Here is a 102732-nt window from a genome sequence, read left to right as displayed (position 1 = left end):
TGATTTAAAATTGGAACACTTTCTGTTTTATTAAAGAGTCTCATTCTGTGTTTCTGTCATAGCCCATTTCATGTTTTTCAAGCTACTTATCAGTGTAATGCCAAGATGACACGACGCCAAAATAAAAGTTTGTACAGTTTGATGGGATGTCTGCTCCATCCATAAACCCATTAGCTCTGTCTGTGCAAACTGAAGCGGCAGAGCCGTGAACACTGGCAGACTGCTCGTCGTGATGAGGCTGGGGAATACCTCCGCTGTGACAGCTGCCACACATGATGCGTTTCTCACTCTCTGCCACTGCGCGCAACGTGTGTGTGTGTGTGTGTGTGTATTTGTGTGTGTGTCGGGGGGCTAAGCCTTTATTTTCAAAGTGTGATATAGGAAACTATTAATTGCACGGACAGAGTCAATTTCCCCAGGGAATCTGTGTGTGTGTATTTGTGTGTGTGAGAGCGAGCGCGCCAAAGTTTGTACGTGCACGGGCATGCAGCGACCGTGCATGTGCAGCTAAATCACATTTCTGTGCATCTGTTTTATTCCAGGCTCCTCGGGTCTATGCGCGCACGTGCGGACATGCGGATCTTACACGTTTTAACAGCATGCTGGAAAGTAAATGTGTTGAAGTGTGTGTGTGTGTGTGTGTGTGTGTGTGTGTGTTACTTTGTCTGTGTGTGTGCATGCTTGAAAGTCAATTCCCTTGTGCTCATACTGCAGGTGGGAGTGTGTGATGTCCAATAACTGCATACTTGAAAGTCAATTTGTGAGCATCTAATCTGTAGGCTCCATTTGTGTGTGAGTGGTCACTGTTTGCACCTCAGCTTGGTTTCTATGGTATGCCTGCATCTCCAATGGCAACCACTGACAGCATTGACACCAGTGTCTTCCTGGTTGTTAGGGAGCTGGTGATGTTTTGCCTCGTTGCTAGGACATGGGCTCGATCCAAGCACAGAGACAGTGACCAGCCAGTGTGCTAACACATACACACATACACAAAGTCATGTTCCCATCATTTAAGAGCACATTACCTTGGCTTACATTAATTGCCCAGACACTTACCCTGACCATTAACATCAATACTTGCCTAACTAACCCTAATCCTAACCTTAGCCCAAGTCTTCGCCTTGAAATTTAATTATTAACCTTATGGGGACTTGCATTTTGGCTCCAGAGGGATCAAAAATCCCCACAATGTGTCTGTGTAAATAAATTAATGTCCCCACAATGTGAGAAATTCACAACTAAACACACACAGAATCAGTAGACTGTTAGATCAGTTAGATTTACTGGTATGCTGTTTGTTTACTTTGGGTGACATCATGGTAGCTATGTCCAGTCTATGATGCCATTATAATCGTATTGTTATTGGCAGTATTAGCATTTTGGTTCCAGTGAGCCCAAGCTGGTTTAGTGGTGAAACTTCTTTCATATTGTGGCAGCCTCTAGCTCAGTGAGTAGGGCGTGCACCCCATGAAGGCTGAGTTTTTAGCAGCAGCCCAGTTTCGATTCCAGCTTGCAATCATTTGCTGTGTGTTATCCCTGTTTTCTCTTCCCATTTCCAGTCACTCTCTCCAACTGCACTATAAAAAAGGTATGAAAAGCAAAAAAAAAAAAAAAAAAAAATCTTAAAGAAATAGAAAATAAATTTGCTCATGTGTTCTGTATCATTGTACTCCTCTCAGCATACATTGGTATGTGGTTTACCTGAAAAGTAATGTAAATGACCTTAAAAGATAAACATATGATTTTGGCAAGGCCTAATTAATAGAGTGTAACACTAGGGCAGCCAAGGACCCCATCTGGTGGCTTAGGTCTGTCCAGCTGTGTGATGTCTGGGCTTGAGCCACTGGTGTCATGGCAACAACAGTTGTGCTCTCCGCAGTGCTTTGTGGGAAACAGTTGGCAAGGCAGACGGGTCCAATGCATACTGAGGATTTTTTCAGAATCAGTATGACATTCGGGTATTTCTGTCGTACTGTGGATTTCGCTTTTGTTCGCATACTGCATAATACATTTTGACCAAATCAGTATGTACTGCTAATGTAGTAGGTGGTTTTGAACACAGCCTTACAGCAGGGAGCTTGTGGGAAAAGTGGGGACTCCAGAGAGGGGTAGGCAGGGCTCGTGGTCAAGGAGGAGGCAGAGTTGGTGTCAGGCAGGAAGCAGAGCAGATGAATCCAGTAGGAGCAGGGAGCGGGATCAACGAGGACAGGCGGGGAAATGATGTACCATCAGAACAAGAAAAACCAGCGGCACTCACACTTCTAAAGACGGTCGGAGGAATGGGGACAAGAACCAGGAAGTACACAGGCAAAACTCGTGGTCAGAGACAGACCAGGGCAAAGATGAAGAGAGATGGTCAGAAGCAAGCCGAGTCAAAACCAGGAAAACAGTCAGAGTGTGAGTGCTGGAAGGTCAGGCATGGAAGCAAAGACAGTCTGAAAAAGAGTGAGTAGAGTGAGGCTGCTTAAATACTGGCTTGATTGGAGATGAAGAGAAGCTGGGAGCACCAAGTGGATATGATGAGGCTGATGAGGAGTGGCCGGATGGAGAGAGAGGTGGGGGTGGAGTAAGTGCAAAAAATCCCACAGCACCAGGAGAGAGGCACAGCAGACTGTTACAGAAGTCTTTTTTCTGCCCACCTGATGATCATAAGTTCAATATCCGCTCTCTTTTACCTCTGTATTTGGTCTCAGCCAACTCCTGACGAAATATCTGGTTCTTAAACTGCCAAATTTTCCACTATGTTCAAAAGCTAGTCTCTAACTGTGTCTGTTGTTTGGTGCTGACCAGGTAGTGGGATTTTAAAGCTTTTTACTGGAAACAGATGCCTGTAAGGGCTATAAATGATGCCACGGGAGCCGTGAGAGTGAACCAAAAGAATAAGGTTGTGGACCAGACAGCTAAACTAGGGGCCCAAGGGGAGCTGCAGATTCAGACAATAATTATTTGAAGGGTCAATACTAACCACCCCTTTCACATTGTCACATGTTTTTGACATTGTCATTTGATAAGTTGTTATGAGAAAATAATCTCAAATGACAGCTTTAAGAATTTCAGGAAAAAACCAAAACAATCAGAAAACATTTAGACAATAAAGTTACTCACCACCTCTTCAAGCTTTCAGCCTTGATACCAAAAATGTAATTGCGCAATTGCTTACATTATAGAAGATAGTGTATAGTATAATGCAACTATGTGGCGTGTTTCTCAGCTCATTTAGTCATAGTAAACTGTTTAGAATAAAATTAACTGTGACAATGCTAAGCAACATGGCCTACAATGACACAAAACCAATACATGCATTTCTGCAACAACTAAATATCATGCCTGTTCCTTGACAAAGTTAAGTCTCTTTATGAGTCACATTAGACACAATAGCACTTAAAGTAATTTTGGGTGTAACAGCTGCCTTGTGTTTCAACCTTGAATATCTGATGAAAGTCTAGTGATACAGTGCAATCACATGCACAGTCTATGGTCACATGTTTGGCTCCAGATGATAAGAAAACGTTGAATTATATGTTGCACAAACAAATAATTGAAATAGTGTTTTATATACAGGGTTGCAAGATCACAGATAGAATAATGAAAATTGTAAGACTGCATCACCTAGGTGTCTGAAACCACCTGTTGAACCTTAATGAGCAAAAAAAAAGAGCCTGGTGTTTGTGTGTGTGTGGTGTTGGATGAATGGTGTATTGTGGTGATTGTGTCGCGGGGTTCCCATTCGTGATTGCTTGGTAATTGTTTTTTTAGAGCAGCATTTAATAGGAGAGTCGGTTTCCCAGTTACCATGGCGATAAGGGCTTTCCTGCTCTTCCCTTCCCATCAGTCTGTGTGCGCTTCTCCCATCTCTGCTGTGTGAGATGGAGCTTAACTAAATGCTGTTTCAACAAATGTCCCTTTCGCAAATGGCAGACAAGTCAGATTTGAGGTTGAATGTACTTTTATCCAGTGAAGTGGATTGTTTTTGGATTGTGTATTCCTCTGAACCACCCATAAAATACAGATTAAAAAAAATCGGTAACACTAAATAATCCAGTTTATAACTGCAAAAGTGCAAGTTAGCACTATGTATTGCATCTTTCTGATATAATAGAAATAGCTGCAAATAAATAAGAAATGAAACTGATGCCACATCATACTAAATATGTATTAATATGTGCAGAAAGAGCAATTCTTATACAAAATATTTGTGTTGCTGGAAAAAATGCCTGTGTTTACATCATATACCAACAATAACCTGATTATGTGCACAAAAAAAAACTTCTCTTCAAAAACGTGTTTCCACAGAAACTCAGAATAAGGCTTTCTGGGTAATCGTGAGGCTCAAACACACACACACACACACACACACACACACATACACATACACACACACACACACACACACACACACACAGTCTCACCCACAGATACTGAGGACTTCAATAACAAGTGAGAGGATTCAGGAATTACCACCAAAACCTGAACAATGTGAGGTGGTGCTTTGTTTCAGCCAGTGTTGCTGCATGGGAGGAGAGGAAAAGAGGAGAATGTATAACGAGATTGACGCCATGGACATGACTAATAACTCATGCACACATCAGATGATTAATGCTAACAACAGTGGATAAACAGTATGCAAATATTCAATGCTAAACAATAGAAAATTTACAGCCAGCATGTACACAGAGCGGGCAAAGCTTGCCATCTCAAAATCTGTTAAATGTCTTTTTTCTTCCACCTGTCTCTGAAAGCATGTTGGTTACGCTGCTTGGTAGCATTAATATGCAGGTTTGATTGTAAGTGTCCTCCTATACTACAAGGCTTCCACGAGTAAATGTATCAGCAATGCCGGATATACACACATACAATGAACTGAAGGTGCTTCCACTGATGACATAATAATGGCTCTAACCTTCACCTGAGGCACTAGAAGCACTTACCCCACTGACTCTATTACAAAACCACTGAAACAAAGTCTGGCGTGTGTTTGCTGCAAATATACTGTGTACTGCATACAATGGCAACATTAAAAGATGATCAAAAGGACATACATACCCTATTTCAAAGCAAAAGATAGTCATGAGAAAACATGCAAACATATTAAAATAATTATTACAAATAGAACAGCCACAACAGAAACATATTCATTGCAATAATAAATATAAAGAAATATAACAAAAGGTTCTCTTCTTGTTTCTGGATGATAAAAACAGCACATAACATTCTATGAGAGATGAACAAGGGGCATGATTTTAATAAACTGTCATGCAGGAAATGAAATAACATCAAAGGGGAAGCAAGTAGCAATAAGTGTGAGCATGTGTGTGTTTTTGTCTGTGAGTGTGAGAGAGAGAAAAAAGGGGGAGGCGTTTGTACAAACACGTGTCTGGGGCTTTGCAAGTGATTTGCACCATACTATTCAGTCCACAGGGTGGCACAAAGATACAACAATGAAAGTGGAATAATCCCATCAGTACCTAAATCTACTGAATTTGGTGTCTCTTGTCAGAAAAGAACATTTCAAATTAACTATAATATGTGAGACATGAACTGCTTTTTTAAGCACACAAGCAGTCTGACTGGACATATTGGCTCCTTATGGTCACGTTAACAGATGTAGGAATCTAATTTGAGCCCTCTGCAGCAAAATATAGTACAGAAACACTAAATCCTGACCACCATTGGAGTCATTTTGAAGCAGATGTTTACATCTATAGTTCATCCATTTTAACAACCTGGCAATGCAGCTTTCTGATGAATTAATTTGTGTTGTAACTTATAAATTACTTATTTAAGTAATTTAAATAAAAAACGCCGTTACTATTTAAGTTAGTAACGGCGTGCAGCCATTGACTTATGGTCACATCCCCTCTCGTGACTGGGGAGAAATGTGTCAACAAGCTAAAACTAAGAGATTAATTGATTGAACTGTATGAAAAGCTTCAGATGATTTGTTTTACAATGCTAAGGCTATATAGCCATACCAAATAAAGAGCAGGACAAAACTTTAGTGCCAAAGAAAAGACAATATAGCAAACAATTTGTTTTTACAAAGCTGTCAGTTGAATGTCACAAGATGTGACTGTTTACCCTGGCCCTAACTGCCTCTCTTTTAACCCAACACTTTATCGCTAGCTTTATGCTAACTTAGGACTCCTGCTTTCATACCAAGGAGTGCAAGGTCCTGATGGTGTAACTATGGCGGGGAAGTCATGTAACTGAGGGTAAGTTCCCAAAGCTGCTACAGCGGCAGCTATACCTACTCAAATATCATATTGAGGACACTGGGTAACCTATAGTCTGCAGATATCTTGGTAAGACTTCCTCGTGCAATGGTCATTATTTACAGTTCAAATAGCAACTTGAGACCGGTCCAATGAATCCTGCATTTGGCCAATGTGTTCCACCTCTTTTGCTCTCCACATGGACTGCTCAACTGCAGGCCGCAAGAGCCTACTCAAATTTGTCAATACTACTCAGACTACAGATGGAATCCAGAAAACTCTTGGCACTAACATCTTGTCCCGTTGCCTACAGTTTCTGCATATACGTATTTGCTGACATCTGTTTACAGAGACTAGCTCTCTCCTAGAGGTATTAGTCCTTCTGTCATTCTGGATTTCATTTTGATGATACACAGCTGAGAGAGCTGCATAAGCGATGGCTGGTCTTCCTTTAGGTGACAAAGGTGTCTATCGCACAGCATTTTTGACTGATGTATTTCCAGTTACTTTATTTTGACACATTTGGGGGGAAAAAGCGTGACTTATATGCTAAGCTACTGCTAACACAAACCAAAATTATCTTGCTGATGCTGCTTCATCTTAAAAGCCTTCTAATGGCAAACTAATGCTTTTACTGTGAAGCAGTGTCAGGAAGCGCAACCTAATTTGTCACAATGATTTACCACCAAGATCTAATTTAATGGTCAAGAGCAACTGGTTTAAAAAGCAAAGGTGTTTTGAAACATGGACATTTATCTGTGCTTTTTTGTTGTCAAAACCAGTTTATAATAATGCAGGGCAGCAGTCACCTGGTTAGGTGAAGAGCTGCAGGCAACAGGCACTTTCTGTAACTCCAAAGTATCAGGTATTATTTTCAAGTAAGCAAGTCTTTTGACACCAGCATAGATATCCCAGCTGTATGAAAAGTCTTCAGAAGACTTTACACATTACAGACTTTAACTTCAAATGTCTTTGTATCATTTCTAAAAAATAAGAACGTTAAGACTATGTCTTTTTCCTGTGAAGCCGTGAGCTGCATTTGACAAACATATATATATATATATATATATATATATATATATAAACATATAACATACAGATACTTGCCCAAGAGCTGAGGTGCTCTAACATGGCTGTAGCTGACAGAAGCTGCATCACATCAAAAAGTTTGTGCCCCTTATTGCTGAGTCATCAGCTCTCGTGGTTTAAGTCTGAGGGTCTTTGGCTGCAGTGGTGATACAGTGCGAGCGTATGAGAACAGGAGTTGCATAGAAATGGCCAACTTAATCAACCACTGAAACCAAACAGCCTATCAACAAAATCCCACCGTACACACACTGTTTTGTCTTAAAGTGAGAAAATGATGACATCAAAGCCCCCAACTTCCTTTGCTGTGGTTAAAGTGTTACCTTGTGTGCTGATTTTGTGCTGCTGATTTAGCCATTGGTAACATTAACAGTCTTAACTGATTGTTTTTTGTTTTTGTAAAAAAAATAAAATAAAAGTTGAAAAGAGGAGGGGTGAAGTGTTTTTAATACTACAAAGTAAGTAAAAAACAAAAACAAATGCAACACAAAAATCTGATTGTAAAAATATTATTTACAACAGGCACAGAGGGCCCCTCGAGGTGATATGACACTCATCGTGTGCCAGCAATTTTTAATGCTACTGCCAACTGCTGTAAGATAAAGAGCCAGAAAGTCCGTACAGGGCATGCGAAAGAGGTGTAGATGGGTATCTCTCAACGGGTCAAACAAACTTTACACTTATTTTGATAATAAGATAGGGTGCTAGTATGTGTGATGTATGTCAAGTGATGTTACATAATGTGAGATACAACCGTAATTATTTCAAGCCAAGCCATGATGTTTTGGCATCAATTGTGAAGTGTAAATTGACGCACTGTCCCTGAAGTGACACAGGACAGTACCTAGTGCTTCATATCTTGATGTGTTGGTCCACTGACAATGTGCCGGTATTTAACAAGTTGGGTCGGGAACGCTGTTGCTGGGTGAAAGCTTGCCATCAACTCTTTCCATTTCTTTGGTTTCAATGCAAAAACTGTTCACAGTGACATCTGTGAATTACCCAGAGCAACAGGGGGTACATGTTTCTTGGAAAACAAATCGCTCTTGACCATCTTGTAAGTGTTTTATATAAATTTAGTCTTAATTTTATTGAGTAATTTCCTTTTTGATGATAAAGTGAAACCTGACTTGACTAGAGTCAACTATATCCTGTGAAATTTACCTGTAAACATGAAAGAAAGAATTAGCCCTTCCTGATCTTCCACACATTTTGTGAGCCACAGCCTCCTCAGCTGAGTTCCTCACAGTCTGCACCACATGTCCGTGAACCTCTTTGAAGACTTCCGTTGCAGGAGGTGCTTGTGATTCTGTAGGTAGATAAATGGTGTTTGTGCAAGTTCCTGTCTACAGTTTCCTCCTCACAGACGCACAAACTGCTACTTTGGTAGAAATATCAAGCCAAAAGATTCAACACGCCAGGGGAGCTCATATAAATCAGTGAGAGTCAAGGGCCACTTTGCCAGGCCTGCAAGAAACACAACTCTTCTATCATGGTTGATAACATCGTTTTAAAGCCTCTGGGGTTAGTTTTGATCATCACAGCTCACATGGTATTCAACGGTAAGCTGTCTTCTTTTGTTGTTTGTTTGATGTTTTTCACTTTTGTGGGTTTTTAACTGCTAGAGGTTAATTTTTACAGCTAAGTTGTCCTAAATTTTGTATTTCTTCTTTGGTCTGTGATAAATATGTTGTCTGTTCTTATCACGTGTTATTATGTTTCTAATAATACAGTTTCCACACTGTTATCGTTTTGTGCCGCCATATTATCCAACAGTAACTGTGTTTCTAAGGTGATGAGTTCTCAGTTTGGTGTTTGTTTTGCTATTGCATATTGAGTATATTAATGTCATCCTCTCTAAACTATAGGATGCGTATGTGTGACTTTTTTTTTTTTAAATAGAGCATGTCCCTGAGTCAAGTTTGAAATTTGATAAAATCCATCTCTGAGACACTGTATGTAAATTCAGGCAATACAAATTTGAAAAGTCCACAATAATTAAAATTATGCTCATGAATTCGTTTTATACGGTAAAACTAATTCTGGCTCATAATGTGTATGCGATAATGACAGACAGGATATAGGATTATTGTGGTGTAACAAACAGCTAATATCCTTAAGTTTTCAGACTCATAGGTTTTATAGACACATTGACAAAAACAGAGTTCCATAACATAAAGTATGCCCTGACAAAAACATGTTATGACAGTAAAGGGTTTGAAGGGTTTGAAGTTTCCTGGTGAATCATCACAAGATGCAGGAGGAAAATCTGCCAGCATTATGTGTCCTGTCAGCTTTCTTGTCCATTATACCTGGATTGTTTAAGTGAATAAACTTAAATTTGATTAAGTTTACATTTCATGGAAATAAAATGTATCTCTGTATAGCTACAGTAGGGGTAAGTACATCTCGGCTGCTATTAATAGTCCTACTTAGATACTATAAATATATTCATTACATTTATTGCATGGGTTAAAGGTAGTTTAATCATGCCAAATTCAATTGAATCCACTAAAGTGAAGAGCTGAAATAGCAGTTTCTGACACTGCTATGCTGTAATAGCTTAGCAGGAGTTAAGACTTTTATTAGGAGGATAATGTTCTCCCGCTCAATATCCTCTTAATATGACACATTAACACCTTAAAAAGGGTTTAATGTTTTCAGCAATGTATTTTCCCCAAGTCAAATGTTGATGCAGCCTACTGTATCAACTGTTTCCTTGGGTCAATATGTTGAAATTATCCACTTACCTACACCCTCAGATTTGCATGCAAGAAAGTTTTCTTGACTCGAGATGTTGATATCTCCACAATGACTGAATGGATTTGTTCAAACTGCATTAAAAATGTCCATCTCCCTGTGTACTTTTGCTTTTTGAACTGTGAATATAGTCCTTGTCAAGCTTTGTTAGTGTCTTTTTTTATTAAGAGACATATATAAATATTTGTAAATCATGAGGAAGACAAATGTTAAATGTGTCTTATGTGTTATGATAAGGGGATATAATTGGGAAACATATGGGAACATAGAGAGGATCCTATTATTCGCCATTAATTTTCCACATGTGGGATAACACACTGAATATTCAAAATGTTGTTCAAGAAAATTGATGTTCTTCAAGTACAAAAACCAATAGTTTCATTATAGCCAGAGGCTATTTCGTCAGCAAGCTTTCACTTAAAAACTGTTTGTCTGTGGTAGGTTTTTGCAAAAGTGAGAGGTCGTAAAGGCTACAGATTAATATACAAAGAACACAAAATACAGAGCCAGAGAGCAGTTACTGTAGTTTAGTTGTTTGGAGTTTTTGGGTCCTGTTTTGTACTTACTGCATTTTGCTTTTCTGTGGCAGTAACCTCATCGCAATCTCTCCTCAGACACATTGTTTGTTTTGTCCCCATACAGGCCCCAGCCGAGCAGAGGTCACTGGGATCCTCGGCACCAACATCACCCTTCAATTCAAATTTAACGTCACTGTAAACAAAAACAGTTATTTTGCATTTTATACAAGAAACCTAAAGATTGCAGAGTATAATGGAAGAAGTTATTCAAAAAGAGGCGACATGAACTTCTATCCTAATAAGACTTCTGTGTTTTGCCAAATTACAAATCTCACTCGAAATCACAGTGGAATTTACTGGGCCACATTGTTGGACTCAAGACCGGCGCAAGAAAGTAATAAGGTGGAGCTGATTGTCCGAGACAAGAACAGAAACAGCACAGGTAAGACCAAACTCTAGCAAGACTAATATATTATTAAAGGTGGACACTTTGTCAGTTTATGAAGTGTGCAGCACAAGAGCAGCACAAATCTATTATGGTCCGTAGATTTATGCACATTAAATTTAAATGTTGTCAACTTTCTGCAGCTGATTTATTATTTATTATTATTATTATTATTATTTATTTTTTTTTTTTACTTTTTCCAGTGTACAGCCACGTTCACTTCCTATGTTTTGTCAACTGAGAGAGCAGTCCCCTCACAACAGCAGTGTTGCATTGTTTTTCTAATTTTCCAAGTAAATATTTACCAGTCTACAAAGACCATTTGCAATATCTTTTAATGAATAAGGCTGGTAGTATTCTATATTTTTCTTACTGTCAACAAATCAAACTAATAGACCAAAACCATCAATAAAATGATCCCGCTAACAAGTATTTCCTGTATAACAAAAGCTTATGTAAAGCAGACCTCCAAAAAGTTGTTCAAAAAGTATGGAAAATACATCAGTGAGAAACATTGTTGTGTTGAATGACATGTTCCTTCATTTGAATGAAACTCTGTGTGTAATACTTTGTTAAAATATTGACATATTTATCATGATGATGAACATGGACTGCACCTATATAGAGCTTTATCGGTGCACAGAGGTTTATGTTGCCTCTTATTCACTATCTTTCACACACACACACACACACACACACACACACACACACACACACAATGATGAAGAAAAGGTGGCTGAGGTGAGCGGTGATTTCTGTCCTTGTGGTATCTTTGGCCGGAGGTGTGAACAGGATAGCTGGTTGGGGTCCTGGCACAGAACACAAAGCGGTCTTGGCAAAAAACACAAACAGCCAAGGAGGCAAAAAATGGAAAAGATAATATAGCTAAACTTGGCTTGCAACAAACCAGGTTTGACAACAATCCGCCAGGGAATGATTGTAGAGCTGGCTCCCTTGTAGATACAGGCTTGATTGCAGGCAGGTGTGTAGACTGATGAGTGCAGACAAGGGGCTGCTGGGGGAGAACAAAGAAGAGACAAAAACAAAACACAACAGGTACACACCAAACACACAAAAGTGACTGGAAAAAATAACCACTACCACAAATCTTTGCATGGAAACTGTTATTTAATATTGATACAGTATCACAAAACATAATATCCAATACTTAACTGTATCTTCTTTTTTTTTTACATAATATGAACTAAAAGAAAAAAATCAGTTATGACTTATAAAAGGCTCTAGTTGAAAAGTCGAGGGATCAGTTACGTTAACACAATTCATCCTGAAAGGAACATTAATTTCAGGCCCAAATTTCACAGCAGTTGTTCAGATAGTCAGTGTTGATTAAAATGATGCACTGACCAAACAACAGATCAGTATCGTCATTCATAGAGCCACGCTGTTTGCATGGTGAAAATCTACAATACCCATTTGATTTATGAAATTTTTGCTTTTTTTTTTCGTGTATATATGTGAAAGGTTAAAAAGATTTACATCTTCAGTAGGAAGGAATAGGTTTTCTTAATGGTAAGTTGGAAAGTAGTAAGAGACGGACAAAGCTAACAAGCTATAGGTTGGCAGTCCACAGTGTATAAGTGTTTGTGGTGGTTAAAGGCTTATCTTGAATTTCATATATATATGTATATATATATATATATATATATATATATATAAAAATCTTACTTTGTTAGTCTAACTGTACAGTAAAAATGTAGTCAGCCAATACACTTTTATCTGGGATATGCAGAATTATTTGTCTTTTGACGCTGATATAGACTAGTGAGAAGAAACAATTCTCTTCCAAGATATGAGTAATTATTTTTATAATTTCCTTTTAACTCCTACAGTGTCTCCAACGCTGAATGACATCACAATAAATAAAGACAGTGGAAGTCCCAGTTTCTTTTCCTCTCACGTTGTCACCGTCCTCGTGGTTTCACCTGTAGGGCTGCTGGCTGCAGTACTACTCTGTTTGATCTTGATCTGGTGTTTCTTGAGAACCAAAGGTAGGAAAACTTATTCTGTATTTGTTCTAAACTGATCATTCAGAGTGTGTGGGGATATTGTGTTGTGCTCGCTGAATCATAAAATCTTAAATGAATTATTAATGTTTGACCTGATATACTGAAAAAACATGTAAACTGTCACTTGGATTCATGAAAGCCCAGAGACAGTCTGTATTAAATTATATTTTACAGCTACAGTCAGTGGTACTTTTTACATTTTTAAAGTGCACCAATGAGAATAATTGTTTTTTTGTGGAAAAAAAATGTGCAATTGTGTGGTTAGATGCTCAAAAAATGCAAACCCGGTTGCAGTTTCACATCCTTTTGATACGTGATGATTCATAGCTTTTGAAAAGAAGTCCTCCCTCAGTAGATGCAAATGTGTATGTTTCTACTATCTCAAAGGGATGGGTGGAAAAAATATCACTTGCATTGCTTGTTCACTATTACCAGACCGCTTTCACTTCTGACACAAACCCCCTCTGGCCTACTTTGAGTAGGAACATTGCCTCTTTCAAAATTTTGACAGCCTCTGCAACCTCAGAAACCACAACTGATGATTTCCCGTACATGTATACAAATGCAGGGTTTTGCTGACGCTGCGCTCCTGTATCATGCCTTGCTAATCTGGTCCAACCTTTGTCCACAGACAAGGCGCAGAGTCTTCTGATGTCAAAAATCAGAAAATTGATAGATGGTGGAGATAGACTGTACTCCTTTGCACCTTGACTTGCTTTTTTGAACTCCCATATCATAAAGGACGTTGCTCGTTTTTTGTTTGTTTGTTTGTTTGTTTGTTTGTTTGTTTGTTTTTAAAAAAAGCTCATACCAGTGGTGTAACTGTGTGTGAGAGTTAAAAGTTAGACAGAATCAATACATTTATGTCAATATAACACAATTTTGACCAGTATTTGTTTAAAAAAAAAACAGACCTAGTTTATAAACTACTGTATAATTAAACACAAAAATGTTTGCTGTTTATCATTTAGCATCATCATCAACAAACCTGTCTGACTTGGAGTCATGAGACAATATGCTTAGTCTATATTAAAGGCTTGAAGCAGAAACAGCTTTCTATTTTTTCCTACTTCTTTTTCTCTCCAATACAAGAGTGCCTATGATCACTTCAAGTTCATTATTTCATTCATTATTCATTGAATATTTTTCCTGACTGACTCAATATTTCACCTGTTTTGCTCTTATACAGATATACAACAACCACCACCAGAACAAAGCTCTAATCCAACAGTACAAGTGAGAACACATTCATCTTCTTCCATCTGTAAAGATGTAAACATCAAAGTAAATATTTAAAACATCTGCAGAAATTCTCCAGATTAAATCTGACTATATTTACAGGAAACTATTGAGGCGTCCAACAGTGTGCCTGCACCTCCACTGATCTACAGCATCCTGGACTTTCCCAAAAGACCTCCAGCAGTTGTGAATTTTGATCCAAACGACATAGAGTACGCTGATGTCAGTTATCTCCCCTAAAAGATACAGAGGTGATGGGAATTTCTTGGTTTGGGTAAAGATATGCAAGATGACTTACATCTCAAAACATATTTCTAAGAGTGATACTTTTTTTTTTGTAACACAGCATGTGGGCCTCTTGCAATAATGTGCAAGCAACAGAGTTTGAACATGAATAGTCACTGTTTTTTGAGTTGAAAGTATGTAGTTGCCACTCTGTTTTTGGTGTTTGTGAGAACGAAATAGTGAGAGTTGCTGCAACAAACCACAAGTCAGTACACCATTTGTTACAGTTACAAAATGGCTTTTGGAGTTGTTTCAGTTTTTGTTTACTTTTTATTTGGTCTAGGGTCGTCTGTCCATGAAACTCTTGTTGGAAAAGTCTGAAAAAGTTTTGCTGTCATTAACAAATGCCCTGAAACAACCAAATACTGGCCTTTTTCTGCAATATATGGTCTTTTCAAGATGTTACAAATGTAAGTTCAGCCAATACCTGTGAAATCAATTTTGTCCAATTCCTGCAATTTTACCACACATTTGACTATTTAAAATGGGTAAAATCTTATTTCACTGTAGAGTTACGTGTGGCATTTTGAGTCTCTCAGCCCCTCTCTACTGTTCAACATGACACCACAGTTTCAGGACCAGAGCTCAGAGTCACACAGACATAGTGCCAGGGCTAACTGTAAGCATCACACAGCTTGTGTTACCCTATGGTTATTAACAGATTTAACCACAGAGTGGTGTCGGTGATGGTGTGACATAAACTGCTGGTGTCGGATTGTGAACACTTCTGCAAACTTCTGCCCAGGCAGCAAATATGACAAAAAGCTGTTGTTTTTTCAATTTACACTTTCCCCTGCAATTTCATTGCAAAACATAAAATTAAAAAAACGAAACAAAAAAAATGCCTGTGAGCTTTGCAACATGTATCTTCACTAAAGTTAAGATAAAGCATCCGTGATTAACACTGTCTTCGAAATCATAAAAAAAATTCTGAGGGTGTGCACGGATGACAGATGAATGAGCAAGATATCATAAGCAACTAGAGACCGTCTCACTTTCCATGTAACATTCTGTTAGTTTTGTTTCAGTTTTTCCTCTCCAGATTAAATCAGACTCCAGCGATGTAGTGACATGTTTATTAATGTTTTTATCTTCAGCATGAAGGTGTGATGTCTTTAAAAGCTCCCTTTGGGTTTCAGGGTGAGTCATTTTATCTTTTCTGTCAATAATTTGTTTTTCATCATAGCAATCATCATAGTTTCCACTCCTACAAAATCACTAAAAACCACTGGTGAAATGAAACAGTTTTAGGAAATAGTGACATTTTATTCATAGTTTGCAAGTCTCAGGTCAACAGTACTGTATGTATTCACATGTCACAGGGTGATTTTCCATTACTGCATGGTGTGACAGTTTGACGCTGTTGCACCAGTATTTGACAATTACATTTGACACTATCTCACTGCCATTTTACACAATGTGGTCTCAGAAGTTCTCTCATGGCAGGTGCGAAGAGGCAAAGAGTTATGTTCTCAGTGCCACATATTGATGTAATTATTGTGTGATATTGATGTATAATATAGAGTTAAACTCACACAACTTATCTGTTCACCAGTGGTAGAAAAACTGCTTCAATATTCATCCTGGATCTTGTTTTGGTGGTGTTTAAAATGAGCATGCTTCACATTGTGTTTTCAATGTTACAAAAAAAATTAAACTGTATGCTCAGCTTGTTATATTGTTGATGCATTGAATAAAATGTTGCACGATAATGATTCCCTCCCTTGCTTTTGTTTGCATGTGTACCTGGGTTCAAATGTTGCAGTTAAAGCTGCTCTACTCTGCTCTAAATAACACCGCAATCTTTTCCTAAACTTAATGAAATATTTGTTTATTCTCTAAACCGAAGCAAGTGTTTTTCTTTCCCTCAACCTAACCGAACTGCACCTGTTTCACAATAAAACTGCGACTGCCCATAATGGATTTTACATTGGCATTACTTGTGTTTTGCGAGCATGTAATTTTAACACATATCGTCCCTACCAATGCCTTGTTAAGAGGTTGGTACATTTCATGTATTTCAGTGAGACTGTGTTGCACCTTTGGTATTTTTCAAACCAGACCCTTTTTTGTGTTTTCCCATTTAGCCTAAGTGACTAATAGGAATAAAAAAGTTTATGTTTCCTAAACATGTATATTTAAACATGTACATGTGTAAACGTGTATTTTCTACTGATAGGCTCTCTTTAGCCAGAAATAGCCCTGAAATAACTATTGTCTAACTCACCAGACTCTATATGAATAGTCATTTAGGCATGTATAGAGCCAGCACCTTTTCACATGTAACTGGAAAAAATAAGAATTTATTTCAAGCAAATTGGAGTTGGGAATTGTTGGAACAAGGGAAAGATGAACCAATATAGCTTTTGTGAGTTTTTTTTTGTCTTTGCTGACATTGAATAAAGTGGGTTTTAGGATGATAAAATTACTATTTAAATGGAGTCTGCTGAGGTCGGTGACTTTAGGGTTATTTCTGGTTATTGAAAAATTATCTTACTATAAAGGTATATCTCGGAGGGGATCCTTTCTCTACAATGTTGTTAGACAATTCTCATAACAACCTGAGCCTGTCAGCGGCAAAAAAACACTTTTATTGGATGAAAACTGACAGTGAACTATTGCCCAGAGGGGTTAAATTACAGCTTATTTTGCTGCTGCTGGCTGCAGCCCTGTCTCTTAGTACTGGACCAATGTAAAAAAAAATGTGTCACAGACACAAATACATGGGACAATAGAGTTTAAATACAACATTCTTCATGGTATAAGTATGCCCAACCTGAGCCTTCGACATGTGAAATTATGCAGTACTGATGCCATACTCACAGATCTGTTCTCATGTAGGAGCTAATTTTAGCACGCCTGTGGGGCTGGCCCAAGTAAATTACCTATGACTGCCTCATTTGTTTTTCTACAAAGTCCAGGTCTTCAGTGCAGATACTCATTCAGCACTGAATACAATGAAACCTAGATATGAACACAGAAAAGTCTGTAAAATTAGTACTTTCGATTTCACATAAAGTCCCTAAAAAGACTGGAGTCAGCCCTATTGCGGTGTGGCTTTATGGTTAATGTTTCAGGCAAAATAGCTAAACATGATAGTTTCAGTTCATGGTAAAACTGGATACCCCAGAAAGGTAGAAAGAAAGCAAAATGAGTGGCCAGCCATTTTCTGTCAAAGCTGAGGCACTTAGTGGTAAAATGCATCCAGTCCATATCCTTCAGTTTAATACTTTTACAGTCATTTGACAATGGAAACAAAAAGACAAGTCATTTGCAAAATGTTATGTATACAGACCAGGTTGGATTACCAAATGGTAAAAGCATTGCACCGGACCTTCAGAGGCCACAGTTTACTCTGTGGTCATTTTATAATGGCGAAGTCGTTTGGTAACATACACCAATAAAAAATTAGTTATTATTTCATTTAATATAAGGTTTACTTGGTGTATGATCTTCAGCTGATTTGTGTTTTATCAACTTACCACAAACTAACTGTTCCACAGCAACCCCGGGGCCAGGGAGTACAGTAAAATTTATTAGTAGCTTCACTCAAAAGGTCACGAGCTGCAGCTGCAGGTGGTAAGGCACCAGCTGCATTCAATATTTAAAGGTTTATTATTATCATTACAGGCTATAATACAGGATTGCACTTTGAAATGTAGTTTTAGCCCTCTCAGCGCTCCACAGAAAATGTATAAACAGATATTCAGAAATATTCATACACAAATAGAATATATAGAATAAAATAGTCAATAAAACTGAAGAAAAAAACTATACATTTTGCAAAAGTAGCACAAAAGCAATACACATAAAAGGACAAGTAAATTATATATCGGTGAGTTACACCAAAGGGGCCTTTTTCCCATTCTGGTACTTATGGTGAAATACTGAGTTCCTCAAGACATTTAAATATTGTGAGTGTAAATTTTCGAAAATCTCAATGTTCATGAGTTGTAGCATGTTTGCTGATGTTTTCAGAAATGTTTGAGGGCAGTGAAGTTCATTTTTCAGTGGATTGTAACCTCTGCTGCTGACAAATGAAGCCGGAAAAACTGCAGTTTCTTGAATGGCCAAATGAGGCTGTGCTGCAGAAGCTTGACTGTATAAATAACGGATGTAGCTACCATGACATCACCCATTGGTTTGTGGACAGATGTATCGAAGCCTCATATTCGGCATGTTGGCCGTCACCACATTGATTTTTTGGATCCAGAAGTGACCATATTTGGATGAGTGGTTGAAGCTGTGGAGAAGCAAGGGCTGGATCGAGAAGCCAAGGACACTATAGGCAGACAGCCTGTTACTGAAGCGGCCCCACTCTTAAATGTTCCTAACTTTAATCCTTAATAAAATTCAAATGGCTGACCTATATAAAAAAATGCAACACAGTTGAAATAAATGGTTAGTTTATTATTAAGCAGCCTCAGGAGTTCTTAACGAGCTGGTCATTAGAATTAGAAAAACATGCAGGACTAGTGGTTGGCAAGGTTTAGGAAATACTGTGCTAGAGAGACCAAAACAGTTTTTGTACCAGGCTGTAAACACGAGGATTTACTCTCCGCTGGAGCCAGCTTCAAGTGGCCATTAGCGGAACTGCAGTTTTTTCTGCACTTCCGCTTTGGCTTCATTTTTCAGCCAGAGGCTGAAGCTTGGAGTGGAGCTAATTGAGTGACAGGCTGTCTGCAAGGCTTTGCTACAGCGCATCAGAGTCAGATTCACCCCTTGCTCCTCAGCAGCTCCAACCTCTTTCCCAAATATGGTCAATTCTGACTTCAAAAAACCAAGACGACGACAGCTGAAATTGTAATTTTTATTTCACACTGCCTCTTTTTTTTCTTCTTTTTTTAAAAAATATTTCATGCATTATGTCACCCACAGCTGGCTATATTGTTCACCTTGGTGGTTTCTAGATGCCATTGCCTAGCAGCCGTGTTGTCACAACTTGAACTCCAAGTATATAATGTACAGAACTTCCCAAATCATAACCAAAAGCTCATGAGTTTCATTTGAAGGCAACATTACAAACATACATGCTGCATCATTCTGCACAGTGAAGGTCAAACATCCAAGTGAGAAAAAACAAAAAGCAAAAGTTATATTTTAGTAAAAACGGAAATTTAATTTCTTTGACCCTTTTGAAGGATTGAAAGCCCCAACTAAGTGATAATAACGCTGAAGATAATCACTTAAATAAACTGCTGCTGCCTCCCACTTCTTTGAGGTGAAGCTGGACTTCATTGTCTTTCGTTAGTGTGCACGTTTGCTGCATGTTTGCTGCATAACACCCACCTCTACTGTTCTGAGATTTCTCATAAACAAACCAAACGTCACTGTTCCATAACTGTGCTGTGAACTGCTGCTTCCTCCACCAGCAATATTTAAATGATGAATGACAAATGGTGCAAATAAAGAATCATTTTGTTTCCTTTGAAGAATTTCCAGAGGCCAGAAGTGGTGGAGGCGATCATTATTTTGTTAGAGAAAGCAACTCTTTAATAATAATACATACTTTGATACATTTAATGATCATTTTATTTCTGCAATCATTTTGTGACCCCTCACATTAATCTATAATAGACCGAAGGGTCCTAAAATAAACTTAAAGCCAATTTGCAAAGTGTGCTAACTCTGTAACCCCTGACCCCTGCCGCTAGCTTGGGGAGTAATGTACTGCTGTGTAATTCTCTATTATATTTCCTGTCCTCCTTTTTTGTGACACTCTTTCACTCTGCTTTAATTGTGACCTGCAAAAAGACTGCAAATAAAAATAAGCTAACTACTGCAATACGTGTTAACATCACTTACAAATAAAATAAATGTGTTGTTGCATGCTTGCTTATTAGCTACCATTTACTGATATATTGATATATTAAATCTTTAAATTAACAGTTTAACAAACCACATACTTAAAGTTTTTTGGGTTAAAACCAGAGTGTTTTGTAGGCTATCCGTGAATAATGTTTGTTTGTGTATAACCTAATAATCACACTTGGTGCCGACCGTAGGTGTGTGGTTAACAGAGATCCTGTTTTCCACTTGACATCAGCAGAAAGTGCAGCTAACCCTGCTCTCAATCTAAAAATGGGAAGGTTTCACAAGTCAGATGGAAATGTGTCTTTTTTTTTCAGGCAAATTTTCCTCTCGTTGTTCTTAAATATTCTTATTTTACCCTCAGAGACAGCTCGCACATATAAACCTGAACACTAAATAGGTTCAGTTCACTAAATAGGAACCAGCAGCAGAGGGGGACTACTGAGAATTTTATTGAAGCAGTTATTATTTTTACACCCTGAACTCAACCCTCAACTTAGGGCAAGACTGCTTCATAGTTTGGATTTGACCTAAGTGTTTGCTTAATGAGCATTCTTTTCTACTCTGTCTTGCGTCCATTTTTTTAGACCAAAAAGCCACGCTTTGCGTCCACATGAAATGCCACTGGATAGCGTCAGGTGAGAATGCAGCTGGACAGAACTGGTCACAGTATTACTATATGCCAGTGGACCGTCAGATGGATGGGGCAGAATGGCGTCAGGTAGACACTAAAATCAACATAATAACATCATAAAATTAGTGTCAGGTTGCCTATAGGATGGATCCAACAAATCCCAGACTTTCATGCAGGAGTCTGGTGTTCGCTTCCTGTCTGAATGCTTACCTACACCATACCATTTGCCTCCTTACCCTAATCCTAATATCTGTGCCTGCATGTGTTTTTTTGATCTCCCAGTATTGGTTGCCTTGTGCTTTAGTTGCCTAAACATAACTGTGTGCACAGCATCCCACCATGTGCTTGTGTTGACATCATGGTTGCACCATCCCAGAATGTAAATAGCAGATACAGAGGGTTACCTACAGTGTATATGTAGACATGGAAGTCCACTGCAAAACGGTAACATGTGACAACTTGGGATGAGAGTGTATTGGTTCTGCAGTGCAATTTTTCAGGCAATTCATTTGACATTTCTACATGGCTATTTGCATTCCAGCAATGTTTTTATTTTGTTTAGTTGTCAGCATTGAAAGTGTTTTCGACTAACATTTTGCAATGGAAGCAACATCCTATTAGACTGGTTTCATACCTCTAAACTGCTGCCTACATCTTGGACTTTTTCAGCGATTCAAATCAAAAATTAATTAAGTTAAAACAAAATGGTAATTAAGTTTGATAATTAGGCGTACCTTTTCTTACCACAATCTCAAATAGTACATAGGCTAATACCTGCTGGAGGCCGACTGCTAAATCATTTTTAGAACAACCATAATTTAGCAGTTAAATACTGATGCTCAATGCTGCTACTTTCTTCTTTTATGTTACCTTCCCTGATGCTTTCCTGTTTCTGCCTGGTTGTGTTGGAGGCTCAAACACCAATAACAACTCAAGTTCCCTGAAATTTTTATTGTGAATTAAAAGCATCCTAGAGTGCCCAGAAATTTTCTGTCTGCCTTTAAACCCTCAGACTGTGACAGACCCAGCTGGAGCGATGATTCACAAGTTTCTGATTTCAACTTCAAACGATGTCAAGCAGTCTGTGTAATATCTACAGAGGATTATTTAAGCATTTTTCTTTTTATATATATTTCCCTAATCAAACAGTTCCCACTCTACCTCAAGGCTCTAACTTTTCCAATGGGGAGCAAAAGCATCCCAAACTAAATTTTAAGTACATTTGCATGTCGTGTCAGTTTCAAGCCAGCACTCAAAAACTGAAACTATTTTGCTGAATGATATACATCTTTATGTGGTGTATGTCTGAAGAGGAAAGTCTCTGATGGCTAAAGCTGCATCTAACACTGCCATCTGGTGGCTATGAGCCACAGTACACATGGAAATCCTCAGATTTACCCCACCCCGCAGGCTGCAGGTTTTTATCCCACTCTGATGTCTGTAAAAGTATATGGTCACGTTTTTATTTGAAACCACAAGCCACACACAAGCTGTGTGTTACTTAGCAGAAGAAGAAATTAAACATAGGAGTCTAAATTTGGGTTTTACAGACTACAAACAAAAATGTAGGAATAAAATAATGAATTATTCAGCAGTGACATACATATCAAAACAGTGTGAAAACAGTACATGTATGGTCAGGCAAAGAATTTTGAATTCAAATGTTGGGGGAGCAGAAGAAAACAAAATCATGTTTTTTTCATTGTTTTGAGATGTCAAAAGAAATTAAATTAATCAATACTGACTCACTCCACAGCCGAAAATGTGCATAACAACTGTAAATTCACAATAGCTGCAACCTGCATGCCAAACTTCAGCCTCCTATTGGGCAAAAACTGTGGCCACCAAAGGTTGGAGGCATTTTTGTAGACCAACCTACAGAGCGAGCTTTAGAGTTGCTGGTCTCTGCAAATAAACCTACTCTGAAGATGGGGTGTATGTATACTTTTATTAATATTCCCCCTATCATTTGGCTTTAGTTCAGTTTTGCACTAATGGTGCTCTAATATTTTCCCTACATAACAAAGTGATATGAATGTCAAAGTATGTGTTAACACAACTAAATTTTTTTGTGGGATGCTCTGGATTGAGATATTCAACAGCCAACACCTTAACACAGCCGCTGCAGAGGAGCAGGCCGACACTCCACAGGCTACAATCAACAACCTGATCAGCTCTAAATGAAGGAGATGTTTGGCATTGTATGAGGCAAATGTTGATCACACCAGATACTGACTAATTCTTTGGGATATCTGCGACCAAAGAATGCTGAGGTGCTAGTCAAGAGAAGTCCTGATAAATGTAATAAATAAAAGATAAAAGTGCACATTTAAGAGTGGCCTTTAATTGTGACGATCCTAAGACAAACCTGTGTTGGATTGATGCTGTTTAATCAGTGATATGCCACACCTGTCAGGTAGAGGGATTATTCTGGAGAAGTAGATGCACTCACCAACACAGATTTTGACACATTTATGACCAAACTTTAAATAAAAATATCTATCAAGTGCATTCAAAAGTCTTAGATCTTTGACTTAAACCTGCATAGGAGCAAAAACAAAAGTATTGCATTATTTTTTTGTCCAGTGTATTATAAAAATAGAGCATGGTGAATTTCAAATATAGAATTGTCACAGACAAAAAAAAAAAAATCTCGAAGACACATCTATAAAAGACACTTTTATTTAAAGTAAGAAATGATTGTATTTTGGCACAGTTCAGGCCATCAAATTGATCATAGACATCTAAAAAACAATAAAGGTTTTGCAGCGAAGCAAATGGGTAAAGTGGGGCATCATTTTTTTTCATGTAACATGTATGCAAAGTATGTATCCCCTCTTCAATGTTTAAAACAGACACTCCAAGATCCATGATAATAGAAACTGTTACCACTTTCAAAAGAGTTCCTACATACTTTGAAATTCTTGATTTCTAAATCTCAATTTCTTTTATTCTCTATTTATTTTCCCTAAACCTACCTAAATAATACAAACACCATTCCAACTTCATATCTTCATTTAATATGACACAAGTTTTAAGACTGTAAAATGGAGAGAGGTCCAATTTAATGTCTTCTGCCCTGTATGATTAGAATAACACATTATGGACAGACAAATCACAATTTAAACCTTCCCAATCTAATTACTGAGTAGACTGCAGAGGATGCAAAGATATTTTTGACTATAATTGTACCATTATGGTATTCTGCTTCTTTTAAGGACAAAAATATCTCAGATGTAAATAATACTTGTACATGTGGAGTCTGACTTGGAGGCCTACTGTTATAATGTATTTTAAAATAAACATTATTAAAGGAAAGAAGAAAACATTAACAAAACAGGTGATTGCAACAAATTTCAACACCAGTACAGATTTAAAAAAGGAATCTCTCCTTACACAGTAAGAGAAGAAAAGATCAAATGTACAAATTTACTTTAAGCCATGAAAAATACAAAATAAATATATTTCAAAGTCCCAGATTTATGAGTCAAATACTATGATAGGATAATATACTGAGATACCCTGAAATAAAACAGATCTGCAGAATAATCTATCCTGCCATCTGTTGGACAACCTGTGTTAAAACATGTAAAAACCAGTGAAGCGTTGAAGTGCATACTACATGGAGGAAACAACCAGGGCAAGAAGCTGCATTTGATATACTTACATCCACAAGTTTGCAGTAGAGCTGCCCATGGCTTCATCGCTCAGAGGCAGACCTTTAAACCAGCAAAATAAAATGACAAAAAATGTTTCTTCATTTTTTTATTTATCTTTTTTAACATTTTAAACTTATATTCTGGCCATATCTTACATACTAAGTGCAGGTATACCAATAGCCTCTGAGTCAATAAAATAAGGTCTGGAAACTCAAGTCCATATGTCCTGCAAATACATGTCCTCACTCTACTTCACAGACACACACTGTGGTGTCAGTTCATAGTTGTTTAAGTCATTTCTAGCAAAGCCTTTATACTTTCCCATTTTTTTTTAGAAGATTACATGAATGCATCATCTGACCAGGCGTCTAGGAGCTCTCATTAAATGCAAGTGTGTAAAAGAAGTCACTAGGGAGGACGCTAAAGAGGACACAGTTCTCAACCAACGTGATTTTTTTATTTCTTCTTTTTTTGGACAAATCTCAGTTTATGTGTTTGGGTTTTTTGCCCCATTGAATTGAACTTTACTTTTGAAAAGGTTTTTTTTTTAATTTTTATTTTGGAGTATTTTGATTTAGTTTGAAGATGACAAATCAGTTCAGCATCAAACAGCAACTCAACCAACACCTGACTAACCCAAGATCACCAAACAAAAACAGTGAGTAACCACATACACTGAGTAGGTCATATCCCATGATGTCTAGGGGCAGATATTTCAGACCTATTTAAGTATTTCATTCAGACATCATGTTTATCAGATGTGTGTGGTAGGGACGGATGATTGTACTCTTGATGAGGTGAGATAAAACTTTGACTGTCAAGAGATTTTCTCCTCAAGCAGGTCACAACCGAACAAACGTAAAAGATCTTTTTTTTCTGCAGAGAAATTAAAGTGCAGTGTGGTGGAAAAGGCTTTTAGTCAGTCATCACTTCTTACATATTAGCAAAACATGTTCTAGTTTGAACAAGGTACATCGAAACTCCACAGAAGTCTCTTTGGTAATGAGTCATCTAGTGTTTCATCCTGCATGAGCTACCTTTTTTAAGGGCACTGGGTTTTTTGTTGACCACTTCCTGTCAGATGTTAAACTCTTGACGCACTCAGTTGTACTACTCAGTCATCACGCGCGCACACACACACACACCCCAGTTCTCAGACTAAGACTCCTCACAGAACAGCTCATATATGCACATTGCTACTGTTGCAAAAAACCGACAACCCTCATAATGATTTTGTTGTTTTCTTTTTGTGGTTTGGTTGCATTTTACTGCATTTTACTGAGTTTGTTTTAGATGTAGCTGCTAATAGAACCAAGAGTCCACTACATCTGTAGCAGCTCTTTGAGGATGCAGTGTTTATTGTGATGCTGGGAGGGGAATTAGTAATAAGTAATGAGTCCCTATATACATCCCATTATTAGATAAGATATATTTTTACTTATTTATTGATTATTTGTTATTAGATTTAGGATTTATGTTTCGCATCTATATGCACAGCAGCACTAAATACAAAGTCCTGCTGAGGCTGATGTCGTTAGTTTCGCAGGTTTTTGGTCATGAACAAAATAATGGACAAATTGACATTTGATTGCCAAAATCAGTAGGATTCATCCTCTGAGGACCATAAATGTATTTATTCATGTATTTGCATGGCAATCCACCAAACAACCTCTGGGATAGTTAACTTTCACGCCAAAATGTTAAACTGCTGGTAGCTCTACATTTCATAGCAGAGGATCATAAGAGTCATTGAGTTTAACCATCTGAGGACCATAAACAAAGCATATGAGTGATAAACTCTTCTCTTTCATATACTGACATGCTTAGGTAACAATGTAATTGGCAAAATTCAACATACATTAATATTAAGTAAATCTTTTCCTCTTAACAAGATGATTGTGCAATTTCTTTTTCATCCAACACGAAGTTCAAACTGTTCAAACTGTTAAAAGTTAAAAGTTCATTCTTTGGTTCAGGTCAACAAATATGACATGTTTGTGCAAGTTTTGTGCTGTGAGGCAGAATAAAAAGAGTTTTAAGGTGAATCTGTCTTCACATCAAAGACCAAACCATTCCTGTATATCAACATGGCAATCTCATTGTCCAGTTGTTCGAGTTCTGTCATTTCTCCTATCCTGGAGCTTTTCAGACCCTCATCTATAGAGTCGGGACTCAAACACTCATCACTGGTTCGTCCTGATATCCTTGAGTCATCCCTCTCATTTGTTGCATCCTCGTCAGTGCCGTCATCGCACTCTCCTTTGAGGACAGTGGTCTCCTCATCCTCCTTAGGGACTGACTTGCCCTCTGGTTGTAGCTGGTGCAGTGTAAGCTCATGCACCTTCTCCTCCTTTTTCTCCAGAAACTCCTGTTGTAGGTCACAAGATTAAAAATTCCACTTTTTTGTCATATGCACAAACAGTGAACAGCACTGTACTAAAAAAAATCGCAGCTTGCTGTCTTCTCAAATAAATGCATAATACAAGCCTAATTTCCAAAAAAGTTAGTATAAGAACTGGATGCAACGATTGACAAATCCTTTTTTACCTATATTGTATAGAATACAGAAAAGATATTTTAATATGTCTGATAACAGGCTTAAAATTTTTCTTTGGAGTAAACTGCAGAATTCCCCGTGGGCTGCAGAACTTGCTGTTTTTGGAGAAGATGATTTACAATATGTCTATAGATATAATTTACCATGCAGTGTGAATACAATTAGAAAAAAATGGTGGATTTGAAGACAAATGGTAAAATGACATCTTGTTAAAACCTAAATTATGGACATATATTCAAATCAAGCATGAATATGACACAGAATTATATGTTGAAGCGAACTTAAAAAAACAGAGATCTTTAGTCGCTCAGTTAAGAACAAGATTCCTTCCTCTGGCTCTTGAAGTTGGCAGATTTAAAAACATCTCAGAGGAACAAAGAATGTGTGAACTTTGTGATTTAGGAAAATTTGAGAATTAATCTCTTTTCCTGTTATACTGTACATTTTATGATGAGTTTTAGGAAGATCACCTTTGATAGATGAAATGTATGCTCAAAATCCTGAAATGTTTTGGAGCACTGATGATGACAGGATGGAATGGTTGTTTACTTTCAATGTCTATAAGTTAGCCACTTATGTCTCTAAAGCCTGGAAGAAACAACAGGATGGTTTATTTTGTTAATGTTAGTTTTATCAAGTGTCTCATGCTTCTATCATGCTTTTGGTTTCTGGTCTTTTTGTTTTCTTAATGTTGTCTTGTAAGCCCGTTTGGGCTGGGAATATCGTTTATGCATGACACAATAATAAAATTAAATCAATCAATCAATCTATTTCATGTGTAAATTGATAAACTTAATTATTTTGTGCATATAAACTCATTCTAAAGTTGATGCTCACAATACATTCCGAAAAAAGAAGAAGTTGGGACAGAGGCAATGAAAGACTGGGAAAGTTTAGGATTGCTCAAAACACCTGTTTGGAAGATTCCACAGGTAAAAGAGGTTAACAGATGGTGATATCATGAATGACAAGACGATATTATAGTGTATCATCTGCATGTAAGTTTAACTATATTTTATATGGGAAAAGATATAGGAGAATAGATCCTTGAGGTACACCACAACTTTATAGAAATAATTTAAACACAAACAGAAAAGAAGGAAAGCAACAACAAAATGTACATGTTTATAAGTCATTACTATCACAAAAACAGTTGACAGACTAACTGCAACCTCTCTGTGTCTGAGGAGATGTAACAAAAAATCAAGAGTTTGTGGTTCTCTCTCATCGTGTTTCAACAGATTCATTTGGAACTTTCCTCCCTTTCACCTACTTCCCTGAAAAAAAAAAAATCCAATTGCACGTATCTGGGGTTTGCAGAAATCTACAATGGCATTTTTTCCTGGTAACTGGGTTGCTCAGGTTTAATATTCTAGTTGCCAATTGCAAAACATCCTGTGTGCCACAGTTATTATACATATACCGTCCAGAAGGAAGTACACACTTAATGAATTAATGATGACACAGGTACATGATCACTGCAAACAGTGTTTATAGAGATTATGATTTTAGCAACTTGCTGGGTCGAAGTTGCAAATTGTTGTCTTGTTTATTTGAGTTAATTATGCAAGTCTCATGCTTAATATGGCAATGATTCATTTTTGTTTGAATTATTCTACATTGATTTTTTTAGTTTCATAGGTATCCTACCAACATTTCTTAAGTACCATAGTCGTGATAACCTGCAAATGTGCTGATTTTTTCATCAGGAGGTAGAAAGAATGATGGATGGTGCGACATTTTTCAAAACCAACAAACAATAAAAGCAGACTTATTTCCAGCCATGTTTGTGTCAAACAAAGTGGGTATTTTAGGGCAAACATGATCTTTCCTAAGCAGAAACATGTGATTTTTGTGCCTAAATATAACAAGTTTACAACAATGTTATCAGCAATGTTTAATTTTCTTAACTTTTCTTATCTGACAAGATGTCGATGGAGTCAAAGAAAAACCCCCATCACTGTGAACAAAAAAAAAACCCATACTGATGTACTGTTTATCAAAGAAAAGAAGAGTGAAAGTCATTAGCAAAAGGGTTAAAACCCTAAACTTTCCCTCAGGCAGTTGTGACTCGGCAGTGAACTTCAACAGTTTATGAATGACTGAGCAAAAGAGCAAAAACTCCACACAGTTAAACAGCTGCAAACTCCCAGTAAAGAATAGTCTCTTACCTGACTCTCTGGTTGATAAGGGATGAAATCTGGAAGAACTGGTTTCGGCACAGGTGGAAAAACCTTGTTTTTGATTCTAAGTTTTAGAATAGAGTAGACAGTTTTTTAAAAAAGAAAATGCCCACAATGAACTGCTGATTTAAAGACAGGCAAAAATCCTATATACTGCTTGTGGTATTTATTCTATATAACTTAACAGGCATTGAATAAAAACAACACATAAACTGAACTCTGTTAACAAATTTAGGCCATCAGGTTGATTTGAAAGCTATCTCATCAACCCCTAATGCCCTAATCTTTAACCCTAACAGCAAAAACTCTTACACACATGAATGCTAAATTTACCACAGCATTTATTTTACTGTTAATAAAACAGGACAGAGATTTCAGTCCTCATGCATACTGTATTTTGTGAGCTTTATTAATACTTTTATCTCAAACTGTAGAATGTATTTTTTAGGCATTTTTGACTTAACTAACTCAACCAAAGGAGCTCTGTATATGTATATGTGTGAAAGAAATAGGGTGTGTCACAAAAACATTCTTTTGAGAGCAAGCTGTAGGATTCAGCCTTTTACTCTTGGTTCCCAGTTAACATGAATAGTAAACATTTTTGGAGGTATAGACAAATGCTATGTGTTTCTGAAAGGACACCTGCTGAGGGTGAGAGCTAAGGATGTTGTGATGCATGACTGCCTGTATAAGTACTGGTATCTGAACTTCTTTTCTATCTCTTTACTGACCAGTTTTGGATTATACGTTTCATTGTTAACGTGGATAATGCAATAAAACTCAAAACTCACAAAGTCAAGTCTGCACATTTTGAATTTGTCTCTAAACTAGCATTATAGGAATATTTACATTAGAGGTCACCTACCTCTTCAAAGTACAGGTGCATACAGTTGTGAGGAAGAAGAACAGAAACAGCAAACCGAGACTCCACAACACTAATTTCAGCAAAAATGAAAAATTAGTTGGCACCCACATGAAGAGAAAACTGCTTCATTGATTTGTATCTAAATTTCCCACAAACAAAAAAAAAAAACCCAAAACTACAGAGCTGTTTTGAGATACCATTTATAGGCCTCTCTGGCAGCATGTTGATAGTTAATGTGGCTTCAGGTCCTTCTCCTATTCTTGTCACTCCAACCAGGCTGATGTTGTATTTTGCTCCTGGTGTCAAGTTTTCTAGACGATGTTTTGTCAGTGAGGCTGATATGTTATGGCACTCTGATAAAACAAGATTTTATTTGTTAGTGAAAGTTAGTCTGACATTCAAAAAATTCAATATCTGTGCATTTGTAATAAGAAAGTAATTAAGTAACTATGGTAAAAATAATAGTATTTTATATTTTTCTTGCCTTCAGCTCTACAAAACTTTAAGCATTACTAAAAGCTACATATGAGTAAAAAAATGACCTCACACCTTTCTGCTCATCCTGTGAGCTGATTTTCACACTGCAAAGTTTATAGTGTGTGAGGAAACCTTGCTGGTCCACAGTGGGAATAGCTTTCCAAGAAAAGTTAACAAAACTGTGTGTTTCACCGAAGGCTCTTAATTCCTGAGGTGCGCTTTGTGGAACTGAAGAGAAAAAGAAAAATAAGGGTTAAAAACATTTTTTCCATACATGACTTGTAATCTTCAGCAAAGACCAAAGACCAGCAAAGACCAACTTAATAAAGATCAGACCAGAGTCAGCACCATAACTTATCTCATTAAATAGGCTGGGTAATGGCAAAACAAGACCCAAATTAAATTCTGTTTCTCAGTCAAAGTCATGTAAAGTTAATACATATGGAAGATGTGTCATAATCAGGTCCACAGAGTGATTACATTAGAAAATGGAAAGTGAAAAAGGAGCTTTAATGGACAATATCTGATGAACAGTGGAGTTGCATTTCTTCTAGTATAAAAACACTGAATATATATAAACATATAATTTTTGCAAAAGAGCAGCGCTGTTGTTTTACACGTCTCTTTTGTTTCCATGGTGCCAGCATGCTGTCTATAATCCAACACTGGAGTGGCATGATTAGCAGTTTAGTGCAAAAATGCAAAGGGGGCATGAGGAAGGGACTCAGTAGCATCCCTTAAGCTTGATTTCTGTTTATAAAGGGCTTATGACATCTAGTTAACTAAAAACCACAAATATCAACCTGCTGTTGGATCTATAGGAAAATGTAGGTCACCCCTGAAGTCATGAGTAATCATCCTCTGGGGACCATGAAGCTTGTACAACAGTTTATGGCAAGCAAAACACCCAAAATATGGATACAAAAAAAGGCAAAGACACATAGAAGTTTTCTATCCTTAAAGAAAAGCTGCGTATGTTTATGTCAAAGTGACAAAGCCCTTCAGCAGCCTCAGTAATTGCTTGTGATTTTGGAATAAAGGAAGGAAATAATGCAACATTACTATGAAGACATAAAGTCCACTGAGGGAGGAGGTTCGGGTCGTTACATGGATGAATGAAATATTACGTTGACACATACAATGTCTTATTTTTGTGCATAAAATTAATCAAACTTAACTGACAGATGTAAGATAAAAAATTTTTAAAAGATTTTAAAAAATTCTCATGTTGTCCCAGAGGGCAACCACAAATTGAGTGTTTTGTTATTTAAATTGGAGGACTTATTGCAGCATGTTCAGTTAGCAGAATAAATTGAGTGTCAGATTATTGTGACCTCATGCATTTTAGTGTATAAATGTAATTTAAAGACACTTACCATTCTCATTTTGATAATAAAGGCACATTTGAACTGTCTGTGGTTTCCCATCATAACATCTGTGTTCAAAGTAAAGGTAGCGAACAAAGTCCATTATGTCTGTAACAGAAACACATTTATTTTTTTATTACATAAAAGTTTCTGATATAAAGAGCTGATTTGCTGAATCTATTATGTTTCTATCTGGCCAATTTTTTCTTTTAATCTTCTGTTTAACTCTCTGTTGACCCAAGGTGACAGAGCTGCACAGTTAAAAGTATTTTACATACAACTTACTCCGTCTTTTTTGCTTACTCTCTTCTTTCTTATCCCTTCCTGTTAAAGTGATCACATTTGCTGGCCACAAATCTCCATCGTGAAGCTTGTACAACTCAAGGCAAGTTTTCTTATTTAATTTTTTATCCACTAATGTTTTTTCACAGGCTGTTGGGGAGAAAAGAAATAACAACATTTAAAATCTACTTATGGATTAATACACAATATCCATGATATATGACTCTCATACACACACACACACACACACACACACACACACACTAGCCTACTTTTAATTTTTGTAGCAGGTTCAGCCGGTACTTGTACGACTGCTGGTGGAGAAATACCAGCTGGGTTACTGGCGGTAACAGAGATGTTGACGGCAGAGAGTGAGATATAAGTAGTGTGATGATGTGTGCCAATGGGATGTCTCTTTTTCATACAAGGACACCCATGAGCAGACTGTGTGTCGTTCAGGTGGTACATCACTCCTCTGACTGCTGCTGCACGAGGCATTGGCTAAAGAGCAGGATAGAAAGACACAAATCTGAACCACCTAAACAAAAAGTTGTCTGAATTCAGTTGAAAAATGTTGAAATGAAAACTTGTTTGACCGTCAGCACCCGTCAGAGGTGGAATCAAGTTATTGTTTTTTGTAAGTCACAAGTAAGTCTCAAGTCTTTGCTCTCAAGTCCCAGCTCTAGACCAGCAATCAAAAGTCAAGTCATGAGTCAAGTTCCAAGTCAGGGTTAACAAGTCCAAAGTCTACACACTTTGATTAAATATGCTTCAATCTAAACCCACGAGTGCGAACATCTTGGCATTTTTTTTTCTGTCACTGGCTTACCTTCCATGTTAGTGTCACCTTTCGAGTGCCATTTAGAAGTCTTGTTTTCATGGTGACCTCAGGTTTTTGTTCAAGTTCTGCAGTAAAAATATATAGGCCAATGTTACTGAACAGTCGAACTGAGAAATTTTAAGCCTAGTATGAGTTCCTTTGTTTTAGTTTACCATCTCCAAAACCTGTATATTTAAACCCCAGAAATGTAAAATGTAATGTAAGATGTGGGCTGCAGTAGTGCAAACTCATATTTCTAAGATACATAGTTCATATCTAAGTTTGGATTTATGATTTCTAGTGTGCACTGATCACTTCAGGCCAGTAATCATACCCAGCACACCACAGTTTACAGCAGGAAGACTCAGTTACAAATATCTCTGTCTTCTTTGCTGCAGTGACACAAATTATTTGTGTCTGATATAACTGAGCTCAATATGACACTGTTATGAGATTTTGACCTCTCATACTTGTTAAGTTCAGCTCCTGACAAATCCTATTGTCTTAGCATGATCTTAATTTCAATGAAAATGAAATGCTTGATTCCTCTCCTACTATGAATGATTCCTCTCCTACTGCAGTAAGCTCTATTTCTCTGAAATAATCAGCTCTTGAGATAACAGTAAGATCCAAAAGAAACCTTGAGCACATTTTAACTGTGCATATTTTATCTGTTCTCAGAGTTGAGAAGCCCCTGAGAAGCCTATGAGCACAGCAAAATAACTGTATTCTTTGCTCCTTATTTCTCTGCAGGTGGGTTTTGAGAAACAGATTAGAATTTAATGATCTCCAAAGAAGAAGCTGATTTATTTCACAGAGACAAAGAAAATGGTGAGCAGCAAAATTTTCCTCTAGGTGACCTCACCTGCAGGAACAGTCTGAACTGGAGACCAGTCACCCCACAGTGGGTTAAGGGCCTGGGTGGACCGATGTCTGATTTGAACCTGGTATGCTGAATCCTTCAACAAATTTACAACAGTGGCATGATCTGTTCAGATAAAAAAAAAAAAGAAAAAGAAAAAAGGGGTATTTTATAAATTTGACACATACAAAGTAAAGCTTCCTATTATTATAAAAACATGTTTTTCTTATTGAGAACAAATCACATGAAAAGACAAAAGCCAACAATGAATTAAACCTATTAAAGAACCACAATTTCTAAAGTCTGATATACCTAATTTTTCTATGCTGTAGACCTCGATTTTTGTCCAAAAACTATCAAAAACACATCAGTGAGTCTCACCATTATCACTTTGTTCTCAGCATTAACAGAACTTTTGTTCAGTAGTCAGGAAACAAGTCTAAAAGCAAATTGTAGTAATGTAAAAATAAGAAGGGAATATACACATACAAACTACTGGTATGATCCTCAAGTGTGTCTCAGAGATATATTCTCAAGAACAAATATAAAATATGAAAACCTTTTCATTCAAAAGACTTGTATTAAGAATATATAAGAGACTACTCACACATAGAACTGTCACTGGTGGTACTTGTTGTTCTCTGTAACAGCAATATGGATAAAAGGTTACATATGTTATTTAATATCGCATCTTAAGATATATTACATTTAGTGACAAAATGTGCCTCACTTTTTCCCATGATTCTGTGGGGTTTCCATCTCGTCTGAACCGGATCTCCACTAAAGCTGGTTTCCTCTCAGCTGCTGTCCAGCTCAAACTGAGGTTGTTTTTTAACCACGACACCTTGATATTTTGTGGTGATTCATACTTAACTGTTTAGGGAAAGCAAAATATTTTGTTTAATTGTTTATTATTTTTATTATTACTACTACTATACTTTACTATACTAAAAGGACAGCAGAGTGTTTTAATCTCGCATGTTGTTGGGTGAAATGAGAGGAGTATCCAGTACCTATGTGCCCGAGTACAACAGACCTCCTGGTCGATGTGCAGCTGGAGTTTCCTACGTGAGCCTCCACCCAAATATGAACAGGACGATACTTGATAAGCTGCTCCTCGTTGAACTCTGACCAGTTCTCCTTAATGTTCCGAAATTTGGTTTTACTGCAGGAGAATCCGTAGAGTTTTGAATGCATTGAAAATAGCAAAAACACAACTTACAAGTCCATAGCATTATACTAAAGGTATATATGAACCTCTTTACATCCATTTTCCATTTTTTTTTATTTGCTTGACTTAAATTGCTTAAAGATTGTTAAAAACAGCTCCCCTTATTCTTTAAAAAGTGAAAGCCTAACAGCACCTCGAAAGCCAACCAATTAACATGTGATATCTCTTTTGTTTAATGTGTATTTTTTTGCAAGTTTTGTTACCTGCACATAGAGCAGAGCTAGTTTTTCTTGAGTTGACACCTGCAGGGCTGAAAAATTAAGCCAACGCACAAGTGCCAAAATCTGCAGTTCTTTGAACGGCTACTTGAGGCTGGCACCAAAACAGAATCAGTCCTCACAGACCTGTTAAAATGTGCAACTTTACAGCAGAAATAAACAAGGTTACCACCTGGTCTCTTCAGCTAATTTTCTCCTTCAGGGTGATACATTTTGAGTGACTGTGTGTCTGCTAAAAGTCTGTCCACCCCTCATTCCTCCACAGCACCAGCCTCTCACACAACTATAGTTACTTCCAGCTCCGAAAACCCAGGCTCGAGGCTACAAAACCAACAAATCAATGGGTTACATTACGGTAGCTATGTCCATTATTTTTATAGTCTGGTTTCGCCCTGTTTCCGGAATTTACGGTAAATTAAGCTAAACTAACCATCCCCTGGCTGCAGTTTCATATTTACTGTAGCCAGCACACCTGAGTGTTATCCATCTTCTCATCTAATTCCAAGCAAGAAAATGCATATGCATATTTCCCAAAATATCAGAGCTTTTCCTTTAAAATCACTTTGTTCCACACATTTATTCCACATTCTTTCAGTTCTTCATTAAAACTATGAAAGTGACAGAAATACTCAAATCTGAGATTCTGCTAATATTTCAGATAATATTTGGCATCACTTTGGGATCTCCTCTAGAATTTTCAATTACATTAGTCGTACAAAGTTTGAATGAATGATGAGTTTGTAATGACTGACCAAGTGGCAGACCACGACCGTTAGAGGGATTCATTTTGAAAACAGCCTGTTCATTTGCGCTCTGAGAGGGCTGGTAATTTTTCATTCTGTCTAGAGATAGCAATTCAAAATACAGAAATACAGAAATACAGAAAGAAAGAAAGAAAGAAAGAAAGAAAGAAAGAAAGAAAGAAAGAAAGAAAGAAAAAGAAAAACACTACAGACAAGTTGGTTGAGATATCACCAATTATCATTATTTAAATATTGTAGCTCTAACACAGAACGATACTCACTTAAAGTAAAGGTCAAACGTCACATCGCTCTCAGTTGTATTAATGCTCCATTCACATCTATAAACAGACTCATCAGCATTTCTCCTGAAGCACTCAGGACTAGAAGGGGCCTCACATGCTGACCCTGAGGAGCAACATATCACAAAATTATCTTAAACATTTTTCTAGAGTCTAGAAATAAGACATTTTCATCTCCAGTAAACAACTTTTTATATTGTAGGTCCACTTTTGAAGTTACCTTTTGATTATATTCTTTGTATTTTCTCATTTCATGTTAGCTTTGCTGTGAAGCACTTTGTAATGCATTAAGCATTATACAGACTAGGTTAGAGTTTTGGTGTTTAAGCCATCAATCAAACACTGAACCCTTCAGTCCTCCTGTACTGAGCAAACTCAAGCTCAAAACTGAGAAAAGACATCCTGTTCATATCAAAATAACCCACCAATGTGAAATACCAGTTTAGACAAAACTATAAAGGCTGGCACTTCAGTCTGGCTGCACAGAGCAGCACAGGGTAGATGTAATCTCTTTACTGGAAACCACATGATGTTGATAAGCTAACCAACATTTGTGACGTGTGAATAGTATTTTACATTGATTTGATATGATCAGATAAAGGTTAACAGGAAAAGCTACCATCAGGTCAGTTACATGAAGCAAGAAAAGAGAAGATAAAGAGTATTTATTTACCTCTGCTGACCGCTGTAAGGAACATAAACACAACAATGTACTCGTGTAGTGAACTCCAGCATTTCATAGTTTCCATGAGGCGTAGTGGAAAGTCTCGAAGGCTCATTTTTCAGAGTGAGAGTCCATGTATTCAACCTGTCTTCATGTAATTCTACTGTCTTTCTCAGAAAATGTCAGACAGGTTTCATGTCACAGAGGTTATACAAGCTGCAGCAAAAAAACCACAAGTGTCAGGGGTGGGGGGAGGTTTGGGTTTGACAAACTGGCAGACAGACACAACAGCAATCATGAAAGTTACGAGTCTTTAAAGTCATTTTGTTGATTTCTTTATTCTTTTAAAGTTCATTTTCCTACAACAGTTTTTTTCCTCTTCAGACTCCCTGTCAAAGACACATTGGAAGAGAATCTGGAAACTAGAGCAAAAGAGAGAGTACACACACATACGTCTGTCTGGTGTTTCGGTCTGCCAGTATACGTATGCAGATCATTATAATACAAGAGGAGAGTTTCTCCAAGGAGTTTCAAGCAAGATGAAAATGAACACCAATTCTATCAGATCATGAAAATACCTAACTGAAGTACGGTGAGAAAATTGTTGCTCAAAGTAACATATTTTTTGTTGCAGCTCACTTTAAATCTGTGTCAAGCAGCTTTTGTTTGATGTTTGACTTTCTTTACAGTCAGTGGTTTGACACGTTAGTCTCTTTTTCTGTTTTACTTTCAGCCCTGGGGCATTTGGTGCCTATAGAACCAAATCCTTTAAAGCATGTTTCGACTAGCCTAAAGAGTTTAATTTCTTTAAAATACTTATTACCTATTGTGTAGTATAGTCCCCATACGGAAACTGGCATACTGTGTAATTTCAAAGAGATTTGTAGTTGATTTCCCATCTTTCCTAACAGCTAACATTATGTGTAACTCTGTGTATGTGAATGTTTTTATTCTTTTTAGGAGAAAGGTGCTTGCAGGATATGAAACTTATTGAACTATTTTAAACAAACCTCTCTCATTCATGTTGTGGTCCTGGAGACAATCATTTTCCTGCACCTCCTCCTCATCTTACATCCTCATTCTTTTCCTCATTTCCCATTTATTCAAAGTTACAGTTTCATACCAGATTACTTGCACTTTCAACTCAACTTAACTTTTCAACTTGACCTCCGTTAAGAAGAGCACTGGGGAGGTCTAACGAATTTAGTGCAGATCACTCGTGAGGGATAATGAAAGTTAAAAAAGAAACATTTCTGTTATAACTTCCCTGTACAAATGTTGTTTTATAATAATAATAATAATAATAATAATCTCATCATCTATAACGATAAAACATTAATCATTAATTTATTGTATCAGGCGCATTTTATTCATAATATGTACTGTCTGATACTTTAAGTAGGCCCATGGGTGGATGATGAGACAATGGGCCCCTGGGCACAGATATGCAAAAAGAGCCACCTGTCCTACATGGAGCCAGACACACTTTGTAGTGATGTTGCCTCATTTTCCCACAGTCATTTTGTGTCTCTTAGCATAATTTTGTGTCTCTTGTGGTTGTTTGGTGGCTCCTCGTAGTCGTTTCGTTTCTCTTTTTTTGGTTGTTTTGCCCCTTTTGTTGTTATCTTTTATCACTTTGCAGTTCCATTGCATCTCTCTGTGGTCTTTTTGAGTCTCTGTCTGGTCAGTACATATTAATTTGAGTGACATTTGACAGGTGAAGGCCATGTGGGCCCCTGACACTTTGAGCCCCTTGGTCTTTGCCCAGAAGGCCCATTCAGTACTCCATCCATGAACAGGCTACATCTACATTTTGCTGACAGTACTTTTGAGCACTGACTTCTGTAATAGTTTGAATGTATGACTTCAGTCAGTTCCTTAGTTGAAAAAATGCTTTTAAAAACCCACTTGGACAGACTGGCATTTGTATAACTTTGTTTAATATGTATGTAAGTGTGTAGATGTAGGTGTTTACATGGGTGTATGTGCATGTACTTAATTACGTATATGTACATATGTGTTTGTGTGTATGTGTATGCATATATATATATATATATATATATATACATGTCTACATGGGTGGAAGTGTATACTGTATATGTGGGTATGCATATATACATGCATATATGTGTGTGTGTGTACGTATACATATATGGATGTGATTGTATTATCTTTTAATTGCATTTTACGTAAATGATGTTGGTATTACCTTGTTTTCTTATATTGTATGGCTATGTATGGTGAAGTACTTAGTATGTTTGGTTTAGAAAATTATTATTATTATTATTATTATTATTATTATTATTATTATTATTATTATTATTATTATTATCATTATCATTGTACTTGCAGAAGAGTATTTTTATTCTGTAGAATTGCTACTATTTTGCCACCACTGGTTAGAAAGGTCAACTTCAGGGGCCAGTACACCTGTACACATGTACCAGTGGCGCCTCCCAGTGGCCACAGACTGTGAGTACAGAGGAAGGACGTGCAGCAGACAGCCGGCAGGAGAGGTCATCATCTCCGTGTTCTCTGCAGGACCAGGGACAGACGGCCGTCCTCTGTCCCTACATGGTAAACAGGCTGTCTGCGCTCTTTTAAAACACCATGAACAGGCCGCTCGTGCCGCTGACCTTCTGGTAACATTTCTGAAAATGCTCAATGCGTGTTGCACTGTGCTAGAAGATGGCGGAGTCGGATGGAGGGGATTTTGCTTCGAAACATCTTCAGAGCAGGTGAGTGAAGCGGGGTGGGGATGAGATGTGCCCACGGTGTCGGGGTGGTCCCTCGGTGTTTCCTTACGTGAAGCCTCCATGGCTCCGGACTTTAGCGCTGCTCGAGCCCCGTTGGAGCACCACGGCGCCGGGGCTTGACTCCAGGAAACACCGAGGAGCTGTCCGGGCCTTCAGGCATCCACACTGCCTGCTGTTGATATATCAATAACCGCAGTGGAAATAAAACAAGGATGTAAATATTGACGTTTTAGAGGAGTGAACACACCAAACTGAGCCTGCTGTTTGGTAAACATCAAAACATTTGTCGGCTGTTTTGTAAATTGTTTCTCTTGTAGTTTAGTGTCTATGGCAGTACTTCCAACACTTTTGCATTAACAACAAAATGATGCTAACATAGTTCATTTCACTGCCATGATTGGTTAACATAAAATCAACAAAACATGCAACAGTGTTACATTAACAGGTCTCACTGGTAACACTTTGCTAAACGAAGTTGCAAATTGTGAACATAAATGTGAAAGTCAGTTTACCTTTTTAAATCATATTTTAAACATTAGATACAAAATCCTGACCGATACTGGATTTTTTTCGGGCTGATACTGATATCGATATTTGAGAGTTTAAAAATATAATCATAATGTATTGGCCAGTAGTTGTTTGATAATATAAATGTAGAACATAAACAGGTTAGCTTCACTTTATTTTTTTTTACCCATATTCGACAGTAACAGGTGTAAATAATGAAATGAATGATGGCTGAATTACAGTGGGATTTTAGAAAAGAACAAAACCATTATTAACTTCATTAAAAACACCTTAGCTTTCCCTACAGAAGTAAGTCAAAATGTCCACAGTACTATTACCAAGATATATACAGAGCAAGTCACTTAACAGTTGAAAAATAAACTTTCTGATGGGCAAACTATTGCATTAGCCTGAATATGAGATGAGCCATGTTTTCCTAAATGATTTTCTCTGATAGTGAGAAGTTTGCAGACTGCAGAAAATGCAACACATTACACAAGCCATCAAAAACATATACACGTTCTTACTGCCCTCCTAAACTTTTTCATTTTCATTTTATAAGACCTGCTGCCAGAGGATGTAAAGAAACAGCCCACAATGCAACACTCCTTTAGTGCAACAGCACATGACACAGTACTCGCTTCATTTCGTCAACATGCAAATGACTACTTCTAGCATATACAATAAACACTATAATACCCTCCACATTTTGTAACCAAACATTATTTAAAATAACAAAAATGACTTCTTTTCATAGCAGACATTTTGCTATTTCACAAAAGGAAAGGAACAAGTGTATTTAATAACATGAATGATAGCTTCATCCCACCTAGGGCAGGTCCTTGGATTGCATGTTATCAGTTTTAGCTGTGCTTTTTCTACTATGACAGATCAGAATGTCCGCTGTGAAAAAGGTCTACTGGCTGTTAAAATAGGCCTGTCTGATTTATAATTTCAAGTCCTGCCTATCAATAAAATTCAGTCCAGATATTGTCTCTGTCTTCAAACACCAGCTGATGTTCTGTACTCACTCCGATCAGCTAAAGCAAGCCCAAAAAAGGCCCATTTTGGATTTAGTTAATGAAATACTTTCCATTGAGGCGGCAACGTAATGAAAGATTAATATTGTGGAAACAACATGGACGCTACAGAAAAGATGTGTGGTATTTTGTTGCCCAGAAAACTTGGCAACTCTGTACCAAAATGTTTGCCAACTCTCTGAGTTGTTGTTTGACTTGATGGGGCGGTCACATGAATTTTTCCAGTCAGGAACTTAGTTTTCCAAGTATACCGCCCCCACGTGAATGCACCACGTGAATGCAGGATAAGATGAGGGCAAAGAAACATATCTATAATATAGAAGACCACTGTTTCTTTATACGCAAGATGGGCACATACAGTAGACATGGAAAGTACAGAAAAGTTTGATGGAAGAATTATGAGTGTGTTGGATATGTATCGTTTAATCCATGTACTCACAGACCTCAGTGCATCAGTGCTTTAGTCTGTGTTAGTTTTCAATAACTTAATTTCTGCCTGGTATTAAAGTGTGATCTGGATATGAAATTGTTAGATGTGAACAGTGGGATTATTCCCGTACACTGACATGTGGTGTGTAGAGGCATTTTTGTCATCTGTAATCCGCCTTCTGTTGTGATTGGATGCCATTTTTGGGTCTAATTTAACAAAGCAGTTTGGCAGAGGAAGTGCCAGCAAAAACTAAGATGGCAGCTGTCACAGTACAACTGTCTGATGTCATTTCTACTCGCGGTGTTTAGTCGAGGAAATATTCCTACTTGAAGTGATTTCAGGAAGATACTCTCTCAGGTTAAGTCTCTACCTTTTCGTCTTAATGTTATGTTTTTTGACATTTCTGTCCCTGGTGACGTCCCTTCCCCTCTACACAAAGTAAAGTGTTTTTTCTAACACTTCATGTTATTTTGGCACACTCACTTTTGTTTATGCGTACCTGTTGTAATGATGACCATGCTCATCTCATAACGGAGGATGAATTTCAGTTTTCTGTGTGCAGCAATGAATAGTCTATAAACAAAGTGATGGCATTTTCATTGACAGAAGTGTTGTTTCTCTCCTGTGTCTCGCTGTAGCTCTCTCCTGTGTGCAAACTTGCTCTCACAAACACAAAGACACTGCAAACCACAGTTTGCATTTCCCCTTGGCTGACTGGCAGATTAGATTAAATTTCCATCACAGAATTACTGTGTGCAACTACGCCTTGATATTAGATATCTATATACAGATCACATTTTAATATTCTTGAGCTACACAGCCTGTTTGGCCAGTATATTACAGTTTATAGCTGTGCACATTATATTTGAAAAATTAGTCTTCCAAGTTCAGTTCTGAATGTAAGGCCTGAAAAACATAAGGGTGTTTTATTGTGTAACATCCCTTAATTTAGCGATTGTAACAAGGCCCTTTTTTTCTTTTCAGTATGGCTAACAAGAATAGCACCCTCCGCTGTACATTCTCCGCCCCAAGCCACAGTACCACCCTCCTCCAGGGCTTGTCCGTCTTGCGTGCTCAAGGCCAACTACTTGACGTTGTGCTGGCCATCAATGAGGAGCGCTTCCAGGTCCACAAAGCTGTGCTGGCCGCCTGTAGTGATTACTTCAGGTTAGTCTGACTCACAAGAGTTCTCACCGCCTCTTTACATCTTAAATTGACAGCACTTACCCGGTGCTCTTATCCAGAGCAGCGTACACTGAGTGCACTGTTAGAGTAAGCTGCAGTTCACAGATCAACTTTATTAAAAGCAGTTCAGTTTGGGGGAGGAAGGTGAAACCCACAGCAAAATGCTAAATGATGCACTTTGAGCCATTGTACTTCACTGAATTTGTATTTACAGAGTTCCTACTGATTATAAACTGAAATGTATATAAAAATGTAAATGCATTTGTTTTTGTTCCTGTTTTTCACTGGTTTAAATTAAAGATCTAAGATATTTTATGCACTCAAAAGACTTAATTCCTTGTTCAGTAAGCACTTCTCCTTTTTACAAGATAATCCATCCACCTGACAGGTGTGTTATTACCACACAAATCTGCACTAAAATGTGTAGTGTGATCACACAACACAGTGCCACAGATGTCACAAGCTTTGAGGGAGCATTTCCTGGGAATGCTGACTACACCAGAGCTATTGCCCTTGAACTGAACGTTCATTTCACCATATGCACTCTCAGATTTGGTGTCTGTGGATTTGACAGTACATCCAACCGGCCTTAAAACCACAGACCTTATGTAGCCACACCAGCTCAGAACCTCCACATCCAGTGTCTTCGCCTGCAGGGTTGTCTGACACCAGCCACCTGGACAGCTGATGCAATATTCGGTTTGCACAACTGAAGAACTTCTGCACAAAGCATCAGAAACATTTTTAGGAAAGCTCATCTGCATGCTCGTTGGCCTCACCAGGGTCTTGACCTGACAGCAGTTTGTCACTGTAACCAACTTGGGTCAGCAACTGCTTCAATGGCATCTGACACACTGGAGAAGAGCACGACAGCTTGTTACAAGCCCTGTCAATATCCAGTAACTTCACACAGCAACTGAAGAAGAGCGGGCCAACACTCCGCAGGCCACAATCAACAACCCGATCAGCTCTATGTGAATGAGATGTGTTGCCCTGCGTGTGGCACACCAGATACCGACTGATTCTTTGGGGTATCTTTAACCAAAGCTCCATTTCTGTCATGTGAAATCTGAATAGCTTTTTTTTTCCCAAGATAAATCTGCCTGATGTAGAGTAGCCTTTACTTGTGACCATCCTAAGGCACACCTTTGTAGTAATGATGCTGTTTAATCAGCATCTTGAAAGGCCACACCTGTCATGTGGACAGATTATTTTAAAAAAGGAGAAGTGCTCACAAACGTAGATTTTACCAAATTTGAAATAAGTCTTTTGTGTCTATAAAAGAGTCTTAGATCTTTTACTAAAACCTGTGAAAAATGGGAGCAAAACAGGAGTGTTGTGTTTAAATTTTTGTTCAGTGTAGAATTTGTATTAAGATATATTACAGAAAAAGAAAGTGAGGGCGTTTTATAATGATAAATTATTGAACATAAATCAAATAAAAGTACAAAACAGTGACATAAAAATGTGGCCAAATATACTTTTTCTTTGTTTTCGCATACTTCTCTAATGTGGAAGTAGTTTTCTGTAGTTTAGACAGTAGTCTTTATTTGGTTTCATCTGCCTTTCAGAAATAAGAAGATTTTTTTTTACTTCATACAATTGTTTTTGTCTAGTCATACAAAATTCATGCCTTGCATTCAGAAGAAATGGGTTTATAAATGTCTTGCAGTTCACTGAAATGTTCTTGTGTTGCAGAGCAATGTTTACCGGAGGCATGAGGGAGTCAAATCAAGATACCATTGAGCTGAAGGGTCTGTCCGCCCGTGGGCTGAAACATATCATTGACTTTGCCTACAGTGCAGAAGTCACTTTAGACCTGGACTGTATTCAGGACGTTCTGGGGGCTGCGGTGTTTCTCCAGATGGTCCCAGTTGTGGAGCTCTGCGAGGAGTTCCTCAAGTCAGCGATGAGCGTGGAGACCTGTCTCCACATCGGCCAGATGGCCACCACCTTCAGCCTGTCTTCCCTCAAAGAGTCGGTGGATGCCTTCACCTTCCGCCACTTCCTCCAGATTGCCGAGGAGGAAGACTTTCTGCACATTCCCATGGAGCGCCTTGTCTTCTTCCTGCAGAGCAACAAACTGAAGAACTGTAGCGAGATCGACCTCTTCCACGCCGCCATCAGGTGGCTCCAGTATGACGAGTGTCGCCGGGCTCAAGCCAGTAGCGTCCTTTGCCATGTGCGCTTCCCGCTAATGCGCTCCTCTGAGCTGGTGGACAGCGTTCAGACCGTGGACATCATGGTGGAGGACGTGCTGTGCCGCCAGTATCTCCTCGAGGCCTTCAATTACCAGATTCTTCCTTTCCGACAGCACGAGATGCAGTCTTCGCGGACCGTCATACGCTCCGATGTCTTGTCAGTCATCACCTTTGGCGGGACGCCCTACACTGACAACGACCGCACAGTGAGCACCAAAGTGTATCATCTCCCTGACATGGCGTCCCGCCAGTTCAAAGAGCTGACAGAGATGGAGACAGGGTGCAGCCATGCTTGTGTTGCCGTACTTGATAACTTTGTGTATGTCGTTGGTGGACAGCACTTACAATACCGAAGTGGTGAAGGGGCAGTAGACAGCTGTTACCGCTACGACCCGCATCTGAGCCAATGGCTGCGCATCCAACCTTTGCAGGAGGCTCGTATCCAGTTTCAGCTCAACGTGCTGCGTGGACAGCTGTACGCCACCGGAGGGCGCAATCGATCTGGCAGTCTGTCATCTGTAGAGTGTTACTGCCCAAAGAAGAATGAGTGGACAAATGTGGAGCCATTAAAACGCAGGATTTGGGGACATGCAGGGACACCCTGTGGGGGGAAGCTGTATATCTCAGGGGGTTATGGCGTCTCGTTGGACGACAAGAAAACTCTTCACTGCTACGACCCTGCATCGGACCAGTGGGACTTTAGAGCGCCCATGAATGAACCCAGAGTGTTGCACGCCATGATCAGCACCGGGGATCGGGTTTATGCTCTGGGCGGTCGCATGGACCACGTGGACCGTTGTTTCGATGTGCTTGCGGTTGAGTATTATGTTCCAGAGAACGACCAGTGGACCACCGTCAGCCCCATGAGAGCAGGGCAGTCTGAGGCTGGCTGCTGTTTACTGGACAAGAAGATCTACATCGTCGGTGGCTACAACTGGCACCTGAACAATGTCACAAGCATTGTGCAGGTGTACAACACGGAGACTGATGAGTGGGAGAGGGATTTGCACTTCCCAGAATCCTTTGCTGGCATCGCTTGTACACCAATTATTCTTCCACAGAACACCACACAACGCTGATCATCTGACCTGTGACTGTGACAACTTTATTCCATGTGCTCTTTCTGCCGACCACTGAGGCAGAACAAGGTGTGAACGTTATATAAGCTACTGGTGTGTGTGTGTGTGTGTGTGTGTGTGTGTGTGTGTGTGTGTGTGTGTATGTGTGTGTGTGTGTGTGTGTGTGTGTGTGTGCGTGCATGTTTTAATTTATTCATTTGAGGTGATAGCCTGAAAAGCTACTAAGCAGCATTACTTGGACTGGTGTATTATTTTCTGTCCTTGTCTTGTTTTGGTTGAAATTTGTTTAATCAACAGGCAAATCCTCAATTATGGAGCTTTTTTTTTTTATTTATTTGAAATTTCTTTTATGTGAAAACCCTTAAGGAGTCTCATTTATTTCATGTTTTGAGACAGATTCATTTACTGGATGAAAGCTTTTGAAGGATAATTTGGATGCAGTCCAGAGGAACATCCCATAGCAAGTAATTTCATATTGAAAATATCTAATTGATTGGTAAGCTCAAAATAAACAAGGAAGATATACCTTCAGTTTAGCAGTCTAGGGCTGAAGTTACTGACAGCACAAATTCTCATTTTTGAAAGAAGGTCTTCAGTTGAATTTTATGTTGTTGTTGTTTTGCATTGATATTAACAGATTCAACCTTTCTAATAGACATTCTGATTGTACAGTTGTGAATGTTTTATTTTCTTCTTTTTACCTTCTAATATTTTGTTTGTTATAATTTATTACTCAATCACTAACTGATGTTGACTGTTTTAATGTCTCCTCAGATAAACTAATCTACAAACCACAATGCACAGTAATGATCGCACAAATGAACACAAGTCCTGTTTGTGTTTCAACTTGGAATCACTTATTCCATGTGGATGTTGTTTGTTTTGTTTTTATTGCTACTGCCCTTGTGATTCCTGAGCTGAGACCCCCACTGACACACTAATTGTTCTCTCAGTCAACATAACAAACCAGTGTGGACCTCTTAAGGCAGCTACATAAATCATTCATGTGTGTGTCAGTTGTAATGTCAGTGTGTGCTGCTCTTACTGTCAAATAATGGCTACATCTTGTGCCCCACACATGCTTTTGTCTCCTAGAGTAACACAGTAAGGGGACACAGTTGATATTTATTAATGCACATTTAATATCCGAACTAATCTCAAAATTCACCCTTAAGAAGTAATTAAAGGGACAAATTGTCCCCAAGTCAGAAATGCATATTTTCCCTCTTACTTGTAGTGCTTTTATCAGTTAGGGTTGTTTTGATGGGAGTTTTTGAGTGTTGGAGATGTCATAGAGATGTCTAACTTTTCCTGAATGGAGCTAGATGGCTCTCAGCTTGATGTTCTCAAGGCGCCAAATAAATACATTTGAAAATCTCAACAGTAATGTCTGTTTCTAGAAATCATGACCTGGTTGCTCATGATAATCCACAGACCTTGCTGTGAGCAGTTTCATGTAGGAACTATTTTCTGTCTACCAAACTACACCTGGCAACCACATCACTGAGCAGAAATAAGCACGCATCTACTCCTAGCTGACCTAGCACCACCGAGCTAACAAATTTCAGAGAAGGACGCAGTTAAAATTCATATCTCATGCTGTCACGAGCAGAGCTGCAAGATCTGTGGATAATCCTAAGTAAATGGGTCATGGTTTTTAGAAAGAGATATTGCTGTTGAGTTTTTCAAAAGTAGCTTTTGGCACTCTGAGCACTGGAAGTCGAGTGCTATCGAGTTCCATTATATTTAAGAGAAGGCAAACATTTCTACGGCTGATATCTCCAACAGTGGCAACTCACATCAAAAGCGTGCAGAGTAATAAATGGTAGTACAGGTAAGAGGAAAAATGTGTACTTTTAATTAAGAGTGAACAGGTTCTTGTTTTTGTTTTTACTGCATTGCCGCACTTTTGAAAGCAGAATGTATCAGACATCTGATTCTGCTGTTGAAGTTATCGATGGACTTAATGTGTGTAACAGAGAAGCAAGCTTGAAGCCCTTGTTTTCTCTTTTAAATGTGATCATCTATATGATGTTGAGGAGTGTCCATTTTAAAATCTGTCTCTCCTGTTGCCTTAGTGTGTATTTGTCTTGTGTTACCTGTAACAGTAAAAGCACATGATATCCTTGAAGTGCAATATAGAGGAAGCCGCTGTTGTCGAAGGGGAATGTATACATTTGTGAAGCTTTATGTGCATCCTTTATTAAAGGTGTATCATGTTTTAAAAACACATTTCAGCTTCTTTTTTCAGTTCTTGTTTTGATTAAATATTTCCAATACTATTCAACAAAAGCACTGCCTTACGATATAAGTTGTACTCTGTATCCACAGACTCCCACACACACGTAAAGGGAAATTTACTGTGAAGTTTCACCGAATAAGAAAACTGATATTTCTTTTCTTTAGTACTGCAACTGACGATTATTTTCTTGACAATTAATCATTTGGTCTTTAAATGGCCTGAAAGTAGTGGAAAAATGTTGGCTATAATTACTAAAAAAACAAGGTGATGTCTCTAAATTTCTTGTTCTGTCCTACCAACAGTCCAAAACTGAAAAATATTCAATTTACGGTGATGTGAAAGAGAAAAAGCATCAAACCCTTTGCATAGCCATTTTCCTACTTAGCATACACTGGCATATTCAAACCTGTGTTGTTTTTGTTTTACTCCTAAGTCACAAGGAGTCATTTAAACAGAAATAATAAAGTTTGAGCCATGGTCTGAGGAAATGTGGCTTCTCGAAGTTAAGAAGTGTAAAAAAAATCATTAAATGTTGTGGAAAAGTCATGGAATTTTGTTGTTTGTAATGATATAAATTGTAAGTAACCCTCTGTGGATAAACCCCCAGGTAATGTAACATAATGGAAAATTTATCTTCTGCTGCTGTCAACATAACGTACCTTTAACCTTTTGAAACCTTAGCAAAATTTCTTTGTTTATTTTTGAGGTGTCATTTCTTATCCTTTCAGAGATTCCTTTTGCATATCTACGTTGATTGTCCCATTTGCCACTCACCTCCTATAATGAAAATGCTTTACATTTGCCAAAACTGTACATTATTAATGAGGGAATTTTCAATTCTTTGTTCAGGCAAGTTAAGGCTATATTTAACCACCAAAACATGTTCAAGAAACTTGACGTGTTCCTCTAACCTCTAATCTTTTTTTATAACAAATCAAATATAGAAATTGAATGAAGGCTCTGCAATTTGTTAAAGAGCTTTTTTTTGGCATTTTGCCTCTTTTCGTGAGAGCGACAGTGTATGAGCCAGACAGGAAGCAGGGGAAGAGAGAAAGAGAAAGAGGGGTATGACTCACAAAAAAGTCCCCACCCAGAGCTGAACTGGGGATTCGTTGTAATAAAGTATCTGCCTCGACCACCTGGACACCCGTGGTTCTGCAGCTGTACTGGTTTAACTCTCCTAAATAAAATATGTCATTTGCTCTTGACCAGTAATACATAATTAATTCAACAGCCCAAACACTACTGTTGCTGTTTTAGACACCGTGATGACCTTTTATAACCAAAAGGTCAAAGGTCAATGTCACTGTGACATCATAATGTTTTGCAAAAACACTTTTCTCGCCATTTTTCAACATCGTGTCTCAGGAACAGAGGGGGAGACATTTGGTCAGAAACTGACTTGGTGACATTAATCTTTAGTGTCCACCCTAAAACGGTGCTGATTGTTTAGATCTTCTGTGCTGGGGTCAGTATGGTGTGTGTGTATGAAGCATCCATGTTTTTACAGACACTGAGGTAAACTTTAAGTGCAACTTGAGTGGTTTGCAGAGGTATACAACCACGAGACAGTACATCTTGTTTTTAAATCTCTGCAGTTTGTAACATTTGAAACATAGAAACACAGATGCACCTTTGCAATGTTTAGACATTGCTGGTAATTTGTAACATTGTAACCAGTATCCTACAGCATCCTTTTTTTTATTGAACCTTTTGGGACCCTCAGGACATCTGGGGCTGGCTTACTGACCGTCCCAAGAGTTAGAACAAAATATGGTGAAGCAGTGTTTTGTTATCATTCAGCACAAACCTGGATAAGCCCTCCAGATGATGTTCGACAAGCCCCCACTTTGACCGCTTTTAAGTCAATGAAAACATCCCATTTTAAAACTGCCTGCTCCACCTGGTAATGACTGCATACTTACTCTAAAACTCTATTTAAAACATGTTGAATAATGTAAAACTTCAAATAAAAGCCCAGGCTATTATTTGTGTAAACCATTAAACTCAGCAGGCTTATATTTGGGACAGGCATCTATATGGGATGGGGTTTTAATTCCTTTCAGACAAAACTGTTGCCCAGCAAAGACAATCAAATTGTTTCATTAAACCTCTTTTTTGTATCTCTTTTGTTTACTCTGATGGTATTACTTCTTATTTGGTGCTCATGGTTTCAGTAAGATGAACTCATAGAATGATTTTTAGACAATCTTACCAAGATAGCGATGTGTGTAGTGTAGCATGTCCATACTGACAAAGGATTAAACATTTATATTTGTATGTGTTATTGAAGCAGCTAACTAATTTAATCTTCAGCAGATAGCCAATAACCCCTTTTTATGCATCCAAAAAACATCTATAGCAATGAAGTGCATTATTACAGGGCCAGTAATTGAGACAGGTCTAATTAGGACTAGGCTTTTATTTGAAGTTTTACAGTAATCTTTTTATCTTTGCACCACGTGTCTGCACTTTTGCTACTTTTTATGATTTTTATTGAAAAAAATATATATCATTTAGTAATTAATTTGACATTTTGTATTCTATCTCTTTACTCTTTTTGTTGTAAATCTGCATCCTTTAATATTATATAATTCAATATATTAATTAAAATATTTTATTGCTCTGTCAAGCACTTTGAATTGCCCTATTGTACAAAATGTGCTATACAAATAATGCTGCCTTGCCTTGAACATTTGCACTTTTACAGTTATGGGCTATGCAGGTATCATTTATTTTAATCAATACACACAATATAAAAAAGTATATTCAGACTATATACAGGATATGCCACTGTATCCTTCAAGCATCTTGGGCACAGATGTATCATCTTATTCCCCCCTCACCTTGCCTCAGACCCTGGCTCACTGCCAACAGCTGATGCAAAAGGCAACATCAACACACCACAGTCGTGCCGCTGACCGTGCGTGATGACGACACCAGAAGGCCCTGGCGTGGTGTGTAACGTAACATTCCATTGAGAAGAAGAGGGAAAGATGGCGTCCTCTAACAATCCTCGCAAATTTAGCGAAAAAATCGCTTTGCATAATCAGAAACAGGCGGAGGAAACTGCTGCGTTTGAAGAAGTGATGAAAGACCTGAACATCACCAGAGCTGCGCGGGTAAGACCTGCACACCCCGGCTGTTTACGTTTTGTTGCATCGCTGTTTGGCAGCTGTCGAGCGCTGCGGAGATAAATTTCAGCGTTGGGATGCTAAGTAGCTAAAGTTAATATTAACGTCCACAGCTGCATCAGTTCAACGCCGCCAAATTGTGTTTTCACTCTGCCTGATTAAATCGTGTCAGCGTTACTCAGATAAAATAAGCGACTGCTGTGCAGCGATAACTAGCTTAGCTACCTAGCTGTGAATAATGTGCACCTGTGCTGTGTGGCTGCTTTGAACAGTCACTGCTGTCATTTCGTTTGCAAACAAATCGCCTGACATGTGTAATATGTGTAATATCATGTTAGGAGAGTCAGCTGCTGAACTGGAGCAGCGTCTCTCAGAGGGCTAAGTTAGCATTTGCTAGCCAATCAGATGTTAACCAGCCTTCAGCATGAGAGCCAGCTGTGATTTCCCCCCGATGACCATCCACTAGTGGCTTTACATTAATGTTACATTAGCTTTGCAGAATATTAGCCAGATAGTTTGAACAGTAAGCAAATACCAGACTTGTGGAAAAGAAATACAGCTCTAACAGTTTGATTTGGTCAGTGTACCTTATGTGAAGTCCTTGCACTGTGACAACTTTCTCCCATCAACAGTGAATATTTGTCAAAGGTTGCAACTATTATTTGATCCATTGATCAAAAATAATTGATTTTCATAGTTAGTTAATCATTAAGTCATTCATGTATGATGACATAATGCCATATTTTTGGTTTTCTGCTTCTCAAATGTGAGGATTTGCTGCTTTTTTTGGTGTATTTAATTATAAAATGAACATTTTTGTGTTTGTGACCATTTGTTGAACAAAGCAAGCAAGTTTAAGGCACCACCGTTAGATCTATGATCAGGATTTTTCACCATTATCAGACATATAATAGGCAAAATTATTGATTTATTAATAGATAAGAGAATCAACACTTTGGTTCTGATTGAAATTATATAATTGCAGCCTCAGCTTACCAGGGGAAAAATTGATACAACATAGAATCACAAGATTGTGCTTTGCAATATTGTATGGATACACAGATGCCAAGTGTTGATTTTTTTATTATATAAATTATTAATACTGCATATTAATTTTTTTGTATTCTACCAGAATAATAAAATCAGTTGCTTTTTTCAGTCCACTAAATACATTTTAATGCATTAAAAATTACTAATGTGAGATGAAAAGGCTAAAACTTTATCTTATCCAAATTAAAAACAGACATTGACAAAGTTATCATTTGAGTACATAATCAGCAGTTGAAAAGGGATAATAAATTGGAATATATCACAATATATGTTATTGCAATATTCAGCATATTGCGACAGTGTTGTACTTGGACTTAAGTATCGTGATAATATTATATTGTGGTGCCTCTGGTAATTCCCCCCCTACAGTTTACTCTATTAAGTTTTAGAAAATAGTAGAAAACTTATATTAAAATCAACAAAGGTTGACATATTGGAATATCTTCCAATAAGTAGGCATTGAGTTATCAATCCTATAAAACTGAGTAAAGCAGCAAACATTTTAGAAGCTGGAACAACAGCATATTTTGATTTGAAAAATAAAAAGAAGGACTGAAACTATTAATCAATACACAAAAGTGATGCCAATTATTTTTTGGATATCAGCTAATCAATTAACCAACAAATTGTTTCATCTCTATTAACCACCAAAGAATGAGTAACAACTCAAAGCCAGGAAAGGTTTGGGATAACTGTTGGTCCGATTGCAGGAAATGATGCCCATTTACCACATGTTGCATCACTGGAAACCTGAGCTGTACTGTTGTTTACTGTAGCGGGAAAAAAACTAAAATTAACAAGTCAGTTTTGTGGTCTCTGCCAGATTTCTTTGTGTTGCCATCCCAACACCAATCCATTGCATTTGTTCAGCTCATTATCAACTTCATTCTTGGTAAATGAGGACGTCCATCACAGTGTTTTTGTTCTAACATACGTGACTTTTGTGACTGGTTTTGTGTTATGACACGTTGCTAATGTAATCACCAGGTGTGTTACATGAAAAGACTGTGATCACACCAGCGTTCAGTCAGGTGTCACTCACATCAGCTGATGTGATTTTTTTCCTTCGCTATGAAAGATGTTGTCTGCCTCTTGATTGTTCACGAACCGCCAATCTGCCTGTCTCATCATGTGTCACCTGTCAATGAATGGACTCAATAATCTTTCATTTCACCACTGTGGACTGGCAGGCATCGTTCATTTTCAGCATCACTTTATTTGTGAATCAGATCAATCATTCACTCATGCTTTCATGCAATTTTACTTTGCACAGTTGCAGTTACAGAAGACCCAGTATTTGCAACTAGGGCAGAATCGTGGACAGTACTATGGAGGCTCACTGCCCAATGTCAATCAGATTGGAAATGGCAACATTGACCTGCCTTTTCAGGTGAGCCCTTAGCCTCTCTCGGCTGGTAAATGGTTTGTTCTCGATCAGTGTACCTTTCTTAGCTGTTGGCGATAATACTGGACATACAAAGGTTGCAGTTTTGTGTAGTATTGGTGAAAGATTGGCTCAAAACAGAAGTCTGCAGGCTTAGTTTAGGCAATGATGGCAGTCAAGTGTTCAGAAATGAGCTGCTGGTCAGAGCTGCATAGTCGGACCAGGTTTTATCACGGTTCAGGAGCGAAAGGAAGCCAGAAACTAGTTCTACCCTGCAGTGTAATTTGGTTCCTAAATTTTAAAGTATATCATTGCTTGTCATGGCTTTCCATCTTTAAATACATTTGCCAACTCGAGCATCAGTATGGGGGGCCCATGGCTTGACTCATTTTGAAATGAACACATTTGCACCATTTATCCGAAAACATGATCCTAAGAGGTAGTTTTGCTGTGTAAGTCGGCTGTTTTGCTGGCCTCATTCATTCGTGTGTTCACTCTAGAACTCGGTGCTGGATACCAGTCGGACAACCAGGCACCACGGGCTGGTGGAGCGTGTTTACCGTGACCGGAACCGCATCACGTCTCCTCACCGCCGGCCGCTGTCAGTGGACAAACATGGTCGCCAGATATCCTTTTGTGTTTGTTTGTTTTGGAAGCGTTGGGTGTTGAGGATGCCTTGACTGCATTCGTTATCGCTTTGAGGCTTCAGAGGCTGCTTGAACATTGTTCTGAAGACTTTAGTTAAGCTGGCATATTTAAATAGGGTTCCCGCAGATCCTTAAAAAGTCTTGAAGGGCTTTAAGTCAATCTATATTTAAGGCCTTAATTGGTAATAAAATGTCTAAAATTAATCTGTCAAAAGTCTTAAAAATGCTAAGGCATTCGAAGTAGTAAAATCCCAAAATAATTGGTCATGTTTTTTTTTTAATTGACCAAATTTAACATCACGCAGATCAGGCTAGAGGAACTAATAACACTCGCACATTTACAGCATCCTATTAAATAAAAAATGAAGCTTATTTTTCAAAGAATGGATACTTACACGACCTTACCAAACCATCTAACTTTTTACCTTGACCAAAATCTAAACAAATTCCATTCAGAGCAGCGACAAAAGAAAAAGTCTTAAATCTAAACTTTCATGAAGTTGTTGGAACACTGTTAAAGACATCACATTTAGAGTAGGTTTGAAGGTGATGATGCAGTTTTCGTCTGGTTTGCAGCTCTTTCTTTGGCTTTGCTATAATTTGCTGGGAACCCAAAATGCTCACAGACTGATATAAAATGACATTTTATTTTATTTTATTTTTATAGTTGGAGTGACAACTTAAGCGTGAAGTCGTACTAATCAGCCTAAATTATCCTCCAGCTCTGGTTTTTCATTAACGTTTTCCTTACAATGATGTACAGGCTGGCTAAGAGTCAATAACCAAATCCAAAGGTTACCAGGAGATACTTAGACTTTTACCGATCAAAACATAGTATGTATTACACTAAATTCATCCTTAAAGTAAAACAAGTCATTTGTCAATAAGCAATTAAGACCTGAGGAAGATGCAGTGCAGATTCGCCTGATTAACATCAAGTGGTTCCTCAGTGTTGTATATAGGGCTAACGCATAACAAAAACCACCAGATGTAGTGGTATAATGAGGAGAAATCATCAACCTTAACTCTGCATTGTTAAACAGAATTTGAATAAAAGGTGAGGTGAATTGTTTCACTACATGAGTTGAGGGCTTGATATTATATATTAGATAACAAGACACTGACTGAAGTCCTTTTTCAAAGTAATGTGATCTTAATAACACTTGTGTTGGTCATTCATTAAGTATCAAGTGTGTGAGGTCGCGCCAACAGACATCAAACTTTGGATTAGCTGAGATCCTTTTTTCATCCCCTCTGCTTTATTCGCCTTAATGAAATTCACATTGACAGCTGTCCTTACAGCTCAGTTTACCTCTCCCCACCGCCAGACACTAGCTGGAGAAGGTAAGCCACCTCCTCTTTGTCCTTTTGCCAAAATGATAACTAGGACACACAACAGCTCAGTCTCAAAAATTAATTCACATGACTCTGCATCTTTGTTTGTACAACACGAAGAAAGCCACTTACTAAGCTGTGTGGTGGCAAATAAAGATCTGTTACAGCATGTGGTTATTGATGGATGTGATATAAGTCTCTCTGCCAGTGTTGGGGATTTGGCAGTGATTTTGCTGACCTCTCATCTTTCTAACACATTCAGGACAAATTCGGACTCTGCCTTACACCAGAGCGCCATGAATCCGAAGCCCCAGGAGGTGTTTGCTGGGGGATCGCAGGAGCTGCAGCCTAAACGAGGTAATGGAAGATCCAGTTACAAAGACACAGAGCTGCCTTTATTTATTAATGTGCAGTGTATTCTACAGTGTTTCCTCTGTAATCTTTTGCACAGCTTTGGTGCTTTTGATTCTACAGCTGTCCCTTATTTATCTGTGTTTGGGCCCAAGTTATGATTGAAGTGGAATATTTTTCTGTTTTTTTCCAGATAATAAGGCACCGTTCCTTCTTAATGGGAGGGGGAGAATAAGTTATGAAAAACTGGGGAGGGAGTTATGTATGGTTATATATGGTTGTATTTTGTAATTATTTCAAATGCCATCAGAAGCCCAGAACCTGCAAGTGGGTTTTAAAGGCATGCTTATTCAACAACAAAAAAAAAAAATCCAAAACCACACCATTTATCATAGCCAAAAACTGTAAAATTTGGTTATTTATGGTAAATGTAGAGTCATGAATTGTCCCCCAGTTAAAGAAAAATATTTTTAGCTCTGGGGAGGGACATAATATCAAAAACAAACTAAGTCACACCCCAGCATCCCCCCCTGCTCTGTAAAATGAAGAACAGTCCTTAAGTGTTCATTTTTATTTCCCTTGCTATGGTGCCACACCACTGCTAAATGACGACCAAAAAAACACTGATGTAGTAATGCCAAGCAACTTAAATGACATCAAAAAGTTGATGTCACACAGAAGTAGATCTCGACTCGATGAAATATTCAAATGGAGTAAATGGACGCTGAACCCGGGCAAAAAACTGCTTCAGCATGCTGGTACATTGCTCTGTAGAGAAGTAACATCTCTGAATGGAGCTGACTCAGGATTATCTACAGAGGAGGATCAATATTTCACTGATTATCCATGGATTATGTCTTTTTATGTGTGAGGCTCTCGTATAATGAAGCCAAGATTGGCTGGCATCCTCTCAGTCTGTCTGGTGGTCACCTTGCTATTTTTAGACACTCGGGAATCTAGTGCACAGCACTATATTTCCTGCTTGACTGGCTTGGGTATTGATGACTCATTCCTTGCAATGATTTGTATTGTTTTGCATTTTGTCAAAGCAAAGCAACTGTGTCTTACTGTTTCACTAATTAGTACTGCTGCTAACAGTGCCTGGGACGGAGAGCTCGGAGTCGAATGCAGACAAGGATGCGCAGAAACAGTTGTGGGATGACAAGAAGGTACTGATGTGAAAAGGAGGGCTAACAATGTGCACACTTATTATGACCCACATAAACCACGTCAGATTTACAGCTCATTGTAATGTTTTCCCCTCAGGATGATTCATCAAAGCCCAACACATGTGATGTCCCGGGAATCAAGTGAGTGGTTTATGGTTTTATTAATATTTACCGTGAAACACCACTGCAGTAGAGCAGCCATAAATAAGTCATGCTGTAAGTGCACTGATACAGGACAGCTGGTGTAGGTGCACCGGAAACATGTTGGCACTTAAAGAGACACTTGGTCAAATTAATACCAGCTTTGTATCATAACAATGTAGGTAGTACGTGTAAATGAACTGCGGTAGACTTCCTAACCAGTGCCCAGATCTTAAATATGTCATACAGCATTTTTTTTTTGGCTTCCGCTGGCTCTAGGGTTGTGGCTCAAACTACAGATTGTACTTTGTGTTTTAGCGTGCCAGCCACCACGGACACGGAGAGTATATGAATGCATCAAGTGTATTTTTCTCATGCTCTAAACTCAGACCAAACTGTAAAACAAGGCAGTGCTGATCAAATATAAATAGATTCTCTTATTGTATTGCCTATTAAGTGCCTCAGATGTCTTCAGAAAGTTATTTTCGTGCACTGTTTGGCTGTAATGTGAGAATTTGTGAACAAGAAGGGGGTACTGTTTTACTGTACTGTAAAAAACGTGGCTGAAAATACTGAGGTCAAACGGTAATTTGCCTATTTCTCACCTAAAATCTTTTCAGAAACATATTTTAGTGTACTGTTTAACTGAAATTCAAGTTTGTTTGTCTGTAGCACTAGTGTCAAAAGTATTTGTGTCTCTCTACCTCATAGAGTGCCCAGTTTTATGAAAGGATTTTATTTCCAGCAGTGAAGTAATTCTTTAAACATGTGGCCTCTAGTTGTATAGGAAACATCATTATTATTGTAATACCACAATTGATAAAATAGATAGATAGACTGTACCCAGTAAAAAGCCAAAGGATGCTGATCAGGGTAGGACTGTTGTTCAGAAGCAGTGGTCAGAAGTAGGGTGTTATTAGAGAAGGTTTTCTCCTGTTTGACAGAACTTGTGTTTTTTAGTATTTTCCCATCACCAGACCAGGAGTTGAACCCGTCCGTACTCCCTGCTGCACACAACACCGGTGGTTCACTGCCTGATCTGACCAACATCCAGTTCCCTCCTCCACTGTCCACCCCATTGGACCCCGAAGACACCGTGGCCTTCCCCTCCCTTAGCTCGTCCAACAGCACGGGCAGCCTGACCACCAACCTCACCCACCTTGGCATCAGCGCTGCCAGCCATGGTAATAACTGCTATCTGAAAGCATTGTGTCATGTCCACTTAACTTGCAGTTAAAAAAGGTTTTTATAATGAACAGAATCCATGTTCCTCATTCAAAAAAGCACCCTAGAAAAATGTAGGGCATATTAAAAGTAGAAGTGGTTGATATTAACATCTTTGAGGACACGGCTGAAATTGTATAATTTTAACTTTGTGTTGTTTTTGCACAGAATTCAATCATTTCTTCTGATTGTGGCTGTTCCTTTTTCATGTACAGCCTTTAGTTGGTTTTAGTTCAGAAGGACACAAAGACACATCTCATGTTTACTCAATTTTGTTTTGGGTTTTTTTTTCTTGCCAGGGATCCCCACCTCCTCTCAGCCCACTATGACTGTAACGGCACAGCGCAGGCAACCACCTGTTGTGCCGCTTACCCTCACGTCTGACCTCCATCTCCAGCAGTCCCCACAGCAGCTTTCACCCACCCTCTCCTCACCTGTTAACATCACACAGGTAAGACTTGGCTATCTTAAAATTGTGGTCTAAAGATGTGCAGCGTGTTAGTTTGCTGCACTTCACCGTAACACGAATACTGAAACTGTATCAGAATCAGAAATACTAAATTGACCCCTGAGAGGAAATTGTGGTTCATTAAAGTTTCTCCAATGCCAGACATAGAGAATTATGGAAGTAGAAATAAGTACAGTATGTAAAAATATTAAATATAAATACACTAACAATAAAAAACAATCAGGATCAGTATGTGGATTTTTAAAACTATAAATATATATAACGTGCTGAGTGTGTAAAAATATAATACTATGTGCCCTATGCTACAATACAATGTATAAAACTAGTATGTAAAGTTAGAAGTAGAACATGTGTATGATGCAACAGTTTACAAACCAATACATACGTCACTAAGACGAACCGTAAGAATATATACAATATGTGTAACATATGTTAAATCTAGTATACACTGAAGAATATTCACATTTGAGTAACCACTCGGAGGATTGCTGTAGTTGAGTTCATGCAGTGAAGACGAATGCTAAAGCAGCCTACCACTAGGAGGGTGAAGAGCTGAAATTATATTTGAATAACACCTAAATTCAGCATCTATTACATTTGATGCGTCTTTCCTCAGGCTGTGCCAACAGAGTCATTGACCCTGGAGCAGCAGCTCTCCCAGTACCCCCTGTTCAACCAGCTGACGGCCCAGGCCCAGGCCCAGCTGCTCAGTGACCTCCAGAAGCAGCAGCAGGCTCTGCCGCAGGGCATCCAGCTCATCACCTTACCGACTCTGGCCTCGCCTGGTACCACCGCCACTGCCAGCAGCCCCTCCCCTGACAGCCAGAGCCAGACCACCGCCAGCATCAGTATCGGCTCGGTAAGAACCCAGGAAGTCCAGTCAAAAAGTGGGAGCAGAGATTACGATTAATTTGATGACGTGACTGGGACCATTTTGCTTATTCTTAAGCTTCTATTCATTTTGCCACCCTGAGAGTTCTTCACCTACACAGAAAACATACCAGTAAGTTTGTAATCTTCACATCCTTTTTATGCTATTGAGCTTTGACACTGATTTTTGTAGAGCAACCCAACATATTCAGAGAAACATCTTTGCTCTTGACTACTAGATAATTATGCCTTTTTTTTACGACAGTTACGGTCAAAGCAGAGCATTTTATTACTTGTGTTTGTTCATATTTTGGCTAAGAAAGATTTCTGCAGGTCCTTTTAAGCTGACTAAATTTTTTTTCACTACTTGGCACTTGACATTTTCTCAGCTTTTCTGTGAGTCAAGACTTTTTCAGATGTTGTTGGTTTGATTTGTAGACAGTTGGCTTATAAGATTCAAAAATACACTTTTGGCCATTATTTTTTATGCAACAACCACTTTAACTTTACCATTTAAGCAGAGGAGGACCAGCACTTGTTGCAATTCTACAGAAGTAAAGACACACTGGCCAGCCACAGACATAACTCCCAATTTATCTGGTGGTGTTTGGTAATATTTCCCACCTGTACACTCACTGTACATCATGAGCTGATGCCCTCTCACATCCCTTACTATAAGATTTGTGTGTGACAGGCGTTGACACTTAGTGCTAGCTAACCCTCTTCCCTCCAACAGTACCGCAATCAGACTGGCTCACCAGCCACTCAGTCTCCAACCTCCCCAGTCTCCAATCAAGGCTTCTCCCCCGGCGGCTCGCCTCAAGTAAGGGCCCACCCACCGAGCTAGCTGCTGTTTGGGGAAGGGCTTTGCGCCTGGGGGAAAGCTAATTGTAGATGAGTTTAGGCTGCTTTTCATCCTCTGTATTAACAGTTAACCACTCATGGTGTCAGCAGCTGCATAACTCATTTCCTCATCACCACTGTCTCTGTTCACTGTGTGCATGACAACATGGCGGTAGTTGATAGATAGAAGCCCTGACCTGTTGTTAGACTGAAAATGTTTATCTTTCAGCGAGCAAAAATATATTTTTTAGTATGCACCACATGATTGAGATACTTTTCACATATGGGCGAGCTGGAATGTGTTAAGGGCTCTGAGATTGTTTTGTTTATCGTTGTGAATAGACAAGAAAACCCATAATAATGTTCTTTACTGCACTGAAAATAGGCAACGATATTTCTAAATGGCATCCACAGCACTGCAAACTATGAAGCGTCCTAGCTGTATGTTCTTTACATTTTCAACTTTGCTGCAGCACATTTTGTTGACAAATTGGTAATATGCTCCTGCCCATTAACAGCCATACTACATTGTTACTGTGAGACTTAATTATCATCAGTCAGGCTTAATGGTGACATTAGCTGTTTGTCTTTTGTAAGGCCAGAACTCCCCAGCTGCTAGCTGGAGCTGAGAGCTAAACTCAGTTTACATCTGCTGTTCACATATGCAGAATACAAAACATATCACTCTCTCCGCTGGGGGAAAGCCATCAGAGCTTTATCCCAACTTCTGTAAAACATTTGGCAGAGAGGCCAAGACAGCATGCATGTGTTTTAATAATACACTTTATGGGTGTAGTGTTTGTCAAGGTGCAAGGCCACATCAAGAACAGCAATTACTTTGTCAAAAGCTGAAAAATGAAAAGTTACCAAGGGCATTATTGGAAAAAAGAAGGGACATTTTCAGCATCTGTTGAATTTATCTTAATGGATTATTTAGTTAAACCAAAACTTATGTTTACATCCAGTGTTTCTCACCAAAACATAACGTCTATATCCCAGAGGATGAACAAAACATGATAAATACATTTCCCTCCTCATAAAAGGTTGCAACAGAGATTTTTAAGTATCTTAAATCCAGCATCGCTTACCTCCAGATTCAGCGATCAGTCTTCTACTTCAGTGACTTTTGGTGGTGCCTTGCTGCGTATCTTGGCTTGTTATCACCAACTGCAGATCAATAAAAAAAATGTGTGGCAGGCATGTGCATTGTGTCAGATGCCTGGATGTGTCTCTTCGAGTAGGAGATAAACAAAAAGGGACCCACTTATATAAAAACACCTCTGTAGAGGTGGAAAGCTCCACAGGAACCTTTAAAGTGAGAACCAGCCAACTTTCACTTTATGCCATGTAAGAAGGAGATCAAAAAAAGGGATAAGGCGTGTTTTTATAGGTGCAGGTTGAATACAAACTAATTCTGGGCTTTATAAAGTCTCCTTTGGTGAATCAGTGACTAGAACTTGTTAGACTGGGACTCCACCACCAAAACAATGCCAGTCACACAGTGTTGGTGCTTTTTCATTGCAGTTATTTTTTCAAGGGAAATTCCAGTATTTGTTGACCTTTGCAGTGTTCTCGTACTTTTTTGTCAATTGTGTTACCTAGACCGATAAAGGGCAAAAATATCAGAATAACACTCAGGTTGAGAAATACCAGAATTTCCCTTTTTAACAAGTTGATTTGTGTTTGTGTCATAGTGAACAGAGCTGCCGCGGTCAACACATCACTGTTGTGTGTCCTTTGGACAGAGACGGGACACACAACCACATTTTCATATTTCCATGTCATGTTTTTGCATTTATTTATTGTTTTGTCATTTTAAAATTACTAGGTGTGTTTTAAATTTAAAACATTATCTTTTTATTTTTTTCTAGTTTCATTAGCCTCCTCTTTTGTCTCTGAACCGCGACAGCCCTGCTCATGACAACCATTTGCTTTTGTCGCTGCTCAGTCTGACAGTTGTGTGTTTTGCTTGTGTTTTCTGTTATCTCATCGCTGAAATGTCTGTGGGCCCGGATTAGTCGCCTCTCTGGCTAATTCTGTTTCTGTGTTTTAGTAACAGCTGCTTTCTTGATATTTGCTCTGAATTTTGTGGCTTACCTCTCCTCCTGCAGCACATTCCCGTGGTGGGCAGTATATTCGGCGACTCCTTCTATGATCAGCAGTTGGCTTTGAGGCAGACCAATGCGCTCTCTCACCAGGTGACACAGACGCACAAACAACAAGCAGAGATGACAGAAATATTTTCCTCAGAGGGTCCCTGACTGTTTTTATTCTGTACTTTTTAGCTGGAGCAGTTCAACATGATCGAGAACCCCATCAGCTCCACCAGCCTTTACAACCAGTGCTCCACCCTCAACTATACGCAGGCAGCCATGATGGGCCTCACCGGGAGCAGCCTACAGGACTCGCAGCAACTCGGCTACAGTAGCCATGGCAACATCCCCAACATCATCCTAACAGGTAGCAAAACCACAAGTCCATCAGATACACTTTTACCTTATTATTATACTTGTGTTCGACCACAATCATTTACACACAGCGGTGTGTTTCTTTGTAGTTTCTTGTTCATTTGTTGTAGCAGTTTGGATGCGTTTGCTGGGTTACATGTCTTTTCTTTCACTGAATCGTACATGTTGTTGAGGTACATACGTTTGAGTTTATTTCATCCCAGAATGATAAGAGTCCTTACCCTCTTCTTTAAGCAAAAGCAATGCATATCATCTGTCGTTTTTGTTGTTGTTGTTGGTGTCATGTTCAAGGACTTAAAGGAATAGTAAGTGGGGTTGTTGTATGAAGCTTTTATCCATAGTCAGCGCATTACTTAGAGTGGATGGCAGTCGACACACCCCCAGTTTGGAGAAGCAGGCTGGAGTACCACCACAGAAGCTTAGCAAAGCTCTGCTGTGGATGGAGGCCAAAACATTTTAGCCACCTTTATAAAAAAAAAAAAAAACCCCAAAAAACAATAATTGGTTAACAGAATTATTAAATATCAGTATGTGAAATGTTTGGAAAGACATTGTTACAAGTCTTCACATTTACACTATTGCAGCTTTTAAGGAAAACTTTGCTTTATCACAACTTGTAGGTTTTATTTTTGTAACATCTTGCTACCGATTTCATCAGTTTAAGATAAAAATCTCTAACTGAAAATAATATTTATTTAAAGAGTCTCATTCTGGTTTAGCGTGTAATAATTCTTTGGATGTAGTTTTTTCTTGGCTCAAAATTAGTGTATAAAATAACATCTTGATTTGAAATGTTGGAAGTATTTAAGGATAACAATGTTAAAATATATTGTCCAAATTACAAACATAACCAGTGTAGGCAGAATCACTGTCGCTTAATGTTAACAACATTCACTTCCAGGGAGATAACTGGTAAATGATTATTTAGCAGAGATATGTGAAATCTGCAAACTTTTTTTTATGTTGTCATTTTCAGCAGTAACTGTTAACTTTTCAAAATATATAGTTAGAGACTGTGGTCCATCTTATCTGACATTTCCGCTGTGCTTATTTTATGTATTCTTTTGCTTTGCTGCCATCTTTGATAAACCAAACCTGCTGGCACAGACGCCAGTATTGCTGTGGGCGTGGGTCACAGAAAAATGTATTTTAGCAATAAAATCAAATGGCACTGAGCAAACGCTGCCTGTCGTTTGTTAGTTTTTAGACACCTCAAAAAGACACACCTAATTCTGCCTCGCAAAATTACTGTTTTTGTCAACGGAGTCTGACAGTAATGTCAATTTAGTTCAGTAGTTCAATATAGTTTTTTTAAGTAACTTTTAACTTTTAAGTGGGCCTTTTTTATATGGCTAGAAACTAATCAGTTGAGGCAGCAGTTGCTTAGTGCCATTTGATTTTATGTACTTGACGCAGAATTTTCTACCCGAACTTATTGTAACGAAACATTCAGGAACTAGGAACTAGTTTCTCTTACTGTCGCTCATTAAAAACAGATCTCCTTAATATCTCCTTAAATGTAGTTTGAACTTGTGTAAAAATATGTCTACGTGATATTTGCCAAACCAGCCTTGTCTCTCTGATGTCAGTTCCCACTTCTCTCTCTGATGTCGTCACATATCTCAGTCACAGGTGAGTCTCCGCCGAGCCTCTCCAAAGAGCTCACCAACTCCCTGGCGGGCGTCGGGGATGTCAGCTTTGACGCAGACTCTCAGTTCCCTCTGGACGAGCTGAAGATCGACCCACTTACTCTGGACGGATTGCACATGCTCAATGACCCCGACATGGTGCTTGCCGACCCGGCCACCGAGGACACGTTCAGGATGGACAGGCTGTAACGGGAGAAGCTGGCTGTGGCTGAGAACAAGAAGAAAAAAAACACACTAACTTGTGGATGGAGAGAAACAAAGGGCCGGATGAACCCTCTCCCTCGTTGCATGGCCGTCCAGCTGTCCGACCTCGCCCTCGACTCCGTGAAGCCCTTTGAAATGATGCGCCACCAAAAGACAACAGGGAAAAAGACATCCAGTGGCTTGCCGGGGAATGGCCTCGCTGTCGTTTTGAATGAGATTCGTCGCTCAGCGCTTTCGCTAGCCTGCTGTGTTTACAGTGTACCATTACATGCCACATATATTCCAAAAACGCACATTTGACTTTGTTTTTTTCTTTTCATATCCACTTTAATATTTGTTTTGTTGATATTTGCTCGTAGCAGGAAGCTGCTAGGACATTGGGCTAAACCGTAACCGTCATAACGGCTGTGTTAAAAAAACAAACAGAAGAAGAAAAACACGACAGCCGGTTTGCTGGTACCCTGCAATCAAATGAATCGGTTTTCCCATCATGCCGTAACGGCTTTCTATTTCACACTTAAAGCTTTATTTTTGAGAACCAAATGTTATTTTCATCATGTACTGTATGTTTTGATGCTTTGTGTATTTACATGTTCTATTTATTTATTTAGTTAAAGATTTTATATTCCATTTCATAATTTAAATTTGATGCCAAAATGCTCTCTGTAGGCATAGTGTAAAATTGCACTGATGTAATTTGTGTCTATTTATTAATTACTAACATATTTATATATGTGTTTGTTAAGCTACTTGGTTAATGAAGGAGTGCAAAACCTCCCCATAGTTGCTCTTTGGTGTTCGATGTGCCATTCTCTGATGTAGGACGTGGTAGACGTTGCCATGCTGAAGCCCAACGGTCAAATCTAAATATCATAGTTTTTAGCACAGCTCCAGATGATGCTGCGTGCTCCAGAAATGGGTTGGTTTTACGCCACTTGAATTAACTTTTTCTGAGAAAATCATCAGGTATTTCTATTTAACTAGAAGAAAAACATGTCCAAATTAATTTTCTGCCAGTGAAAAGCCAATATATATATATATATATATACACATATATATATATATACATATATACACACACACACACACACACACACACACACATATATGTGTGTGTGTTTATATATCTATATCTATATATATAGATATATAGATATAGATATATATAAAAATATATATACATGTATCCAGACTGAACTTCTTTTCAGTAAAGGAAGCCGTCTGTTTTTAAACACTAAAATCTTAAATCTTTTTAAGTCGTCACTGTGAAATCACCTGATTTTGCCTTACATGAGTATTCTACTGTTCTACTTAAGTGTCTAATGTGACAACGTATTTTCGTAACTTATTGTAACATTTTTCTTGTATTTGAGAGGAACCTAACTTTTGGCCAGTGATATTTGTGGTTCTGTTGTGTAAGGTTTGACAAATCAATGTACTGTATTTTGTATCGGTACAGTTTATAGCCAAATTGTTTATGTTTTTTAAAGTGGGGCAAAAACAAAAACAAAAAAAAAACAAGGACAGGTTTAAAGTGTTTGAGATGGAGTGCAATTATGGGGAGGCTTTTTGCTCCTTGACAGGGAAGCTCTAACAAAAATGCTAATGACTTTTTGCCACAGAGGTCGTCAATAACAAAAGTACCATGCAGAGTTAAGGGATTCAATGGCCGAACAGTATCGAAGCCTCTGAATGGTTGTTTTCATAAGATGCAATTTCAAAGATTGTGAATATGAGGACATTTTTTATCGCAGAACGTCTGTTTATGCCATTTAGTAAACTGGATAAGTACATAAAGGGTATGTTTAAGGAATAATATGAGTGTGTGTGTATATATATATATATATATATATATATATATATATATATATATATATATATATTTAATATTGTATGCAATTTTTGCAACAGCACTGAGGTTGGCCCCATTAGATTCAGTGTTACATAACAACAAAAACAGTCACACAAACAATCAGGGATGTAGTAGAGTCTAAAATTGTTTACCGAAAAAATGTTTACAGGAGTTTCATCTGAAAATGTACATGTTAATATCATCTCTGACTACATCCATGACACACTCTCCTTCGCCAAAATGTGTCAAAAACAAATTGTGTCAAAATTTCAATCTGCCTTTGGCCTTTTGTCAGAGTTTCCCTGAAAGGTCTGTGTAGGTCTGTGGGATCATGTTTGGTATATTGTAATGTTCATGTACAGACGTGCTAATCATGTACTCACCTAAAGCGCTGTTGGGAAGATTTTCCAACCTCTCCTTCCACCCTCTCTCCTCCCTACCTCCTGAAAAGGAATCACGTTGGTTTTACTGCACACCTCTACAGCTGTCCAATTTGTTTTAGTTGAAGTGTTTGTCATCTGCTGTAAATTTACTCCATCAAAGGTTTTGTTTGCCTTCAACAGATCTGTGATTCCTATGCAAATGAGACAAAAAAAGACCCTTAAAGGAAAAATCCACCGCTGATGTTTTATTGTTTTAACACATAAAGCTGGATTTATTCTTTTGAAATGATGTGCTTAAAAAAAACATTGCAGCAGAGCTAATGAGATAAATAGCTGTTAATTGTCAGTTAAGCCTGTTTTTTCTGATATGTTATTGATGTTAAAAGAGATCATTGATAGTGAAGATGGGTTTAAGTTATTTAAAGGGAGGATATTCAATAACACTGGGCAAATTTTTATTGTGATCTGGCATGGTAATTTAAAGAACTAATCACAGTCCTTTCAGCCATTATTGCTGTGCGACATGGAGTCCCAAAATTCCCTAATTTTCATTTATTTTTTTATTCTAAATGATTTATTTTAAGTTCGGGGCTTGCAGACTCCTTACTCTTTTACAAAGTTAATGAAAATGCATGCTGAACAAACAGGGTTGGGGCAGATTACTTTGAAATCTGGCTAGTTACTGAATACAAATTACATGGCAATTTGGGGAATTAGTAATGCAATCAATTGGAGTACAAAACAAAGTAATTTAATCTGAATATTTTAATATTATTTCAAAATCAGACATTTACACAATGCACCTTATAGTTTAAAAAATGGAGGCATCCACATGAATTGGAATTCCAAAAAATATAATTTTTTCCCCCTTGAAACATTTTAAAAACATTTTCAGTGCAAATAAAATTTTGATTTTGCATATTCACTGTTTACATTTTGACAAATTAAATCATCCTCATCAAAGACCACCTTAAAGTAATGAGTCTGATACACCACGCCAAATCTGTATTATTAAAAAAATCACCAAGTATATGAAATTGGGTTTCAAAATAGTGAAAACATTAGCGGTATTACCTGCTCTGAGACACTGATGGTGTGTCTGTTGAAGGAGCTAAAACAATGCTACAGTTGTTACCAATGTCAGCGCTCATAGCATTATATTATACACTGGTGTCATTCTGTTCGCCCCCAGTGTGCGAGTGGCGAGATGGTTCCATTGTATCATCAGATGGGTTTTTTAAGCCTGCCTTAAATATCCTGGGCACAGAAATGGAGAAAAACAGTTTAATGGGCTAACTCTACAATGCAGAATTACAGTTTACAGCCTTTTTTCATGTTTTCAACAAGTATTTTCTAACATTTTCAATGTGATTAGAAAGAATCATTGATTTTGCTTTACCACACCTTCACTGCCACAAAGTGGAGCACTTGTTTTAGAAACCATGTATGGCAGACGTGCTTTTCATGAGTTAATAGCGCATTGGTAATCATGAAAAAGTTTGCTAATTTTAAAATTGCCATATTTTAGAGATGTAATTTTAAAAATGTAATCTAGTAGTTCTTGACAATGTAACTATGGGCTAATTAACACCTTTTTTCCAAATACAATCTGGTCTGACTATAGTTATTACTTACATTTGCTATCTGGTTACATAATCCTGATTACATGATTACATGCTCAGTTATTGTTTACTTTTCAGTCAGTAGACAAATTTGTAATTCAAGATGAAGCTTGACTTCATCGTTCTGTGTTAGGAAAGGGAAGAAAAAAGTAAACTGGATGAGTTTGTGTGTTGCAGTGGTGCTATGACAATCAACGAGTGAAATCGTACACAGAACCTTTTTTGTATGCCTGAGTAACAAGAAGTATAAATCCAGCTTTACTTTGACATGAAGTGACATCTCTTTTTCTGTGAACCTCTTACCCTGCCTCCTACCTCTTCCATTGGTAATTTGCTCCATTATTTAAGCCTTCCTCTCCTCCTTCACACATCTCTTCCTGCGTGACTGTTGAACATTAATTCAAAATTGCTGCTCTAAAAAGAAACCCTTTCTTTGTGATACAGTGTTTTAGTTTCTGGAAATGTTTGTTAACAGGCCAGTTACCTTTAGGAAGAAAAAATAAACCACGAAAAAAAGGCCCAGAAATGCACAACACTTACCCAGCAGTTTTTATTTGTTGGATTTTTCCTTTAAGTCACTGAAACAAAATGTATAAAACTTATTCTCTACACGTTTAATTCCTAAAACAAAATGTGTTTGAGCCCAAACTTTATATCTGCGTTCCCAGTAATGCCAGTGAGTTGAGCTTTTTCCCCGTCACTTCCTTCCTGTCATCCTAATGAATACTAGTCCTTCACACTGACCTTGTACATAAGCTATAGCTGAAACAAAATGCATGACTAAAACTGACAGTCAAAACCTCATGAAGGCCTTCTATAGCTGCGCAGGTTTGATTTGTGTAACATAACGCTGTCACAAAGTCTAAAGGGATGCATGTGTGGGTTTCTCCTGGGCGACAGTTAACTCCTGTTAAGTGACTCTGTTACCTCCATCTCTGTATAATGCTACTTCACGAATGATAAGAGAATGTATTTTCTGTGGCAGTGTCCTAGTTTTAGCCTGTTTGCCAAATGACGTTTGGAGTTTTCGGCCCCGTCACGGTCGGACCTCTACTTCTCTCTGCTCTTCAGTTACCCCCTCTTCCCCTCTGAGGAATCACTCAGTCTCTCTCGTCCTAACGTAGCATCTCACAACATACGTGTTTACACAGCATACCAGTGTAAGACTCTTTAACCCGCAGTCGATCTGGCCCCCTCCTCTCCGTCAGCACAACCCTTTTGGCTTTCTTGAAAAAATAGGAGCAGGTTCTGTCTCGCAGAGTTCGCAGATTGGCACGTGCACTCATTGTTTGCATACATGGACTTTAATCCTCCGAAGCTTCTGCATTACGCAGTCAACTGCATGACATGATAGACACATCTCGCAGATCCTTATCCCATGTGATGTACAGGAGTTTGATCTAGCTGTGCTGAGTGTGTTTAATGACATCAGATATGATTGTTTTATGTTGTCGTTGCCTATCATGTCAGGTTCTGGACTGTGTAAAGTGTACTCCTGTTTTGTTTTGCTTTCCTTTCGATTTTTGTGCAATGTTTAGTCCACTAGTTGCTTCGCACTTTATTTGTGACTTTCTGGCTTTTGAGCAGGGACTGTTCTGCCCGATGTGAATGCTGACTGTTTCACTCCGGATGTATAGTCCGGAGATATTTTCATGTCAAAGAAAAGATGAATTCTCTATTTTCCTTTGTAAACTATATTTTGGCTTGTCTTGTTTTTTATCTGTGAAGAATTTAGGGGATGCAAAACTAGAAAGGGCTTACTCCAGTGCAGCTTGCGCTCTCGTGTTGGAAAGGAACGGCACTCCGAATGTATTTCTTCATTGGTCACCCCCCCCAGATGAAAAATTGTATTGAGTTTGAGTGAGATAGTACTACAGTAAATAGTTGGACGGCTTAGTTGCAACCTCAATAACAGGCCAACACAAGTGAGACAGTCTGCACCATGACTACAAACTGCCACCACTAGAGTACCGTACGCCGCTGCAACAGTCTCACTTAACGAGATTAGCTGCAACTCTAAAAAAAATGCAAATTACATGTTTTGGATGTGAAGAATAGGATTTCAGCAAAATTAAAATGTATCAACCCTTCTTGCAGGTGAGACAGTAAAAAAAAAAAACACACACAAAAAAACATTGGTCCATGAAGCATGTTGTAGTGAAGAAGAGTTGATCTGAGTTGAGTTTTGATGGATTTTTCATTAAAGCTCACACTGGTGTATGTGCTCTTAAAGTGAAAAAAATTACAAAATCGTGTGATAACCATTTTAGATGCCTTTTTTTAACTGTCATGCCAACAAGGACGGTCAGCAAAAAGCAACTGTAAGGCTATGGTCACAGATGAGTGAGATTAACATCAGAAAATATTTGCCTCCCATTCACTTCCATTCAATGTGAGCAGAGGGGTGAATACAACATTTACCTCCGGTAGTAAAGCAAATTTGAATCATTGTTCAACTTCGGTGAATTTTGACTGTCTAAGAAGCAGCCTCAACCAACAACAAAGAAGTATTACTGAGTTAAGATAAAACTGTTGAGCTCGTGTTTACAACATTGGAAGTTGTGTATGAAAAGTCGTGAAATCTGAGCATACAAGGTTGTGAATACGAGAGGGGGGTGCTAATATGGACTCTTCATGTGAATATGTTAAACACGACCCCTTTTTCAGGCAGCAGAAGTGTGGAGAAGACAGTGATTGTTTTTGTGTCTAACAGGCCACTTTTATTTGATATTGGCCAAAAAAAATTCAATCTGCCTCCCATTAAAGCTGCTGTCGGGCTGAGAGTGAAACAGAAATGGAGCATAAGAACAAAGAAAATGTACCAATATCATAGTTTGCAGTTTATTAGCAAGCTAGCCAACATTAGCTTGAAAGCTAGCTTTCCATGTCATTTGCCAGCATTTGCTCATGTGTGATTGTAGTCTACCCCGAGGGCATGGTCACGCAATGCAAGCGAGTGACCATCACTTTCCTATTTGTGGGCAGTGCCTGACACAGAAAGTCAGTTTGATACATAACGTTAGCTAGTTTGCTAATAAATGCTGTCTCACATCCCATGACTGTTTCCTGAGGCACCATCTCTTGTGTTGAATCTCCTTCACACGTAATTGTTTGCCAATGTTTGAGGTTGTAATTTCAGCGGTCAAAGTTCAGCTCCACACGATATGAAGATGTGGATTTGCTTTGCCACCGGAAGCGAACATTTTTTGTTCCCCTCTGCTCACATTGAAGTCACCGAAAGGCAAATATTCACTTGTAATTTTGCTCATGTGTGACCTTACCCTTACACCAGCAAATGTTAAAGTTCAAGTTCGGCAGCTAATACACCATAACTTTGTTGTCTTTGCCTGAAACTTTCTTGATGGGACAACTTTTCGTTCTCACATGTTGAGCATGAATTTGCATTTTGAGACTTTACGCTAATTTCATAAAAGTTTTACTGTGTTTGAGACTAAACACTGAAATATAGAAGGCAAAATTTCCAAGCTAACAAACAAGTCCGTTTTCCAAACGTGAGATAAACACTTCGAAGTATATTTTTAAAACTTACCTGCTTGTTTTATTCTGAGACACCATTGACTTGCATTACTTGTTATCACAGCTGATGTGTTAAAAAGCAGTGCAGCCAGAATCTTGCCCTGAACTGAAAAAGCAGATGAGTGAAACTCAAAAAGGAGTCCCAGGATAAAAGGAAAGAGTTGCTGCTCGGCCTTTACTGCTTGTTCCCAGAGTGTTTTAGGTCTGAATAAAATGTCCCTTTAATAACACGGGGTTTTCTAAATGACTCTACAACTCTCTCTGGAAAAACACGGTTTGAGTTCCACTTAAAGCTTATAGTGAGAATAGCATAAAATCACTGTTGTCCTGTAAGTCGTAGTAAAAGATCTGTAGTTATTTATTTGTTGCCATGTGATTCTCCTTATGTGACCATTTGTTTATAAGATGAAAGAAAAATGTCAATTAAATTGAATGTGGAAGACAGATTTTTCTCTGCACTTAGTCTTGATTTGCAGAATATGCCGATTAAAAGAAACTGTCCGATGTCATTTTACAACATCGCAGCGTGTTTGCTGTGGACCTGCATGGTGTTTCGACCCTGTTGTATATTGTCTTTGCTATCGTTTCTATTTTGTAATCTGTATTTCCAAATGCAAAATTTAAAAGATTATTTTGGATATGTGCATGCTTGTGACATGTTCAGAATGTTGATTTCCACTAAAAGCTGTTGAGTTTGAAAAAAAAAAAGTCACGTCTGTTACTGAAAATCAAATGTTTGACCTTTTTTTTTGCAGTTAACCAATTATTACAGGGCTTCACCATTAATATGTGCTTTTCTAGTCTTTTAAAGATGCTATACATGACAAATATAAATCATTTTCAACCTAATATGAATGATCAACAATTCACAAGTTTATACGATTATTTGTAATTTGCAATTTAAAAGTACCTCAAATTAAACATTTCGCAAATGCTAATAAGCAAACATTGTGTTAAACTAGAATCTGAATTTTTTAACCTGCACAATCAGCTGTGCAGCCACAGTAAATGGTTACAGTTTAAATTCATTCAGATGCAGCACATAATTTACCAAAATCCACATATATTTATTAGTGACAGTGAAATCTTTGCAATATTTCTTCCTTCAAAAGTATACATAGAAATGTAAATATACAGTAGACAATATTTTGTCACAATATTATTTAGGGTTTGGTAACAGCTAAACAATTCGAAAAGTCGTGTTATATTTACGTTTACTACTCTGGCATTTCCTCTTCTGTCAGAACAGTTTTTACTTTCAAACTTGTGCGGTGGGCTTTTTTGTTAATAATTTTTTGCAAAATGATTATTTTATTTCTGACTCCAGTTGTGCTTTGGAGAGTGTTTCCCAGAATTCCCTGGGCTTGTTTATTGTCATCAGGCCACCAGCTGCACCTGCTGGGCTCTGTAGGTGTCAAAGTCCTCAGGAAGAGTGTCTGCAGAGAGAAACAACAGGAGGTGAAATCTCTGTCTGGTTTACAGTTTGAGCAGCCGAAGGAAAAACTCAACATTGAGTGAGAAAGTTACTGTTGTGGCTGCATTCTTATCTCTCTCTTTTTTTTTTTTAAATTTGTATGTAGCTATATTTGGCTGTTTTTTGGCAAAGCTGAATGAAACAGGTGAACAATTTTTTTTTCTTTTAACTTTAAATAGCTGTAGGCTATGTACAACAATTAGCTGAAAAATTTTGAAAGCACACTTTAATGCATAGTCAGAATCTTCTTATTTTAGAAAGTGAAACTCTTCTCACCGTTGCAGCGGTAGCGCAGGTTGGCCCAGATGATGTTCTCCTGGGAGAAGCAGAAGACTCCCAGTCGACCTCCTCTCATTGTGGCGTCTATGATGACGCCTGTGTCCGCCACCATCTGAGGACCCTCGTAAAAACGAACCCTGCACACCAACAGAAAGCAGGTAATAACATAACACAACAACAAAACTTTTCATAATTGTTTGTAAAGACAATGATTAGGGAATTGGAAGGTTTATTCTTTTTGCAGTCTTTCCTGCGTCCCTGTCCTTGTGCAGAGGTTAGGCTACATATGTCAGGGACCAACTGAATGCACAGACGTGAAATCCATCTCTGAAATCATCTGACTTTCTGCAAACAAATAGTTTTTTTTGTGTAAGATTATTCCTTGAACTCAGTCAGTACCTGATGTAGCCGTCAGCGGGTCGGTGTTGGAGAAACCAGCGGTAGGAAGTTTTGTCCTTCCAGCCAACATTACGTGCGTCTTTCCACAGTAGTTTGACCTGGTCGCTCGTGTCACCAGTGTGCCACAAGGCGTTCCTCAGATTTTCACCTGGACCCGTGTCCGACTTGACAGCCTTTTCAAAACAACAAATGAAAAGAAGTCTGAGTCTCTGGACTAATCTTTCACGTCCTTTGATTGCAGTGGATTACTTGTCATGGCAACTCTGTGTGCTATAAAACCATTGTAAAGTGTAAAGAACTGAATATTGTCACCTTTAAAAACACAGAATTTAACCTTTAACAAAGCGATTATGTCTTCCTCTAATACTGGTGATCAGTACCACTTTCTGATAAGGCACATTTCAGTTGTAAGCCATTAACAGCAACAACTTCTCAGTTACGAGGCTGTGAAAAACTGTCCTCCAGCATGCTTTTCTGTTTCACTTTTTAATTCATATGTGAGACCCCTCTGAATTTTAAACCATGGATTTTTGGGAGAAAGCTTATTACTTATCATTTATTAACATTAACTACTGACTAACTTTCACAGCACTTTCCCAGAAGGAAGGCGGTTTAGGGATCACCCTAATGAGGTTTTTCCACCACCTGGAAACCCCAAAAGCTGTTCATATTAATGGATTACAACTGATCTATAATCAGATCATTAGAAATGAATTATTAGCCATTGCAGATGATTTGCCTTTTATAAATGAAGCTTTATCTTTTCAGTTATTATTAAGTGGTAAACATATTTTTTGTAACTAAGCAGCTGAGAAGTTCCTCTGTGTCTGAACACAATATGCTACCTTCAGCTGGATGCCTGGCTCTGCCACGGCTCTGAACGGGTTCGCCTGCCAGTAGATCTGCTCCACCTGCTTCCACATCACCACGTAGAAACTGGAGCTGTCCTGGTACCCAAAGATAAATCCTGCATAGTCGTCATCCGTTACCGTATTTACGTGAAACGTCCCTTCAAAATCCACGCCGCTGAAAGCCGTGTAACCTGGTGGAGACATCAGAAATAGTCAGACATTTTTTAGGCATACACATCTGCTTTCTTACCTAATGTTTGATGAAAAGATTGGTACCAGCACATCGTTCGATTGTTATAGCAGCCAGTTAGCTTAGCTTAGCATAAAGACTGGAAACAAAACAGCTATCAAACATGTTCATTTTTTAGCTTTAGAGGTGCTAGTATGTTGCTTATAAAATTAAAGAGGGCAGTTGTGGCTAAGAGGTAGAGCAGGTCGTCCTCTAATTGGAAGGTCAGTGGTTCGACATCTGGCTCCTCCGCCTCGGCCACCAGTGTGTGAATGCGTGTGTGAATGGGTGAATGTGACAATGTTGTGTGAAAGTGCTTTGTGTGGTCAATAAGACTAGAAAAGCACGATACAAATAGAGTCCATTTACCATTTACCATTTGATTCAAGCACTCTTTGGGTTGTGTTTGAAGTTTTTTTTGTATCCTCCACATGTCCCACTAAGGGTTTGTGGATATGCACTCTATTCCTTTAAATAGCAGATATAATACTCTTACCAACAGCCAGTCCAGGATCACTGTTCATAGTCTGGACAATCTCTCTTCCCTGCACAGACAAAGTAAATTTAAGCAGGATTCAAGAAGATGTTCAGTATTTTGGGACACACACACACACACAGAAAAAAACAAGAACAAATAGTTAACCTGGTTCAGCACCACCCAGTTGGGGTCGATCTGTGCATCTCCCTCTGGATCTAAAACCACAGTCTGGTACTCCCTGAAGTCAGTGAGGGTGACCTCAGCGTTTTCTGGACAGACGTCGATGGTGTCGATGATAGTGTCGTTGTCGAAATCTCTCTCACATATGTTGCCAATACCATCACCTGAAAAGATAAATATAAAGGCCGTCTTAAAAAAAACCCCAAACTTTTCTTTATTATTTACTGGACTGGACTTACAGTAGTTGGGGCTATTACCCACCATTAGAGTCCTCCTGCAGAGGGTTAGGGATCAGACGGCAGTTATCAGGACCAGGTGGCAGCAGGTCTGGGATGCCGTCATTATCGTCGTCATCATCACACTCGTCTCCTATGCCGTCCTTGTCGGTGTCCAGTTGGGAGCTGTTGATGACGGCTGGACAGTTGTCCCGAGAGTCTTGGTGACCGTCACCATCACTGGACATGAGAGACTTTTACTGGCACATGCTGATTTTGGTCTCCAGTATGCTTGTTACACAGATAATTAAAAAATATATGTATATGATGTGATTGATGAGGTCACACAGTACCTGTCCTTGTTAGTGTCACAGGGGTCTCCAATCAAGTCATTGTCCACATCCGTCTAAAGATGAAATGAGTTATTGTTAGTAGGAAACTGAACAAAGTCAAACAGAATTTACTGCCGCTGTTGGTTTTCAAGCTTTTTTTGCAGATGTCATTGATAAGAGCTCTTAATTACCTCTCCATCATCAAAAGTTTTTTGCGTTTGGGGTTTTAAATTCTCTGAAAAACTACTTCAGTGTGTTATTTTGAGTTATATAGTTCATAACATGACCTTTTTTAATGCCACAGTTAAAGCAGAAATTGTATTTTGCTGTGGCTCAGATGGAAAAGGTGATTTAAGTTTTTGCAAAATGTGTAATCTGCAGTTGTTTGTCCATGTTGTTTGTTACTGTTATTCAAATCTGATAAAACTCTGTCCACACAGTCTGGATGAAGCAGATCAGTTTGATTTTTTACTGTTAATTTCGAACTTTCAAACTTTAATTTTGAATGTTGGGTATAAAGTTTTAAATGTGACAATTTTTTATACTTGGAACAGTTGTTGCAACGTTCCATTTTATAAATATATATATTGATTAAGAGGTGACATCTTTCTCTTACAGAACCAGCTAACAACACATAAAGAGGTTTGTGACCTGGTCAGGGTTTGGGACATAAGGACAGCTGTCGCAGGCGTCTCCCACTTTGTCTCCATCACGATCTATCTGGTCAGTGTTGGGAACTCTTTTGCAATTATCCAGGTGATTCAGGATTCCTGAGAATAAAGTGGGAACCAGTGAATGTTGAGGTAGATTATATTATTCCTCCATTATTTTCGTTAAAGCTTTGTTTCTTCCTGCTTTTGGTATATAATTTAGCTGTACGTATTGTATGTGTCAAAGAACATACAGTCATAATTACATTATTAATTAATTGATAATTAATTAATTAATTAATTACAGGCCTCTCCTGTATTAGCATTTACAAATATTGGTACGAAGAATCAAACTATACTATTCATTATATCCCATTTCTGCCGATGTAATGGTAAAAAAAGACCCTATTAGTTATTGTAAGGAGAAATTTCTTGATATAGTAATTTAGTATCTCAAAAGGATAACTTGGGATCTGTATCTCAAAATAATGAGAGATTTTTGCAAAAATAATGACTGAGTATCTTAAAATAATGACTTAGTATTGCAAATAGTGAGAATGTTTCCCCAAAGAATGAGAAACTCTCAAAATAAGGGCTTAGTATCTCAAAATAACTTTCTTACTTACTATTGCAAAAATAACATATCTTAAAATGACATAATGACATGACATAATATCCCAAAATAATGACTTAATATCTCACAATGCTCAGAAACTTTCTTAATATAATGACCTAATATCTTAAAATGATGAGAAACTTGGTCAAAATAATGAGTTAGTATCTGAAAATAATGAACAACTTTCTCAGAATGACTTACTTAACTCAGTGTACTGAGAAATGTCAGAAAGTTACTCATTTTTTTCATAAACATTCTCATCATAATGAGTTATACATTGATGGATATGGGCTTCCACAGTTCTTAACCCAAAACATCAATGCTTAACGTGTGAAGAAATACCCATTGAAGTGACACAGTTTAAAACATATGCAGTATACTAACCATCCCCGTCAATGTCTTCGTCACACTCATCACCAAATTTGTCCACATCAGTGTCTTTTTGGTCATTGTTTTTGACGGCACGGCAGTTGTCGCAGGCATCACCAAAATCGTCCTCATCAATGTTTCTCTGGTCCACGTTAGGCACCAACACACAGTTATCCTGTAACACAGATGTACACAGGCTTTTCTAGATTTTCAAGTATTTCAAATCATTTTCATCATCCCAACACTGTCTGTCTCCTATGATGAACCTGCATATTGGGGATCCCATCTCCATCTGCATCGTCATCACAGGCGTCTCCAATTCCATCACCGTCAGCATCTTCTTGACCAGAGTTGGGAACGGTGAGACAATTATCCTGAAAAAAAAAAACACATTCTATTAATATAGACTGAAATCAGATGTAGTAAAATTACTGACAGTGTTGGATATGTAGTGTTATGGGTCAGTTTCTCCCACCATGAAGAACATGCTTCAGTTTAGAGCTGCTAAACTGAATAAAGTTTTAGCTTTGAAATTTGGTCAAATTGTTCTTTTCTGACAACAAAGGTTTACTTTATACACTCATTCAATTTCTCAACAGCATACATTACATTATCATATCTACATATAACCTGTGAATATTTGATTCTTTGCAGATGACTACATTATGATCATTTATGCCGATTATGTGTCACTAATCTTTAAAGACTTCTTTTGGAGGCTCACCTTGTTACAGTTCCTCTCAGGACAGGCCAGTCTCTCATCGGGAAAACCATCAATGTCAATGTCCGGCCCGCAGAGGTAGCCGTTGCCAGCCCATCCGACTCCACACTGTGAGTATGGATAATGTTTTATGTACTGTACAGACTGTTTTCATTGCCCCAGTTGCTTACTGCACACAGCACCAGATGACCTTAAGTGCTCAAACAGACCTTTGGTTGCACGGTTTCTGGCTCAGGTACTTAAAGTTATATGTTTCACAGAGTTGGGTCAAATCTGTTTAGCAGCTTTGTACAAACTTATATATTTTAAAGCTCTACCTGGTGGTCACAGTTAGATGAACTTCTAAATAACTGTAGCAGTAAATTGAGTATAATTGGTTCAATTTGGCACAGGTAATGGATAGTGAAGAGGAGGGGTATCAAAGACAGAGTGCTCTTACAAAAGATAATAAATATTCCTGTTTTTCACATGATTTATTATGATTATTTTTTAAAGCTGCTTTAGTTCCAATTTTATGAATAAGTCTGAAAAATAACAAATAGGGGCTATAACAATAAATCTTCCCATTAATAAGACTTTCTCAGCACAAGGAAACTAATGCATTAAAACTTTAAACAAGTAGACAATGAAGATCTTCATACTTTAAAATCATAGAACATTAAAATCCCACACTCCTGTCTTGGGACAGCTAAAGTGTGAAACTGCCCACTTTTGCTCTGAGAGACTCAGTGTCAACTCAGAACAAAAAAAATAGTTTGATTTACTCACCTGACACTCAATTACACCATCTCGATGGACTGTGCATCCAGCGCTGGCGTGGCAGGGGTTGGGTTGGCCATTCCCACAGGCTCTCTCCGGCTTACAGCCACGCCGCTGATCCCCAACATAGCCCGTCTTACAGGGACCACACCTGAATGAGCCCTGGCGACACAGAGGAAACAGAAATATTAAATCACTGATAAGGGCAAGGATCACTTTATGTTCTCACACTGGTTTTATTGTGATAGAACCTCCAAAGATTGCACCAAGAAGCTAATAGGAAAACCTTTGCACCATATTGGATTTTACACGAGTTATACTTACTATACTAAATCATGAAGTGACATGGAATACAGTCGCCAATGTTAAATTTAAGCTCTACTTCCATTTTTCAGTATTAGAAAACATAATGGAGGCAAAACAAACAAAACGACATAGGCAGTTGGCTTGCATTATTCTGGCTCAAAATTGATCACACACAAACACACACGCACGAATACCCATGACACAGTGTGACATGAAATTATCCTGCAATATTGCTGTTATTTTCACAGAATAAAGGGGACTTAACAGATACTGTGGACAGAAGTGACAACGGTAAAATGTGGCACCAAAAGTACAGATCGGCGAACTGACTCAGTAATGTCAGTTATACAGAAATACTAAATATCTAAAGTTTGTTAGTATAAGCCACCATAAGCTACCAGTCAAGTGTGGCTAGTAAGTTATGGTGCATTTTCCTGCTTATAAAAACATTTCTTTCATAAGATATAAGAGATATCCTGAATTTTCTTTTAAAGTTGCCTAATCTCACTTTAAATTGCTGTTGTTGGTTTATTGTAAATTCCTATTGTTAATACTCACAGGGCTGTTCATACAGATGGAGTTCTCCACACAGCCTCCATTGTTAAGGCCTTCACACTCATTGATATCTCTGCACACCTTGACAGGACAAACACACAGAGAGGACATCAACGGAAATAAGAGGCTGGAAAAAACATGAAGTGTGGCAGAGTGAAGACAGCTGTGTGTCGAGGATGAAGGTGGTGCTGAAACAGTCCAGTGCACCCAGTGTGACATACTGTATGTACAGAAGGGAGTGAGGAGGTGTTGATGATGCATTTTGAAAGGAGCTGCTGAGAAGCAAAGATAAACATGTTGAGGTGCAGACTGGAGAGTTTCTTTTCTCAAGGTAATACCAAAAAACATTATATAACATTATTTTTTAAATTAAATTAGCATCATTCAGCATGGTACATTTCACAGTTCTTTTTAAACATTTGATTACATAGGTTGCCTATCTTAATCGTCAAGGGCAATTAATCTTGGAATACAGTTTAATATATTGATATTGTTTTTGTCATTTAAATGTGTTATACATAATAGTTGGGGTGCAACGTCAAGAGAGACAGGAGCCCCCTATATATATATATATATATATATATATATATATATATATATATATATATATATATATATATATATATATATATATATATATATATATGAAAAGTGGCCCCTGATGACTCAAACTCCCATAAAGGCACTATATAGTGCATCGCCTTTGAATAATATCTGTGATAAAATGTACTTAACTTACAAGCTTTATCATAGGAGGGTTGTAGGACATGGTCAAAAAGTATGTAAGTGGACCTTTTTTGAAAAATTGGGGTTTAATTGAGACTTTTTTAACACCATTATGTGTTCCAGAGTATTTCTTTAGCCTTTTGTTTCCTTATTTTGTTAAAGTACTGATAGTGACAGAGGTATTAGTTTAGAGGAGCTGAACAGTGTGCATTTGCATGTGGGTGTATACGGAGATGATGCTGACCTGTTTGTTGGCTGTAGCGTAGGCAAGGCCAACGCCCTGGATCTGGGGGCCAGTGTATCCAGGAGGACAGGCACCACAGCGGAAACCTGGGGATGTGTTTATGCACCGCACACCCATGTGGCATGGCATCACGGTACACTGTCGACAAAAAAATCCCAGAAAAACACATCAAGACACTTTATTAGATGAATATATTAAAATTTGAGCTTTAGGATAATAGGTGGAAGTTCATTAATGACAATCTAATGCGGATTGATAGAAGTGACAGACACAGGTGTTTTTTATTTATAACAGCTGATTAGACCACAGATTGAAGTTGGGTTGAGCTTTGCTGGTAGGTACGTGAGGTGACAAAACTACATAAACTCATAAGAATAAAAGAGATGACACTCTACCGTCTTAACAGGTGCAACAAACCCAGAGATCTAATCAGGAATTAAGTGAAAACATCCATGTGGATGGACCATATTGTTGCAAGACAAAGAAAATGGAGGAAACCCTTTTCACTTTATAATGACTTAGAGGTAGATACTTTTACTATCACAAAGATGCATTGTATTATTTTGCATTCTATCCTATGATATCTCTGTGTACCTCATCCACATCAGTGCAGTGGGTACCATTGCCCTCCATACCCTCTGGACAGGGTCCACACTTAATACCCTGAGGTGTCTCCTTACACTTCACCCCTGGGTGACAGGGGTTGGGCACGCAGGAGGGACGAGGCTGCATTCCTCCCATCCCTGAGGAGAGAGAAGGTTTGTATCATCTAATCCGATTTGTTTGCACGTATGTTGTAAATTTGTTAGTTTCATATGACGTCATGAAACTCCCATATAAATATATTGTGTCAGTGTTTCTTTATGTTATTTTTTTATACAGGTTTCCTATGCAGGTCTGTAAATCTGAAAAACTTTAAGAGAAGAGTTCTTGAAAAGTTTAAAACAATGTTGAAAAGGTAAGAAAATTATCTGTCATCATCACCATAAAATTACCTACATAACAACCAAAACTTCACATTTAGTTGTAAATTACAGCTGTTGGGAAAACATTGAATGTTAAAATAGAAAATGTGTGTTGCGTTCACTATCATGTAAGTAAAGTGCTGATATAAATTTCCTGCTCAGTTGGTCAGCTTACCACAAGCTTCACACTCCATCACAGTGTTCTTCAGGAATACGATCTCTTTAATCTGAAAAATACAATCAATGGAATGTTTTTTGAATCATTAAGCCAATCACATATCAGATCACATTAGCCATCATCAGCCTCATGCACAGATACATATTAAGCTCATGTTTTCTATGTTTTACCTGCTGTTTCAGAAGCTCTCTGATCTCAGCCAGTGCGAGATTCGTCATTTTAATTTGACTGATAATTTCTCCATCTGAAAAAAATAAGAAAAACAAAGTTTCAAGAGATACATAACATAACCACGGGTATTATAACCAGCTGAATTACTATTGAGCCAGTCCACACATACACAGTGTTTTAGCCACGGACTCTAAGACAGTTTGAATTTTTCCAGTCTATAGCATAGTGGTCATGGTAAGAAACATTTGGTATTGTTTCAGTATTTTACTAACAAAACAGATTTAAAAACTTCTCCACTTTTACTTCCCTAGCTTTACCAAGTTGTATGATTGTTTGTGCTGCTGTTACGAAGACAGCTAGATCGCTTTCTATATTCTACCAACAACACGACACAGGACACACTGCATTTTGTTTCCACAGTTACTTTAGTTGCTCCACCATGGGCCATTTCCACTAGTGTGGGTGGTAATGCATCAAATTTACATTAATACTCTTTGGTAACTGGGGATAGCTACCAATAGCTACTGGGGAAATGGCACTATTTTCTTCCTATTTTGAATGCGTGATGGTCCACAGACTTCCTTTCTACAATCAATTGGGCCTACATTTTCCCAGTAGATAGTAACCGGTGCCATCAGAATTGTACAGTGAAGAGGAGGGATAATCCAAACGCAGATGGTGTTATTGTTCTAAAGTCATTACATTGTGCAATTAACATTTACATAATAATAAGATAAAGCAAAAAAAGTCTATTTCTACTTTAACCTCAGCTTGTTGGTTTCAATAAATGAAAAACTACGACTACTACTACTACTACTACTACTACTACATTTTATTTAATAGGTCACCCAAGGTCACCCTGCAGGGCATAGAAATAAAATCAAGTACCAACAAGTTAAAAGCACACAGAACAACATACAAAGAACAGTAAATGTAAGGATGCTGGGGTTGGGGACACAGGGTACAGTGAGTGTTAGAGTGAAAAAGTCTCAATAAAATATGTAGAATGTCTTAATTGTGAATTAATGTGTTATTACCACCTACATATATAGGAGACAAAAGTGCTGATGGAGGCCCAGATAGCAGAAGTGTGAAGTGTGTGTGTGAGTGTGTGTGTGTGTGTGTGTGTGTGTGTGCGTGTGTGTGTGTGTGTGTGTGTGTGTGTGTGTACAGTACGCAGATGCATGCCTGCAAGTTAAACATCAAACAGTTTTGATCAAACAACCAAACATATTGACATCAAACTGCCGCATTTCACCTCATCAGTCTTCCTGGCGGCTGAACATCTGAGACCAGAAGCTCACTCAGCAAATATGGACATGTGTGGGGAGGAACAAAACACATGTCCTCCTGTACAACATGATCCACTGCCTGTCGGATACCAAAGTCTACTGTAATACCTGTCGTTCCTCAGCCACCGCAGGCCTCGCTTGTATCCACCACCCCCGCATTCACTGGAGTCAGAGATGTTTTGATTGCAGCTGCGAAACTGATTTTCCAGATATGGAATGATACAAGATTTTCTGGAAAGGACATTCCCCTGTGCTACCAGGAACTAAACTCCGTGGGTGTCTGTGCATTTGTATGGTTACACAGAGTAAGTGTTCTGGATTTTTAATGTGGATTCTATAACATTTATATCAACTATCCAACAACGCAGAGATTGTCCTGATCTGCTCCTGAGGTCGTGTTTTTCCTTTGTTTAATGCCATTCTTTAGTCAAGCTTAGTGTTTCCTGTTTTATTTTGTTACTCTCATCGCCTCTTATTTCAGGTCACTTCACTTCCTGTCCTTGTGTTTTCCAGCCAGTTTTGATTGTCTGCTCTCCCTGATTAGTTTCACCTGTCCCTCACTGGTCTTGCAGTCTACTCACCTGTTGTCACTTCCCCAATTAGTATCTCCCTACTTATACCACTGCAGTTTCTTTGTTTGTTCTCCTCCTTCGTTGGACTTCTGTTACCTGCGTTTCTGTGCCTGCCTGATTTTACCTGCCTGATTTTGGAACTGAAAGCTTTTTCTTTTCTTAAAATAAATGTTTGAATTCATCCTGGTGCTGCTCATCGACATTTGGGTCCTCTCCTGCTATCTGCCAACACCTGGCGGAAATGCCCAAAAGAATGTTTTTTCCTTTGAAACAAGGCCGTGTCACATTTAAATGAAAAAATAAAACAACCTTCCTCCCAGAAAAGAAAAGTTCAGTGGCACTCAGAGATTTCACTGCTGCAGCTTCATTCAGTCTGCGTTATGGAGGCTCATGTTAGCTAACTTAATAGTTGTGTAGCTGAAATTACAGAGGAAATTCAGTCATTCTTAAGTTTGCTCCTGTCTCATTACATTGTGGCTGAATTTACACTTAAAGTCTTAATATCCAAATCTGGTTAACTGCCGATATCTGATCATTTTTGACCACCTGCTTACATCTGCTCTTGAAAGTGACCCCTGTATTTTTGCCTGAACAGTTTATTTGCCCCAAAGCTTAAGAGATAGGTAACTTCTGCATTTGACCACTGGCTTTAACTATCATCCTTCATTGTTTTATTTTCCATCTTCCGAGTACATGTTATTACATCATTAAAATGTGCCATTTTCAATAACAACTGGCAGTGCCAGGGAATATCTGATCTGTCTGCTTTGACTACTGATTCATTTGCAGATATCCGAATAATATCTGATTTATTTCCACATATGAATGAGGCCTGAAACCAAACTGAGAATATGTGATTCCATGGCCGTCATGGCATTGTACAGCTGCTAAACACTGATTAGATGCTTACACTTTTTCACTTAATTTGCAGAGGATTTTTTAAAAAATCACAGATTCTCTGGTAGAAAGGTTTATCTCAAAGCAGGACAGGATGCTCAGGTGTGGTCAGATCCTGAAGCAACATGCTGCTTGTACTAACTGACCCAAAGACCCCACCACCACCCCTTCCCCCAGAGGAGCCGTATGAGGGCAGAGACCTCCTGAGCAGCAAGCGCAGGAAATGTGGTATTCCCATTAGCAGCAACTCTGTTTACTGAATGGATTCCACAGAAAAGATGCTGGAAATAAATCACTCTCACTGCTAATAGAAAAGTAAATGAAACTTTTTTTCTACATCTAAAGGATTACAGTGATTATTTTTCCTTATTGTCTACTTAGAAAGCCTTTGCACGGAAAACTCAAACTACTCCTCCATAAGCCACAAGCCACAATACTCATTTATTCATGAGATACTCAGGAAAAATAAATAAAATAAGCATAAAAAACAAATCATAATTCAAGTTTCAAACCTCTAACATATATTTTTTCATCCATGTTAGACATTTTATGCTTACTGTAAGATCATCTACTGCTTGAATAATGGTGGTCAATTTCCATAAGTACAGTTGTATGTAGAAGTTTTCATAATCCATATAAATACATGTAAATAGTACCAGTGGACGGCTTTTACCAGTTCAGCAATCTTCTCTGGAAGATGTCTAATTTCCCCAAAAGATCAGTCAAGTTGTTGTTTCCCGCCTTCACAGCCCAAAGCAAAAATAATGTGTAAAAAACATAAACCATGTGTCTCACCTCTTTGTCCAGCTGCAGCGTGTCCTCCCATGCAGAGTGCACAGTTCAGCAGCAGAAACCACAGCATGGTTTAACCTTTGTTTACAGATGCTTCTGTTCAGGTACAGCTTCTTCTTTCTCTTCTGCAGCAGACTCACTGCTCCTCCTGCAAACCTGGACCCAGCAGTCTTGTTTTATACCCCCCTCCTCCCCTCCCTGGCCCACATCCCCATCCTCTCCCCTAAAACTCCTACGTAAAGCAATATTTATGGGAGTCCAAGCCATGGCAATAGGAGTTTGATTGCACAACACATTACACCCCCACATACAGTAAAACTGCATCTGAATGTTATCGGTATAAATGCTTCATTTTCATAAAGACAAAATGGTTTTTTGCTGTTGGTTGGTTGGGGTTCAGCTTAAAAAACTTCTTTTGTCTTATTTTTCTTTTAATGGGTTTTTACATTGTTTGTTCTTAGGGTTAGTTGGTTGTATTTTGGCCTACTTTTCAACAGAAAACTATAATCTGGTCTAATATAAATGTAATTTGAAGATCTGATGTCTGAATTTACTGAATTTTCTGCTTGTAGAAGTAAACATTTAGTATTTTTTTTCATCGTTATCATCTTCATACCTCAAGGAGAATTTATGCCTCCATTCACACTGCGTTCCACACTGAACAAGATAATCCTTTGTAGATCAGTTTTAAATATTTTTTTATTATTTATTTTATTAATGATTAATAAACCACTAATTATTTGGTTAAATGTGTTACCAATTTACTTACTACACACTGTAAACTTTATGTTTGACTTGTGGCATTACACAGTAACCATGGTTGTCACAAGTCAAGCGACAGTGACATATCATCAGTTGCCACTAAAAAAATGACTTTACAGAATGTTTATAAATCTATTATGTTTCCCTTTAATAAACTTCTGACATCTTATTGAATAAAAAATAAACTCAGGTTTCAGATCCAGTCCAGATTTTATGAGATACAGGCTCATGATTACAAATGCATTTGAATTTGTGTGTGTGTGTGTGTGTGTGTGTGTGTGTGTGTGTGTGTGTGTGTGTGTGTGTGTGTGTGTGTAATGTGATCAGCAGATGTTGGTTACATTCCTTGCAGTCAAGGTTTTGAGGTTTTTGGTCCAGATCTCTTTGATAAGCTCTTCATTCTCTGCCCGTTCCCAGCTGCTTGCTCACTGCCTTGCCCAAAGGAGCAGAGAAGTCTCACTCAGGGCCTTCGCTGGAAAAACAAACCCAGCAGCTCATTACTGTCATCATGCAAGAGGCCTCAATGCTTTACTCTGAAGTGGAAAAAAGTAGACATCTCTGAGATCTTTCCTCTGGTCTTTAAACTGTTATCAGCAGGGAATTAATGTTTGTAGGAATATTGTAAATTGTCTTATGTGTTTAATCAAAAAATAGACTATTAATGAATTTTCATCTCTGCTTGACAGAAGCAGCAACAGACAATGTAAATATTCGGGGCTCAGCCCAAACCAAAGGGGATCCGGGGCATGCTCGACTGGGGAGAATTTTTTTCCATTTGTAGCTATTTTTCAAGCCATTTGAGATCATAGTATGCCCAAACTCTGTACATAATTTGTATAAAAAACAGATAGCTACCTAATTAAAAATCACTGTAGATCCATTGAGTCTACATCCAATTTTTTATTTCATGTTCTCCAACTGTTGTCTTCATTCTCAAACCATATCACTACAAATGTTGATAATAACTAAATTTCACGTTACTATTTCAAAGTTACATAACATGGGTAAGGTAGGAATTTGAAAAAATCAGAACCCAAACATAATTAATAGTAGAGAAACAATGGAACTTTTGCTCCATTATTTGTTGGTCCAGTCAGATAGACTAAAGAGAAAAGGCACAAAGTTGGTGGCATATTTCAAAGACCTAAAAGAGTTTTTAAGAAAACATTCAGGGCTGGTGCCCCAGGTGCCACTCCTCACTCCACCACTGCTGCTTGGGGCCACATTAGCCACTTCTAGCATCATGTCCAACTAAACTGCTGGTGGTTGAGTTTTGCATCATGGGTAATGTAGGTATCATACAAGGTAGAAGAATATTTTGAATAAAACAGATGATATCTTTGGGTCTAATGCATCTTTAGTTTTTTCTAACTGTCCTTTATGAGTCCGACAATTCTGCAGGAGTGCAATGCTAAATCAGTTTTGTGAAACACCAAATGTGAGCAATGCAAAACTAGTTTTTGTAATTTTATCCTTTGTTTTACATATTTTTGATGTGGTATGCATTGATGGTTGATGCTACAAATGTAACTAACAAATGCAGCGAACAGATCTTTTACTTCCCTGGTCTTCTCTGCTGCTGCGAGGAATGTCGAGGTCAAAGGTCGAGTGTAACAACCTCCTGCAAAGTTCATTAGTGATGTTTTATTGCCTGTGCTACAAGAGGTTTGCCAGTGAGGCGGGGAGCATCCAGGCTTCTCATGATGTGACCCCTGGTCGACCTCAGACCTTTCCTGTCACCTCCCAACAGCCTCAGTTACATAACAGAGTTTATGAAGACAAACGTACTCCTGACTGCCAACTGACTCCTGGACCAGCGTTAGTCTTAAACATATGTTAAATGGAGGACTTATTTTTACAGCTAAGAATAACTGCAATGCAATAAATACTCTACTAGAGTGATAGAAAGTGTTCCCAACTCCAAAATAATTTAGGAGAGCTCTAGAGTGAGAGTTGTATATCCCAGTTAGAGTCACGAGCAGATGGCTGCGTTACAGCACATACAAAGTGTCGAACTTTGCAACAATGAGATATTTTGGAAATGCTAAATGACAAGTTATCAAAAACATACATGCTCTGCGCAGAGCACCACACACCAGGAAAAAGTTTACTTCATGGATTCAGTTTAAAGATTTATCTGAGTCTGAAATTTGGTGAATTTGAAAGACCCAATAAATGTAATTTTGTTCAAGTACTTACTGTATGTAAGTTTTAAGGTACTTGAGTTTTAAAATGACATGCTACTTTATACTTTTACTGCACTACATTTATCTGACAATTGAATGTATTTGTTATTTTGTAGATTATTTTTCACAAAATATTTGATAATTTTTTTTAAAAAAAAGACACAAACTCCTCTCACCAAGTTGTTTTAGTCTGATGAACTCAGAACTCAGTTATTTATTATTTCTGAATAGGGGATCTAGATGCACATGCCAATAAGACAATGGGATTAAAAACAACAGAGATGCCATGTTTCTCTAGATTTTATTGAAAGACAGGAAGTTGTCTTCATTTAAATGTAAAAAGCAGCAATGTTCTTTCACACAATGCTTTATTCACATTTGAATTTCTGATTGACAGTCAGATTAATTTGTATTTTCCATTTCTTTCTGAACTGAAATAAGTTTTGGTGGACTTCACTGACACTCGGTAACACAGCTACTGATATGTAAGAGAGGCCTAGACGTGGATCACCACACGTGTTGAGCACAGATGTTCACAAACACATAAATAAATAGGTTTCAAATGTCCAGGTCAGGTTGAGGTGTGAAACGTTTGCCGTGTTATTTACAGAGTCCTCGTTCTGTGTAAAATGCAGAAAAGCACCATTTTGCTCTTATAGAAAGGGTCTCATTTGGTTGAACATCAAACTGCCCCTTTCCCTAGAAAGGAATGGGAGGTCCCATCATGTGGCGGCCACGATGCAGTTTTCAGCTCGACGTCCTACTCGGCTTTCTTGGCCTTCCTCTTGCGGGCGCCTTCGCTCAGCTCCTCCTTGGTTTTGAGAGGTGAAGATGGGACGGCAGCATGATGGTGGTCTTCCTCGGATCCGCCCAGAGGGGAGCCAAACAGCAGATGGCAAACCCAGGACTCAATGAGGGCGAAGGGGGAGCCATGAGAGTGTCGGGCGGTCATCACCACCTGAAGGAGGATGGTGTCAGAGGAGATCAGGCTGAATTGTGATAATTAACGGGGCATTTCACAGATTTTACACATCAAGATCAGTTTATTCTTCATGGGGAGTTCCACTCAGCCTGTAAAAATGGTTGAATAATGTCTTCTGTTATAAGAACTTTGTCAAGTCTGTGTTATAAACTGAGCACATGGAGTTTGCAGACAGGAAATTGTAGGATTTAGCATTTATAGATTTTGTTTGTACCATGGATGAATAATTAAATGGTGACCTGCAGAGTTATCTTGTTGACAGACACAATTATGTTTATGTGCACAGTTGCTCACCAAAATGCTTTTGCAAGTAACTAAATGTTTTTAGTGACAATAAAAGTGTTTTTACGGTTGTTATTCTGTAATCTCATTCATGCTTTTTGTACCTTTTGGGGCCATTTTGCTCTAGGTATTTTTCATGGATGAAGCTATAGCATGGATGTATAAAGAGAACTGGATACAGCATTGGAGACAGGGGATATTCCTATGAAAGTTGCTCAGTGGCACACGAAGCCAAAAATGTTCAACTATTGTACATAAAATTCTCCCAGATGATTGGCACTGTTTCTGCACTGTGTGGCTCATAGAGACGCATAGAGGCGCACTGAAAACTCTACTTCCAGTTTAGTGCTCTACCAGTGTGAATGGGGATAAATTGATTCAATTGTGCTGTTCTTTTGACTTATTAAATGTTAGCTGACTAAATGGGTTAAATTCTGATAGCAATACAAATCATTTAGTGGGGGTTTGTGGTGCGAAAATAAACTGACCACTGATTTACAGATATTGCTTTCACAGTAAGTCTGTGGTTAAAAGTCCATTTGGGCCCAACTGCATCACGTGACGGGATTGGAAAGTGGAATTCCTCTGTTTGACGCTGACATTTTTAATCCCGCCTACAAAGCTCTCATTGGTCGACTGTTTCTCCAACTGCCAGAGACAGATGTCTACTTCTACAAAACAAATCCTTTATAAATAAATGAATAAATCAGAGATTAGTACAGCGATTCAGAGTCTGCATTCAGGCTAGAGTAGAAAATAACACATAAACAAAACAGGGAGCTGCTCATCAAAACATTCAAACTACATAAATAGTCCAATAATAGTCAAAAGGTCCACAGCGCACCTTTAATGAAAGAAGCACAAAAAAATACACATAATATGCTCTAAAGACTAAATTTAACAAAACTATAAATACAGAGTGGCAACACTAAGAAGAAAAAAGTGCAGGCTACATAAATATTTATCCCAAAAGTTCAATTTCATTTCATTATTTTTAACTAAATTAAACCAATGTTTTTCCTTTCCTAAACTGAGCTTCGAGTTACTCTATACATTGTACACACAAGAAAAAGTTGTGTTCTCCTTTCTCCCCCAGTCAAACTGAAGACTGACTGATCCTTTAGTAAGCAACGCCTTTTAAACATTCAGGCTTAAAATAAATCATAAAAGCAACACTGTCATCCTCACTCCACACAGCAGCCATGATCATACCTTGCTTGTGGCCATGAAGAGGGTGAAGATGAGGATGAGCATGCTCTTGGACACTGGCAGCCAGTGAGCCTCCTGCAGGGTGAAGAGGATGGCTCCGTACAGACTGGCTTTGGTCGGGCTGCAGACACAAACGAAAAAAATGTTAGTAACATCTGACTGCAGCAGGAGCAACACAACAATGAGAAGAAGATTAGATTAGATGTAAGAGATAAAGAGACAAAAAAATGCACTTTATAGTTATGAGGCACAGTTGTTTGCTACTTTTCCAATGTCCTTTTTATGATTCAAAGTTTGAAAATCTATAATTCTATGATTATTTTGGGGGTTTTCTGTAATTTAAAGTTTGTGTGTTGAGTTCAGTGTTTTCACTGAAGCTTGAGTGTCCCTCTGTAGGTTGAATAAATTCTATTAGGACTATCAAACTCTGCCAACAAAGTTTAAGAAACACTGATGTGAGGACACAGCTATTCTTTTCGGGGATCAGAGACATTGTGTAAATCAGTTGCATTAGTCTTCCAAAATGCATTTTTTTATATTACCACTGGAGGGTACTAAAGTCAAAAATCTTCAAATTCTACAAAAGGTGACTTCAACAAACCTGCAGTGTTTCTCATCAAGTCTGGCAGTGTTTTGTGTCCAATTTTACATAATAACTTTTAAGTTCTAGTTTGTCTCTGATTTTTGGTTGGAAACACCTGTGTGCTCAAGGAGGCAGTGATGAGTTCACGTTCCCATCAGCAGCAGCAGCACAACTCTCAGACTTACAATGACATGTTGAGGATCTCGTTGGTCTCGGGCCTCCACAGACCACGCAGCAGCTGCTCAAAATTGGAAATGAGAGCCACTCCAGACCCTGCAAAGATAAAAATAGATAGTGGAAAAAAATGAGGACAAACAAGTCTGTCTCGTGTAACTGCTTCGGCTTTCCTCCCCCATTCTCATCATAGGCGCCTGCAGGGCCTCACTATTGTAGCAGAGACCAGACCAGCATGCCCTTTATATATGTTTCTATGGACATGTCTCGACTATTGAATAGTTAAAAAATAGAAGTCCGCACACCGGGGAGCTCCCTTTAAAGGATTTTATCCTGCAAAAATAAGTGGCGTTTCAGACCTCCTCGACTACTGAATAGTCTCACAGGGAAAAATTACAGCAAACGTGGTTTAGGGTGCAAGAAAGACATTAGAGGTCAATTATAGAGTTTTCAGTACTGGACATAAAGATCAAGCCTGACAGTTTTTCATCAGTTTGTTTCTTAATCACGAATCACTGAGAACTCCTGGATTCAAACACTGGACTTGTTCAACATTGTTCATAGAAACCTTTTTGGCATTTTCTTTCTCTCCGCTTTTTTTTTTATTTCAACAAATAGGTATTAGAATCAGCTTTATTGGCCAAGTATGTGTTCACATATAAGAAATTTGACTCCAGTTTTAAGTTAAATGAAGCTGAACTCACTCTAACTTTATACCCAATATAAATTTTAAAAAATAATAACGCACACAAACGGTTCTACTGAGGTGCTGATCAGTGGCAGAAGACCTGAGAGTAGGAAACAAATGTCGCATGCTCTGGCTTCGCATGTTTTTTTATTTTTCTTAAGCTGACATTACAGCCAAGATCAACACTCAGTCATCATCAATCTTTATACCTAACATTTTTATTATTTTTAAATGGAGCTAACATAACTCTGAGTGATCGGTCATTCTTCGATTACCCGTGCAACCTGGTTTCTTAGAGTGATCAGCTTACTTACATGCATGTATTCATAGATTGTGAATGAACGTCACATGTGCACACTGGCATGCACATGTGTCATTCACTCATGTTTAAATGTGGTGGCTAACTGTGCGCAGCTGTCAACACAGAAAGCTGCTGCCAGAGCTGCAGGCTCACCAAGAAGCATCAAATACTTTCCTCTAAAGCTGAAATGTCAATGAATCAATCAGTGAATTGACAGAAAAACAATCAAAAATAACAATCTAGATCACTGATCAATTGTTTAAGTCATTTTTTAAGCAAAAATGCGAAACACTACCCAGTTCCAACTTCTAAATGGTAAAGATTTGGTGCTTTACTTTATCTTATGTGACAGCAAATTGAATATCTTTGGGTTCCGGAGAGTTTGTCAGACAGAGCAAGATATATGAAACCATCACCTTGAACTTACGGCAATCGTGATTAGCTGTTTTCACAATGTCTACCATTTCACACTGCTGCCCTCTGAAAGACTCTACAAGTCCCTGAAACGGGCATTTCCAGATTAAAGAATAACAACTAATTGGAATATCCTGCATATGTGCAATATGTATATTATGCTTATTCTGCTTTAATACTCTCTAATTTTATACTTAATTGTTTTTATACATATGTATATTGTCTTAAATGTGTCTGCTTGTCTGTGAAGTTCCATATACTGAATGTACCACTGGAGGCACAATTAATTGCACAGCTATGCAATGACAGTAAGGCATTTAATTGAATTTTATAGTCAAACTGATTAATCGACTAACTGAGAAAATATTCAGCACATTAATCAATGTCGATAGTTGCAGGCCTCCTTGCTTCAAGGTAAATACTAACTTTGTATAAGAGGAGACTTGATTTGTGAATAGGCTCCTTTTTCGCAGTAAAGTTGCTAAATGTCTTCAAAGAGTTGGTAAATCTGCATACATCAGAGAGTAACAGTTTCCACCACTCTTGCTCAGGAACTATGTTGTTTGTGGTCATAATAAATCTCTTTCTTATCTCTCATTCAGTTATGGAGTAAAACAACAAATTTTATTGTGAAGTTCATAACACCACCACACATTTACAGCAGCGAATGACTGCAAATAGCTGTGAAATCATACGACACTGACCTTTGACATATCCAACGATGACCATGATGAAGAAGCCATGGTGGTAGGCGTGGTGGGCGTGGTGAACACCTGCGGCGATCTTACGGGTGCGGACAACTTCCTTCAGGGCGACCAACACCAGCTTAACAGGCAGGAAAGCCACACATTTATAGAAGAGGTTCAGTGGGCAGTAAAAGATGAGGTACCTGAGAGAAACAGTGGAGAACAACACATTAGAGAGAAGTGTGCATCTACTGCCAGCTCACCTAGCATCATTGAGCTAGCTAACATAAAGCTCAGGCAAGGAGGACGCAACTAATCTTTGCATCTCTCGCTGTCACGAGCATGAGCCTCTCGCCATGAGTAGATGCACGCTTCCTTCTGCGTCGTGATACAGCTGGCAGATATAATGGGTCTACAGAAGAAAGGACATAGTTCCTACATGAAATTGCTCACAACAAATTCTGTGGGTTATCTTCAGTAACTGGGTCAAGATCTCTTTTCAAATGTATTGTTTGGCGCTTTGAGCACCAAAAGTCGAGTGCCATTTGGTTCCATTATATTGGAGAGAAGGCAGACATCTCTGCGGCTGATATTTCCAACACTCTGCAACTTACACCAAAACCATCTAGATGGAGGGAACTTTTTCTTATTCTTTTTTATTTTGGAACGAACTGTCTCTTTAAAGCAGCATCTCTTCCCCTGTTTGGGTAACGTCGTTCTGAGGACTTTCTCACCAGACAGCTGAGGCCAGCAGGATGTGGCTGTTGTGTTGAAAATAGTCGATGGGGCTGCTTCCAAGCATGATGTCTGCCAGGATGTAACTACCAAAGCAGTAGAGCATGGCACAGAGCCAGGAGGCCACGGGACTCCTGCGAGAAACCTCCACCGAGCCTGCAACACAGAGGAGGAGCTGTTAGGGACTGTCCCGAACACACGGCATGGAAATAAAAATATCACAGCATGTCCACCAGAGGGATTTTCAGTGTGCGTTAGATTAGGAGTGACCGTGAAGTTGGTGTTATATGCAGTCAACGTTTCATGTCCAAAGCTTAAAATGTTTTTGTTTATATAATAAATATCAGATGTCTTCCAGTCAGCATTACACACTGCCAGTTTGGAGCTTCTTCCATGATTACAGCTTCTGAATAATATCATGAAAAATGGACATTTTTTTCCTGCCCTAAGAAGTTTCAGTGTGTCACTCGAATGATTAAAGGCTTTTTAGTTATAAATTCACATCAGTTACTTAGTTTATTAATGTATATGTGTGGAATTAATTAGAGTTAAACAATTCAAACACAGGAAAAGAAATAGAAAAAATGTTTGCTAAAAGGCTGCATCAAAAACAGACTGATAACATTGCATGACACAAATTAACTTCAAACTTGTTATTTTTATTCTTTGAAAATGTTTTTAATAAAGTTACTAATCAGAGAATTCTACAATTTTCCAAAATTCTCCTTTATTGTCATCATGTTTTCCAAATGTATCAATTAAAAATAATTGAGATTAACCACTGCAAAAACTGTGTAACTACTACAGACTCCTTCGGGCCTGCTAAATCCTAATGGTCCAAATGCTGTTTTAGAAGCTTTTCCGTAAATAAAAGTCTGTGGCAACCTTTGTTCTTTCTGGGAATTACCAGGGTCAGATTTTAAAAAAAGCATCCTAAATGTTAATTTCAAAAACTTTCTGTTGATTCGTTCAGAGCAGAACTGTTAGCGATGACCTTTAAGAGCCATTATCAGTGGATCCCTTGTGTGTCTCTGTGCTATATCTTTGCTCACGCCCAGTCCACCACTTCAAGTCACACCCTGATAATCCGCCTTTTTATCATAACCAAATATTGACTCAGGACGTCTACAGTCATTTAGGGGTTGACATTTCACTAACTTAAAAGATGAGTGAGTCTGTAAAGTTTACAGACTTGAGCAGAACATACACATTTTTAAAATGTATTAAACTAATTGTATGCTTTCTATAAGATTTTTCTGTATTCTTTGTGTCTATGTGACCAATACACAAATGAGGCGCTGACTTATTATATGTCAAGCATTTATAGAATGTGAATATACATCGTACCATAACGTGTACCAGTCAAACAGGTGTACAAACTGGTTTAGTGAAGAAACTTGTGCTCTTAAGATTGCTAAGCAAATGTTATAACTCAAAACTGTAAGTTCTCTACAGCATGCTCTTTCAACTGCTCAGCAGCATATTTCTCTGACCTAACCAATGGCAATGAACACTTGTCCTTGACTTCGTCTTTGACACTGCAGTCAAACGAACTTAAAAGCAGCCGTCCGTTGCTTTTTTCTGTCATGACATCAGACTGCCTGACTCTATTGAGACCTTTGAATCCAAACCTGAAACTCAACTTTTCGCCATAACTTTTACTTTACTTGTTCTTTGACTACTTTAAGCCTTGTAGCTGTTACCATTATCTCTCCTGTTTGTCCTGCAGACAAAAACATTGTAAAATCTCTGAAAAACACTGAATCTCCCTGTTTGCAGTCACACAACCACGTGAGCATCCAAGCTGCTCATCTTCCTCTCTGCTCTTTCTATGCATGTTTTCCTTCTCTCTCTCCCTCTCTGTGTTTCCTTTCTCCTATCCGTGTGAATGATGTGCTTCAGTTTTGTCTGTTTCTACAGTCTCTCCTCTGTCCAGGTTACATGGTGGAGAGGAGGTTGTGTGTCTCAGGCTCTAACTGTTTGGAGACACCTAGAAGCTGCATTCATCTAGCTCAGTTTTCATCATATATTTACAATCTATATGTGATTTTATCATCCTGATTGTTTATATTATAATTTTACTATGTTGATCTGTTCTTTACACGCAATATCTGTCTCTCCTAAGTTGGTCTTCCTAAGGGTTCTTCAATTTTTCCCCTGTTAAAGGGCTCTTTTGAATCCAAGGTAAATGGACAGAAAGGTGTTGTATCGGAAGTAAATGTATGATTTGCAATATTGGGTTATATAAATTAAATTGACTTTACTTGGACATGGAAATTGCTTGTACATGATTTGCTGCAAAGTATCCATTACAAGTTTATATCAGCACACTTCAATTATAGCTCCAGTTTGACCACATTTTTAAATCAGTATGCAAGGTATGATAAACTGCAGCTAACTTCAGTAAACATGTTAACGCTTTGTGCTGTTTCAATTAAGTCTCACCAGAGAAGCAAACATAACAATGAATATAACAAATGAATCTACAGTAACGAGGCCTAAAGCTGTCAAAGCAAAGTGCTTTGCGTAAATTAGAAATACTTAGCAGTGCTTGAATAAATGTACTTAAACGTACTTTCTATCAGGTGTCCTTACATACAAAAACAATTCAGAGGATGAAACGCCATAAAGCAGATTTTCACTTGTTTAATTCCTATAGCGCTGTATGGAAAGTAAGAAATGATTTCAAGACTTTATCTAAGTTTCCATGTGGGTTTAGACTTCACGGTGTTACGACGCCGTTAGAGACATTCAGTAAATGGAGATGTGATCAGAGCGCGGCTGCTTCACCGCACAAATCTCCAACAACAGGTGGGTGAGGGTGTCGTGGTGCGACTGGCGCTCAGTTTGAGAGCAATCTGATCCTGAGAAATGCCACCCTATAAATATATTCTGCTCAACTGCTCTTCCTGCCTTGCAACTGTTAGGCCTGTCTTAACCTTTGACCCCTCCCCATGGAAACACACACACACTTGTTTCTACTCTCCCCACACATGTCGACCCCCAAAACTCATTCATATGCTCCTCTGACATGTGGTGTGAATGAGGACTCTCCACTCTGACACATGTAGGACACATGAAGAGGACGAACGTATACAGTTACAGTCATGAAGTCAGCTTTGGTGGCCACATGTTACACTTAGCCTGAGTCTGATTAAATAACAGATTTTTTTCTTTCCATTTAATGCAAAATGCAAAATGAGCCCACCCCCTTTATCTTAAGTACCATGAGAGATGTCAGTGCCAGCATAGTGTCAGATCTGCTTTTTGACACCCTTAAAACTTTACAGACATTAAATTTATGTTGTGTATGTTATGTTATGTTATGTTATGTTATGTTATGTTATGTTATGTTATGTTATGTTATGTTATGTTATGTATATATATGTACAACTTTAGGCATGTGTTCAATCAAATTAGCAAGCACGGTTGTGACTGATGAAAAAGTACTCCACTGATTTCGCACTGCACTTTTTTAACATTGCCAGACGCAGACGATTGAAAAGTTTCTTTTATTGACAAAACCTAGTGCTTGCATTACCCACAATGCACCTCAACCTAGAGTTTGATGTGAGATTCAGGTGTGTTATGCTAGTAGCAGCTAATAGCCTCAAGCAGAGATGAGAAGCAAGCTCCACAGGTCTAGTAAGCTCAGTACCCCACACCACCAGATTTTTTACATTTTCAGACTTGTTTCATTCAACGCTGACTCAGTAAAATCACAGGCGTAGGTGTCATTTCAACATTGGAGGGGACACATATGAAACAGGTTTTTTTTGGGGGGGGTCCCTTGCCAGAATTGTTTTTAACAAGAAACACTTGATCTCCAGCATGATTTTTAATTATCCTGATTCATAGTATGCACCATGCCTTTCTGCCTTTCTGCATCATTTCATGGTATAGATGTTAAATTTTGTACACATACAAGTCTTCCGCTACTTTTTTGTTTTTATTGGGATGGACAAATGCACATCCCCATCCCCATTACCCCAAAATCTATGCTTGAGGCAGGTCTGTCTGGAGGCACAGTACAGGAACAAGTTCCCCTTCTGAGAATGATGCTGTAAATTAGAGGAAATTTATGAAATAGTTCATTTCAAAGGGACAATTCATTCATTTTCTACTCAGTTCATTTCACCCTCATAGTTACAACTAGCAATGACTAACAAATGAATGTACAAAGATATAAATATTGCTGATGGATTTGTAGCAAAAAAAATATTCATTTTATATCAATTAACTTTCTCCATATGTATCATGCAGTATAAATGTTTAAATTGTGAGAGTTCAACAGTTTCATCTAACAAATCGCTTCTACATTTTCATCTCTGAAAGTGACGGGAGCATCATTGTTGAGGAAAATGTGGGAGATAAGGATATAATATAGCTACAAAACGAGCGTGAAATATGTTTTTCAAGCTGTTTGGTAAGATTTAATGGACAATTTGGCTTTTTTGAAGCTGTATTAATGCTTTCCTTGAGGTTGAGATGTATTTGGACTTCCAGTTATCGTCACTGAGATCAAAATGAGCCAACGGGACAAACTTTTTCTTAAGCGTGAGGGAAATTAGTTTTTTAAGAGCTTGACATTCCCGAGAACATTTTGGTCATTCTGAGCTCTAAGCTCAACATGTTATTTCATGTTTAACATTCAACTGTAGTCTTAAAGTGTGCAGCAGAGGGGCTTCAGAGGCCCACTGACACTGTCTATTTCAGGATCTTCTATTTATTGCCTAAGTCTTTGGTATGCACAGGCCTTTCTCTCAGGTTTCATCCTCCTCGGGCTCTGTTGCTCAAAGGAGTTAAATCTTGGAAAATATCTGGCTTAACCCAAAACTGAGTGGTTTAATCTACTCCAGTGATTTCCTCCGTGTAAATGAGGTCAGACTGCTGCAGCAACAGACATGGCCTCACACCAAGCAAGCAGAGCTGAAAGTGCTCCTGCTTGAGTTTATGTAACAGGTCATGCTTTATAAGGACTGGGCACTTTACAGATAACAGCAACATGAAGTCCCTACAGGGCGATTACACTGTGGAGTAATAACACAGAAAATCTACTTTAGAATAGGTGACTTCTTATAGCAGCACATGCACATTCACTTTCTTAAAAATCTCATCTCAGAAATTACATGCAATCTCTTTACTGGTTTAAATGTCATTATAAATAAATATGTTATTTTAGATATAGTTATGCTCTCTCTGTGTGTGTGTGTGTGTGTGTGTGTGTGTGTGTGTGTGTGTGTGTGTGTTTAAATAAATACACAGGTCTGGTGAGTGTGTAGCATGTGCACCTGCCAAAACAACAAGCACAATAGCTTTTTACATAATCACAGTTATCATATAATGAAAAAACCCTTAATCTGAGTAAAAGTAAAAGCAAATAGAAAAGTGTAAAACACACTGACCTGGCTCATACTTGAGGTAGAGGATGGACACGATGTAATACGCGAGATCAAACACAGGAAACATTCCGATTTTGGAGAAAACTTGGGCAAATTCGCCCAAATTCAGAACTGAAAGCACTTCCATGTTGCCTGTGTGATCACCACTGAGTCCCCGTTTTGTTTTTATTCCAACTGCGCAGTCTGGCTCGTGCAGCCCCCCCAAACCCGGTCCACCGACTCTCCACCAAACCCCCCGGTCTCTACAGTGAAAGCAGTGACACTCAAGCCCTCCTATTAATACCGCTCATCTCCAACAGCCTCATCATCATCATCATCATCATCATCATCTGCGGCCAGCTGCTCCGCTTTTTAGACGACAGGTTTACATGTCAGCTGCTGGGAATGTTAAAAAAATGTCTTGTCCTCCGGTGTTCACCATCGACATAATCATTATTTAACTAAGACACAAGATTCTGGATCGGAGGTGCGATAGTAGCCTGGAAACACGACACAGCTGAAAACAAGCCTCCTGTTTTGTTTTTTTTTTATAACGGACAAAGACTTATTCAACCCGCTCTCACAAAAACATCCCACAGTCCGGATCAGATCCTGCGACGAGGCTGCAGACTCTCAGCATTTGGTGATTTCGGCTGTTTACATTCTTCAAGATGATGCAGAAATGTTCATATTAAAGGTGCGATAATCCCAAACATTAATGAATACACCGCAACTTCATTTTATGTATTTTAACATTGGTTTAGTTTATTTATTTTTTATATTTTTGCTTAAATTCTTTAGGAGAATAATAGTCAGAGCAACAACCTCCGCGACCATCAGGGGGCAACAAAGCCACAAAATTATCTCAAAAATGTCCGTTTTTTCATGGACTTACAAATGTATTGCCCTCATTTAGCTCTTTCACAAAACCACATGTATAAACATATACCCTATCTTAAAACAATATCAAACATTAAAATATGCAATGAAAAACTAACCAAAACTATCAATTAAGGCATGTGTTCATACTTATGTCTATTTTATTTTATTATTATTATTATCATTGTTATTATTATTATTAGT

At 38.3% G+C, this 102732-nt stretch overlaps 6 protein-coding genes across 10 annotated transcripts; 3 read left to right on the top strand and 3 right to left on the bottom strand.

Moving 5' to 3' along the window:
- Positions 1-8639: 8639 nt before the first annotated feature.
- LOC121941135 (uncharacterized) lies at positions 8640-16284 on the top strand. The gene is made up of 5 exons (XM_042483857.2): positions 8640-8860; positions 10701-11018; positions 12872-13030; positions 14238-14284; positions 14390-16284. The coding sequence occupies exons 1-5, from the start codon at positions 8791-8793 to the stop codon at positions 14525-14527; spliced, it is 732 nt and encodes a 243-aa protein (XP_042339791.2). The 5' UTR covers positions 8640-8790; the 3' UTR covers positions 14528-16284.
- A 9993-nt stretch (positions 16285-26277) lies between these two features.
- On the bottom strand, positions 26278-37460 carry il12rb1 (interleukin 12 receptor subunit beta 1). The gene is made up of 15 exons (XM_042512398.2): positions 37254-37460; positions 36563-36686; positions 35103-35254; positions 34820-34962; positions 34697-34730; positions 34093-34215; positions 33237-33313; positions 32680-32908; positions 32411-32557; positions 32135-32233; positions 30831-30986; positions 30479-30634; positions 30282-30351; positions 29405-29480; positions 26278-27044 (listed from the first exon to the last, which is right to left on the bottom strand). Exons 1-15 carry the CDS (start codon positions 37357-37359, stop codon positions 26712-26714), a joined length of 2025 nt encoding a protein of 674 aa, XP_042368332.2. The 5' UTR covers positions 37360-37460; the 3' UTR covers positions 26278-26711.
- A 2244-nt stretch (positions 37461-39704) lies between these two features.
- klhl26 (kelch-like family member 26) lies at positions 39705-48689 on the top strand. Of its 2 annotated transcripts, XM_042511992.2 has the most exons (3): positions 39705-39982; positions 42962-43144; positions 44861-48689. In XM_042511992.2, the coding sequence occupies exons 1-3, from the start codon at positions 39933-39935 to the stop codon at positions 46440-46442; spliced, it is 1815 nt and encodes a 604-aa protein (XP_042367926.1). In that variant the 5' UTR covers positions 39705-39932; the 3' UTR covers positions 46443-48689. The 2 variants fall into 2 exon arrangements, with proteins under 2 accessions (XP_042367926.1, XP_087933750.1); XM_088077624.1 differs by lacking the exon at positions 42962-43144.
- A 2918-nt stretch (positions 48690-51607) lies between these two features.
- Positions 51608-66410, top strand: crtc1b (CREB regulated transcription coactivator 1b). Of its 4 annotated transcripts, none has more exons than XM_088077621.1 (14): positions 51608-51806; positions 54142-54258; positions 54753-54880; positions 56184-56243; positions 56497-56591; positions 57684-57754; positions 57852-57895; positions 58856-59079; positions 59419-59570; positions 60205-60447; positions 61195-61281; positions 63413-63499; positions 63587-63761; positions 65396-66410. In XM_088077621.1, exons 1-14 carry the CDS (start codon positions 51681-51683, stop codon positions 65605-65607), a joined length of 1821 nt encoding a protein of 606 aa, XP_087933747.1. In that variant the 5' UTR covers positions 51608-51680; the 3' UTR covers positions 65608-66410. The 4 variants fall into 4 exon arrangements, with proteins under 4 accessions (XP_087933747.1, XP_087933746.1, XP_087933749.1 ...); XM_088077620.1 differs by having other exon boundaries at positions 57669-57754; XM_088077623.1 differs by lacking the exon at positions 54142-54258 and having other exon boundaries at positions 57669-57754.
- Positions 66411-74059: 7649 nt separating this feature from the next.
- comp (cartilage oligomeric matrix protein) lies at positions 74060-87404 on the bottom strand. The gene is made up of 19 exons (XM_042512589.2): positions 87270-87404; positions 83713-83786; positions 83540-83591; positions 82994-83142; positions 82400-82537; positions 81433-81510; positions 80578-80730; positions 79813-79917; positions 79355-79462; positions 79104-79263; positions 78105-78223; positions 77475-77527; positions 77168-77361; positions 76892-77070; positions 76745-76793; positions 76014-76210; positions 75169-75341; positions 74767-74906; positions 74060-74452 (listed from the first exon to the last, which is right to left on the bottom strand). Exons 1-19 carry the CDS (start codon positions 87334-87336, stop codon positions 74394-74396), a joined length of 2247 nt encoding a protein of 748 aa, XP_042368523.1. The 5' UTR covers positions 87337-87404; the 3' UTR covers positions 74060-74393.
- A 3097-nt stretch (positions 87405-90501) lies between these two features.
- tmem38a (transmembrane protein 38A) lies at positions 90502-101930 on the bottom strand. Its single transcript, XM_042483894.2, has 6 exons — positions 101674-101930; positions 96268-96424; positions 95552-95736; positions 93456-93543; positions 92691-92808; positions 90502-91172 (listed from the first exon to the last, which is right to left on the bottom strand). The coding sequence occupies exons 1-6, from the start codon at positions 101795-101797 to the stop codon at positions 90975-90977; spliced, it is 870 nt and encodes a 289-aa protein (XP_042339828.1). The 5' UTR covers positions 101798-101930; the 3' UTR covers positions 90502-90974.
- Between the last annotated feature and the right edge of the window lie 802 nt (positions 101931-102732).

The sequence above is a fragment of the Plectropomus leopardus genome, chromosome 5 (assembly GCF_026936395.1).
Source record: "Plectropomus leopardus strain MGB_pleo_1.0 chromosome 5, ASM2693639v1, whole genome shotgun sequence".
In the NCBI taxonomy this organism is placed as follows: domain Eukaryota; kingdom Metazoa; phylum Chordata; class Actinopteri; order Perciformes; family Serranidae; genus Plectropomus; species Plectropomus leopardus.
Note: the sequence above shows the minus strand (reverse complement) of the source record. Positions and strands in the feature narration are given on the sequence as shown.

Bases quoted from the DNA above. Each gene is read 5' to 3' on its own strand.
- crtc1b (XM_088077620.1), top strand. From the start codon at position 51,681: ATGGCGTCCTCTAACAATCCTCGCAAATTTAGCGAAAAAATCGCTTTG. The intron at 63,500-63,586 runs GTGACACAGACG...TGTACTTTTTAG, and splicing joins CCAATGCGCTCTCTCACCAG to CTGGAGCAGTTCAACATGAT. The intron at 63,762-65,395 runs GTAGCAAAACCA...CACATATCTCAG, and splicing joins CCCCAACATCATCCTAACAG to TCACAGGTGAGTCTCCGCCG.
- LOC121941135 (XM_042483857.2), top strand. From the start codon at position 8,791: ATGGTTGATAACATCGTTTTAAAGCCTCTGGGGTTAGTTTTGATCATC. The intron at 11,019-12,871 runs GTAAGACCAAAC...TAACTCCTACAG, and splicing joins CAAGAACAGAAACAGCACAG to TGTCTCCAACGCTGAATGAC. The intron at 13,031-14,237 runs GTAGGAAAACTT...GCTCTTATACAG, and splicing joins GTGTTTCTTGAGAACCAAAG to ATATACAACAACCACCACCA.
- klhl26 (XM_042511992.2), top strand. From the start codon at position 39,933: ATGGCGGAGTCGGATGGAGGGGATTTTGCTTCGAAACATCTTCAGAGC. The intron at 39,983-42,961 runs GTGAGTGAAGCG...TTTTCTTTTCAG, and splicing joins TCGAAACATCTTCAGAGCAG to TATGGCTAACAAGAATAGCA. The intron at 43,145-44,860 runs GTTAGTCTGACT...CTTGTGTTGCAG, and splicing joins GCCTGTAGTGATTACTTCAG to AGCAATGTTTACCGGAGGCA.
- comp (XM_042512589.2), bottom strand. From the start codon at position 87,336: ATGCTGTGGTTTCTGCTGCTGAACTGTGCACTCTGCATGGGAGGACAC. The intron at 83,787-87,269 runs GTGAGACACATG...TATTTTTTTCAG, and splicing joins CGCTGCAGCTGGACAAAGAG to ATGGAGAAATTATCAGTCAA. The intron at 82,538-82,993 runs GTACACAGAGAT...TTTTGTCGACAG, and splicing joins ACTGCACTGATGTGGATGAG to TGTACCGTGATGCCATGCCA.
- il12rb1 (XM_042512398.2), bottom strand. From the start codon at position 37,359: ATGAGCCTTCGAGACTTTCCACTACGCCTCATGGAAACTATGAAATGC. The intron at 35,255-36,562 runs GTGAGTATCGTT...ATTCTCCTGCAG, and splicing joins ACGTTTGACCTTTACTTTAA to TAAAACCAAATTTCGGAACA. The intron at 32,909-33,236 runs GTAAGCCAGTGA...CCTGCTCTTTAG, and splicing joins AGGTGACACTAACATGGAAG to CCAATGCCTCGTGCAGCAGC.
- tmem38a (XM_042483894.2), bottom strand. From the start codon at position 101,797: ATGGAAGTGCTTTCAGTTCTGAATTTGGGCGAATTTGCCCAAGTTTTC. The intron at 96,425-101,673 runs GTCAGTGTGTTT...TCTGTGTTGCAG, and splicing joins CTACCTCAAGTATGAGCCAG to GCTCGGTGGAGGTTTCTCGC. The intron at 95,737-96,267 runs GTGAGAAAGTCC...TGTTTCTCTCAG, and splicing joins CTGCTGGCCTCAGCTGTCTG to GTACCTCATCTTTTACTGCC.